Here is a 109,448-nt window from a genome sequence, read left to right as displayed (position 1 = left end):
AAGCATGGGGAAACAAAAGGAACTGTTCCAACTGTCCCTCTGCACACCAAGCCCCTTCTTCCCATACAAATTTACAAGATAAAGCACTGTGACTTCACCTAAACCCCCCTATCCTTTAAACTACGCAACTGTCTGCATTACAACTTCTTTGCTCAATACAGTATTTCTATGAACATCCAAGACCATGCACAGATATAGCAAGTAGTTTTCTGTGAAAGAAAATTAAATAAAAAAAAATAATAAAAAAAAATAAAAAAAGACTGCCACATGCCACATGACACCTAGAAGCGTTTATTTTATGCAACAAACTTAAATATGATCATGTGTACATAAAAGTGTACACTGTATCTATGCTGAACAATGCCAGGAAACATAATATTGATGCAACAATCTTCTAAAATAAACATTAAAAAATGAGCCTGGACAGGAAGACAAAATGCAAAACAGACTTACTTCCAATCAGCACAATGCTTAAAATTGAGAGCAATCCTAAACATTTCCAACTTTCCTTACAAAGCTGCCAAAGTCCAACTATTTTTAAAAATTGATTTTTTTTTTTTCTTTACATCAATAATAAAAATCTGGTGACAAACATTATAAAATCAAATGCTGGACTGTCTTTACTCCTTTAAAATTTAGAATATTTCAACAGAACCGCAGGAGTAAAAACACTTAAAAGTGATATATGTTTTTATAAAACAAACATCAATATGTACATTTATTGCAAATTATATTAAACTAAAATGGAGGGTAAATTAAAAAATGAAATGTCTACTTGCGAATTAATAATAATTTTAAGTGATTACTTTCCCACTCTGATAAAAATCAGAAAGCAACATTTATAAAATTGCCACCACATGACTTTTCATAGCAGGGAACTGAAATCTGTACATCTTATTTTTGCAGAAAAGTAGGCAGGCAGAAAGAATTATACATAAAACAGTCTTCAAAAGTAAAGCAAAAAAATTTTTTGTGATTTTTTTTTTTCCTATAGTCTTGTTTAAAATCCATTCAGTAGACTTCTACTTTTTCTGTGAAACATGGGAATACCTGGCTCTAGGATCATGAATTTTCAATGTCAGTGTAAGGACCTCCTCTGACTTCCTTTAAAAAAAAATGCAGCATGAAAATTAATGGTGTAAATACACTTTTAAACTCCAGAATGCAGGAACTGGAACCAAGTGTTAAGCAATTTGCTTAATTATTGACTTTTCATAAAAAAAGTCTCTGGGGAAATAAGTACAGATGCTTTTAGCCTCTTTCTCAAGAGTTTCTGCTTTACATTTCCATTGAGAAGGATTAATTTTCATGTGAAAGGGAAGCATAGTTTTCCTTCTGGTTTCAGAGCTGAAAGCTGTGAGTTTTGAAGTAATTTCAGTTCCTGTACAGGAAATTTCTGAATCCTAGTTTTTGCAGAAGCTTGGAGCATGCCTTTATTTGGCCTTCATTTCCTCCCTTTTCGAGCAAGTTTTCTTTTTACCTTTTTTGGGGGGAGAAAAGGAAATAAAAGTTAATTGTAAGGACATGGAAATTACAATTGATTCTGAATCAAAATCCTACCGATATCATTTACATTTTAGCTTTTACACTACACTGTGTTTCTTCCAACTCCATCTTGTATCTTCTCAATGGTTACATAATTAATTGAATATAACTGAATTTCCTTATTGTATGGCACAACTTCCTGATAAACATGGAAATACACAAGTTGAGTAGTAGTAATTCTATAACTGAGTAATGTTTTTTCAGCATAAACAGAAATACATATCCATAGCTTTCACTGGAATCAGAGAACAGGAATGGTAACTTGTTCTAAATAATGTATTTAATTACCCAGGTTTATAAAAATAGCCTGTCTTACTCAAGAACAAGCACTATTTCAAATGTTTTTCCAATATTTACAGTAACTTGTACATGTCTACTTAAAATAAAACAAAACAAAACCAACCTATCGGACACAGCTATTTTTACATAAATTTTTCTAGAAGACAAATTTCTTTGATTCCTTACTGTATAAGCTACAATAAAAACCACAGAATTGTCCTAAATAAGATTCCTGTTACACCTTAAGGAAGCCTCCCTCTGCTATCTCTGCATCCTCAGTATCTTCCTGGCTGCTCCCACAGCCCTTAAAAAGATCCATTGCATTCTGGGAACATTCTGGACTTGAGTCTATCTCCAACAGTGAATCTCCATCACTTCCAAGCACCTGGCTTCTGAAAAACGTTAACAATGTTTTGGTATTTTTTCCAAAAAACACTGAGGTATTACATATCTTAAAGAAGCTATCTGATACAGGTGGCTTATTAAAGGCTATAGATAGTGCAATGTGTTATGAAGACTTAAAGAAATCTGATGTACGTAACAAGCATTGCAAGGCAGTACACAAATATTATTCTCTTGAAAGACTGGACAATTTGGTAGTGTATGAGCCTTGCTGTAAGAGGAAAAGGTAATTCTTTCTGACTGAGGTTCTCTGCAAAATCTTCAATTTAGAAAATCTCTAGAAAGAACCATTCCAATGAGTCTTTCTTCCTTTAGATTAATTTGTGATTTCTTCCAGCACACTGGTTTGCTGACCTTATCTTATTGCCCTATGACTTCGGACACTTTTGCATTAAAATTACTGTTGCATCAGATTCAGCTAAACAAATTTCTCAGTGTTTATGTGCATTTGTGGTTCGTTTCTACGGGAAATCAAATTAACACATTTAAACACTAGAATATATGTGTATAAATTATCATCCAAGAGCTGTTTTGTAGTATACACAGTTCCAAATTCTGCTTTTGATTTACTTAAAGTATGTATTAAAATATTGCTAGTATTAAACAAGTACAGACCCAAAATATCAGAAAAGAATTACAGGTAGAATTACAATCTGTTCTGTTCATAGAAGATGGTCAGTTTTCAAGCCTTTGTCATGACTGAACTGAAGCAAAGCAGAGCACCTGAATTCCTGTGTACCTGGTGCTAAAGAATGCACTGGAACACCCTCAACTCTCATTTCTTTTACATAGCAATGCTGTAAGGGGAACCAGGATGCAACAGACAAAAAATAAAATTTGGTGAAAACAGGTTAGATTATCCTATTCTGACCAAACAAATTCACGTCTCCAATTCCAGCTGCCCTGGTATTTACTTTGAAAAATATAACGCGATACAATGCATGTTGGATGATGGTGTTTATAAATCATGGTGGCTTAGTTGTGCCCTTTAACTAGGCTAGATCTGCCATAATTGTAAATTCAGGGTCTATCTTGAGACAAGAAAGGTCCACCCCATCCATGAATTTTATTATTTCTTTATTTTTACCTTTGTAGATCAATTTGTCTCTGTGCTGCTGCTGGCTTTTTTGCTGTGTCTTGCTGTTTTGGTGCTTTGGCATTACCTGCCTCTAAACTCCCTGGACTTTCTTGACTCACTGCTGCCCTTTTCCTTCCCCTGACAGGTGGTTTATTTGTTTCCTCATTTTTTGTAGTGGTACCCTGAGGTTCAGGTTTGGCTGGACGCCCTCTCCTGGTTTTTGCTGCGAGTGATGGTCCTGTTTCATCTACATTTTTTTCTTCTGGTTTTTGAATATTCTCAGTTCCAGATGCTGTTGCTGTTCTTTTTTTCCCACGTTCAGTGCTGTTTCCTTGTGTAGCCTGATCAGAATTAATCTCCTAGAAAATACAAATCATGAATGTGAAGGAAAAACAGATTCTTATCGGCAAACTCAAATTGTTACCTTCCTCTGACAGAAACATGAGTTTATAAACCAGTAAGTGTTCTTATAAAACCACATCACGTGGTCCTAGACCTGGTAAAAAGTTTTATTAAATGGGATTTCGGACATAAACCTTGCGAAAAGATTTTCTACACTGTTTGTAATGTTAACACCTGCACCCAATGTATCTTTCAGTTGCCTGAAAGTGAAATTACATCAAGAGTAATAATCTCAGCTCCTCCCATGATGGTTTTTCTGGACAAGCTCCTTTTACTGCCTCTTTGCCAACTAGCAAGAGAGGTGCCAACTGACAGGAGAGAACTGAGAAGCAAGGGTAACGATTCCAGTAGAGCAAATATTTATTTCAATATGCACAAATTTTGAGACCAACCTTTGGTAGAGATACAGATTAATAAAACCCTATATGCCAGTAAAAAGAAAAAAACACAAGGCTTACAGGGAATAAAGGGAGTAGGACCTAGTCACAAATGGAACTTGCTGTCTTTGTTAATTCTTTGTCATATCTGCATAGGTACAGCCTACATGCATGTTTTTCTCAATACACTGAACAAGGTAATGGAAGTGATTAAACTTCATGAAGCAGTGTCTGTATATGTGAAACAAAGGGTGGTGGCAATGCAGGTCTCTATACAGAAAAGTATTCATATGGAAACAAAGAGAAAGCAACTGGATGCTAGACCTTCATTTGGACACTGGCTTCTGAAACAGTTCGGAGGAGGGGCAGAAAAAAGAGTGCTGAAGAAGTACGGCTGGGATGACTTAGCAATTTCAAACAAACCAAGGCCACCCACCATCATAAATTCTGTCTCTGAACCAAGGACTTTTTCTGTTAAATATCCTACCATTATTTCTTAAATGTTTAAAAAAGTCAGGTGGTATCTGTAATCTTCATTACTGTTCTAGCAGCTTCCTAGCAGACATTTATAACTATTAATCATAAGAAGTTTAAAGATAACCACTCTGAAAATTTCAACTAAAGCCAGGTTTCAAGAACCTAGAAAGCATGTCTAGAGATTTATTCCATAAATGCTTTGTCTAATTTATCTAACTTTTCAGAAGAACCCTATTTTGGGGAAAAATAACCAAAAAAAATGAACCAATGTTGAAATTTGGGAAAGATTTTTTTTCTTCTTCATTAGTTCACATGTGTGAATATCATGTGGATATTATTTACAAGATTAAGAAAAAACTAACTTTACTATGTGATGATACAAATCCAAAATGCCTATCACTCTGATTTCATCTAATCAAAAAAGAATGAGTAGATATTTAACTTCTTAAAATGGGTACAGCACAAACCATCTAGGTATCCCTACATTAGTAAAAAATCTATTTTGATTTTCAAATCACAGAATCATCTAGGTTGGAAGTGACCTCTAGAAATCATCTGGTCAAACCTTCTGTTGAAATCAAGGCTTCAGGGGTTATCCAGGGCCCTTGACAAGACCATGCAGCCTTGAGGGTACTTTCATCATTTTAGATATTGAAAGGCTGATTAGAACCCCCCAAGACTCCCCTTCTCTAGGCTAAACCAATCCAACTCTTTCAACCTCTCTACATACAACAACTTCTCCAAGCCTTTATTAGCTTAGTGGTCCTCTACAAAGCTCTCTCCAGTTTTCAGTATCTGTGTTGAACTGGGGAGGACACAGAATTCTGGATACAGTCTTCCAGGTGTGGCCTAATGAATGCCAAATAGGGTGGGGGACAATCACATCCCTCAATCTGCTGGCTGTCCTCTTGCTGATGCAGCCCAGGACCCAGCCTGCCCTCACTGCTGCCTCACGTTCCAGCACTTGTCCACTGGGACGGTCCCCCAGGTCCCTCCCAGCCAACCTATAACCCCCGCCAGGCAGATCCCAGCGTGTCGTACTGCTGCCTGAGTCTAATCTAGCCCAGGTGCAGAACTTCACGTCTACCTTTGCTAAATGCCATGCAACTGTAGGTTTTGTAAGTTAAAAAATCTTTATGATTTAGGTATAGCCTTCTCTCTCTAATGGAAGAGGAGGGGAAAGCATTAAAAATCCTCAAAGTTTAAATAATATTTTAGTTGTGACACAATCCAAAAGCTAGATGTTTATTTTATGCTAGAGGACCACTTGTAATTTTCTTGGCAATATCTTCAGTTAAAGCTCAACTTTCACTCTGAATCACAGCCTTACTGTTATTTATTAATAGTGGAAAACATAGAGCAAAGGTGGCAATCTTTTGGAATTTTAGAAAAAAGAAATAAGTCCCTTCTGATTTGCCCGTGCTATTTTTGAGCACATGAGCTCTATTAATTACTCTGGATAAATAGTAGTTTTGAAAATAAAGGGTCTTCTATTCGTCTAGAAAAGTAATATAACTACATGAAATGGAATTGGACATTACCAGTTATCCAGAGGCTACCTGCAGTGATATGTACTGAATAAACCCCCAATGCCAAGCTAATTATAGAGATACAGTCCACAAATCCCCAGACATACCTTGTTTTTCACAGGCTCTGTCTTTGCTGGTGTGACTGAAATAATCCTCACGGGATTTTCATCATTTTCGCTGACCCCAGTTTCTGATATATCTGAACTTTGTTCCCTGGTAGCATGATTGAAGACAAAATAAAACCAAAATATACAGAACAAAAATGTTTGCAGTTATTTAAAAAACAAACAAACAAACAAAACCAAACCAAAACAAACAAAAAAAAACCCAAAACAAACAAAAAAACCCCAAACAAACAAAAACAAGTCCAAAACAATGCAGACAGGCTAAATTAGCTTAAAATGAGTTGAATTTGCCCGAGTCCACACTTACATTTTCTTTCCCAGAACTGGGAAAGGTCTGAAATGGATTGGCTAGTAGTGAGCCAAATCCTTTATCTCAGACACAATGCCATATAATTCTTTTTGCAAATTTAAGACCAATGTTCTATATGAGGCTGTGCTCTTTTTCCAAATAGAAAAAGCCAATACTGGAAAAGGTTGTGAAGAAAAATTAAGACCAGCAGTGCTCAAACTTCAAGTTAATTTACACATACAATACTTCTAAAAACAAAATAGTTTTAAAAATTCAGTATTATTACAGCATATATCATGCACACTTACAGAACAAATTCCAAACTGAGTTATATTTCCCTTTGGCCTCATGAAATATAGCAACTAGAGTTGACTTTCTTTAACCCTTTATCTTAGTCAATTAATCAATTCCAAACAAATTAAACAATCTTAAAATTTGGAAGTGTAAACTGTTTCTCCAGATTTATGACAAATTTAAAAACTCTGGATTCACATAAAAATAACACTTACTAGAAGAAAGACTGAATATTACAATCATATGTTGCATCTTTCCACTGAGATCCTGGTCCTCTTCAGCAAGCTCTTTTTAAATGTTCTTAATCTTAATTAGGTCAGAATATTTCATCTATATCAAAAATGTTTCTTGTTACCAATCAGGTTTAATCCTAATTTATACATCAAAATGTGTGAGTTGCGAAATCTGTTCAGTATTAATTATGGCTGGTCTCTTCAATTAATATATTTTCTCATATAAAAATATTATGAATATCAACCATCAAACAGTATAGCGTCTCTTCTGTTGTATTATATGTAATTACAGTCAGGCCACACCTAAACACTGTACTGAATTTTTGTCTACTACAAAAACCAAAACAAAACAAAAAGCAAAGATGGAGATTTTTCCTATAGACAACTATTATATTTTTTAGAACTGGACAAAATAAAGATGATCTTCAAATACACAGGCACACATACCAAATCATCTTCTGTCCTGAAACATGCAAATACACTGAAGAACATGAAGTAAAGAGTTGATGAAAGAAGTTTCAAACTTCTTTACCTTGATCTGTTTCCTGCAGAAGAGCTCAGCTCAGAGTTTACACTGATATTGCTTCCAGTCTCTGATCCTGTAGTTCTAATATATGGTCTCCTTCCAGTCGCAGATAATGGTTTATTTACTGTACCTAATACACCAGTTGGTTTGGGCTAGAAAAAAAAAATACTTAAATCTTTAACAATGGGAACTTTAGATACATAATTAATTTTTAAAATATATTCCTATTTTAGAATACTCTTCCTGGATTAACAGTCTCAATCATGATGCCATCACTTTAGAGCTACAGACCTCATCTTTTCTTAAAAACCACTATCTTATTTTATTTCTTATAATTTAACAGTGCCTCATCAATTGCCTTGCTCTCTCTCATGATTTGAAGGGACATGAGCTCGAGAAGTCTCAACAAAAGCCAAAATGTTAGGTAGTGTTAAAGAATTAAAAGGATGTTACAATATCCTTTCAGTCTCACCATGGTTGAGAGCATCTGGGTGAGGATGAATGGGAAAGCAAATAAACCTGTTTTTGTGGGAGTCTACTGTCGATCACCCAGCCAGGACACCAGCACCGATGAATTATTCTACAAAGAATTAAGGGATATCTCTAGATCAACTGCCCCTGCCCTTGTGAGAGATTTTAACTTCCCAGACATCAACTGGGAACTTCATACATCAGAGACAAACGGGTCCAGGAAATTTCTGAAGCATGCTGAAGTTAACTTCTTGGTGCAGGTACTAAGGTACTAAAGGAAGGGTGCCCTCCCAGATTTGTTGCTTGTAAACAAAGAGGGACTTGTGGGTGAAACGGTGATTGACAAAGTAGTTGAGTTTCAAATTGTTGGTGACAGGAGAAAAACTGCCAGCAAAACTTCAACCCTGGATATGGGGAGAGCACACTTCAGGCTGCAGAAGGGAGCTAGTTCGTAAGGTCCTCTGGAAATCTGCTTTTGAAGAAAGTATCTGTAAGTAGTGGTCACTTTTTAAGACTCATTTTTTAAAGGTGCAGGAACAGGCAATTCCAAGGTGTCAGAAGTCAATTAAATGGGGCTGAAGGCCAGCTTGGCAGAGCAGGGATCTTCTAGAACACAGGCAGAAAAAGAAAGCGTATGGACTTTGGAATCAAGGACAGGCAGCATGGGAGAACTACAGAGATGTTGTTTGCCACTGTAAGGAGAAAATTTGTGCAGCCAAAACTTGATTAGAGTTCAAGCTGGCTAGCACTGTGAGGGACACAAAAAGGGCTTCTAAAAATATGTTAATAGGAAAAGGAGGATCAGAGATAACATTAGGCCATCACTTGACAAACAGCAGGTGATAAAGCAGAGACATTTAATGCCTTCTTTGCTTCTGTCTTCAACACTGATGATAGCACCTGGGGCCCCCAGAGCCCTGTGCTGGAAGACCATGACTGGGAGTATCAAACTCCCAGTTGACCCTGAACTTGTTTGAGACTTGCTGCTCCAGATGGATGCACAGAAGTCTATGTGGCCTGATGGGATTCATCCCAGCATACTAAAAGAGCTGGTCTGTGTCATTGAGGGAGTCTCCATGATTTGGTCAATGGTCTTGGGAGCCTGGAGAGGTCCCAGTTGACTGGAAGCTGGCAAATGTTGTCCCAGTTTTCAAGAAGGGTAAGAAGGAAGATCCTGGTAATTACAGGCCTGTCAGTCTCACTGCAGTACCTGGTAAAGTTACAGAGGAGGTTATTCTGGGATTTACTGAAAATCGCTGGAGAGGTAACACAGTCATTGGTCATAGCCAGCATGGGTTCATGAGGGGAGAGTCCTGTTTAACCAACTTAAATTTCCTTTTATAACAAGGTCACCCATCTAGTCGACCAAGGGAAGCCAGTAGTTGTGGTGGTTTTAGATTTTAGTAAAGCTTTTGATACTATCTCTCACAATATCCTTCTGGATAAACTGTCCAGCACACAGCTGGACAAGTCCATAATACCTTGGGTGAGCAATTGGCTGACAGGTCAGGCTTGAAGGGTTATAGTAAATGGGATTACGTCAGCTTGGCAGCCAGTCACCAGTGGGGTTCCCCAGGGCTCAATTTTAGGGCCACTGCTCTTTAATGTTTTTATAAATGATCTAGATGCAGGAGTCGAATGCACATTAAGTAAGTTTCCTGACAATACTAAACTAGGAGGAGCTGTGGACTGCCTTGAGGGTATAGAAGCCTTACAGAGAGATCTGGATAGACTGGAGAGCTGGACAATCACCAACCATATGAGATTTAACAAGAGCAAGTGCCCAATTCTCCACCTGGGATGCAGTAATCCTGGTTATACATACAAACTGGGGGAGAAGAGGCTGGAGAGGAGCCCCACAGGAAGAGATGTGGGGGTTTGGGTTGATAGCAAGTTGAGTATGAGGTAACAGTGTGCCCTGGCAGCCAAAAGGGCCAACCATGTCCTGGAGTGCATCAAGCACAGCATCGCTAGCCGGTCGAGGGAGGTGATTGTCTACACTGCACTGGTACAGCCCCACCCTGAGTACCGTGCACTGGTTTGGGCTCCTCAATATAAGAAGGACATCAAACTACTAGAGCGTGTCCAGAGAAGGGTGACCAAGATGGTGAAAGGCCTTGAGGGCAAGACTTATGAGGTGTGGCTGAGGTCACTTGGTTTTTTCAGCTTAGAGAAGAGAAGGCTGAGGGTTGACCTAGTTGTAGCAATCCCCAAGGTGGGCAGCAGAGCGGGAGGTGCTGATCTCCTCTCCAGTGACACAAGGAAATGGTATGAAGCTGCATCAGGGGAAGTTCAGATGGGACATTAAGAAAAAGTTCTTCACCGAGACGGTGGTCGCTCACTGGAACAGGCTTCCCAGGGATGTGGTCACAGCACCCAGCCTGTCAGAGTTCAAGGAGTGTCTGGACCATGCTCTTAGTCATATTGTTTAGTTTTAAGGGTAGTCCTCTGAGGAGCAGGGAGTGGGACTTGATGACCCTTATGAGTCCTTTCCAACTCGAGCTATTCTGTGATTCTAACATCCTGTATTTGCAAAGCGAAGAACCTCTAGGAAAGGCTTTCCAAAATGTAATGCAGAATTAGGTTCACTACAATAGTAGCAAAAAATAGTAAAAATAGTAAAAAAAGAGAAGTATGCCTTAGGAATTACTTACTGTTTTTATACTGTACAGAGAACTATACTATACAGAAAGCTAGTATAAAAATATTTAACACCATCTATCTACTCTGAGATTCTCTGATACAGTGATGGTATTTTAGATCTTGCTATGGCTGGTGTCTGCTGACCAACTTGGGTCAGGCTGGGTAGGCAGCAGAAAGGTTTTTATTCTGTCTCTGGAGAGGAGTCAAGGAAGTTTTCCTAACTGGCAGGTCACATTCTTCACTTAATTTTACATTTCCTCAGAGAGCAAGTTAATTTATTGAGACATTCCCACAAGAAAAACTAATTCCCATGTGTAGAAGTTATGAGGGAGCAGCCAGGAGAGAGATGCCACAGATGCTGGAAAACATGTGGCTATGAAAAAAAGCAATGATCTCTGTAGAAACAGCCTGTTACTGAGCATAAGTTCAGTAGCTGCATCATCCTAGTGCTAATACTGCACAACATTTACTTAAACCTATTATTCTTACAATATTTTATTTGCTCGATTTAGTGACTATTTTATAAAAAGTAGGAAGCATTTGGCATAGCTAATAAGAGAGAAAAATGTTTAAGAGAGAAAAGAAAGTGCTTTTGCACAACCATCAGGTTGCAAATTCCTGGCGCCTACTGTTGTAAGAGGTTGTAAAGGCAGAGCACTGGGAGGTTCAAAACCAGAGCAGACAAGTTTAGGAACAAATACACAAACAGGTATCAAAACCAACAGGCCCAGATGCAGAGTCTAGCATCCCGTTATAAAAATTATGAATGCTAGGGGAGTAAGAAGGGGAATGTACTGCAGAAAGTGGCTACACTCTCCCTAATCGTGTAACGGTCCCTCTGGAAAAACAATACCAGGCCAAAATGGACTGCTGGTCTGAGTCAGTGAGGTATCCTTACACATCTGCATTTTCTGAAATTAAGTAGGCAGAAAAAGATGCATGTGTTTGTGTATTTTCTTAGAGTATGGAATAAATGGTTTGTTTTCCCAGAACACTGAAAATTACCTAAATAATCCTAGCTTGGTATGGGAGATCCCTCCCCCGCCAAATATCTGTCTTACACCAGTAAGATTTTTTTAGTGAAGACATAGCTTTACTCCACACTGCTGAATGCCATATCAAAAGAGAAATGTAGTAAGTTTACACAGTCAACTAAACTTGCTTCAGATGCTTCATTCGTTATGTTTGAATGTTGTCAAAGGCAAAACAATTGCAGCAGTAAACAGATACTTTCTTCTGAGGATATTTAAAGCACCAGTCTGGTACTGGCTGCTGCTAAAGAAGTTGGTCTTCTGTCTGCCTCCTCCCTTCCTAATATAACTCCAAACCAGCACATGGAGTAGCATCCAGGCTGGTGTCACAGGGCGAACATGAAGCAAGGAGAGGCAGGATTCTGCCAAACAAGCAAACCTCACCCACATGAACTGCTCTGATAGCGGAAACTTTTTGTATAAATGAAAAATCAGTGTGAGAAGAAGCAATTTTAAATGATAGGGTTATTTTCAGAGTGATCATTTGTACTCTTACAATCAACAATTACCACAAAGTTCTGCTCTAAGTGAAGACTTCAGAAACTAAACACAGAACATGAAAACCAATAAAGGCACATGAAATTTATATTAAAACCATGACTTATACTGTTCTCAGGATTTTTATACTTTATGGATCAGCCAGCATTCTTCCACTAAGCTAAAGGAGAAAAAAACAAAAAACCAAACCAAACAAAACCCAACCTTGCTAATTTTTTGAGCTAGACTAAAAAGTGTTCCAACATAATTTAACCAGAATCTAGGAAAGACAGTTTCAGAATCCCAAGAAGGGACAGCTGATGGTAAAAGGTATAAAATTAAGTTCTGTTTCTTATAATTTCTTTTGTTGTGTGCCCCCTCTCCCCCAAAAAAAGACTTGTATTTTCTCTCCCTTGTGAAGGTATCAAAGAAATTATGTCTGAAATAAAATGAGACATTCAAAAGGGTGTAGACATTTGCAGTTGAATTTAACAGCAATAACAGCTATATTAAAAATATTAAGATTGAAAATTTAAGACCAATGCTAGTGATGCCACAATTCAGTATCTGCATCATAACTTTATGCCACACTTATCTGGAAAATGGAAAAACCTGTAGTTATGTAAAAAACTGCAGTTAATCAAGAATCTACGCCTCAGTGCACAGGTAACAATCTTGGTGTTATATACCTACCAGGTAGTATGTTGAAGGAGTTAATTATGCCATCAAATAGAAAAATCACAAATTATGGTACAAAAACTCTTAAAACAGTTTTTAAACTACAGCAGTCCAGGACATTAAAAAAAAAAAAATTACAAGTAATATTCAAAGAATTGTAACTTGTCAAATTACAGTACCTTTCCTGTCAAAAGAACAACCCTCGTCTCTTCTGAAATGTAATTCCTGTCATTGCAGAAATCCTGTATAAAAAATAAAACAAAAATCAGTTTGTGTTTGCTCAATCTTGCTGCTGTTTTTGTTATATATACATGACTGACTTCTCAAATTAGATGCTACTATCAAGTGCTACAGCTATATTGCACCATCCAACCTGCTGACAAATGAATCAATTTAATAAAGATAGGTCAAATCTGGTATTTTGGAGATTTTTAGCGAGCATTATTGAATGACAGAATGTCATACCTGAAGTTGGGGTTAACATTTTTTTCTTCTTGAATGACATGAATCATTTGAAATGAAGCAGAACTGCCCTATTTTTGCACTTGCATCTTTTTAATGGGAAGTCCAAAGAGAGGAAAAGAGGTTCTGTTTTCTCTAAACAAGTTGAAAGTTGTTAAACTTTCACTCTGAGTATAGTCTACACAGACCAAAACACTACATCTGAATGCAAGTAGCTATCACAGACACCAGCTCCCTGTTACCATGACATCTGCCATTTCACAAGTAAGCAAACTAAATTTTGCTTTAACATACTCTGGAAAGGTTGTTCATTAACACTCTAAGACACTGAAAAATGTATTCTTCAGTACAACCAAAAGACCAGGCCTTGTCCAGAGAATTAGTTTGGTTCCACTTACATTTTTTAGAAGTATGCCTCTTAAAGAACGGTAGTGCTATTGCTGACAGTAGAGCTGTACTCCCCAAGACTATTACTACGCAATAAAGGGACCAACTTGTACATCAAGCAAAATAGCCAAACAGTTACTGACAGATATAAGCGTATCACAGATAACATAAAAAAGGCTCCCTTTTTCTTTTTTGTCTGCTTTGCATTCTGATTCAGATATACAGTCAGAATATACATATATTTTCATATATTCAGATGCACTTGTTAAACACTCTAATGAAATGATCTAGTGATATGTGTTAAAATATCAATATTTATTCTAATTAGCTCTCACCTGGTTACAAATATTTCTGCCACATGTTCATAATACATAGATAGCACAGCATACAGCTGATGTTAAAAAATATAATTGCTGAGGACAAAATATATGCATTTTCCCACTCATGGTATTATGTTATGGAGATAACCAGATCTTAATTATAAAAATCAAAGTATTTCTCCTTATTACATTGGAAATTAAATTAACAAATTTACCTTTTCAGGTTGTGTAAAAAATTTGGTTGGCAATACAGGGTCCTTCGGTGAATCTGCATTGCACAAAGCACTTTTGCTGTTGATTACACATAGTGCGACATCACATACTGTATAAAGTTTCTGAAGAAAAAAGAGAAGTATGCCTTAGGAATTACTTACTGTTTTTACACTGTACAGAGAATGCAATTCTTTAAAAAGTTTAATCTGTGTTCTAATAACCACCACTAAGGACATATTTTGCAATTACATCATTAACCATACTGTTGGCTCTTCAAACACATACGTAAGTCCCCATTTTTCATATGATACTATTTAATAAAAACTAGTAATACTTTACATGCCTATGCTGTACAATAGAAGCTCTTGCTCAATCGAATCACCATAAATGGTTTCTCATCTCTGCTAAAAACCAATAGATTAAACAGCAGCCATATACTACAGTATTTCCTCCCCCGGCAGCACAAGATATTTATGTTGGGAATCTAGGTGGCAGGAGTTAAAATAAGGCAGGCAAGCAGTAACAGGAATATTTAACAAATTTTGTTTATTAACTTCATTGGGTATTGTGTGTTGTATAAGGTCAGCAAGGTTCTGAAAGAATTAGATTGGCAACATACAATGCTCCCAATTAACACTCTTCTCTAAAAAAGTCTGAGCTAGTGCTTTCAGATTTCCTGCAAATCCTGTTCATCAACTGCTTGTGAAACCCTCAGCCCATCACCCACCACTTATCTGAATTGCATTTCTTACTTCATTGGCCTTTGGCTCATCAGGAGACTGAGCATCGCGGGTAAGCTTGATGTTTTCTGCCATCTTTTTCATGAAGGCATGGCTATTGTTCTCATTCTTTGTCATTAAAACTTCAAGCATGAACCACAGGCACCTAAAAAGCCATAAAACCGCAAGCAATTACATGCCAGTTTTTATACTGCAGCTCCCACATATAGCAATGTCTTAAAAAATTTTGTCAGCTGTACTAGCTTTTTCTTAAGAAACCACAATCAATTTGAAGATATCACAAACCGATAACATCATCCAAAGGTGTAAATAGAGACTATACCTTTAACACACAGACTTAATCGTACTCTTTGGGATAAATCTGCCAAATTAGCGTGCTGCTTATTGTATCTGTAAACACTGCCCAATCGATTAACATTTTTTCTCTTCCAAATATGAATAGAAGCAAGAATTCTGGTGCTACCATCATCTAGATGAAATACTGTAATCACTACCTTGGACTATGCCTATGTTCCTCTCAACAATGTGCCATGACCACACTCAAAACAGGCTTAAACAAATCATATTGCTGCTAGACAGTTACCCATATGACGTGGTTTAATACTGGAATTCAAATAGGAGAGGAGATCCAAAACTGAGTAGGTCAGATTATTGATAATGCTCCATACAGGAGGAAGAGAAATCCTTACAGACAGACATAATGGAATTAGCTTTCCCAATTTTCTTTCTTCGATATAGGGAGAAGCCATTACATTTTGACTGAAAGTTTGTTTTAAGGATTTTTCAATTATGACATAAAGCACAACTGGTCTGTCCATGCTATCAGCTGCTATCAAGCTTCACAGCTGCACATGGCTGAAGGGTCAACAACAGTCATAATATGGTAAAACAATACTTAGCTGGGAAAGACATATGGGTGGGTCTGAGAAATGCAAACTCTGCCAGTAGCTAATTTAATTCTGAAGCTCTGGAAGAGATTACCTTGTAGAAAGAGGCTAATAAAAAAACTAGAAAAACAGGATGACTGAACATTGGAATTCCCTGTCCACAAAAGCCCCCATCTTCTTAACTGATACAAATTAAAGATTGTAATGAAAGAGATTAAGGAACATTTCTCTCAAAAAAAATCAAAGTAAAAGAGGGTTGTGCTCCATCAAAACACTTAGTTATCCGGTGTTCAAATAAGACAAGATGTCTATATTCTGACTTACATGCAAGAGCTACGAAGGCTATAGTAAATCTGTTGGGATACCTTTACATCCAGCTATTTACTACTCTCAAGAACTTAAATGGGGTGAATACAGGACCAGTAACATACTACATTGATCCAGCTTCTCCAAAACCCTCTGTCATCCCAAGATTACTATTGAGGACAAAATTTACTCTGGTATTCCAGTTAACACAAGTCAACTTCAATAGCTTGATTTCCTCACTGAATCAACAAACAAAATAAATCATCATCAACCCTGAACAAGACCTTTCCAGAACAACAGTGGGATTTAATGTAGAAAAAAAAATAAGCACCTAGAGGAACAATCCCATAAAGTAAGTTCATTCTCCGTATCCATTTCAGTATTTTTGGAATGTGAATTTGGAAGAAAAAGAGACTGTCTCAAGATAAAAAACAAACCCAAACATACCTCTGTAAGAATAAGTACCACAGGTTATGGTTAAGGAACTTGCTAAGCATGTATTTACTTTACGTGACTGTATTTAGGCCATGTAAAACCAAGAGGAACTAGGGAGACAACTACAAAACACATTGCCAGTCTGCTTTTCCAAGTTTGTAAGCATCTATGTTAATACTTTGAAGTGAACACTATGACTCTCAGAACTCTTGAAAGAAACATTGTATTACATTATATGAGAAAAATGTTTTGCATTTATCTCAGGAGACTCTTCAGAGAAGTATTTCTGCCAAAATTCCTGTACAGAGTATTTCTTTGTTTGGAGCAGTCCTCTCTGGCTAGTTCAGCCAGCTTGTGACAAACATGAGGGAGGAAATTTGACAACAAAGGAGAGCTATACAAGGGGTGTCCAAAAAAGCTCTGTACTGCAAATCAGAACTTGCTCCATGCAATTTGGATAAAGTACACGCTGGAGGATGCTTTCAGATGTTGCCAGGAACAGGGAGTCCTGGGACAAAATGTAGAATTGATAATTAGGTAAAAAAAATCATCACTGACTTACAGGTTCTGACCAGGTGTTAGTTAAGTAACTCAGAAATCACGAGAAATTAAGCTTTTCATTTAAAGAAAGAATCAGACTTGGGACTCTTGCAGGTAAAAGTGCAAAAAGAATAAAGATGTGCACTGGTCTATTTGTGCCAAGAATGAACTGCTTTTCTGTTGGTGTATATTGTAGTATGTGGAAGTACATGCCTTTGTAATACCAAAGCAATACAGCTCACAGTTCCACCAAAAATAAGTACGAGAGAAAAAACCAAAACACTGAAATCAAAGCTGGGGCAAGACACACTTTAACAATTTTTTAAAAGTGTTAAAATTTAACTATTATTAAAATTCATTACAAGACACAAAGGAATATAAATGTTATACTTAAGGTATGAAAGATTATTTAAGTCATACAAGACTTAAACTGGAAGTTTGGCCATATAAGTCTCAAACTGGAAAAAGACCAGAACAAGCTTCTGTATGACAGGCTTGTGTACAATAATCTGTGCTGAATGCATTAAGAAGCACTAAATCTGCACTGCACATGTATAGTGCAAATGGTTAAGTCAACAGGAAACTTAGTATGAACTCTACTAAGTTTGCATAGGTGGGAAATAAAAAAAGCCAAAAAAGTTTCCAGTGCAGCAGGACTCTGACCCAGCATCAGTGGCATTATGTTTTCAAGTCTTGGAGAAGCTCTGTACTTCATAAATTCCAAAATATTTGAACTGACATCCCTTGGCATCCCTTAAGTGTATTGGGAAATTCTACCGATATTCCTAGGCACAAATACAAGAATCTAAAATAATTACTTCACTTTAAGAAGCCTAGACAACTCACTAATCTGGTATACTACAATGTGACCTACAGGCTACCATTTGGTCTTTTAGAATACACTGCTAAGCAGCTGTTGATGCCTTCTTCCCCTGGTTAGTGTTACACATTTCCAAGATTACTGTTTTGCAAAATACTGTTGATAAAACAAAGGGTTCCTTTTCCTAATCAGCTTTTTCCAAGCACAGAAAAATTCCCAGCATAACAGTTCTAGAATCATTTGACACTTACTCTTTGACATCACGAAGCTGATCAACATCCTGAGGTTTTGTAAAATCTGGATCATGTGCCAGTAAGTGAATCATATATGGTACCACATATTCAGGCAGCAAGGATAGCAATTTTTCTGCAGTAACAAAAACCCCATATATAACCTCTATATTACACACATACACATGCATCACAAGAGACACTTTTTCAAAGTATTACTTTTTCAAATAATGGAATGTAAAATTTCAATTTGCATCTTCTTCCTCCAAATTTTACTTTTAATGAATCATTAAAAATAAAATGATCAAGCTTTACTACTACAAAACTACTTGGTCTTAATTCAGGAAGGTCATAAAGCCTAAAATACTAGAAAACAAAATTTTGTTTTTTGAGCAAAACAACTACCACAATAACAGCATTGTATTTTCCATGTGTAATTCACAGCAATGTACAGAATAGTAGTTTAGCACTGGCATAAACCATAAAATAAGTAAATTTAGATTTGAATGTGTCTAATGTAGAGATGAGGAAACAAATTAAACTTATTCCATGTTTCTTTACACAAGTAATTTGCTTACGTTTTAATGATTATTCCTTCCAGTTTAGTAGTTGATTATTGTATTCTTAACAATTTTACTGAAATACTAACCATTAGCCATAGGATTCTGCTTAATATATTCTCTTCGTATACTGATGTTTTTGAGCAAGCACTGTCTGGCATGTGCTCTTCTCTCTTTCACAGGGTCTTTGGCACACAAAGCAAAGATTGCCATATATTCCAAAGGGAGCAGTAATTTCACAAGTGCCTTATGCAGTTTCTGGGCAAAGATCTGCCTCACTTGGTAGCACTCATCCTATAGCAACACAAAGCATAACAGAGCAACCATAAAAATCATGTTTGTTTTTTTTTTAAAAAAAAAAAAAGGCATTCAAGGTGGAATTATGAGGAGACATTCAACAGGTGTAGCACAATAAATATTTGAAATGTCAAGAACACTTATGAAAGCTGCAGTGAGGAACAGAAAATACTCAGTGTAGCAGCACCAAAAGCTCAGATGTAAGGATTCAGAACTCAATTAAGAGTCATTTCAATTCAAATGCAGTTACTTACATTAATGACAAGTGCACAGAGCTGGAACTGTTCTGGGGTAATTATTTCATGGTAACAGGGTTCCTGTGCAAGCTTCATTATTGCACTGCCAGCAGCTAGTCGCAGTCGAGACATATCCGATTTACTATACAAACATGAGAGAAGAAAACAAAACAAACAAAACAACAAAACACAACTCACCACAACTATCCTTAAATTACTTGCATGTCACTATTTATTCTTTTTACAAGATCAATGAGCAATTAAGGTTTCTCCCTGTCAGATCAGATCAGTTCTACAGCTTCAGATCAAGGCAAATTAACCCAACCAGATTTGTGAAAATAAGGTGGTCTGCTTTCCCCCACAAAATAGTGAAATGAGAAGAGTCCCGTTTCTTGTTTTCCTATTACTGTCTTAATGAAAACAACACTTCTGCCACAGACTTTCTCTTTCCTTCCTCACTCTCAGAATGAAGATGAGGTGCAAAGTTATTCCACTGTTGGAATGAAGAAGCTCTACGCAAGATCATCCAACTCACAAGTGTGTTAAATGTCACCACTCAGTTTTTTCAAAGATACTCCTGCAGGTCTTTTACTCTCTAGAAAGTCTATTACTATCAAGATATCTACAGGGTTCTAAGTTAGCTTATTAGTAAATTACAAGAAAGAGGGAGTATCAAGCGTATTTTTATACTGTCATTCTACTCCTAATACTAAAACTCCAATCAGATCTGTTTTCTATCATCCCATTAGCCAACATTTTGCTCACCTTTAAATTCTAAAAAAGCTCCAAAAAAATTAATATTCTTTGAAATTCTACTAAAAAATTGATGGAAGCCTGGAAGGAACAAAATCTGACCTGATTCGCTTCTGTTCTGTCAAGTCCCCTTCACTGACGAGCATAGCTGATAATAATCGGAGTGTGGAATTTGCGGATTTTGACTGGTTGTTTTTCATACCCAACAGCCAGCGTACCAGAAGTTTAATTGCTTGCACCTATCAAAAACAAACAAATCAATAATAAACTTACTTCCTGAAGTTGGTAAGACACTAAAACCTACTGCTGTCAAATTGAAATTTCCATAGACTCCTATTTATTAGAGCTGATACATTTTTAAAGCAATGGAATGAAGCAGTAAATATTTACAGAGTGAAGAACGAAGTAGCAGTTTTTGTAACATTAGGACATTTCAACTACTGTTCAGTGTCGATTCTCAAGTGCATCTAGAGGATGCAGGATACTTGGTACGTGATTAAAAGTAAGAGCAACTAGATAAACATTTATAGAAATAGCCATAATTAGATTCACAGTAAATAAACTATAAAGATGAATAAAATTCATCAGGATCTCAATTTATTTCAAATCCATTTACAGTCAGTAAAGTCAAATTACCCTTCTTGTCAGGAAACCCAGAATTTTTGAATCTCTTAATTTTTTCAACATTCAGTATAATTAATATTGATAAGTGAAAACACCAAATGCATAGTTTCCACCAGTTCTATAACTGTGTGTATAATGCACAAAAGCTCTAGAACACTACATGTTCTAAAGAAACTAATACAAAAATACCCAAAGCAATTTATTCTAATACTCTCCATTGCACAACTTGGAAAAAAGTAAATTTTTAATCTCAGATATACACATTATCGCTGACAGCAGATTGTTCACCTTTGCTAGTACTTCAGGAGAAACTTCTTCATCTGGAGACCACAATTTTCCATTTTTCTCACCTGTTGACTACAGACATTCATGTAAGTTTAAGAACTGGTTCTAGTCATACAGAAAATGCCCAAGTAAAAATGGAAAAAAGTCATGGACTAAGCTTTCTTTCACACAAAGATCTTTTATAATGCAATTATCACTGCACTAGCCATTATTAGAACATTATTGACTCATTTAACAAAAAAGCTCTATTCCCCAGAGAGTTAATAAAAAGCAAACAGAATAGTAAGGACTTGCCAGAAAAAGAAAATCTTACCCTGTCATTCATTAGGAGATCTTTCACAATGAAATTTGCAACAACAGATTTCATTGGAGAAGCAAACTGGTCTGGAGCCAACATAGAAATATGACCCAATGAGACTAATGGAGTTATAAGTTGTTCTGGTACATCAGCATTCAAACTTCTACTAAGAGGCTGAGGAAGAAAAAAATAAATAAAATAAATAAATTCAAAATTCAACTATAGATTAGTAAGATAGCATGCCTAAAAATAATTTATTTTTCTACTGGATTGCTGATGAGTTTCACAGTTTTTTCCATACGAATTAATAAAGTTAGCAAATCAAAATGGAGAAAGAATGTGATTTCTTAATTAACAGAGTAACCAAAAATCTCACATGAGACAACGGCAAACCAAATTTTCTATTCTCCTGTTTTACCAGTGAAATACATTCAAACCTCTGAGACATGGGAAAAACTGACTCCATTCTACTCATGAGTTGTGAAAACCTGAACCATAACTACAAACGGCAGAAAATAATAGCAGGTAAAAAAACCTTGGAAACCATCAGGGATATTTTTATTAGAGATCAGTATTTCCCTTCCAGGTAACAGTCACCAGGATAATTCCATGCTGCTGTATCACCCAGCACCCTCACATTGTATTCTGGTATTAGGGAGGGAACACGGACTCTCACAGAAGTCTAAGCAGAGATCAAACTCTGTAAGTTTAATTCAAAGCTTTTCACACTTCTGAATTATGAATATGTTCAAAGACAGCCAAGATTAAGAATCTAAGATATTTTACAAGTGCAGATTAATTATGTTATTATTTAAGAGATTACAGTGAAAAGTAATAACCTCCCTACTCTGTATAGGGTGACTTTCTGCTTTGCGACTTGTCTAAGCAAGCAGTAAGTGAGCAGTAAGCTGATGTCTGAGCTTACAGTCAAGTAGTTATTCTGCACTAACTTCCTCAGTGAGAAAGTGCTGTACGTGCAAATACCTTAAAGCATGGTAATTTAACAGTTTGAAAGTAGAGGATGTTCTCTCTTATTTAACATCTGCTAAATGTGTCCCCATGGGATTTAGTGTGTATCATTCCAGCATATTTGATTTATTTTCCCCTAACTTGTCCTGTGTAGACAAAAAGGAATACCTTATCTATCAGACATCAAAATATTAATCATTTGCTACTGTAAAATTAATGACTTCTCTCATTTATCTGTAGGTTTCCTGACCTCATAAATTGTTATCTGTTAATAAACAGTATGAATTAATGTTAACTACTAGTTATCAATTAAGAACAGAAACAAATCTTAAAAAACAAAAAAGGTAGACATACCTCAAAGATCTGTGCAAGTTGCACTTCTTTATTTGAAAATATGGCATGTATACAGTGAACGGCTTGTTTTGCCTGATGAGGAGTGCCTCTTTTTGCTTTCTGATGCAAAATCGGAATTAGTGTTCTGTGAACATTAAACAAAATACTTCAAAATGCAAATTGCAATCTACAAAAAATAAAGCTCTTCACCTATACAAATCTGTCTTCACCGTCTTATAAACCAAACATTCCTCTGAAGTCTGTTCAGGAAAGATCATAAAGTGAAAAGCAGGATGGAATTATATTTAGTAATACTCGTTGAATATCTGATTGTACGTATTTAAACAGAAAAAAGCCCACAGGGAAAAATCAAACATGAAAGAAAATAGTGATAAAATAAGGCTGTTTAAGAAGCCAAATATTAGGTGGGGGGAACCTGACAGGTTCAGCTAGGGTAAACTCCTGGTCTTGTTATACAAGCTGAGAAGTGGCAGGGCTGAAGAAAATTTATGAAAGCTAGGGAAAAACATTAAACATCAGTGTGTTTATAAGTCTTTACTGCTTTAGTTTTGGTCTTTAATTGCAAAAGTATACTCAAGCGAACAACTCTCTTGTTCTGAGCTTTTGCATTTGAATCCCCTGAATCTATCTGCTGGTCAGAAGCCACCAAAAGAGCAGGGCAGAAGCCACTCCAGAGACCAGGCTGAGGTTGGTCAGACTGTTTGGTTCCACTCCTGTGAGAGTGCTGGAAAGCAGGCCTATCCCCTGAGAGGTTGTTGTCTGAGACACTAACTCGTGAGGTTTACCATGCAATTCACCCAGCAACTGACACGAGAAAACAAAACTGCCTAGGAAAGCATCTGACACAAAAACATCTAAAAAAATTCTTTGCTTTCTTGAAAGGCTCAGTAACAATACAGCATTCGGTACATGGATTATTTAGCACCCAGCCTTCACTGACATATTCTACATAATCAGAATCAGCAGCAAGAGGTGGAAGACAAGCTTGCACAGTTAAAAGAATGAAGCATCAAACATTTTCTTCAAAAACCACACAAAACCTCAAAACTAACAAAAGACCCCTTGAAAAATGCTAACAGTATACTAAGAGAGAACGTCTCTTCTCAAACCTGCTAAGGTTTCACAAATTGGATTAAGTAAGAACCAAAACAGCAAAGATTTCAGTAAAACCTACAGTTAAAATAAGCCTCATTGCCTAACCTACAGTTTTCACAGCATTAAGTACATGCACATTAAAGCATCTTTGCCAGGCAGCGCATCAGTTATAAACCACACCTCATCACACCCCTGCTGACACCGATCTGCAAAAGGTGAAACCTGACATGTTTACATGCACCTTTATATGTTTACATCTACAGGTTTACACATGGTCCATAAGCTCTCTTTGAGCATGGCAAATGCTTCCATCAGACTCTAGAGTCATATGGCAGTCCTTGTCCATGAACTGGCACACAAACCCATTCGCTTTTCATATGAGGAAGAGCTTGAACACGACTTCAAAGGACAGGGAGCAGCGTGCTCACACAAGTGGTTTAAGGAAAAAAAAAAAAAAAAAAACAAAAACAACCCAAACAGGTCACTTGAAACAAACTGCTTGCTAATTATATCAAATTTTAAATTTATGATAAAGATTTCTGAATACATGAAATCTGGAACATCTACTTGTCCTCAGACTTCATTTTCTTTGCATCAGTGTAAACACTGACCTGGTTTTGGCTTTCAGAACATTAACGTGACTTGCTTGCAAACCATGCCAAGGGCTAGATGTCCATTTTGACAGTCATTTGAGACTGCCCTGACTATACTTCTGCAATACCTGGCTAAGGCATGAAGCCAGAAGAAATGTCAGCAATAATATCAGCTCCTTTGACAGAAGATGATATACCCCAGCAATGTACAGTCTCGATTATACTCTAGTAGGGAACTGTAGACAATTGGGACTATACTGGAAACTATACTGACAATGGTGATTTCTGGACTTTTCCTTCTCTTCACCCCTACAAATGCCTTTAAAGCCATCTCATATGTGAACTTGTAACGTTTTTCTTTTGCCAAAATCTGATTCAAATCAGAATTTGAGGTTACATCTTCAATTCACTGAGAATTTAAGGTGTACATTGGTATGCATTTTAGCATGGTAATATCCAAGGTGCTATTTTAATATACGAGAAGTTGAAACCTGTGCTTTATAATCTGGATTAGTTAGTTACTAACAGTCTAATTTTAAGGTTTTAGAAGTTACCCACAAGGTTTCAAATAGTCTGTGAATACCTAGTAGATTATGCAGCTTTAATCAGCAGCTAAAGCATGAATTGCATAATGACGATTTTTAGACAGCCAATTATTCTTTCTTAGAAATTCATGCCTGCTTTTGGTTCTTGTTTCCCAACTTGTTTCATAACAAACAGAGCTGTTAACCATCAGAGATTATATTTTTGTTCCTTACAAAGATAGAAAAATTGTGTGAAGGATAGATATGAGTAGAAATGATGCCAAAGAATTACATCTTCACCATATTTTTGCTGTTGCTTATTTTGTAACCTGGGAAACACGCTACGCACTTTTTTTAATGTAACCATTATAAGAATATTTTTAAGAAGTACCTAACATCTTCAATAAATACACAAAAACTGCGAGAATGCAGGATTTAAAAACGAAGACACAGAAAGGTAGTGAAGGAATATAAAATGATGGAAGAGAAGCTCTTCTTATTACAAGGCTATAAAACAATTTTAGGGGCAACATACTGAATAAACTATCAAGAGGCAGAATTCCTGGTGTGAAAAGCAGCATATAAAGAAATACACTCACGATCTTATCTGTGGCAAATCTGTTTCTATTTTGTGACCCGTGTTTCTGAAAATCTGTATGGCTGCCTCAGCTACCTTATCATCTTCCATCCTGAGGCACTGCAGCAGAGACTCGTAGGTCTCTGCAGAGTGGAACGAGGTAGGATGTGTAAAGGACAGAACCTGTAGATACACATTAAAACAAAGGTATATTTATTCATGGTAAATGAATCATCAGAAAAACAAAATTATATCTGTTTATGAGCATCAACATAAATAGCTATTACATGCTCATATGAGATTATTACATTCAACAACTGCATTTTGGAGAAGGTGACAGGCATTTTTGAATAAATTCATCTATGCTTTCTTCTTCAGGTTCTCCCCTCCTCCAAGTATTTTAGAAGATACTAAATTATTTGAATATGCAAACATATTTATTAAAATCAACACTTGTCAAAGACTGCTTGTTTATATTCCAATATACTTAAGAGTGCCCTTTTTCAACTTAACTGAAATCTCAATTTCTCCAGAATCTATAGTCCCTCAGCAGAAAAGAAATCAAGATGGTTAAGATATCTACAAATAAAACATAGATTACTGTCCTTTTAATCTAAAGCTAATGAAATATAACACATTCTGTTAACTTGGAAAAATGTCAAATAAGAAACTAAGCATGCACAGATTCAAGGTAGGACAAGAGAGAACAAAAGGTTATCCCAAAGCAAAACTATATTAAGTATAGTAAAGTTCAGACAACGTAAGGTAGGGAAAACAATGAAAAATTGCATGTATTTTGCGTATTCTTTGGATTTATCTTATCTTGGGCTTCTTTGATCAGAGTTGCCTACTCATGTGTGTATCAGTGTGTGAAATAACATTCTCAAAGACATCCACGTCACAGGAACAAAATCTTCAACCTTGGCAGTTTTCTTTTCTGAGCTACATTAGCAAACAGACATTGCTTCCTTGCATATTTCTGTATAACTACTTCTACACAGCTGCCATTACCAAATTTGGTGTGATATGTCTCCATGAACTCCACCTCATTCATTCACGCTTCCGAAAAGTCTCACTTTAATTATGTAACCTTCCCCTCCATTCCCTCCTGTATTTTATACTGTCCTTTGTAACATATTAAAAATAAAATCTCATTACCAAACTGCCAAATCAATCACAGACATTTTCCAGATATTTCAAATCCTTCTTTTTCCCTCAGCCATTTCTTCTCACCACCGAATACACAAGTTTCTCCGTCCCCTTTTTTTCCCCTCTACATAACTTGGCTCTTGAGTTTATTGCTTGCTTTCGTTCCAGTATCATATAGGCCCCAAAGAACATGCCTCTAACTTCCCTATTTCTCTTCCTCTCACTTTACTTCTGCACCTCCTTCTATACAATCTCCCTAAGGAAAAAACAATTTCTGCTTTAATGTGCATATTTCAACTCTTGGTACCCTTTTCAAAACATACTTCTTCCAAAAAATATCTCTTTCATTATTCTTTTCTCAAGTGAGTATTAATAACCAAACCCTTTCATACACTAAAAAAAGCAATTATCTAAATAACAACTATTAAAACCATGCTACCATTAATTCTGTAGTCATACCACTTTTATCCCTTCCATTACAAACTATAGCTGCATTAATGTATATTACCTTGAGAAGTTCAAGTCCTGCACGAATAGCAGTATCAGGACTTACACCCTCCTCTTCATCATCAGCTGTCCCCTCTATGGATTTATTCATTAGTTTTACTAGTGCACTGAAATAAGATATAAATAAAAAAAAAAAAAAAAGGCAAATTAATGTGATAATGTACCATGTTAAAGCCTGGAGATATCAACAAGATTACTTGTTTTTGACAGTAAATAAAGAGAAGGCAATAATTCATTGGGGGAAGGTGTGGTGGTTTTTTTTGTTTTAGTTTTTGGGTGGTTTTGTTTTTTAAACCAAGATATTCCATTATTCCTTTTTCTTCTGACTTCGCTTTCTGCAAAGTTAATTCTTCAGGGACAAAAAACAACAAAAAACAAACAAACCAAACCAAAAAAAAACCAAAAAAACCAAAACAAATCAAAACCAAAAACACCCCCCCCACCATGTAGGCAGTGTTCAGATCAACACATAGTTGCATGAGTCTCAGAATGTAATTAGGTTGCCAGACAAGTCTCAAAAGAAATCCAAACATTCTCTTACACAATCCCACAAAAGCTAATTAATTCAACTGCTATACGGAAGACCATGTTGCAGCTAACTATGTGAAAATTATGATCATCATTTTCACCTTAAGTCCCACAAACAGCAGTTTCACTAGGAATAAGTACTGTATTTTAAAAATTATTTGCAGACAGCACTGAAAAGCAATATCACAAATAAATAAATAAATAAATAAAAAGTATTCTCTAGGCTTCTGGAAATGATCATGTCTACATAATTTTATTTATTTTTTTTAATCATATTTACTGCAAGGACAGTCTAAGCTAAATCCTAAGGTTAAAAAAAATATTTTTTGTCATTTAAATCATCTTTAGTATAATTTATGATCATGATAGTTTGATTTTTCAAACTTACCTAATGGCTTCTGAGTCAATATGTACAGGGGCAATTCTTTCCAAAAGAAATTTGACCATTTCCAGAAAAGGATTTGTTGGCTGCTTAGGATTTGCAAGTTTCCGGGCTATCTCTCTCTACAAGAATGTTAGATACAATCACAAGAATTATACTCATTTTACTCTACTTCTTAAGACTGTTGAATAAGCTAAATATAGCCCCTTCTTTTAACCACAGAGATTGTCTAAATACTTAGTGAAATGTACTTTAAGGAGGGCTATTATCACCAAATCTTTTTTTATCATGTTATATTGAAAGCAGACACACTTTACCGAACGATTTAAGTGTAAGATGCATGCATTTAGGTTCCTAGTGAGAGTTCTTCAGAGTTTCTTAAGGAATTGCAGGCCAGACCCAAAACAGAATCAAGGGAGAGCTAAGAGCAAGGTAGACAGAATTTCAGTATCTATGTTGACATGTTGACAAGAGTAATCTATAAATCTGTTGGTAACGCTGTTCTATGTATGAGATTTCACAAGCAAGGATGAAAAAACTGCACTAGAAGCTACGCTACCGCAACTGTGCAGAAGCACTATGCTATCTTGGCTACACCACATGTTCAGACCCAATGTACTTGCCTATGAATGTTTTGGATACAATAATATCTTTTGCCCCTCTGAATGCCCCAAATGTCAAGAACATTAAATTCAGCTACAAACCCAGCAGAAGGTGGATAAAAAGGTATTTTTAGTTTTGAACAGAAGTCTAAAAATCTCTCAAATAAATGATTTCTTGACCTTCCTTCTCCTAAAGGGTTGGGTGCTGCAGACCCTACAAACTAGGAAATGTTGTCCTAAATTATCTTCAGGAAGAGGGAAGAAGCCTTCCTCTTGAAATTCCATCACTGCATTCCCAAAGTGCAATATCTATTATTTTAGGAGTCAACATACTCTCTACATCAAGCAGTTAGGACATAATTCTGAGTGTCATTTTGTTCCCTTCCCTGGACAACTCCAGAGGCACTAGACAAAACAAGTAGCCTATCTTTGTGTCTTGACGCTCTCTATTGTGATTTCTGTCAACGAAATTGCTTATTTTGGGACCATAATGAAAAAAAAAAAAAAAAAAAAAAATCTGTGATTGTTGGCACAATCTGTAGATCTCTAGAAAAGTCTGATTTAATATTAAAGTGTGTATTTTCAAAGAGGTTAAATAGATGAGATAGATATGAGAGAGAGAGAGAGAGAGAGAGAGAGAGAAAGGGAGAAAGACTAATCTCAAAGTTCTAGGAAGAAAAATACATTAACAATATGCAGGTGGTGTAATATTTCACTTGCTGGCACTCAGAAGAAGTTTCATTAGTGTCAGAAGACAGTTTAGGAACCTTACCATAAAAGAGACACTTCATATAAAATATTTTTTAAAATTAAATTACTCTTCTAGACTTTCTGCTTGATGTTCATAATTCCAGGAAGGAATAAAGCTAATGTTTTCTTAGGAAGCAAGATGATGATGATCAATTATATTTTCTATAACCTCTACAGGTTAACCAAAGAGGTATTTTATGAAAATCAGAACACAAAAATCATGTTAAGGTACCAAGAGAGATCATTAACTCTTAACAACAGTTTTAAGCACAAATATTTAAGGTATAAAAGTTTGCTTTCCCATTTCCTTACCACACAGACATCTGCCTGTTTACAAGAACATGTAGGACTAATTAACAGTTCAAGCTGGGACCGGAGTTTCTCATCGTCACCCAGGACCTGATTGAATTTCTTCACAAAATCTTGTGCTTTGCCAGGATCTGGAAGGTTTTCTGTATGATTAAACACAATTTAACATAAGATAAATTTGCCACTTCAGTATGTCAAGATCCACAGAAACACAATTTCCAGGAATGTTATAACAGTTTATAGAACTTATTAACACTCACTTGCTATGGTCATCAGCTTTCCAAACATGGCAGCACTGTTTGCTTCTGACTGAGGGCAACAGCAAAAACAAACAAACAAATCAGTGATATCTCCTTTATAAAATGTAATTTTAAGCTGATCTGTTAGTTCTTCTACAGCACTATATTCTACTCTGGAATCTTATGCTTTTGTTTTAAGAATAAACACTAGAATAGTGTAACAGTATCATTACCAGCTACTACACACAGAAAAAGGGGAAAAAAATCTTGCAATATCAAATAACTGCAAAAATTCACTAATTCACATAACAGATCAAAATCAGTTGTTGGAAAACGACCTCAAAATAACCCCAAACAATTCCCCCAAGCCCATCCCCCCCACACCAAAACCCCAAAGCAATGCCCTTCTATTTAAAGTTTCTGCTAGTTTAAACATATGCTTATACATAAAATTCCAATATAAATACTTAAAAACTTTTGTTTTCAAACAAACAAGTCATTGCTTTATGTTACAACATATTCCATTCTCAAAATATGTTATAAAATGAGAAACAAAAAAGGTCTGTTAAGAGCAAACAAAAACCTTGGAATTTTATTTCTTTACAAAGTTATTGACCAGTAATATAAAATAATGGTAAATATAAGGATGCTATATACTTTTAAGCGTTACTGAAAGAAACTTTACTTATTCAGAAAGGAACATTGTCTACATATGGAATGAACAGAATAATAAAGTCACACTGAACAAATAATACAGTATTAAAAAACCCCAGTAAATTAGTCTACCAAGTCCACTGGATAAAATATTAATATTTTCAAAACCGTACAGTGGGCTGCTTATGCAAGTCTAGTAATTCTCGTACGTGACTCCTTAGCATGTTCTGGCACTTCCACATCTCATTCAGTGCTCTGCAAAAGTGTAAAACCAGAAATGAAAAGCTTACCAATTTGTTCATGACAAGAGCATGCTGGATGTATTAGTAAACAAGACTGTTTATTCATTTATCTTACAAGTGCAACATCTGCTAGGTACAATCAAAACCTACCAACTATTAAAAATAACTGTTCCAAACAAGGCGGAACTGATTTTCTCTTTTTACAGAACATCACCTCTCTTATTATTCTACTTGGAACAATTTCACATATGCAGGACAGCCACAGTATGTCTTGCAACCACCCAAATTATCTTGAATATTACATTTCCAACATAAAAAACAGGCCACTATCAATCAGAATTCAGTCAGATATCTTCATCATGGACCCCAGTAGAGAGCAAATCTAGAAGTTATTACTTGCGTGTTTTTAACTCTGCATTGTCCTCATTGGATGACAACGAATTGATAAAGCCTCTTTTCTCAAATATCAAGGTATTTCCTTTGTCTAATGGACATGCAGAGCTTGTATACAAAAGGGAAACGTTTTGAAATACTATTTCCAAATAACACTAAGCATCAATTACTTATATTTTTATTTAAATCCTGGTAATACAAGTAAGATGATGTAGATGCTGGAAAAGCCTAGAAAACAAGTATTTGATGAATAGAAACTATACTCACTTGACAGCATTTGGATCCAAGCTAGCATATAAATAGTACAAGCACTTCATTCGCTCTTCTGTTTCCAAATTGTGTGGAACGAGATACTGAGCAAAGATTTTCTCTACCAGTAATCTGCAGGGAAAGAAGAGATTAAAACTGTACATTTTCAAAAGTGGTGATACCTTTCATACAATCTGAAAGAACAAGAAATATTGGAAGCCAGTAAAACTAGATTTTTCAACAGAGAAGCAAAAAAAGTAGCGGTCTTTTTCTCATCTGTAAAGTCCCTTCCACTGTTGATAGAAAGATTAGCAAGAACTGCTTCTTGAAAGCTTTTTCATGTTCTTTCATTTTCACTTCTAAGAGGGAGTAATTGCTTTATTTCTCACTATCCAAATTCTCATTTTCTTTAGACTCTGAGAATTTCCCTTTGTTCACTCTCATACATATGAGAAAGGGATACAGACAGTAAGTAAAAAGCCCAAATAAAGGAGCAAGAATACAAGGATATAACTCAAGGGGGAGAAAAAGTAAAAATCTGAAGTATCCTCGAGAGAAAGGCTAGGGTAAAACTGTAGTATTTTGAGTAAAAAGCAAAACATATGAATCTACTCATTATTCTAATGCAGAAGCTAAAAATCAGCATTAGAAAGGTAAAGACAAAGGAACACCAAAACATATACAACAAAAGGAACAAAAGGAAAACTGAGCAAGCCAAACCAGAAAAAATCTCCAATTACCTCTTTTTAAAAAAACAATACTACATACTTAAAGTTTTACATAAAATACAAAACTTGAACAACAAAACATGACTGTACAGTTAACCTAATTATAGCCCCCCCCAAATGAAAGAACATTCACACTTTCATTTATTCTGTAGCAATCAGAGCTGTGCACAACATTCAGCTATACAATTTGATATTTATATCAACATCAAATATTTTGTGTGTTTGAATTTACAAACTTTATTCACTGTGATTCTTACTAAGTACTCTGGGACTGCCTTGTACAAAGACCACAGAAGGCAGCCCAGGTCAAACACACCTTATTTCTGCTCAGAGAAAATTCCAAGAGACATGATGGCAAGGCAAAGGAATAAAAGGATGATCATGAATATGGATACAACTACCTCAAAGCACTCCGTTAGTATTAAAGAAAACTTGGCTTTCTCCCTTTACATACATTTTACTACTGATGACTCCAAGAACTAAATTGCTTGTGGAACAGGATCTTCAGATCTCAGGGGACTCCATCTCTGTTTAACTTACTAGGAGATTGGAAGCATCAAAGTTGTCATACTAATTTATGAACATTGCTCTAGCCCATATCTCTGCAGATACATGTTCTAAAAAAGCTGTCAATACAAACGGTGAGACTCTCACGCCTTCTCTGGTCCATGTTGGTTAGGGTAAAGATTTACAAATACGGAATACCTCTGGGACACACTTTTTCTCCTATGAGGGAAGTTACTGGCTAGCACATCAAGAGGGGGTAACAGCTCAGCATTAAGATGTGGTTATTTTACTCCATTCCCTGTGCATTTGTTGTAAGACAAAGAAGCTCAGAGCACACAAGCGATAAGCAGTTCTTACCATTTCAAGTTCTCAGTCTTGAGTAGGCACGCACATCAACAGTCCAAGTAACATCAAAAACATTATCAAATGACTGAGTTAAGGATGCATGAAGAAAATTTCTTCTATTCCACTTCATGCCTGAATACCGTGTGATACTGCTACTACTATCTTTTGAAAGAACTAGTGTTATGCCACGCACGCAATGGCAAATAATACTGCAAGGCTCAGACAGCTGTTCACTGCTACTTTCTATCCTCCCTCGTTGTGGAAGGAAAACAGGCCAGAGTTGGCCAATTTTGACCTATGCTTGTGTGTTTAAAGGACTGGATGGACTCTGTCTTAAAAGATCATAGCATTTCTACAGCTCTTCAGGTGCTAAAAGTACTAACTTTCTAATTCTGACAGATAACATTGAAATGCAGTTATTCCTCCACTCTGAGGTGTGGAAACCAACCCAGTGGTGTGACTGAGCAAGAACTTCATTGTCAGACTTAAAAACTGGTAGAGTTTGAATTAGAATTCAGGGTACCGAACTGAACTAGAGGAACACTGAAAAAATAAGCCACCAATCTTTCAGTGTGGATTCCCAGAAAACAAGCAGCATACAATCCATGCCTACTCAGGAAAAGACTAGTTTAAATGGCTTAATCAGACATTCAAAAGAAAGCACGACAGAGAAAGCAACTTAGCTTTGATGACACAGTCTTTCCTTAAAATTCCTTGCCTCATTTCCCTGACAGTGTTCTGCATTTCCCATGAGCAGGAATTTTGAAAACATCTGCCCCATTCGATATGGAACTTTGATTCATTCTCTGCTCACTATCAAACCTGTGTACTAACAGTGAGACATGAACAGGCTAGAAAAAACACGAATGAACCTCTCAATGAAAATTAAATCATGTTTGGTGCATATACATACGCAGAATTGTATAAACTATGTGAAGATTTCCTAACTTTTTACTACTTGATACTTCCACCTCAGCAGAATTTCAGTGTGATTTCTGGGTGTACAAGCTCAGAACCATATCTTTATTCTTTTCTTTTTAGTCTGCCATATTAAAAATCTAGGCTGAAATTCTATCTTTGTGTGATCTCATAGTTTGGCTCTCCTTGTGAAAGACAAAGAATTAATAGTGAGAGTTGAAAATTACCTTCTAAAATATTTGCCAATATACCATTTTGGCTTAGAGAAAAGTATTTAAAAAAATTAAAGGGACTGAGTGACAAAACAGGGAAAACTAAACAGTGGAAGCACCCCTGATATTTCTTCAGTTCTTGTTCTACCTAAAAGGTCTATTTCTATGTAGCATACCAAAAGGAGATGTCTGTGCATGTACTGTGGTGTGTACATGCACAATGCTCACAGATCGTGGATTTTAACATGCTAGCCTTTGGAAAGTAGTATGGCAAACACGAGCTGGGTATAATAAATGCAAAATTTGAGGTTTTTTCTATGCAGCAGTTAGTTAATGACAATCTACTGTCATCACAGATCTAGTTCCATCAGTAAATAGAGTGAACACATGAACAGATAATGCAACTATCATGAATATCTTAGTACATGTCTTAATGATTATTTAATAAATATATCATACTTAAAACCACAAATACAGAATGTGATATAACAGCTGTCTCAGGATAAGCACATATTTTCAGAGTACCTCTTATCATTATACAATTAAAATTAGAAAGGCTTAGATCGACTCACTTGTCATCAATGCTATTTTGATAATATATGTGCAAAAGTTTATCCTTTATCCAGCTCACTTTCTCTGCAGCATCTTTTCCAGCCTCGGCATGAAGACAATACTTCTTGTATAGCTGGGCAAGACCCATCATAGCTTCTTTTCTTACTCGCCACTTGAGGGGGAAGAAATGAAAAGGAGGTGGGGAAGTGGTTTTGGTAAATAAATATCAAACAGATACAAAATACAGTAAAGATGCAGAAGCGTGAAAGACAAAACATCTACTTTCTGACCTCCTATATTTAGACACTTCAAAAGCTGAAAAATGCTGTTTAGAGCCTCTAAAGGAGAATCTGTAAAGCCTACATAAGAGATTTCCTTCCCTGTACTATGCAGATTTAATTACTGTATGTACACAAGAATCCAGTACTCTGTGCTGACAAAGAAAACCTGGGATCTAGTCAGTATAAAAAAAAGTTAAGTACAGCTTAACACGTATGCCTGAATAAGTGCCTTTTTGAGCCATGATTTGGAAGACTTATCTATTCAGAGACAGGCACCAACCAGAAGTAGCAGCCTTCTTTCCCCCCATAGCCTTACTGTCCCACAGCGTACTTGTCTAGAAATGAGAGATCCGGAATGTAAGCATTGCTAAACCTGTTAGGGCTTGAACTCTCAGGCCACTTTCCAGGACAGTGGTAGAGGTTCTTTTTGCTGAAGCCTCGAAATAATTGATGTAAGACTCTAGGGAAAAAGTCAGACTACAACATCCACAGATGGAGTTCCTGGGTTCTCATCCTTGCTTTTGGTGGCCACTACTCGATCCCCTCATGTATAGAGGTAATGTCCCATTATTAAACAGTCTAACAGACAGGATCCATAAGCTCTCCTATGTTGCCCTGTGGAAGCAATCTTACCAGAACAGACTGAGGATTAATTTAGAGAGAATAGTGCCTCCCACCGAATGATTTACACAGAAAGCCTCAGAAACTTGTTTTCCCTCACCATTTAGAAGAAATGCATGAAATTCAAATTGAAAGAGAGAATTTATTCCAGAACACACTAGATATCAATTTTGGCCTATCAAGCATAAATGCAGATACTATTATTCACACTGTGCATAACTTTTTCAATCTTGTTAAACTGAGGGCTTGTTTTAGTAACACTAAGTGAGATATTGCACATTTCATTTCTCAGTAGTTTTACTGAGTGACTTCCTTTTCTTGAAGGGCAAAGAAAAGAAAAATCTTGAAGATAACATGGCTTATGTCAGCTCAACAGCCTCAGACATCACTAGCTGTTGGGAGTAAGTTATATCAAGAAGATGGGAAAAAAATTGTATTTGTTACATATTTCTTAAATATTAAAACAAAAAATAACAGTCAAGATAGTAATGACTTTGATGGTATATAGTATAATGCTTTCTTTTCACAGAAGAGAAAAATTTTAGCTATAGACAGACATTATAGTTGAATTTCTTTGTAGGAATTTGTTCACACTCAGTGCATCTAAAGCACATTTTAAAGAAAATAAAGGTCTGAGAAAGAAACATTTTCAGAAAAGTATTAATATTTTTCTGCATTTAGATATACCCTTCCAATGCAACTGAAAGCTTCATCAGATCTCCTATATGAGACAGGAAGGATAGCAAAACTATTTTCAGAAGACAACAGATGACTGCAAGAAATTATTCTAGAAAATTTAAGCCTAAAATGATAGCAGAGTACTTAACCAGGAGTTATAAGGAAAGGAGGTTTGGATTGTCAGATTTCTGATCACTGAAATTGCTGTAAAGAGTAGAAGTCAGAGAATGCAAAAAGGCAGTTTCAGGCAGAAGATAGGAGGCACTGGAGAGAATCCCTTAGAGAATGCTTTGAGACACCATGGAAGCAAGTCACTGAACAGGAGATGCAGGTAGGGAAAAAAAAAAAAAAAAAAAAAAAAAAAAAAAAAAAAAGAGTAAGGTGCGACTGAGAATTAAAGCTCAAACAGCATACAGCAGGGTAAAAGATGAAGGTGAATGAAAATAAATGGGAACGTAATAATAAATTTCAAAGGGAGCAGACCAATAAACACAGCTAACAGAAATACTACCCTGATTTAATTAATAGCAGTCTTAGCTTCCTTGGTTAACCAGCATAATTAAACTCCTGCTGGGCTGAGTTAAAAACAAAACAAGAAACTGTTATTGAAAGTTCAAGATAATCCCTTACCTGCTGAAATAACTAACCTACTCCTTCCACAGAGTTAAGAATACTAAAATCTTAAAATCTTTCTCCTTCATCTGGAAAAAGCCACAATGGTTTTTAGTACACACAGAGAAAGAAAAGTTAAAACTAACACATAGAGAAAATGTGTAAAGAAAGACAGAAAATGGGAGTCTGTTCCTATGGCCCCTCATTCTATCGCTTTTGACTTCACACTGATGATGCGAAAGTCCATTCTCATTAGGAGATTAAGTCTCCAGACCACAAAGGCTGTTGGGAGGAATGGGAACAGAAGTCAGCTGTCAAAACTCTCCTCTTAACTTTTCAGGTTATTAAGATTACTCCAGTAAAAAGGAACCATTTCCAAAAGCTTTTAAAAGTCTCCCGAAACTAATTCTTCTGAAAAGTGAAGACACTGGAAAGACCCTAGAGACAGTGATCCAATGGAAGATTCCTCAGAACGATTCTTAACAAAGATTGGATTCCAGTTTCTGGGAAGTATCGGTTCCCAGACTTATTTTTTCAAGTGGACCAATAAAAATGGATTTGAAAGCTATAGGTGGTGGGGTTTGGTTTTCGTTGTTTTTTCTTTTTGGTTTGCTTTGGTGCTGTGTTTTGTTTTCATTTTTTGTTGTTGTTTTTTAATAGTTGCAATCATTGTACAAATGCCAATATAGATCAAGTTAGCTAAGGATGTATTTTTAAAAATTAAGTACTGTCTTTTAGCCAAAAACTTTTATCCTAAAAGAGTCATTAGGGCTATCTTTACTAATACTGTGGCAATTAGAATATGGTCAGGAGAAAAGCCAGATGACATTAACACTGTAACAGTTTACATGATTTAAATTTAAATTTTTCTAGATGTCATATTGTTTTATAAAGAAAAAAGGCAGGATTGAAATAACAGATTAGTGTGTTTCAACAATCAGCATTTTACTTCAACCTGTTGGACAAGTGCTCTTTTTATAGTAATAGCTAGTCTCATTTGATAGATGATTGCAGGCCTAAAAAGAATTAGATTAGGTCAAAATTGAATGATGATGTAGGAGTTTGCAGTAGATTTGTCCAACAGAAACCTGGCTACAAGGGGTAAATGGAGTCAGCAGAAGATAACAGAGCTCTTTAAAACAAAAGAATAATTAAAATAGGTATAATGCACTATGTCTGGAACTGAAAAAAATCATACATAGAAAATATAAAGACAGTTATGTGGACATATCAATGTCCCTCTCCCAAACTGGAGAAAAATCCTTTTAGAAAAAATACCGAGAAAGTTTACGAGTCCTTGATACTCACTTTATAACACTAATTATACTTACAAAGACATACTATATTGTTAAGGTCTACTTCAAATGCTAGGTATTTGTTGTAGTCATTTCCAGTCAATCCTCAATTTTCATTCTCCTCAGGATCTATTTTCATTAAAGCTCTCTCCAGAGATTTTTTTATAAGAGAAACATCATACAGAGGTGAAATTATTCTTCACAGGTAAGTGTCTGAAAACGCACCTAACCTTGAAATGTAATATCATCAAACCTATGACTGGTGTGAAATCACTGAGTCAAACATATTGGGAACATTAAGAAGTACCACACTGGGTTTAAGGCTGTAAGAATTTAAAATCCCTAACTCTGTGGAAATGAGTATTACAGCTGTACAACTGAATGCCTCTTACTGATGGCAACATGCTAAAGGACAGCAGAGACATTACATAGAAGACACAGTAACAATCATCCCATTCTGACCAGACAGAAGTGCCAGTGGGAAGTAGTGGTTACACTGCAAGTTTTTAGATCTCATAAATTACTTTCTGGACATGTTTGTTTAATGGCTGAAAAAGAAGGAAGGTGGTCTTAATCACTACTGAGAAATGTGCAAGGACAAGCTGCAGGTACAACTAATCGAAAAGCTGCTTTATAATGGTGAACATGCTCGAAATCATTATTTCTCTTTGTGCAAATATGACATCCTTTCCTCAAAATTCATTACAGTAACGTTCTCATTTAAAAAGGGGAGCATGTAAAAAGAGAAAATTGTTTAAAAACAATTAAAGTAACTAGCTGGAATGACACAGGTTACAGAAAGGATTCCCTCTATCAAAAAGGGAGCAACAACAACAAAAAAAAATCAACATGGCTACACAGCACAGTGAAGTCTGCTGTTAAAACATCACTCTCTAAAGAGCACGAAGTCACATCTGAAAGAATGTAAACAAGAAAGAGTATAAGCTCTGGCAAGTTGAAGGTAAATCCTTAAAGAAGCATGGCAAAAGTTTCAGAACCAAATCATTAAAAGCATAGTAATTAAACATCTTCACCAAAGCCTCCAGAAACTGGAAGCATTCCAGAGCCTTTTGTAGGGCTGAAACACATACATTTATTCCAGGAGAGGGGTCTGAAGAGGTTTCTTAAAGTGTCATTAGAAGACATTTTAAAACAAATTAAGAAAATGATCAGTAACAGAATCATTAAGACCAGGTGGTATTCCATCCATGACTTCTACAGGAATTTAGAAATGATACACCATATACTAACTATTCTGTTATTGCAATCTGTCAATGAACAGATTGAACACAGCAAATGTGAAAGAAACTAAACGATCCCAAGAGGAACAGAGTGCCACTCACCAGTACATCTGACTTTGAGTGGGCAAACAGGTGGAAACAAAACAGTAACAACAAGGAGTATACGCTGCTGACAAACAAAGTTATGAGAATGAGTCATTACTCCTTTCATAATGTGAAGTTTTGTCTAAGAAAAAATAAATTTTAAGACCCAGAAGGGGGGATTGGAACTAGACAATCTTTAAGGTCACTTCCAAGCTACACCATTCTACGATTCTAAGTATATCAATAAAATGCATAAGGATCTCCCAAAACTTCCTGCGAAGTCTCACATCAGAGGATCTTAAAATAAAAATCCTGTTGCATGTTAATTATTAACTAAAACATAAGGGACAATGGGTAGAAATAAATAACTGGTTTTCACAATGAAGGGAACAAAGGAAACTTATTGATGGAGTCAGAAGGAAATCTCTGACACAACATACGAAAAATTACTGGAAAATTAACAGTGTGTATAAGATTTACTCAGATACTCAGATCTAACATTATAATGAAGAACTTAAGAAGAGTGTCGTATTACTGAATCATTACAATATGAAATGAAAGAAATTCAGATGAAGGCCAGGTTTTCCCACCTGCATTAACTCTACATGTATAGTATTATGCAATGTATCATCTAAAATTATTCAGGAGAGATCCTGAAGTTAACATGGATGTTTTCCAAAACTGTCAGCTCAGTCCTTAGAAATAGCATAAAAGACAGAATGTTAAAGAGTAAGGAAAAAAAAATATCATAAAGTATGTATACAACACAGTAGACATCTCGAATGCCACAGCTGAGTCTGGTCACCTTAGTTCCAATAGGATAGAGAACAACCAGACAAGAATTATCACAAGTATGCAATGATCAATTTGTGTGGAAGTTAATCAGGTGATTCTTTATCTTGGAAAGCAAAGGAGTGAAGATATTGTATAGATAGTTATTAATCCTAAGTGGGTCAAAGAATATTTATTATTTTACATAATGCAAGAACTACAAGATTGTCAGTGAAATTATCAGACAAGTTTAAAACAAAGAAGTTACTTTTTCCACACATGCATTAAACTTTAATTTATTGATTGAGGTGGTATGGATGCTTATAAAGTACAAATAAGTTCAATAAAGAACTTGATAAATTCATAGAATAAAGTTCCATTTAAAGCTATGATGAACATGATCACGCAGATTTATGAAATGCTAAAAATCACAAGGCAAAACTGACCACTATGAGAATTATAGTGGCAATTTATATGTTCTTACAATACAACTGTGTTCCTAACGAGTCAGCGATCTTATTTGCCTGACAACACTTAATTGGTTCCTCCATAATATGGAATCTTTATTAAGATGTTCTGGTAAGAAATTTCCCTGCACACACTCCCCTCGCATTCTAATTAATAGCAACTCTAATATTCTCTGTTTCTGTGGCTTTGTTTTTTTGGTTTTACTTTTACCAAATTATATCAGAAGCAGGTGTTCCTGAAAATAGAATATTAACACTTACCCGTTTGTCTAGCGTTCTTTCCCTTACAAAGCCAAGTAGCTGGTCATTGACTAGAGAAAGATCTCTCTTGCCCGCAGTAATAATTGTAACAATAACATCATGTCGAATGGCTTCTTCTGGGTCATGTGATCTAACCTTCAAATATTCTGTCATGATTAGAAACAATGAAAAGCTTGGCTTTTTTATGTAGCTATGGTGTGTTCCGATTTAATAATAATGTTGAAACAATTAAATGTCAGTCACATATCACAACCATATAATCTATTAAACATAAAACTGCCTACAAGAAACATCTGTTCCAGCATTTTCTATATTAAATATAAAACAATTATGTAACTGTAAATATCATAAGAATATAAAAGTGAACGGCTTTTACAACAACCTCATTTGCAACAAGCAATAAAGTGAAATAAAGCTGAGAGCCAAGAAGGTAAATAATAAATGAAAAATACTGACAGTTGTTGTAGGTTAGCTTGCATCAAAACATGACAGTATTTTCAGTTAAGGCTGAAATTCTGCTCATAGCTAAAATGATGTTGAAGTGAAGGAAGAATCTTCATAGTTTAGATCAGCACAATGGCATTTTCTAAACTCAGTGGAATAGAGTACTGGGAAACATACTGTTTTTGAAAATACAATGTTGCACTGATACTTGCTTTGACTTGCCAAAAGTTTCATTAGAATCCACAGTGACTTTAAAACTCACTCTGCAATGGGTAGCTTCTTAAAGACTCACTCTGACAAAGCCCACACAATGTCACACATTCCTCTCTAATAACTAGCACTTGTCTTCAGCAGAAAGCAATTACTCAGTAGTTCCATCCAGCATCAAGCACTGGACTTGATACATTTTAGAACTATACTGCTATGTACAGAAATAATTACATTCTTCCTTGCTCATTTCTTAAATTATTCTAAACCCCTGTATGAGCATCTCACCAGTGAGGTCTTTTGCTAAGTCTGGATGGTTCATTAAACAATGACTGGCGAATTTCACACTCTCTAATCTCACAGGGACATGGATATCATTGAACCTAGAGGGACAGAAGATGATGAATGTTAATTTTTAATTAGCCTTGCAAGTCAGGATTATTCTCTATGCAGTAACATATGTTGACTGTATGTTTAACTATCAGAATACTTTTATATGGCAAAATAATACAATAGAAATGTTTTGTATTTATCTCCATAATGTACCTCATACAAATTTTTATATTATTTCTTGTGAAATTAAGTCAGGACTAAAATTAAAGGATGAATACGTTATATGTGGATGAAAGGTTGACCCAATGGATTTTGTCCATTGGCTTTTGAACATAATTCTCCATACACTGTCAATCATGTGTGTGTGCATATATATATATATATACACCGACGCACACACACACGTGTGCACACACACATTAGATTATAAAAATATAAACTGCCATATAAGATGTATTATTTGAAAAAAGTCACTTTGGGAAGAATGATAATTTTCTATATTTAAAGGGAAATTTCTCTTTACCCAAAAAGGTAAATCCCAAATAAAACAGATATAGTTACAGATATAGTTGAACAGTATGAAATTTCAGACAACACTGGTACATCTATTGTTTAATTACTGCTATGTATGTCATGTGCTATCTAACCTATACTCCTGTAGCTGACAGCAATATAGCAGCAGTCCTTCCGGCTTCTTCGTTCTAAAATAAAATTGTATGCAAGTACCTGCTTCAACGATTTAACAAAAGAACTTGTTCAAATAACAGTTATATCCTCTAAAAACACAGTGAAAAATGCAATACTATCAGAAAATTCAGAACAGAAAGAACAGAAATTCAGAATTCTATCCCTGTTTCTCTTACCGCCCAAGAAAGCATTGCCAAAGAGGACGATTTTGTGTGGCCAGATCAGAATCTTTGGAGCCAAAGAGTTTAGCCAGAAGTCGAACAACAGCCAAGCGTTCTTCTCCGTCATTGCTCTAAAAATCAAAACATGAAAAAGGAATTGTAAATCATTATTTGTAATGTCTTAGTAATAATAATTTCTGGCTTCCTTTTCCTTATGCTTTAATAAATTAGACTAAAAAGTGAGTTTGAAATAATTTCTGATAATCCTCAATCTCCCTAATTAGATTAGATGAATATAGTAAAAATATACAAATACCTATTAAGTTAACATATTACAGCCATTGAATAGGTGGCTGTGCTTTGAAAATTCACTCTCTTTCAGGAATAAAAACCCATGCACGGTTGTTTGATTAACATATATCTCTAACAATTTCAGCAATTAATTATTTTTGTTTTAAAACATACTTTAAGACTATTTTATGTGTCTAGAAAAGACATAATTTAAGATGTTATAATGTGCACAAATAAAAGATATACGGAATTTCATCAAATACCTATTGCTTGGTTATTTTTGTTTGTTGCCACCATACTCTGTATGTACATGCACACACATGAAATTATTTCTCTTGTCTACTTATAGTCCACACAAATTTTATTACTTGTCCAAAGCTACATTGTAACCTACCTTCAGCTTGAATTCAAGCTGTGGCATGACAGACAGCAGTAAGTGAGGATCTATGGCAAAAAGCTCTTGTATCAAGTCAAACACATGTTCTGATAAGTCACTTACTGAAGACTTTCCCAGTACCAGAACCTGGTTAAAAAACTAGAATACAAACAATATTATTGAGCAGATTTTCCTTCATTAATGCAAACACTGTTTATAAAGATCATTTTAACATAGTATCATTAATAATTTAATTCTAATGAAAGGTATTCCATGTACATTTTTTCATTCCGTCAAAGCATTTCACCCTTACAGTTTTGCTTCAGGAAAATTACAAACATCCTTCATAGTTCAGTTCTACTATTTCCATCAGGATTGATTAATTCATGGTAATTTGATAATTTAAAATATCAATAACCATCTCCCCAGCAAAATTAACAGGTAATAATAGAATTGTTAATTTAAAATGCATATGCATCCAATCGAAGTTGAGGAAACAATCCGGTATCTTATTTTTATTTTTTTAACATTTAAAACCAATCCAAATTGAAGATCATCAAATGTTGAAAAAGAAGCTTCTCTACTTTTAATCCATTTTAAAGAATATCAGGTGCCTTTATGATATATTGTGTGATATGTGACGGTAATGTATCAAGGTTGTTAGTGATCTAACAGAAAAAAACAAAGTAGCCTAAAATATGAATGATTTCTTTTGGATTTGTTAAATTTTAATATGCTTGATATACTTCCTTTCAGACTCTGTGGGTTAATATTATTTGAGCAGTGCAAATGCTACAAAGCTATTACACAGCTGAAAAAGAAAGTAAGAATAATATTAAATCAGCTCAAAGGTCACTCTATGTACTATCCTGTTTCCAGCTATGACTAATTACAAAAGCTTAAAGAAACAGGGGAACTTGAAAGTGGTACTTGTTACTGAGACTCCTTGAGCTTTTAAATCCTTACTGATCGATCTTTTATGAATTTGCTTAATTCCCTTTTTAAACTACTCTGACTTTTAAGAATTCTATTGGCTTCAGCACCAAGGAAAGGCAACAGAATGGACCAGACTGCATCCCCCACAAGACTGCAGTATCTTTTTTTAATAGGTAGAATATACAACATCGACATTCAAAAGGAATTACAGTAGAAGGAAGCCTTGTAAAAAACTTAATTCTTTTACTCTTTATGAATAAAACAAGTTTAGGATGGAAAAAAAAAAATCTAGTAAAGAGCTGGTAGTTTGAAATGCTTCATCCTAAAGCTTGATATGAAAAAATGCTCTCTGGTTGCTGGACATATGAAGTATTAACAATTCTTTTTGTTGCAACAGGATTTTTTTGGTGGTCACATATTTCACTGTCTAGATCTAGGCTTAACTTTAGACCGAGATGGGTAAAAATTCATTTCCTCTTCACTTATTTGAAACATCTCACATACTACTTTAACAACCGAGCTAATAATATCCTATTTGGAAAATGGTATTCTTGCAGCTGCATTACAAAATGTGACTTCTATAAGCAATATTTTTAAACAAACAAATCTCCAATAAATCAAGACAGTTAACATGAACACTTGTTACTTGTAGGTAGCATGGATTAATTAATTTACATACATTGGCAATACATGGTTCAATGGTCTGGACGGTCCTTTTCAACAGGACTTTTGCAAGATCAAATGCTTGTTTATTAAGGTTCTGAAACAAAGAAAAAAATAATAAATTTTTAAAGAGATAAACTATTTCAGATGACTTCAACTTTTCTCTCTCAACCTTTAAAGACTAGGACTTTAGAAAGGTATGCTTTACTACTAATCTATTTGTTTTCAAAGCTATCTGAATTCAGTTATGTTAATTCTACAACTACAGACTTAGAAAAATCTGAAAACAAGTTTTTCACATATTTAAAAGAAATCTAACCCACAACCATCAGTTTCTGCACATTCTTCTAAGACTTTATCCCTCCAGTTGTTACCTTTAGCATTGCATTCATTTCTATAAAAAGTTTTCACATGCAATCACATTAAAAATTTTGAAGAAGCATTACCACACCTTCATACTTTGGTAAAGTGCACTGAATTTTGTCACAGAAAAATTAACTAGTCTAACTTAATATTTAAATGTGCTTTTGTTTCTCCTCTCACATACTCATTGAAAGCACATCCTGTAGCAAAGTTCGGCCTTGTCCAGAGGGTAAAACTGCACTGACTTCTCCATGGACTGTACTGTATGACTTGGGATAGCCCAGAAAGAGGCACCTACATTTGGGCAGAGTTAGCTGCAAACTTTCCAAAGAAACGTTTGATTGCAACATAACAAATCTGAATGTTGTTTTTTATTACTCTTGAGCAAGATAAGGAATGTAACTGCGTATCTGAAAAATGTGACTGTCCAAATCTGCACAAAATCCAATATGCAGTATCTCATCTCATCTAGGGATTAATGCAGCTGGGGGTGGGGAAGGAAAAAAAAAAAAAAAAGGAAGGTGGATTAGCTGATTGTCCTGAAAATTACAAATGACTGCAGACAAAATACAGGTTGACTGTAAGGATGACTGATTCTTAGAAAGGCAGTATTTGGCAAGTCTACACTGAGAATGACTCCCTCATGTTCTTTTAGCTAATGAGATGACAAACTGAAAGACAGTTCATCAACAGATAGTAAAGAGAAACAAATAGCTAAAGGCCCAAACAAATATCTCCTCAGTCACCACAGCACTAAAGTGATGTCTCATTACAGAAAATAGACAGATATGTATAAACTCTTCTCAAATTCAAAACAAAACAGTTTCTCTCCAAACCAGAGCATGATTAAAATCTTGTTGACAGGTATGTTTGTATTAAACTAAAGGACTGCCAACATCATACAGAAAATATATTTTATTTGGTTCTTCAATACAGCTTCAAAGATTTCTTTCAGTGAAGTTGTGTTGTTTTTTTTCCCCTAGACAGACTCACCAGAGCTAAAAAAAAAAAAAAAACCAAACATCCCACATAAACAAAAAACAAACCAACAAAAACCCAAACAGAAAAAAACCCACCCCACCTCCCAAAGAACCAAACACCAAATCAGCCTAGAAAATAAACATGTATTGATAGAATGAAGAATTATTAATAATAAATAAATAATCAATCTGGTAGGAGAAAAAAAAAAGGTCTGGATTGGCCATGCTCTAGAGGATGCAGAAGAAAAAACTAATTTTAAATAGATGAAATACATGTTTTTAAGGAATAACCTTGATAGTAAAAATGTGAAGAAAAGAATTTACTAAATAGCACTGGTTAGAAAGTTAAGAAAAAGAACTACAGCTTGATGCCATAGGTGGTCTGAGCAAAATGTGACACCACATTGCTAGTGAAAATCTGGATGTACTAGAGAAGAGGCACATTGGCACATACACAGAGAACAATGTACAATAAAGCCACTTTACTGATAATGGAGGTACAAATTAATATAATTTAGATGCCGAGGTAGACTACTTCATGTCTAGGAACTGGTATATTTATCTTTTTTTTTATTGCAGTATTGTCTTACACAAACAAAAAACAAAAACAGAAACAAAAACAAAACTGAAAAGAAATAGAATACATTATCCAAAATACATTTCAGCTCCTTTACAAAGGCAAACTTCCATTATGTCATAGCAGAGAATGACTAGTATTCAGTTGCTTTGCATGGACATAAAAGTATTGTTATTTTATGTTCTCTAATAGAAAATAAACTGTGCTTTTCAAGCTATGGTGCTTCTGATTTACATACCTAAGGACAAACAATTAATATAATCACAGAATTTCCTAGGAGACCTGTTCATGAAAGAACATAATTACCACAGTCAAACTGTGCTAGGCAGAGCAGACAAAAGAACTTTCTGGTTGTTTCGTTGGGGTTTGGTTTTGGTGGGGTTTTTTTGTGTGTTTTTTTTTGTTGTTGTTGTTTTTTGTTTTGTTTTTTGTTTTGTGTTTTTTTGTTGTTGTTGTTTTGCTTTTTTTTGTTTGTTTGTTTTTGTTTGTTTGTTTGTTTTGTTTTTGTTGTTTTTTTGTTTTGTTTTTTAAACTACCATGGTCAAGCAGTAGTTTAAGTTCTGTTGTTGCAGGAAACAAACAGTTAAACCAGACCAAAATACTGACCCAAAGTATGATACTGAGCACTGACTACAGCATATTATTTGCTCAATCATGATGGCCAAGCACCAGTAAGGACTGGCCACCAGTCCTCTAAGATACACTAAATATGCAGTACAACCCAGTATTTACACCAAATTTACCTCCCTCTTTATCAGAGCCTTGCTTAATAATCTCCTTCATTAGGCAAAATTACATGATTAAGCTAACAGTGTTAATGCTAGAGGATCATATTCACTTTTGTCTACACCAAGTAGTCACAACACAGTGTTCAGTTGTACAAGGTTTACCACATCTTTGCATTCTCAGAGCAATGCCCACCATAGTTAATAGCATCATCCAGCATCTGACATACACATCTCCACTCCTATTTCCACTCCTGAACTCTATTGCCATTAACTGATTAGAAACAACTTAGAACAGCGTATTTTCAAAAGGACTATTTTTCTTTTGTTATGAATCAGAGGCCTCCCTTCCTATTAGCAGTTTTAACAAACCATCATTTAGTTGCTGCCAGTAAAAATGAGCTGATAGAACGATATTCCCATCTCATGGTCATGACAGAAGGAACGAAAACTGACCTCAAATGATAGATACCTTCATATACCCGTTGGTGAGATTTCACAGGTAAATGACAGTGGCTCTGGCTTAAGTTGCTCCTGCACTATACATTTCCATGAATCCTCCCCTCTTTATGTAGCCAAAGGAATAATCCCTCCTTTTATGTGATAATTTAATTACGTATATTTAATAATCATGGATGGAGCTGCCTTAATTTTGCCATTTTTTAAATTAATAAATGAACAAAGAGACACATACTTGGTAATCAGAGTACCACTCATTTACTGTAGCTCGTAATTGAAACTGACGGTTCTCCATACAATTTTCAATAAGAAGCACAAGTTTTAGCAAGGGAATTTTCTTGGTCAATGCAAGGCAATACCAGCCTGCATCTCACTTTCCCTGATTTCACAGCTAAGGGAGTTGTGTTTATTCTCCTTTCAACTTTATTTAGCCATTATGGTTGATGTACTTCAAAAGCTCAACTGCAGACCCAGTGACCAGATAATTCACACAATGAAACCAGAAGGACAGCAGCAGTGACAGTTCACAAAGCTGACTGTCAGGGGTGAAAATCGCTGAAAAACCTGTTGAAATACCTGTGAGACGGGCTAAGACAACATCTACATGACAGCAGCAGTCCCCTAGCAAGGGCTCACATAAGACTTCTCCAGGAAGGTGGGGGGGCAGGGGGTGTCATTTATAAGTGAGTTAAAAGGATGCTGAACTCTGCAAAGGGCAGAATGATGATGGAACTCATAAAAAAATATGGTGCACTAAAAACAACAAAAAAAAAAACCCACAACAATCCAAAAAAAAAGTACTACACTTCAAGTAATAATGAGGTTTTATTAAAAGAAAAGTTTAAGGGGGAAGGAGACAGAGGGGGGAAACGGAAGAACCAAGGAGGTGGAGGGAGTATGACTGGCGAGCTGAGGTAAGCAGCAAGTCACCACAGAAGTCTTGGGAAAGCCTTCTCCACCCCCTCCTCCTTTTTTTTTCCCCCCCCAAAAAATTAAAAAGAAAAACCCCAAACATCAAAACAACCAGCAACCCACAGGCCATAAAATACAATGTTTTCCTATTACATTTGCTTGAAAATACTTTATTTCTGTTTCAGTACAGAGTTCCTGAGGTGGCAAATAAGCAGAATCTCTTGATACTGAATAATCTAGACACAGATTATAATGAAGAGCACCAAGTAACTCTCAAAGGAAATTTTCAATCCTCTGTTACAAGGCTGGGGGGGTGGGGAAAAAAAGCAGTCGTGATAGCTAAAGTGTTTAGAGAGATAAACAACAAGCAAAAGGCAATGAAAATTATTATTATATTGGTATACTACTATAATGTTTTACTTTGCAGACCTTGTGTGCAGGAATGAGGTTAATCAAAATAGAATCCAGCAGCTCCTGAGTTACTCCATCGCCTTCCATGATGATAGAACTCATCAAATCCAGCATATGCATTTGTACCTTCTGGTTGTGGCTATTACTAAGATGATAAAGAATATTATCAATACTAAATTTTCAGACCCTGACAAATATTAACAGTACTGTTAAGAAACAATGTCCAACCCTGTACATCTTGCCTTCCCTTACACTCTCCACATCTCAAAACTCAGAAACTCAGAATGTGCCTTTTCTCCCTGATAGAAAGCTTAAATAAACCTAGAACACCCTAGCTTTGCTTTAAGAAGTGAAACAAATCAAAAATGAAGAAAATAACAACCATGGAAATACAAATGTAGCTAAATCAGTAAGAATGAAGTATACTGTTGCAACATGGACAAGAAATTTTAAAATACATCTACTTTCAGACACACCCCCCTTCATATTGTCTGTAATTCGCATTCATTTGCTTTCCCTGTATCTCCTCGCTTAGAGGAATAACGCCTTACTCTATTCAGACATATTTATTTGTAGAGTATGCAAGGATTCAGTCTACCCCCAAAACTGATGATATTTTGACAGTTTAATATAATTGAAGCAATTCAACTTACTTGATAACTGAAAAAAGAGTCCTAAAAAGCTGAATAAAAATTTCATTGCAATCTTCCAACTCAAAGCAGATGTTGTAAGATTTAACCCAAGCTAAATTCTAAAACAAAAATAGGATATTCAGGATATTACAACTTCACATTAAGTCACATAAATATATTCATGTTAGTTACTTTTTTTCTATTTAAGGAAAAGTATTATACAATAGATTGTAAATCCTCTGGGGAAAGAGACTGGATATTTGCTTTGCCTATAAAGAGATCTTAATACAAAGGGGATTTGCAATATACATCCAGAAAAAAACTAAATCCAGAATAATCTGATTTCTTATGTGTAAAAGCAGATTGACAGAAATTGCTAATATAGTAAGTCCATGTTTCTAGACTTTTTTCTTCATTATATGAAATAATACAGTTTTAAACATCAAGAAAAGATTTACAAACAAGATAATTTCCCTCACACTTCCTGTTAAGAGTAGGTTTTTCTCATGTTTTTAAACCAAAATCTTATATTCCTTCTCCCATCATCAATATAAGCAGATTTGCATTTTAATCAGTATTTGAAATTCCTTCTTGATGAGGTAACATAACCTTCAGGGTGCATGATATGAAAAACAATGTATAGAACTGTAAGATAAAGGCTAAACTTTAATAAATACCAATCTTTTTAATGTGTCCTCAACTACAGGCTGTATGAACTTGTTAAATGCAAACTGAATTAAGTACTAAAAGAAGTAATTCATTGAACGTTAATGAGTCTGGTGTGATTTACAGAATAAAAGAAATTTTCCAGGCATACTGGCACATCTGGAGAAAGACTGATTACATTTCTTAGGCTTACAGAGCAAATACCATCTAATGAAAGTTATAATTATTGTGTTACCTCTAACAAGTAAAAGTATCTGTTAAATTGAGGGCTCTTCGTGTCCTCCAAGCCTTTTAATTGTCTTGTAATAAACAAGAATATGTCCTGTCAAAAAACGATAAAGTGTTTACAAGCTTGATTCAGCAGAGAATAAAAATACAACCCTTTCGTTAGTAGTGACATCTACCCACGTTTACAAACCCGTGACATGAAAACATTAAATTGTCTTTTTTAGGCACTGACAGAAAGCTATTACCAACAAAGATACTGGATATCTAGCACTTCTTTACACACCTCCAAACCTTAAAGTACTACACTGACTCAGGACGGGGTTGGGGGGGGGGGTCATGTTCCTCAGTAAGAGAATGAGGTAGGAAGAAAGCTTTTATTTTATAAAGCATTTTTACCTTAAGTTTGTCATGGGAAGTATATGGAGCTTCAGGAGCATAGATACGAAAGATATCAGCCAAGCAACATGCTACTAGGAGGCGCACATCTTTATTGGGATTCCTGAGGAAGAATTCAGATGCAAGGTGCAAGGCTAATGGGAGATACTGCTGCTTCTCATCCTCCGAGTCCTGGTCCATATCCATGAAGGTTTTTACCACCATCTGAAAAATAGGAAAAAAACCATTCAAGTTCTTTCTGCTTTTATTCCTAATTGCTTAACAATACTTTCTAAAAGGATGCAGTGCTATCAATACATGTTCCACTGTATAATCACAGTACTGTAATTTTTTTGTTAGGACAAACATCAAAAAAAGAAAAGTGTCTATCTGATACTTAAAGGCTTATTGAACTTGGTATTTTAAATTACGACACTGAAAAATGCTTTGCAGCTCTGCTTATTTTGCCAATCTTAACCTGAGGTACAACACAGAAACTGCTCCACGCCAACGAGGTTGGAATAAGGACTTGCCTCGTTATAGACAGTAACAAAGGGCTGCAAGCCATCTGGCCTAGCGTATAGGCCGTGGTATAATGCAGCTGCTTTAAGAGCTATGCCAAGACTTGAGAGGAGCCTATGAGGCCAGCCTTATGCTCTGCCTGTACCAAGGCACAAGAGCTCAAATACTTGACATATGCACAATCCTTTTATCTGGTTTAAACAAACTAGATACCAGCTAAGAATTTAATTGCTCGTATGTCCAACACTGCAGACCTATTCTTTCTGTATACTCAAAACTGCATCTATAGCCTTACCTACATAATGGAAAAAATCAACTACGTGGTTACCTTGTTTCTTCTAGTGCAGCTAAGAACTACTATTTCCTACAAAATGCCAACAAATTTGTTTATTTTTAATTTTTATACAACTACAGTTAATTGAAACTTCTCAACATAATGATTTAGCAAAACTGAAAGTGAAAATTTAATTTGAAGAAATAAAAAGTTGCAGGTTCTGGAACAGTGTTTGTTAAAAGGACGAGGATGACTTCGAGGATATCAGCACAGAATTGGGAGATGTGTCACAGATTCTTAGTATGATGTCAGTCAAATTGGCCTTTATGTCCCATTCCTACTTGTCACCTGAACATCCTTATGAGCTAAAATTGTGAAGGACAGCCATATTGCATACCCATACAATTTAGTATACCCATTACATACACAGTACACACATTAAAGAGATGTAAGAGAAAACACAGAATGATAAAAGTTGATGGGTCAAATTTAGTTCTAGAATACTAATAGTGAAGCACATGAGGAGATTGATCTCACACAGTTAATAAACATATCTTTTAGTCTTGCCTCAATTCTTCCGTTATTGTGTCATTTAAATGATACTAAAGTTGTTTCTCTGTTATTAAGCATGTCCCTGCTTTCAACATGAAAACATTGTCTTTCAGTTTTACCTCCTCCCTGAGTTTTAAAAACCTGTTTTAAACTCAGATCTTACAAATTAAAATAAATGTTTGATGGCAGCCTTTCCTGAAGTATGTTACTTAAAACTCCTCCTCAATTTCTGTAAATTTACATTTCTTCATGAAGCAAATTATAGAGGGGGAAAAAAAAAAAAATCAAGAAACAGAGAGAAAAAAACAAACAAACAGAAAAAATAGAAGAGAACTTTACAGCCAGCCCATACAAATCCTAACCTTTATTGGCCCGTTTCCCTAAAAATATTAATTCTTAAGCTATTTTGAAGTACTACCTGGAAGGACAAAACCATCCTTCCACTGACAGCACAGGTCTGTCTGTTAAGTGTCACACATGAACTGTCCTTCCTAGATACCAGAACTAAAAGAACAGGTAACATATTCTTCAAAAGCTACCAGATTCTCTCAACGAGGAAGGTTTAAAACAAAACAAACACCCAAAACCCACCACACCAAACCAAAAACCAACATGACGCAAAGCCAAAAAAAACCACATCTGCTGGTGGCAGAACAAGGAATAATGGCCTTGACTTGCTGTATGGGATTCAGATAGCTATTGCTGAATGCTTTAAGAACAGGGTAGAAAGGAATAGAAGATCTGTGGATGCTACCCTGGAGACTGATGATAAGCTGTATCTGTACGATATAAACTTATACCACTACAGTTCCTTCCAGATAACCCATACAATCATAGAAAGGTTTGGGTTGGAAAGGACCTTAAGGATCATCCAAGTTCCAACCCCCTGCCATGGGCAGGAACACCTTCCCACTGGACCAAGTTGATCAAAACCCCGTCCAACCTGGCCTTGAACACTTCTGCGGAAGGGGCAACCTCTTCCTGTGCGTCACCACCCTCACAGTAAAGAATTTCTTCCTTTCACCTAACCTAAATCTACCCTCTTTCAGTTTAAAACCACTACCCCTCATCCTATCACTACACTCCCTGATGAAGAGTCCCTCCCCATCTTTCCTGTAGCCCCCTTTAATCACTGGAAGGCCATTCTAAGGTCTCCCTGCAGCCTTCTCTTCTCCAGGCTGAACAACCCCAACTCTCTCAGCCTGTCTTCAGAAAGAAGGTGCTCCAGATCCCCTGACCATCTTCATGGTCTCCTCTGGATCCGCTTGAGCAGGTCCATATCCTTACACTGGGAGGCTCCAGAGCTGAATGCAGTACGCCAGGTGGGGTGTCACAAGAGGGGAGCAGAGGGGGAGAATCACCTTCCTTGATCTGCTAGCTATACTTCTTTTGATACAGCCCAGGATACAGCTGGCTTTCTGGGCTGCAGACGCACATTGTTGGCTCACAGTCAGTTTTCCATCTGCCAATACCCCCCAAGTCCTTGTCGTCAGGGCTGTTCTCAATCCACCCATAGCCTAGCCTGTATTTGTGCATGGCATTGCCCCAACCCATGCACAGGCCCACCTCTCAAGCCTGTCAAGGTCCCTCTGGATGGCATCCCTTCCCTCAGCATGTTGACCACACCACACAGCTTGGTGTCATTAGTGAACTTGCTGAGGATGCACTCAATCCCACTGTCCATGTTGCCAAAGATGATAAACAGTGCCAGTCCCAAGACTGGCCCCTGAGAAACACCACTTGTCACCATTCTCCACCCAGACATGGAGCTGTTGACCACAACTCTTTCTGAGTGTGACCAGCCAGCCAATTCATAATCCTCAGAGTGGTCCATCAGTCAAATCCATGTCTCCGTGTGTCTCCAAATTAGAGACAAGGATGTTAAACAGGACAGTGTCAAAAGCTGTGAACAAATTCAGGTAGATGACATACGTCAGTTGCTCTTACCTTATCCACCAGTTCTGTAACCCCATCACAGAAGGCCACCAGATCTGTCACACACGATGTGCCCTTAGTGAAGCCATGTTGGCTGTCATCAATCACCTCCTTATTTTCCATGTGCCCTAGCTTATTTTCCAGGAGGATATGCTCCATGATCTTGCCAGGCCCAGAGGTGAGACTGACTGGCCTGTAGTTTCCCAGGTCCTTCATATTTCATTTTTTAAAAATGGGGGGCTGTGTTTCCCCTTTTCCAGTCAGCAGGAACTTCACCAGACTGCCACAACTTCTCAAATACGATGGAGAGTGGCTTAGCCATATAAGCAACCTTTTGATCTTTCCCATAAGCCCCATCTCCTTCCTTCCTATGTGTATCATAAGCTTTATAACCAGAATATCCTCCTAGATTCAGATCTCTCTTCAAGTTCTCGTATTTATATGACAATGTGCATAAATCTTGCATATATCCATTCTCCAATATGCCAAAAACAGACAAGGTAAGGCAACATGGTGCTGTGAAAACTCTCACAACTTTCTGGGATTAAAGTAATTAAACTTGTCTTTGGCACTGTCTTGCCTGTTCAAAAACATCAGCCTTACAGATTTTGATATGTTGCTCTTGTATTCAGAAGGAACTGCCAGCAAATATCCATAAAACCTCATTCTATTTCCCCGCAAAGCACTCCTTGGTATTTCTTTTCTATTACAAAACAACACTTGGGCAGTAATTGGGCCATTGGCAAACCGCAACTGCTATTTAATGTACTGACCTATGTTTCCTTCATTGTTTCCTTGTAGTTCCATATCTGCTTGTATTTGTGTGCTGTCTTTTGTTTTATAATAAAGTCTCTGGTGTGTGACATTCTGTTTATGGCACATACAAAAAATGAACAGAATACCATCTCGATCTTTATCTAGGATCCCAGGTACCAAAGCAATACAAATAATATGTATGGGGTACACAAAATATATAGTATAAAGCAAATAATGAACAAACTACACAGGGCTATATCATGGCTGAAAGCATGATGTAAATTCTTGCTAGTAGCAGGACACATACAAGATTTACGAAAAAGGAAATTAATAAAGACTTGCATTTAAGTACAGTCCATAAACTTGCTGGACTCCGTCGTTATAGTTCAATTAAATAATTCTATACATTTCTTGAATCCATGCAATTAACTATATCTGAAATCCTACACCCTGGGAGTAGTCTCTATAGCCAAGCAACTGATTAAGGTATTACACAACAGAATTATTTCCAAATGCCTGCTAATCTACATATGAGATTGTTAAAATACAAGAAAAAAAAGTCCAGACATTAAATACAACATACGCTTGGCTCTTCATACTCTCTAGAAATCCAAGAACTTGCTTGGAATTTCACCAGTTATAGTACTGGTGTTCTTGCCCACAGCTGAAAAATTAGTTATCAAACAACAACCAAGAGAGCAACTAAAGACTTTAGAAGTACAGGACACTGTATGTTTGATGAACTCACTTATTCATAATAGAATTGCATATCCTTTAGCACAACACACTGATCAACAACAGTTCCACAACTTCCTGGGGTACTCCTGTCTTTTCCTCTGCAGCCATCCGTTGTCTGGTTTCCCCTACAACAGGAACTACCTTCCCTTCCTCCCCCCATGTTTATAACACATCTAATGCAAAGTCTTGGCCTAGGACTGTAGTTCACAAATACGTCCACAATACAATGAAACTAAACGACAACATACTGCAAGTTATTTTCTGTGTTTAGGTCTGACAAAGGAAAGTTACTTCTAATCACCTCAGATTGTTATTACTTGGGACAGACAGAATCAACAGAAATATTTACATCTAAAGTTCAGCATATTTAACCAGCCCTTCCCAAAAATATTTATTGAATTGTATTGTAGACATAGTTCCCACTCTCTGCACATTTCCTATAACTCCATTACGTTTCCTGTTACAAATGATGTGCTTTCTCAAAGGATTTTTTTTTAAAAAAAAGGCAAAGCAGTATGCAAGTTGAATGATGCCTAATAAATATCGAGAACATCCTATGAAACACTGCTCATAAATGGTTCAGAAATATTTACATAGTTAAAATTTTTTAGCCATACCACTGCAATACTGATATTGTGACAGCTACATTTTGATCTATTAAAAGAATCTGCTATTGAAACTGAAACCTTGAAATAAACTCTACATATACAAAAAGCTACATATACAAAAAGACTAAAGGTCCTAATAATTTAAGGTATTAAATTATTTTAAATGCGAATTGGAAAACACTCATGTAACTGGTGATATATTTAAGTGCAACAATGAGGGAATATGAAAAAAGTAAACATAAAAAAATTTCAAGGCTGTGGTAAATATTTAATTGAACCAGAGGGAAAAAAAATAAAATTGCAGAGAGGAGACATGAAGTGCTACTGCCAGATTTTAGTACAATTATTTTTTCCAAGAATTTGCATGTTAAGAAAATCTTCTTTACTACAGTTATTCATATAATAGGTATTCTATCAAAGAAAATATACATACATGGTGTCATCTGATCCATCCTAACTACCCTTGTTCTTATTGCAAAAACAGGCTAAATTAAACAAAACCTCACTCCATTTCCTCTTTGTATTAAGGTTTTAATTTTAGGTCTAAAACGAGTTTCAATTTCCCAAAGTTTTGATTCAACCATTACATCAATATTTCTCTAGTAGAATGAAGTAGTTACTTCAGAGTTAGGTATTAATTATTATCATGCTAAGCCAGTTTTATTCCAGGAAAAGGTGATTAAACCATAACAGGAACTCACTACTTTTTCAAATTACAGCACTATTGTCTAACTGAAGTCTTGCTGTACAGTCAGAACAAACCTAGCTAGAGCACTAATGTTCATTTATATAAGACCCTACAGACTTAGTAGCTTCCAGCACAGAAAATTGTTAATGTCCTCTGTGCAAAAAGCTGGAGACAGAACAGTATTATTTAAATGTATTAATGTAACACCATCCATTTTCTTCCAAACAATTAAGCACTCAATTTAAACACGAACTGCTAGCAAATGTAAACAAAATACAGCTATTCACATTTACAATTAAATTCATTCTGCATTGCTTTTGATTTAATGCATCTCCATTAAGTTATCACACACTGGTACTTTAGTCACCTTGCAAAAATAAGTGTTTAAAACTATTCTAGAAATTTTCATTATTGCCATTTTTACCACAGCACCTTGAAATTCTGAGACCAAGATTTTACTCTCCCAGGCTCTGCAAACTTGTAAGTGAAATGCTCTGATTAAAACACTGGAGATGGTACAGAAATGCAAACACCTTCATTCAAAGTAGGGAGAACAACAGTTAAATTAAGACTGCTAAGTCACTCTTAGCACATTATGAACATATTGAAAAATAAGTAATTTAAAGTTTTTAGGGAGGCGTTCATCTGACTGCATAAAAACACACACTGTGCGAGCCAGTCACTCTGGGCTACCCTTTCACCCGTTGGAGAGAAATGCACAGACCACGACTGAATTCAAGCACAGATATCTATGATGACGTCTACAGACTTCAGCTCAGCTTTGCCCTGGAATTCTCTGTGCTGGCCATGAAAACAGCTCCATGTGACTAGATGCCTGAAAAGAGGTGAGATGAACCCTACTTGCTGCTTCTTCTGAGACTGTCAGCCTTTTACTTGCATTGAAACATACACCAGAGGTTGCCAAAGCGTTGTTCACAGTCTGCCCACACCTCATATGCAGTTTACACGCGGCCTGTTTTCAAAGACAGTAAATCAGCATGGTAGCTTGCCCTTAAGTGACTCAGCTGCATGTGGCTCTTGTGCAAGACCTACGCCTTGGACGGGAATGCTAACTTTTGCTGTGCAGATCCTGGTTTGCGTTTATTGACCATATACATTTAGGTGCATGGTTTGTTGGATCAGGAAGCTCAGCTACTGCTGAAACACACTGATGATTCCAGTATTATAGGGCAGAGAGCTATATAAACACAAAGAGAGGACGGGGTAATCAGTAGACAGAGAAAAGACAAAATAGTATTTGCAGAGAGGAAGAAGGTGGCAGATCTAGAAAAGCCTTGCTGTGGTTGGCAGGACAAACACAAACCTCAAAGATAGTCACAGAATGGGGAAGGTGTGTGCAGGTTGCATTTGTTTTACTGTTCTTACATCAGCTTATTCGTAGTGTTCCAAAGTAGTAACATTTAACCACTGTTGTCTTGAAAAAAGGCCAGGGAAAGATGTTCTGTATTTAAAAATTCACCTTGCAATCATCAGAAGAAGAAATTTAACAACTGAGAGAATCTGATACCATTTATTGTTATAGGAATAATATTAGAAGTTAACTTCAGTATTAAGATTAAATACAAAAAATATTTGGAGGTAAAACTTCCTCAAATTGGTATGAGCCCAGCTGACTCTTCAAGAGCTTGGACAGCTCAGGGAGTGATGCCAAGAGAAGACTGAAATCAAAGTACACTCAAATGCTGGGATTTTCAACTCTGCCATCAGAGCGTTTTTACTTTTTTTCCCTTCACATGGTTTAAGCAGTACTATGGGTGACCCTTGTCTTTAGCTATTAAGAGTAAATTATGTTCTTTGGCTACGACCTGATGGTAAAACATAGCAAAATCCACAGACATGCATGTCTGGAAAAAAATACTTCTACATGATGCAGATTTAAGATAAGAAGTCTGGGTATTCCTCAGATATAGTCCTATCCATCAGCCAGAACCACCAAACAAACATGGAAAAATGGAAATCACTGTGTGGATAGAAACAAAAATAAAAGATCTCAAATATGCAAATCAGGAGGACCAGATGATTGTTATTTCAGAATCTTTAAATACCTGACAAATTAAATCACGAGCTTAGCAGCACAGGTTTTGTTTGCTTTTCTTTAAAACAAAGAAAACAACCCCCCCAAAAAAACAACAAACCAAACCAAACAAGCCAAAAAAGACAAAAACCTATACACTAACACCCAAACAAGGATGATACCAACTGTCCAGAAATTAGCAAATGTTAACAGAATAATCAAGAAAGGAGATCCTGCCAACACATCCAACAGGCTGACATCAACAGAATTTTATAATACAAACCTAATTTGGAAAGGCTAAATAAACACAGAAGTTAAGAAAAACAGGGTAACACATAAAAAGGGAATTACTTTGCTAACCCGATAAACTTCCTTTGATAAAATAATCAGCTCTCCAGACAGGGAAGAACATGACAGGCAATTTGTCTGAGTGTCAAGAATAGCATTACACTAAGCCACATGGAAATTGAGGACATTGGAAGAGATGAAGCTTGGCCTGACATTATCTCCCCAGGCCCTTCCTAAAGTGTTAAACTGAAAGGACCTTTTGGACCTGAATTAATTTATTGGTAGAGAACAGTGTTATAGAATCACAGAATGGTTTGGGTTGGAAGGGACTTTAATGATCATCCAGCTCCAACCCCCTGCCATGGGCAGGGACACCTTCCACCAGACCAGGTTGCTCAAAGCCCCGTCCAGCCTGGCCTTGAGCCCTGCCAGGGAGGGGGCAGCCACAGCTGCTCTGGGCACCCTGGGCCACTGGCTCACCACCCTTACGGTAAAGAATCTTTTCCTCATATCTAATCTAAATCTACCCTCTTTCAGTTTAAAACCATTACCCCTCATCCCATCACTACATACCCTTATATATACACATGTCCCTCCCCATCTTCTCTGTAGCTCCCTTCAAACACTGGCAGGCCACTATAAGGTCCCCCCGGAGCCTTCTCTTCTCCAGGCTGAACACCCCCAACTCTCTCAGCCTGTCCTCACAAGGGAGGTGCCCCAGCCCCCTGATCATCTTTGTGGCCTCCTCTGGACCCACTCGAGCAGGTCCATGTCCTTCTTATGTTGGGGGGCCCAGAGCTGGATACAGCACTCCAGGTGGGGTCTCACCAGAGCAGAGTAGAGGGGGAGAATCACCTCAAACTGCTGGCCACCCTTCTTTTGATGCAGCTCAGGGTAGGGTTGGCTTTCTGCGCTGCGAGTGCACATTACTGCCCCAATTTTCTATTTCCATAAACAACTGTGGTACAAGAAGTAGGACTGAAGCATAACAACAGTTGTTAAGGACTGGCAGTAGAAGACAGGGTATTATATGAGAAGAACAGAGATACCAAAAATTAATCATTAGTAAATGGTCATATGCTTAGTGCTTAAAACCAAGAACTTATGCTATTAAGATCCAGCAGCACCTCCGGCCTGAGAACTGGGGCAGCTTTTTGACCACGGAAGCATATGCTCTGGAGCACTGTCCTCTCACAGGGTTTCGCTTCATTGCAAACAATTCCTTTTCAGGGCCCACATTTATCAGTCGTAGATAGACAGAAGCAGATACACAAATTAAGCAAGGGGCATACGTGAATCACAGAAACAATGAACTGGAAAGGAGCTGATGTGTTTTTGTGAAGTTTTGCTGTTGTCACTAGTAAAATGAGAAGTAGCACTCCCTTCCTGGTACTGTTAGTAACCACTGAAAAATAAATTTTATTGCCCAATTTCCACTATAGATTCTACCTTAAATTTATAATCTCTGAGAAGACACTTAACTGGCTCTGAATAACACAGGAAAAAACAAAACAAAACAAACAAACCTTCAGAAAGTTGAACAAAAGCTTATACAAAGCGTACTGTACACTCATTGGGGCAAAGACTATTTGCTACCTTCGTTATACTGTGCTCACCAAGAGAAGCCAATGACCAGGGTTTCTAGATGTGACTGCAGATGTAAAGCTTATGCAGAAACACTAATGGTAGCCTGTACAGCAATACTCCTCTGACTAGGCAAACAATTTAACTGGCTATCCTTCCCCTGAGGACTAACCTGCACTGGGCTTCTTTGGAGGTTTTCCCAACTGCAACATCACAAGCAAAGAAGTCATAGACTCGTATGTAATTTACCACTATCTTCACATTGGTAAACAGCATAATCTGTATTATTTTACTTACCTCAAGCAACTCTGAGACTATTTTCCAGGAGCCCAAATGTTAAATTAATCTGACATATGAAAAAGCAGCAAGACTACAACTTGTAATAAAAACAGTATACTGAGCAGTTCATTAATTACCTGAAGCAACTTTCTTGATACACACGTTTTTAAATAACAACCTAATGAATATAAATTCACACACATACAGCATCATAATCAAAACAGGAGAAGTATTGTTACCAATCTGGGAGAGAGTTTGTACAATTACCCACATGTTGTATGTCCATAACTAACACACAGCAGAATTCCAGTTCTGCTGTAAATGTAGAAGATTCCTCAAGTAACAAAAATGCAACATATGGGGGGGTGGGGGGAAAGGCAAATAAAATGAAAAAAATCACATGCCTTAATCCAAAACATCTCTCACAGCACAAATTAGAACATGCTATTTAAAGAGTGATGGAATATTCTGCCCTGCAAAATCAGTCATGTAATGTTGACATCTTGATTACAGTAACTTGTATGTACTGCTGCAAGGAAAGGTTGCAAAAAAGTATGCTTCCCAAGATTACAACAGCACAAAAGGAAGTAAAATAGTGTCCTTCCTGTCCAGCAGATGATAATCCTAATACTGCTATCACTGCATGTGATAAATCTCATACTCTTCGACCACGAACAAGCCCATGGGAAAATATCAGATTCACAATGTGCAAAGAAAATACTACATGCCCTTCCTTATCAATACAACTTCGACAAAATACATCTTGCTCAGAGCTGATTATTTTAGACAGTATCATTGACTTTTAAATTCTTATTGCAGTAAGATTTGGAAGATTCAAAATCATTTTAATACAACCTCAGTTCCTTCACTACTGTATGTAATAGTGAGGTGCTTTTTCCCTCCAAGCCAAATGATCCTTTAAAGGCAAGTCTTTTTTTTTTTTTTTTTGTCTTTAAGCAGGTACCACTCTGCTTCATATAAAAACATCCTGTAAATTCATTTATATCCACTGTTGTAACAATATGAGATTTTCTTCGTCTCTCCTCTCTTTTGAAATTGGGCCTATTTTAAGCTGGTCAAAAAAACAAAACAAAGCCAAACCAAGACACAAAAAACACCACCAAAACTCCACCAAAACAGGCTATGCTTTTTATTTGTTCTGAAGATGTTAAAATTTGTCATTGAGGAGAAAGATTATAATCAGTTTTAATGGTCTGGAATTTAATAGAATTTCCCTTGTAACTGGCTGGCTGGAGTATTATCTTTCTTACAGTTCTGCACACACTGACAGAGTAAAAAATACTGAAGGAAGACAAAGCACAGACAGAAATTCAGACCTCTTTGTCAACCAGCAGTCACAGCAGTCCACAGTTTAAACCCCTCTTCCAGTAGCTGTGGCTTTGGTTCTGCATGACATGGAGATCCAATTTAACCACTTGGTGCCACCATCTCCTTCTTCCCTTTCCCATTACTCACCCTGTCCCTGCTTCTGGCCATGCAGTGCCACTGCATATTTTGTGTTGGCCCCAACATTTGCTGAGTAACTCCGTGAGTCAATTTAATTTACTAATCTGGCTGAAAACCTCCTCAGAAAAAGTCCTGAATAGTCTTCTGACAGGCGTAGTTAGATCACAGACAGATCTGGTACGTTCCAGAGCCAGCAGAGGTAAGGCAGATAGAATTCAATAGTCAAGACCAGGGAGGGAAGAAGAATTTAGCCTTCTGGTACATAAATTCTTAACAACCAACCTTACAGTGACACAAATTCATAATCTTAATAATGGCAAGCACATGAAGTCTGAAATGGGCAGCTGTATTCAAATTCTACTAGTCCCCCAGAAAATTTACCTTTAGCTCTATTCATTAGAAACTGGCGTAAGATGTGATCACTGATAATTTCAAATTCAAGGTCTCAGAAACACGTTGTTACAGTAATTTCCAAAACTTGTATCCAACGCATCAATTGATTTGTTAATTTTTATTTAATTATATATTTCCTGGTTTTGTATAATGATCTAAGACAGCACAGGTTCTCCATTTACCTTTCAAGGCCATCACTTTTGCTTTGCCTTCCAGGTTCTTATTCTCATCACATCCTCCTCTCATACCTTTGGAGGCAAAGGTTCACTAGAACTGCAGTATTGCAGAGAGCACATTCACACAGTATTCAAATGAGCACACATGCCTAATTTATATAAGGGAAACATAATATCCATAATGTTTGCCATTTGACTCCTTACCCAGCATTAATTTCTATTATATTTTTGGACAGAAGCTGTTCACTGACAGATTTCACTGGGCCGCTTAGACTGATGCATCAGTCTTCCCTTAGTCCTTTACAACTTCATGAAGTCAGCAGCAAATAGTTTTGTTTTCTCTCACTGTTCCTCACCTTGCTTTTATTGACATTAAGCCTAAGAGTTTCCACTAGATTCACTCTACTCACTTAAATTATTTGACTTAAAAGGAATTCTGTGAAATCCTCCTTGGCTGTGATCAACCAAACCAATTCACCTCATCCATCGTGTTTCTTGTTTCCCAAACAGCTAAAAGATTTTTAAGCATGCAGAGTACTCTCTAACCTTAGGTCACTGTATCGTTTGTCATTAACAAGAATAATTTCTTTAAATCTACTATTTGCTTACAATCAGCTTTTGATGCATGACAATACTTGGCTACTCAACCCAAGACCTTTTAAAGTAATTTTAATGTAAGAAATGTTGAGAAGTATTGATAGTCTGGCGTTACCACACTGAAATCCTTCAAGTAGTTTAAAACTAGGATAGCAAAATGTTTCACACAATTTTTCTGCGATACAAGCTATAATACTGTGGACCAAATCAAATGTTTTAACAGTGTATCTTTATTTCTTCTCAAATAATGAGAAGAGAGAGTGCATATATTTATAGCACATTATCTCTTCACATTCACGTTACTCACCAACTCTTACACGTCTATGATTTGAGTGTGCTGCTACAGCACCAATTTTTATTTTCTTTTTTTAAAGCAATTCAGTCTTCAACAGTATCTTTATTACTGGAAAGATTTGTAACGGGATTCTGCCCAATTTTCCTGCCAAAGTCTAACAATTGATTAAGTACTGCAAAGAAGATTCCTAAATTAAAATAGTGAAAGTCTTCTAAGTTCTCAGAAACTTCCACATACATAGATAAATAACAGAAGAATATTTTCAGAGGCACTAACAAGAGCCTGTTCTTTAAACATTCTAATGATAATTCAAGACATCATCAGTTAGAAGCATTTCATTAAATAGTCCTTTTCCCCTAGGTATACTAGCAAGTATTATATATGGCTGGGGCAAAACCAAAAAATTCTTAAAAGCGTATTCCCCAAGGTGAAGGAGTTTCTATTTCCATATGAAGTTTCCCAAGTACTTTGATAATAGCTTCCAGATGTGAGAGGGAGGATTTTTTATAACCAGCTCACTGCTGTGTGATAATTCATTTCCTCTTCCAAAGAGAAGGTGGTGCTGGACAAGAACAACAACAGCATTTTAATTTCCACTGTGAATTGACCGTAAGGATTAATTTTGAGATGAATATTTAGGCTCAGTTCTTGCAACAAAATCATGTGTTAGAGTTTCACAGTAAAACACAACTAGTGGGCTATGCTTCCAGCAATACTGATGTTTTAAAGACTATATCCATATCTATTTCTACACCACAGTGCAGGTTCATCCAATGATACAACATACAGTCCTCCTGACTCAGTCATCCAGAAGTAGAGGGTGTATGAAGCACATCATGTTCTCTTTCCTGCCTGTGTTCCAACACAACCAACAAATGAGACCAAAAAAATTGTCTTTTTCTAAGAAAATACAGTTTTTCTATTTCAACAATGTTGTAAATTGTGGCGAGTAAAAAAACATGCAAAATATTTGTACCTTGATCTTTAGTTCTGATTGCACAGTCTGTGACAGTCAGAGAAGAAAGAAATTAAAAATTCTTTCATGGTATGTGTTCAATAACTGACAATTACACATAATACCATCATACTCAGTAACACAAGAAGGTATTAAGGTGAACAAGAAAACACCCTTCAGACATGACATTCATTTTCTGCTTTCTTCAGAAGCCAGATTCCACTGAGCCTTAAGGACTGAACATGGGGGGAAAACCATGTGAAACTCTAGGGAAAACACATATCTAGTGATAAAACTGCACTGAAGAATTTTGTCTAGGTACCTGTGATCTACTGGAGCCTTAATACAGGACTGTCATATTCATGATGATTATCCAGAACGCAGAAGATGTGGGTTTCCATCCCCATGTGAAAGGCTGGACAAACATCAGAACTGTAAGACTGTAGAAAGTTTTGATATCTCACAATCAAAACTAGTATTACCAACCAGCAATAACAGCAAAAATCCTCTTACCAAGGGCACATCAAAACCAGACCCTGCTCCCCCCGAAGGCGCTGGCTGACATGGACATTCTTGTTCATCTCACTGCAGCAACCTTCAGCCAGCAGCTGGTCGTGTACCTGCTCTTGCACCTACCAAACCAGACATGCTGCTGCAAAGAATTTCCATTCAGACAAATCAGCTGTCTCCAATGAAGCACTATTTTACCAGAAAATTTTGGTAACTGTTGAGCACTATTAGCTATATTATTAACACCCAAAAAAAAAAAAAAGTTTTCTCTTTAGGCAGCTACCAGGATCAAAAATAGGGCACCCTAGAATGGACTGAAGGCAAAATGCAGAAATATAGTTATTCTGCTTGTGGCTGGTGGTTTCATTTCATTTTTAAGCAGCCCCATTAAAACCAAAGATTCTTGAAATTCTTAGAGCATGGGAAAAAAATGGTGCATGAAAAATGAAACATATCTGAGGTGGCTCCCTGGCCATAAGTCATCTTATTTAATTCTTTAATAAGGAGGAAGAAGATTATGTACAATTAGTGTATGGAAAAGTATTGTACTAGTAGAAATAATTTAGTAAGTTTAAGTTGTTTTACTCTGAATAATGACAAGTATTCCTAGCAATAAAGACTGATTTCTGATACATGTTAGAAGAATTAAAAAAAATATTTTTAAGAAAGTTTCCATTTAAAATATTTTCTTTAAAATGGGGTGGGAGACTAAAGGAAAAATAAAAGTCACCAATACTGCTGATATAAAGATATGAAAGTCAAATCCTGTGCTCAGCAATAGGATGATGCTAAAGACATAATGATTATATGTAGGATATTCAGTTTCTGGGAAATAAGCCTGGAAAATTAAGATGACAAGCCTATGTATTTAATTATAATGTAGGTAGCAAAGAATAATATGAAAAGCCTTCAATAAATTCAACTTGCAATATCACCATCATAATTGCCAATATGTGATGATATTTCAAATTTAATATATTATTTACAGAAAGAATTTTGGAGGATTTTACATGAGTATATAAAATGTTATTTTTAATGTTTTACTGTTCATTTTATGATACCGTATTTCACACAAGAATGTAGACTTTTCCATTTGGGGTACGGGAGTGAAGTGAATTTGTATGTCCAAGGAAAAAGAAAAAAGGCAAAGGCAGGAGATTAAGGAAAGATAGAAAAAAAAGTTTTTCCCATTTATGCCTCCATCTCATATCTGGTTTTATTTGTTTGATCTTGACGCTTACACTCTGTCACAGAACTATGTTTTCACTTGGTTCTAACTTTGCTAAACATTTTAGTAATATTTTCAAGCCATATAGCCACACTGAGCCAATCAAAAATTATCTCCCCATGCAAAATATGTATTCCATTTTCAAAGCCAAGGCACTTTTTTTTTGCCTAATTAATGCAAGAAAATCAAATGATTGTTTTTACAGAGCTCTACTATACCTTTCTGGATTAGCAATGCTATTTTAGAGGATAATATGTAATCTCCTAGAGCCGTGGTGGCTTGGTTGATTTTCTGCAGCTATTTTAATTTTGGGCTAATAAAGTCTTGTCTGGGAATTCCTCTTTAATATTTTGAGAACTTTAAGTAACTCCTGATTTCCTCCACAAGAGTTCTGCAACTATTTTGCCTATCAGTTTCATCAAATTCTTGTCTTGTGGATAGCTAGAATATGCCCGTAACTGCTGTACCTGTCCCTCAACATTCCTTATATGCAATCACACAGTTTTATAGCTACTGATTTTGCTAAGATAAGATGCAGGCAATATACCAGATGTAAAGTGTTAATGCAAGGCTTTTTTTTTTTTTTCCCCAGGTTGTTTTCAAAACATGTCTGACTTTTTTAAGAAGTTCCAATAAGGAGTCTTCTTGTACTAAAGCTTTCTTAGTGAAAGATGATGAGTCTACTCACACCACCTGCATTGTGCAGCGTTTTCCCATTTTAACCTCTACATTCACTTCTGCTTTATTTTGAAGCTCTCCAGTTAGTATAACAATTTGACTATCTAAGAAAAAAAGGCAGGATTTTCTGGGGAAAAAAAAAAAAACAAAACAAAACAAAACATTCAAACTAGGCAGACTTCTCAAAGTTAAAGTCTGAAAAATCATTGTATACAATTTTTACTTTAAAAATACACTATATATTTAAGATATTCAATTTATTTATTTAAATACACTATTTTAGTTTAGTGTCAGAATTAACTGTGCTGAATTTAGATTAAAATAACATTTCACTAAGCTACGTTGCTGAAATCAGCAACCTGCAAGTACTAAGTATCATTTAAATAGCTGCCAGCAACATTCTCATAAAAAAATGCCCAAAACAGGAATCACAGAGATTTTTTAAAGGTCCAACATACTTAAAAAAAGCACTGGAGTCATAGTAGCTCTGTATTTGCAAAACACTTTGCCGTGTTCATCCAGAAAATCATTTATCCTTTTCATGACAAAATTTGAGAAATTTCAACCCGGAAAGTACAAAAGGTAAAAGTCAAGCCACTTCTTGAGGTTATTTCCCTAAAATTACATTAACACCTAGTTTAATACTTTATTTCTAATAAAGTATTTTGTTACCCACTGAATTTTACATTTTCTAAGAAACTCATAGTACAGTTATTATTTGAACTTATTCAATATATTCTACCAAAATAACAGCACCACTATCTCAAGACAGTGCATACACTGCAGCAGTAACTTCTGCCTTCACTTGAAATAGCTGGAAGATGCAGCTGATTCCCCTTGTAAGACACCTGAAGCAATACTAACCTGTACCTCAAGCATGAACATAAATTTGGTACCCGTTAGCATGGGATTTGGTCATTTCACAAATGTCTGCATCTGTGACGAAGAGACAGTGCCCAAGAGAAATCCGAGAACCTTACAGAGAAGGCAGCAAGTCTCAGCTTGAAGAGTTATGGTTGCCCAGAACACACGAGAAAGCATACACTTCATCAAGAGTACTGGCTTGAAGTGGCCGGAAGCCACAAGCAAAAAATAATGTATTGTTTAAAATGATCTTCGGTTTTGTTTCTCTGACTCAAAAATTGAACAGACTCAACCTCACTTGGTCGGCTGCAGTGACCTCAGAACCGTATCCCACATGTATGTGCTAGAGATTTAAAAAGCAGCTAAAACATTAAAAATATTATAAAAAACGATGATTGGGAAAATAGAAAAAAGGAGGGGAAATGTTACCTATAAAATAAGACAGCAGACCTCTCACATACAAAGTCCACAGGAGAATGACAACTAGTTGACCAGCTCATTGTCCAAATAACCACTTCTTTCTTAAGCAGAGATGAGACATTATGTAAGCACAAAATTTAACTTTTCCTGTCTAAAAACATTCTAGACTGTGTAGTTACGGCCTTCAGGTCCTGAATCCCATATAAAGTTCTCATCTTTGTCTTAAGCTTGCACATACAAGACTTGAAATACATTAAGTTCCATTGCTTTTACTCTTCAAAAGCCAAAACAGAATGAAACTCAGTTTCATTCATGTTCTGCAGGTTGTTTTTCTGTTTGTTTGGGGGAGTTTTTTGTATGTTTTAATCTTTTTTTTTTTTTTTAAATCGCCCTCATGATCATAGCATGCAGGTCAGTAGCATACTGAAACCATTTACCAAAAAAACTGTCAAATGTATCTTGTTATATTTCTTTTCTCACCTTCCCATCCTAAAAAGAAAAATGTAACAGTGCAATATTGTATTCTGATTGAATTAGTAGTGCTGTTTTCCTTTTTTTTTTTTTTTTTTTTTAATTTGAAATCAGAACATTCCGCAATGTGTCTTCATAGCAAGAAAGGAGAACTTCAGAAGTGAACTTTGGCCTACAGATTGTGGAGCTTTGCAACAGCCTTCAATAGCTGCAGGAGTTCACTGAACATCCTAAAAATGCTGTTAACTACAATTTATGATCAGAAAACACAGGAAACAAAAGCTGTCAACTATCATCCTTAGTGCCTAAAACTCAGTCATTAATCTGAAGCCGTTTAGCACCTTAAACAAAAGGGCTGAGACCTGGTATTTGACTATGAATTTTATGGGAAATTAGCATAGGAGGAAACCACAAGTTGCTGTCCAAGTAACTTAAATGAAGGAAAATACTTCCATATTTATATTAGATAGTCCCAAAATACTGATATATTCATGATAAGATTCATCAGAATTCTGCTCCACATGTTGAAAGTAAATAACCATAATCTGGCTAGGGCTGAAATTCCTAGCCAAGTACAGAGGCCAGAAGGTGTTACTCTCAAATGCTACTATTGGCAGTTTCCTCACTAGTGGTAAGTACTGCCCTGTACTAAGGACCAAAGAGAAGTAAGTACTAAAGGGAAACGTCAAGCAAACAAAACCGAAGAATGAAAAAGGAATGCTTCCTGCTGCCCACTTGAAACCACTGCCTCACTCAGCTTTAACTTTAAGCATCTGCCTTTTGCCAGAGCTCTGGCTGCACACACACAGGGTTATTTTGATAGTGATAAAATCATGGGGTAGCATTCAAATCAGGTAGTGGCCACCTGCATATGGTTGACTCCGTGTCTACAACATTTGTTTTGAATTTGCTTAGAAGCTGCTTTCACATATCAAAAGGAGGACTTCAGAAGACCGCTGATTCTTGTGAGAGTCGGGTATTGAGAGGCCAAGCAGTAGAAAAGTAAGTTTTCCATCACTGAATATACTCTTCCAACTTAAGCACTTTGTATCCTGGATGCTTATCACTTCTCTTGGGTGAGAAAGCAGTATCTCCTAGCCAGCAATCTCGGAGAAGTCCAGGAAAACCAGAACACCTCCCCCCCTTCATTTTCAACATGACAGTTTTGCATGCATTCTGGTCCGAGGTAAGACAGCACAAGGTCAGTTTATAGTAAAATTGATATTAGCCTCCAACTAGCTTTGCAACATGATTATTACCTAAATCGATGTACCCAAGTTTATTTGTGTTGGTCAAGCTTCTGAAATGTTGATCCATTGGTCATGAATGGTATTGGCTACTCACTATTTTTTTCATATACCAAAGACTTGAAAAGTAATTAGCGATTTTGAATCAAGACATGCTTAATGTCTCCAGAATTTATTGACAAACAAACATTAATTTCTTAAGTGTCATTTTGAAGCTTTCTGAATTGAAGATTACAAATAAAAAGTTTACTTTAATAATGATACAAAATGAAACAACAAGCCACAAAGCCATTCAATAACATGAGATGAAATCAAATTATTTCAAAAGCAAGGATTCGTATAATCAAAATTATCCCTACAGTTTCATCCAACAGTTTCTGGCAATATTCCCACGCAGCTATTTTCATAGATGTTTCCATATACAAATTACTACTAGAAAAATGAGCGAAATTCAGTTCTAAGGTTGGCTGAAGTTTGGCAACTCTAGAATTTCAATGCATACACCACCACAAAGGTACAAGCTCCTTGTAAATACTGTCTCTTCGAAGAATAAACAAAATTACGTTCAAACATTTTCAACAGCAGTCAGATTTCTGGCCTATCAAGGAGTCCTTAACAATATATTCTGCACAACTCTCAGACCCTGAAGTATAAGAAATACCAGTTAAATGTATAACACTTAAAGAAGGGTTTTCACTTTCTGTGAATAATTCTGGAAGAGCTTCACATGCAACAGTAAACTCGTGGTCTGTCCCTGCTTTGAGCCCCATAGAGTGTTAATAATGCTGTCTTTGGGATGACACAAGAAAAAGATTCTAGTACTTGCATTTTATCAGTTCATGCTTGGGGGGAGAAAACTATTTATGGCATCTATCCGCTGAGTAGTACAATTTTTTTTCTTTTGAATGTGTGATTATCTGGAAATAAAAGATTAACTTCTGCATACGTGTACATATGCATGCACATACTCCATACAGATACACATCCTGTATGTTAGCGCAAGTCTTTGTTTAAAGAACAATCGACTACAGCAGGCGTTAGAAGGTGGAAAAAAATAAGAGCGAGAGCTGGCATGAAGACAAATCTGTTTGCAAGCACTGGCCTGTACCGCCTACTCTAGTTCAAGTCACAGCACAAGAGTCAGTAGTTTGGACTGCAGAACAGGAAAAGACCAGTCTAAACATCAAAGACCACAACTCATAACCATAATACTGGTATAGAACTGCAAGCCATTGGTCTTACAGAGGCCTGAAAAACACAGAAACCTCAAATTCTTTCTTTTGTACAAATGCGAAAGAAAATAAGGAGGAAAAAAGAGGTAAAGAAACATTCCCAGAGAAAGGAGAAGTGCATGCAAGTACCCCTCACTAAATATTACCACACCAATTCTGAATTCCAATACAAAATCAATTTATTTTGAAAACAATCATGTATTAGGATGAATGGTATGTTCTGCTACAGCAGCCAGTCAGCTAAAACATTGAAAAATTCATCGTGGATTCCACAACATTCACGTTAGTTCAAAATTAATGGCACCAGCACAATCCCCACATTTGCGTATAAACACAGCACTCATTTCAATTGTTTCCAACCAGAGAACATTCTCCTCTGTATCTTATTTTCTTTTTCAGATGTGGAAGGGTAGCTCATCATTCACTGCACTTACATTTGCGGCTCTGTGAAACAGATACTGCCTTACCAAATTGGAAGGGTGGGGGATGTTTGCAGAATTCCTTAGGGTGCAGTTTTACGGCAGTGTGAGTCAACCCAAATCTGTCAGACCTGTCCCTCCATTATTCCAACACACATGTCACTGATGAGTGACACTACTGAAAAATCCCTGGTTTTGGCCAGGTTACTTTTCAGATAGATCTGCTTCTTGAACCAGCTGACTACATGGCTGTAAAAACAAAGAGTGAAGAGTAGGATTGCTTCAGCCCAATCTTAGGGTGCAGTTTAACGAACCTTTACGTTGATTTAATAAGGTCAAACCTAATTAACACGGTGTTCCAAATTAAGCTGTCACTGCAAGTAACAGTTCTGCCACACCAAGATTGTCATACAGCTGCTGCCAACACACAGAGGGGGTAGTAGGTGAGAGTGTAAGTCACATTGATCCAAATGAAAACTAACCTTGAAAAAAATAAGTGGTTTTGAATAGGCTCACTTCCACGACCCAGTATCCTGCAGGCCACAGACACACTTGGGTTGGCGTGTAGAAGAGGATGGCCCACAAGCAAGCAAGAGTACTTCACTGGCTCAAAGTGCTGGCTTTGGTGTTTGTGCTTTCACAAATTCCAGTAGAGTGAAGCACACCAGGATTTGATTCAGGGCAATCCTCCAGCTACCGGTGTAGCAGCTCCATCCTTCCCAACTACACTACTTTCCCCCTCCTTGACTACAGTCACTATGTGCCTCTATCTTTTACTTTTCTCCTCTTCACAAACTTGATTTGTTTCTATGACTTTGAGAGTGTTGCTGACTCAAATAAGGCAAACAACTTTGAATTGTTATTCTCCCTGAAGAGCAATGGCAGCAGTGGTGAAGATGAGTAACTGTTTCCTTCAGTAGCAGTGTCAACTTAAGAGTACTCAAAGTAGTCAGGTACAACAGTGTCAGGATGACAAGCTTCCAAATTACAATTCTGGCACCCTGTAAAGAGGACTTGCATTTCTTTATTTTTAGATAAACTAATCTGCTTTTGACTAGGTTAGAACACCCACTAGGCACACCAGCTCAGATTACTAAACTGACTTGCAATACCCTGCAGAACTAACCTGTCATTACTTATCCCTCCAACTTTTTACCTTCCTGATAAAATTATTTTTGCCCATAGTTTTATTTTCAAGCAGAAGATTGATAAAGATGATGAAAAGCAGTGGGAAAACTCTCAATGAACCCTCTAAAAATGCTAGCGATGAGTATTTTCCTAATTTCTAAAATTTTGAGTCTAGTTTTAAAATTAATCTTAGGATGTTGCACGATGCCAGGCTTTTAACCAATGTGCTGACAGGCGTTAAATCAGATAGTATACAGAAACTTAAACTCATCACAGCCCACATACAGACTGAAGTCAGTGACTGAAGAGTCTCAAGACAGTGTGAATTAGGGCACAGCTCCGCAGTACGATTTCTCAGGAGGCAGAGCCAGTGTAAGAGTCCCTAAGGATATGTTTCAAACCAGCTTCACTGCTAGATAAAATGCAGTGAACTCCATCCTCACAGATGTATATGGGTACCAGAAACCAATTTTAGCATCAGAAATGGAGTGGCACACAGAGCCCCAACTCTAGATGAGTATATTTTCATCTATGTAACAAATCCAACTCAGACCAGAATGCTCCAGTTTGCCCAAGAACCTAAACTAAGAACAATAGGCAAAGATGTCCAAATGAAACAAAATCAAATGGCAGCCTTTTTACTTTGTAATCTGACTGACGGTGTTTCAACCTTTAAAGGGAAACAAAGGCTAGGACTAAAAGAGCATAACTTTGGAAAACATTACACTCCACCCCCACTTTCCCAGCTGAGATTTAGAAACATAGCCTTTAACTCGGTTTTCACTCCCAGCTCAAAGAGATTTTTTTAACAACTTACTAGGTTTTCTACTGACCTACTTCCAGTTGAACCAATGTGTATATATTCTACAAAGATACAGTTTTTGTACTTGGTGAACCCTGCCATTTCCTAAAGCAAAATTCTCATGATTTTACAGCAGTCTAGACTACCAGTTCCAACTGGAACTAAGCTGAAATCTTATTTCCAGATTTCCCAATTTCCCTTAGGCTGCAGTTATGCATACTTTCATATTCTACATACATTTTTTTAAGAAAAAATGTCACTAACAGCTCACAAATGCAACTCCTAGACCTTCATTTACTGACTTCACACAAGCAAAAATAGTACTTCTTTTCTTGACACTGGAATATTACTGGCAATAGCAGAAGTAGGAGCTTTAGAGAAGAGATGGATTATAAGTTTTTCAGAAATAGGGACATGTGCCAACTACATTTACAAAGGATGACTGAATAAGATATTTAAATAAACACATATTTTCAGCAAAAAGTTTTAAAGTTGCCTTGCATTGTAAGTGAATGAATGTTAACTCTGCAGCAATTTAGTGCTGAAAAAGAACCACCTGTCAAAAACAAACAGGGTAACCTTTTCCACACTCCCCCCCAGAATGCTGCTTTCCATTTCTACCATCAGAAGTATTGAGCTTACTTTATTTAATTCTTATTACTGCAACAGCTTTAGAATTAAACTTCCCTTCACTTCTTCTACAGTACACCGTACCATCGCATGAACAAAGGTGCATAATTTCTGCGTGATTCCTCTTCACTGTTTCACGCAAACAAAGTTTTAAAGAAAAATTATATCCTTTCTGACTCACTAGGATAACAGGGCTGAAGCCCACAGAAAGGCACTGCAGTCAGTGAGAGTTAAGTGACTGAACATCAGGATTTTGCTCTTCTAAATCACAAGAAATTAACCATTTTTATATTTCTCAAAATTTAATTTCAAATAATTCCCTACTAAATCATTAATATAGTTTCAATAATGAGTTTATTATGGAGAACCATTACTGCATTTTGTAACATCAAGTACATGCATGTATTTTCAAATAGTAACAGAAGAGGAACACAGTTAAAACACAAAATTATGTTAAAATAACAGGACTCACCCTACTCTGACTACTCTACCTGGAAGTAGAGTAAAAATTTTAGGGGTAAATATCCAACAGCATTTTCCTTCCATTAAATTGGTAACACAAGTAAAGTCAATCAGTTTATTTTTTTCAAGGAACAACTGTAACAAACTTCACATTCACATTATGTCATTATTATAAGGCTCAAACTGCAAATTTTCTTTATATTAAGCACTTCCTACGGTCAGATCTACTTTCACTGTACACGTTTTGCTTCAGCATTTGTACCATCACTACGATTCCAAGCAGCCAAAATAAAGAGAAAAAACAAATTATGTAAGAAAAATACTATAGGAAACATTAACTAAAGAACTTAGTGATCACCTTTTGAGATTTTTAGCTACTTTTGGGCTGTTTTCATTTTTGTTGTTGTTTTTTTCTTTTTTTTTTTTGCTTTACCTTTTCTGTAATAGCATTATCGCATAAACAATTTTCATCCCAACAATCAAGGAATGCAGGCATCATTTTCAGTTGTTAAAAAACCCACCACTAAGTTAAAAAATTAGTAACATTTTAAAATACAATGCACAGCCCTCTACCAGCCTGTTCGTTAAGAGAGTATTACAATGTTTTTGTGCTTTAGTATAGCTGTTTATCTCCTTTACTGCTGCTATATGGAAGGAGTTTTATCATAAGCAGCAAAATTAACAATGGCTGGTTTCCAACAGATCTGTTCCCCATCACTCTCCCCCGCGAGGGCTGCCAACTCACTCCCTTCTGTATCCCCCACTCTAACCCTCCCGCACTGCCTGCCCCCTCCCCTCTGGGTGCTGTGCCTGCAGGGCTGGGGAAGGGGCAGCACATCCCCTACAACATTGAAACATCGATGTGGGAATTGGTTGAATTTATCCCAGCTAGCACATAGGCTGCTGCCTTTTGAAATGTTTAACAGTGCTGGTCCATTTTCTTTTGCATAGACAGAATTCAGATGTCTCTATTCTGCTCAGCACCAATTAGACAAGTCTCGCATCTCTGAAACCTTTGTCCAGATGCCAGCAAGTTTTGAACTAATATAACTTCAAGGAAGATCAGTAACAAAGAAATTAGACTGGCTGATCAGATAAACTTATTTCATTAAAAAGTAAGCTAAAAATATCTGTCCAGACAAAGCACTATCACATATACAAAGTAAACTGAAAATACAAATATGTCTTCTTTCAATTTTTGAGAGACTAATTCTCGGACACTTAAAACTACAGTAATAATAAGATTTTCATAATAAGTATGAGTTTGAAGTTGGCCTTTTGATGGCCTCTCATGTTAGATTCAGTGATAAAATAGTTTAAAGATCAGTAAATTACACAACATTCAAAAAAATATTGTAAACCCATTGATCTCCTGCAGATCTAAAGTTATTCCATGATGGTCAGATTGTTTCCATAGAAAGCCAGAAGAAAGACACAGACTACAATTGCAGAGGAAAGAGAATTCTTGAATAACTGCAAACAAATGTTAATACTACTAAACACTAACGTAACTACTTTTTTTTGTATGTGCATTTTTCAGCGTCTGTAGCCAGCAAACAAGGGGGTGAGGGAAGACTCCAGAAATACTTGATTTTTCCAAACTCCTTTTAAAATGTTTTCATCTTCAGTGTCTGTGTCAGTAAAAAAAATTATTTGTAAATAGAAAAGGCATATGCCTCTTTAATGCTTATGAATGGATTTTGCCAGTACAAAACTTCTTCTCTGATTCAATAGTTTTGAAAGTTTTAATAAATCTGGAAATAGATGTCATGATTTCTACCACAAGGTATTAAAATACAACACTAAAAACATAATGTAAGGCCTAAAATGGCTAATGACTACCAAATAGTGTTTCAGCAAAAGGTGATAGGCTCTATCCATGGAAGACAATAGAGTACCATTAAGATTAGGTAATATAACTGAACAACTAGAAAGAAATGGGAACTCACTTGAGAATAACTAAGACATTAAAACGGCTGACCACTCTTCACAGTAAATTTGAATGGATTTTTCCCCCACCATGTCTCCAAAACTGATCCTAACACTGCAGCTCTCAATTCCATCAGATAAGTATGTATCATCTGTCTTGCGTAAATAAAACGTATGCTTAGGGTATCCCATGCTATCTAGGTACTATGACGTTTTCAACCTTCATTTCCAAGCAGGAACATACCTTGTGCCAATTTTATCTTTGTTTACCTTTAACAGCACTTCATCACACTTCAGACATCTTTGCAACAGCCAAATTCTGATGTCAGCACAGCAGTGGGAATACAGCTCATTAGTTTACTGCAGCTGCAGAGCCAGCAAACACACATTGCTTTGAGTGACACCAATAATAAGCATGTGTTTTAGATTTCTAGGTAACAATGGTGATTAAGAAGATATTGAAGTCTGGAAAAAATTAATATATGAAGAATGTTTAACATAGATTGGGGACTAGACAAAAGTTTGGTTTCTTTAACTACCAAAATGGCTATAAAATATACTGTGACTCAGTGATCTGCTCATTATTTTGTCTGTTGTTTTTATTTCTGGTAGCAAAAGATGCACATAGGCATTAAGCAGACAAAATAGTATGAATTGATTCAAGTAGACAAGGAAGAAAAGTAACCTCAGCTGATGTTTGATTTCCCTTCCTATCAATCATCTCCATATTAATGTCTGCAAACCAACGGATAATTTTTCTTTCACTTCATAGCACTGTTGTGAGATTAACACTTCATTTACAAGTCTTTGAGAACAGCTAAGGCTCCTGCTGTTTTGCAAACCTGTGCATACAAACTCCTCATAAGAACACAGTGATATGTCAAGGATTTTGTATCCAAACTTTACTCAAAATATTTGAATACATAAAACATCTCCCACATTATACCATAAAGATACATAGTGAGAAGTACATCCACCTGAAGTGATTTCTATGATTAAAGCATGTCACTTATACTAAAGACAACATCAGTTCAGCTCTACTCTGCTGTGACCTTCCAGTGCAACCTTAGGAAATATTTAACCTTCAACAATTTTTTTAAGTTTCAACTCCAATTAACGCTTCAGGAAAGGAAGGCAAAACCAGAAATTCCTAATTTACTATCTGTCACTCATTATTTTGTATGTTTTTATCACAACAACTCTTATTAATTTCTTCCACGGTAAACAATCCTATACTTCTCAAACCTCTAGTCTCCTCAGTCCCAATATTACAGTATTTGGTAAGTGATTAGATACTTTTCTTTTTTTCCTTAAAAAAAAAAAAAAAGCAACACAACAACAAAACAAAACAACAAAAAAAAAACCCCACACACAACAAACCAACCAAAACATCCACACATAAAAAAACACCCCCAAAATTGACGCTATTACTTGGTTCAATCCACAGAAAGGACTTGCTCTGGAGTTAACCAAAGGATGTTTGGTAAAGGAGCATATTACCCAAAGGCCATCTTTCTTAGTTATTGAAACTGGAAGACTATAACTGAAGGAAAATATTACAGGAAAGGAATATTCTATGCCATGTTTTAAAACAGTTAAGCCTGGAGACTTGCATGCTGTCCTCCCACCTATTACCAAGTTTCTATATGATGCTTGTTAAACAGCCTATAACAAAGTTTTCAGAGAAAACATTTGTCATTTTCTGGGTTCTTCAGCAGAGACCATAAGGTCTGGTTTACAGAAGTGCTAGGCACTCAGAAATGTAACTGAAATCAAAGGAACTTGTGGTCTGAACACGTAAAGTGCAACAGAATGCACAGTCACTTCAGAAGACACATTTCAGAAATGCCAAATCAGGCATATGAAGCCAACTTGTCTGTCTTGTGTTTGGGTTTTTTTTTTTTTCCCTTTCAGTAGCTCTTCAGTTCCCATCTTTTAAACTGTGATTAACACGTCCTCACCTTACAAAAAAAGCATTAGCACAAGAAGAAAACTAATAATTTTTTGAGGTTTATAATAGAACAAATGAAGGCATAAGGACTTCTGAACTAGTCTGTCCATTTTGGTGGTCAGTCATCAGAAATAACCATTCCTAATTCAGCAACCTCTGTTTTTTCCTGCCTTTCAAATTGGGACTTCTTTTCTTTCACAATATATTTACCATATTGTTGCCAGGAAACCATTAGAATAATATTGTACATGTGAAATTGCCATTAATTACTGATGCACTTGTAAAAAAAGAAAATTATCAGATACAAAAGCAAAGAGTCTCATCATTAAGCAATTTGAAATTCAGTAACATCTGGGTGAACTGGGTGAGCCTACGTGGTTTCTCTAAGGATTGATAAAATTGGGACATTTACAAAGCAAACAGCTAATATTCCATTGGAAAAAAAAAATCAGAACAAGATTTCTTCTTCTCTGACTAGTGGCCTGTCCTACTTAATGAAAAACTTGATTGTTACAAGAGTCAAACTAATTAAAGAGATTAAACTATGAGCAAAATCAAATTAGAAATTTGGCTCTAGGCTTATGTGGCCAGCTATAGCTCAAGAACATTGCAAACTGCAATCTTCAGTTAAATACAATTAATGGAAGTTTTAAAATTTTTAGAATAATTAACCACCGATCATTTCTGTAACTTGGCTATATGGCCTCCGCAAAACTACATATAATTCTTAAATATAAGCATATAAGTACATGCAAGTCAGAGGTCTAAGTCATGAAAATACTCATGTCATCTAACTCTTGACAGCAAATAGCATTTACTAATTGATACAATCCAACACATCAACTATACATATCATATGTATACCTTTTCCCCTCAAATATACCAAATTCTAGTGTATGACACAGTAGAAAATAGATTTTCTTCTCCCAAATGATACACTAATTTGCATTTTTTATTTCTGTTCAAAATAACTACCTAAACATAGTCAGGTCAGATCAAAGGTCCATCTAACTACACAGTCTCACAGAGTTGCCATTAATTTATGCAGAAATATCAGGGTGAGTAAAGACCAACTTTTTCTTCCTTTCACATACCTCCAGCCTACTCTAAAACATTTAAGTAGCAAAAAAGCCACCTTTCTCAATTTTAACATTATCCAACAGATGCCTAAAAACACACCTGTGCATAGTAAAAATTATTAGCATTAACTATTTCTAGTGATATGAGGATAATCTTCCAAAGATAAAGACACAACAGGCACAACTACAAAAAGGCCAACATCTCATAACCAGAGGAACATGCAGAAAGACAATGGGAAGAAGGAGAGGGAGTGTTCATTTCACTCTGGCACAAATACATATCAGATAACTAAGAAATACCATGGGACAAGATAAGGAAGACTTCAAGGCACACTGGGAGTGCTAACTTCTCCAGATGATCACAAGCTAGGCCTTGGGGTGGGGCGATAGGGGGAGAATTGGGGAGAGGTTGGAAGAGGGGTGTGCATGTGTGTGGAAATCAAAAGAAACTTTTGCAGAAAATGCCTTGCCAGACTGTCACCATGGGAAAAGCAACAAGACTACTGGAATGACTGAAAAACAAAAGGAAAACTACTCCCCAAAACAACAAAAAAACCCCAGAATACAGAATACTAACCCCAGCTATGATAAAGAACTACATCGCCCTCAATAAATTCTAACTTATAAAACTCGTAATTTCACAAAAACAGGCTTTTACACTGCCTCAAACCTTTGTTAAAGATCTCTATGCTGAAACTAATTTATCACTCCTTTTCCTTTGGAAGGTTTCAGAAACTTCCTTTTTTTGGGTGTGCAGGGGGTTACTTTTAGTGGCTGATTAAATGTGATTTTTACAGCATTGCTTACACTGATATCCAAAGGTAAAAGAAATGCTGCACTGTAAATCTTTTCTTTTTTCTATAGACTTGTCATACACTTTCCCAAGCTGCATAACTGTTGGTACAAAGCTGTAACTGAACGCGTCATCATGTATTACTTCTTTTACTTAAAAAAAACCTAGTAGGCAAGATAGTTTTGCAGAAACAATGCAAAAGTACCCGTCTCTATCGCAAAAGATAACATTTGCAAACTTTCACATTCAGATCGACTCTGAAGTTCCTTTAGCACTCAAAGGCAGGATGGCCACAGAAAGAAGTCGCTTTTTCCTCTATACCAGAACAAGTATTTGTGAGCTCATACAACAAATCAGGCAAAAAAATGAAGGCTAAAATTAACACAAGTTTAGTGGTGATTTTTTTTTTTTTTTTTCCTCTCCTAGATTTTAACCCAGATCTGTTCACCCATCTGTTTTGGCATGAGGAAAATGAAATGCTTGCAGAGAGTACAGAACAGAGGTTGGGACAAGCAGCACGGAGAGCCAGTTTTTACAGTGGCAGTTCTGGCTTTGCCTACAAAGGCTGTTTAAGTCAGTCTCTGAGAAAGTCAATCTCTATGCATTTTGGATTGATGAGGCTACTTTTAGTATAGCCGACAATTAAGTACACTACTATTAATCTTATTCATAATGATTACAAGATTTTATATAAATCACATCAAAATATTCTCTTGTGACCAAAGAAAGTTGTATCTGAGATTTATTAGTTTACTGACAACAACTTACAAGTCTGGAGTTTGAAAAGGCAGTAAAATACAGTCAATTTTGAAAAAAAATTCAATAGTTGTAGAGAAGCTTTGCAGCAAAGCAGATGCTGAGTTTCTAAAGCTTCTTTCAACCTTCAACTATCTTACTGGAAGAATTATAATATTGCTAGTACAATTGTTCTCAACTTGTATTTAGATGCTGGCTCAATTTTGGAACTGAAGGATGACTACTTGGGTGCCTTAAAATTGTTTATTGTTTCCCACTTCTATCACTTGGTTAAGTAGAAGTTATCACCTCTCCCCACAAGCCTTACTAAATTGACCAGCATCTGACTTACAGCCCTGAAACCAATCACTAAATGACCTGAACACATGCAGTGTAAAGAGGAACATTAGCCTAAAAAAACCAAATAATGTTGTAGTTGAAGTACAGTAAGCCTCAACTCTCTGCTACATGCTAGCTGCCTAGTTTGCTTAAACTTAATGGAATCTATTAAATGGACACTCGTCCCCAGCCACAGCACACCACAGTTAAAATCACTTCTTCAATAGCTGAAATTATACATCATGTACTGTCCCACTCTAAGAAGGCACCGACCCACCAAAGTAATCTGACACACCAGAAACCACCCTTGACTCCATTAAGCACCTGAACTGATGTTTCATTCATCATACATATGCAAACCAGAGGCTCTTCCTTTGTACATCACTCAGAAGGTACATGTTGATTTCAAAATTCTCAATACTTCCATTTTCAGGACAATGCTAATGTTATCATACAGATATATCAAGACACTGTAAAAGAATCTGGCATACATTTTATTACCCACAACCCCAAGCAGAAGGAGGGAAAGGATAGAAAAACATTCTTTTTAAAAGTCTTTGGCACAAAAGCTGCTGCTCAGGCACTCTGGGACAGGTGCCCAGAACGTCTCAAGTTCCAGTAATAAGAAAAGCCTTCATTACGAGTAGAGGTCTGGACACAAAAATACAGATGTGATATCAGAAAAGTTGCTAATAAGGACACAAATTTGTAACCAATCAAGTTGACCATAACTTCAATAAGCTAAGAGAACAAAACTTTGCAGGAACTGACCCAAAGCCTAGAGGCCAAAACACCAAGTTACACACGCATCTTCTGTAAGAGACACACAGAGCATCTTTTAGATCATGCATAGCCAAGGTGGCAAAAAACCTACAGTTTCAAGGACTGGTTCATGCCTGAATTTGTACGTTCTGCTAAAGCTGGCTTTTAACATTAAGTTATATTTGCAGTTGTGGAAAGTCATCTTTTAACTGAAGAAAACTTTTTCAAGGATTTCCATCCCAAGAACTGCACCATCACGACATTCCACATGTTGAAATGCATGTTTTTATAAATCAACTTGATATAAAGAAGCATGGGTTTCATAAACATAGACTATATATGTCTAGACAAAAACATAAAAAATACTTGTTGGTTTAGTTCTAAAGTGTACAGTACTTCTGATTTTCCTGATGCTTCTATAAAGCCAATATCTGACCAAATAAATTCCTAACTCGGATTAAGCAGTACGAATAAGACAAGAAAAATCTTCCCGTTATTTCAGTGATGGTAGATCCACTAGCAAAGTATCTGTTCCCATTTAAAGTTAGTCAACAGTCTTGAGGTCACCTGAGTTCCTTAACAGTCATTCATTAAAAAATGACAGGGGAAAAAAAAAAAATCTGCTCTTAGCCTGGAAATTATGTCTAACACACACATGAGTTCTGCAAAACATATATGCATGACTTTGAAATTCTATTATTCCTATTATCTAGAAATGGCGCAGCTCACCACTGCAAGTTTTCTGAGTCAGACAAAATAAAATACACATTTCAACTAGCACCTCCAAACTGCAGCCCTCCCCATTTCACACAGACTTTGATTCAAGGTCTCTGTCCAAACAATCAAAACTCCAGGATCTTCTCCTGTAACTGGCAATATTCCACTGGAGTTTTGAAAATTCTAGGCTGGACTTTTTTTTTAAAAAACTATAATCGGACAACAAGGCTCGTTTTCAAAAAAACAACTGACATACGCCTTGCTGCTTTGAAAGAAAAGCAGAAAGCCTATGTTCTCTTCACATTTATAGGTAAAATTTTTTTTGATGTACTAACTGACTAGCCAAGACCACGATTTTTACTTTTCAATCTTTGTGGGGTCAGTGCTGTGATGGGCAACAGATCACCAGGTAACAGATCATTTCTGATCTCCACCCTGGGCACAGGACCAAATCCCAGGTTATGACAACTTTCTGGTCCAAAGACCATGGCATTAACAAATGAGCTGTGACAATATTTGATCAATGCTCAACTTTATTCCCTATTTTCAGCATAGAGCTAAGAAAGGTTTTAATTAATGGTTTAATGTTTCCAGCACAAAAAGGCATTCAAGAAATTAAAAACAGAGATAAGCCTCACAGTCCCCCAGGATGCTTTCAAGCAAGCAGAGAAGATACTTTTTTAACACTCACTTATGCTTATGCAAATTTATCAACTTTGCCAAGCACCCGTTACATTGAATGTGAAAGAAACTATATGTATTATATCAAATTGCAAAATCTGAGGCAGCTTTTACATATGAAGCAATCTCAAAATTCCATCTACAAACTCTGGAAATTAATCTTCGCTGTTTGTGAACAGTGCTATCTTTTCAGTCAAGAATACCCTTAACTAGAACTACTTGTTTCCCCCGCTCAACTATGCTTGCTCAAAGCGCTGGAACCAACAAAAAACTTCTACCTTAGCAACAAAAATTTTCAGTAACATACCCTGGAATTATGATTTATGATTGCACTTCAGACCTCTCCCTAAAACGGTGGATGTATTTAACATACAAATTAGCAGTTTAATGTATCGACTCTGGCTTTAAGAGAGCTCACAGAGTACAGTCACAAATTCCAAAAATGAGTCCTCCTCTTATAAGGAAAAAGCAAGGAAGCAGTATTCCCATAAAGGTCTGCAGGCAAGAAGGAGACATTTCAACTACGACAAGGGAACTGTAGCAGTTCTCCTTTTCCTGTGACAAAATGTTTACCTTAAGGAGCAAAAGTTGCAGGGAAGGGGGTGGTGGTCAGGATTGCTCACCTTTAACCGTTTAACCACCTCATCGTTGGTAATTTTGTCCGTAATCTCCTTCACTCCAGGAGGATAGTAGATTATTTTACCGTCGGCAGCAGGTTTTGGTTGGGTAGCAGGGAAGTCCATCCTGGTGCTGCTGGTTATAAACTTTCCTTCTCCACAGTCCTCTACCGGCCTCTATCGGTCAGAAAACAAAAGTTCAGCAGAATGGAAACGACTTTCTAACCCTCTTTTTCCATTTCTCACCCTCAATTCGCAGAAGGCCCCGGCGAGCCCCCCGCCGGCTGCGCCCCCCGCCGCTGCCCCCGCCGCATCCCCCCGCCCCGGAGCGAGGCCCGGCCCGCCGCCGCCGCCGCTCCCCGCAACTCCGGCCCCTCCATTCCCCTCCGGCGCCTCCTTTCATTGCGGGGCTGCTCCAGCCCAACACTGTTAGTTCGGAGCCGACGATTTTACAATGAAATTTCGGGCTCGGTCGAAGGATGCCCCGGGGGCCGAGGGCTCGTCACGGCCCGAGGGAGGGGCCGGTGGGTGCCATCCCCGGCCCCGGCGGGGGCTTCGGAGCCGGCACACCGGCCCCGGAGCCGGGAGACAAGGCCTAAACAGTTAGGCCTCAAAACTATCAGGAGGCAGAGAAACCAACAGGAGAGGGGGAGGGAAGGAGGGAGGGAGGGAGGCGGCGGCGAGCACAAACAAAACACCCCCGCCGGCCCCCCCGCCCGGCGCCGAGCCCCCCGCCCGGCCCCCCCGCGGCGGCGGGAGCCCCCCCCGGGGAGGGGACCAGGCCACTCTCCACTTTCCATTTGTTCCCGCAACTTCATGCCCCCCCTCAGCCCCCCTCGCCCCGCAGCCCCTCCTCGCCCCGCCGCCCCGCACCCGGCCGGGCCCACAAAGAGCCCCCCCACACACCCCCCGGCTCCGCGCACACGCCCCCGGCGGCCGCGGTCGGCGGGGAAGGGGGGTAGCGGGGACGGAGGGAAGCGGGACCCGGAGCCGCCTTTACCTCATGCAGCTCCGGAAGGTGCAGCATTGAGTAGCCTCCGTGCCGGGTGGTCCTCGCCGCTCCGCCGCCACCCCCGCCGGCCGCTGCCCTGGCTGCTCCCGCCGCCTCCCTGCTCCGCGGTGCGGCGGCGGCTCCTGCTCGGGGAGGGGTGGGGGGAGGGGGAGGCTGCTCGGTGGCGGCAGCGGCGGCGGCGGCGACTGGGGAGAGGGGGAGGCTCCGGCGGAGCGTGCGCCGCGGGGACACAGTGCCGCTCTCCGTCCGGCCGGGGAAGAACAGCCCGGGAGGAGGCTCCGCGCCGCCCCCCTCCGCGGGCCCGCCCGCCCGCCCTCGGGCCTGGGGCCGGGCCCGCAGCGCCGCCCAGCCAGGATCCCCCCCCCAGCCCCAGCCGCGGGGCAGGGGCGAGGCCGGCCAGTAAGTCTCGTGCCCCGCCGAGCCCGGCGCAGGGCGGCGGCGGCGGCGGGCAGTACCGGGCACGGCCGCCGCAGCGCTGCCTCCCGCCTTGGCGCCAAAACCCCCCGGAGCGGCCGAGCCGCGGGCCTGAGGGCCGCTCCCCGGGCCCCGGCCCCGCGGGCGGTGGGGGGGGGGCAGCGGCCGAGGGCTGGGCGGCGCGGGGTTGGCTGCCGGGGCTGAAGGGGCCGCGGGTTCCCGGCTGCAGGGCGGCCGCGCCGTGGGCGGGAGGGGGAGAGACGTGTTTGTGCTTCCTCACGGAGCCCGGCCGCCGGTCATGGCTGCGCGGTCTTGCCCGGCCGGTCCCTCAGGCAGCGGGTGACGGCGGTGAGGCCTGGTCGGCGTGATAAATGAGGAAACGGGGGGGGGGGGAGAAACGAGGCGTGGGGTGGCACGCAGTGTGCTGTGGCAGGTAAACAGCCTTCCTTCAGGCAGGTGGGTGGCAAGAGCACCCACGTGTAAGTGCCCAAATTTTTCTTCCTCCTTGTTGGCAGATGAGTTCCTCCAACATTAGTTTAGTTATAAATCTATAGGAGAGACTTGAATAGGCAGACCGAAGGGGCCCTTGCCAGCCAACTCAGGAAATCCTTCCATGCAAAAGGTCTTTGTAATTTAATATTCTTAAGTATTTTCAAGAGATGGGGTATGTCTGGAGAGTCAGTGGCAAAGTGGGATATATCTGTCTGTTTTGAATCTGCATTATGTGCCCTGCATGCCTCGAGTAGAGGTGGCTAGAAAGTGTTTTCCAGATGCCTGCCCTGCTCAGAGAAGGTGTGTGACAACTGAAGGATGACTTTTAACTAATCAGGATTAATTTAGGGTCTTCAGCCGACTATTCTTGGTGACCAGAATCAGCTAAAAGTATCATTCTTTTCATTTTTTAAAATCTCTAATGAATTTTCTGCAGATAAAATTAAAGGTGGGCATCTGGGACCATCCTGCATGGAGGGACAGGTTTCTCTTGCAGGTGTGTGACAGAGGCCTTGCTGGGCACAGCAGAGGGGCTGGCGTGGCCTGCCAGTCACACAGGAAAGATGCAGGAGGGCGAGGGGATGGGAAAGGGGTAAGTAAATAAGATTATGGTGAAGTATGCCAAATTCCAGGTGTACAAGGTGTGGGAGGAAAATGTACAAAGACTCAGGAGCTCTTAGGTACTTGGTGTAATAACATGTGGGTGGGAAATCGCACCTGTGTTCCTTGTCTCCCTGCAGTGTTGTCCTAGGGGAGTTAAAGCCTTGAATGTCCATAGCCTTTCTGAAACCAGCTCAGAAGGGTTATAGTCAAAATGACTGAGAGTTGCCAGGAACATTTAGGAGATCTCGGACACTGATTTGGAAATCTAGAAGGTTGCCACCAGACAAGGTGTTTAAATCTGGCTGTGAGTCCAGGTTTAGATAAAATGATTCTCTCCAGCCTTAGGGATTGGTGGATTGGGGCATTCATGATGGACAGGTGACCATAAGAGTGGGTTACACAATTCACTTTTAACAAGGTTGTATGGATTTAATAAACAAATAGAACCACTACCAAGTGTTTAGTCGTTATCCTAATCCAAACTTCAGTGGCCATTTAGATTTGCCTTAGAGCTGAAGTACTCAAACTAGCTATCAACTCTTCCTTGTCAATAAAATAATAGATACTGGCAGAACTATTATACCTTTAACAGATTTGTTCTATGTTTATTACATTAGGTACTTTGCTTCCCAGATCAAATGACCCGTATAAACAATTCATTTGGTGTAGATTCCTTATTTTTAATGTGATTGTATTAACACAATAAATCAGAAACAAATGCTAGAAGATTATTCTGTAAGTAAAAAAAAAAAAAAAAAGTATGTATCCGAAATCTATGAGCCATCTTCAATTTAAATAGAAAAAGAACGTAAATTAATAAAAATTATGCAAGAAACAAATTTACCTTTGCTGAGGTTTTTTATTACCCAAGCATAAAGCTAGGAAGATGTTAGGCAGGCTTCTCTTTGGGAAGAATTGAATAGGGGTGTTATATTCTAGAACTTTCACCTAAGTTTCAGAACTTCTGTTTTTTTAATGTTTATTTTCAAGTATTATTTTGTTGTTATTGAAAAGCAGTATTTTATGTAGACCATTAATGTGACCTACAATGTCATAATGTTTTCTTGTAATTTCGTGGTTACAGCTTTTTCACAAAGTAACACCATCTTCACCTATACATTTTTATACAACAGGTCATGAAGTAGGAATAAGAATGACAAGGTAGAGGGGTGCATTCCCACAACTTGGTTTTAGTCTAAGTTAAGGACAAACAGCACAGAGCCTCTAGTATGCACTTGTAGGCACTTTTATTTTCCACTGAAACGTAAGATACTCTCTTGCATTCTAAGGCATGTGTAACCTATAGCTAACATGTAGTTAGATGTGGTGGTTGAAAGATTTCGCTTGAGAATGCCAGTCAAAGTTTGCTCGTTTAATTAAAATTTTATTTCATCTTGAGCAAGTTGTTTGTGAAGCCCTACACTGGAGTACTCTTGGTTGTGGACAGAGATCTCTCTATCTTCTTGCAGACTTCAGATAAACAGTTAGCAATTACTGTGATGTTCAAAGATTTTTAATTCACAGGATTTCATATCCTTAATACAACATAGAAAAAGTCCTGAAAGACATGAGTGGAAAGCTGAGTAGGAGAAGTTCACACTAGATTTCTGCTTTCACAGATAATGGTTAGTCAGAAGCATGAAAATTTTGACCACCCCTCAGCATCAATGTTGTTGGAGTCCTTAACCATTAAATACAGGTACAGTTTCTCTTGGTAAACTGCTCCATTCCTGGTACAATTTGCTGTTTTACTGTCAGTTCTGGTATTGGCACAACCTTGCTGACATACCCCGGGTCCACAGCGAAAGTATTTTGCCAGCATACTAGTGTAAAACTGTCAGAGCACTCCTAGGATAGCCATTAATTTAGATGCTGTTAGTCATATATATGCTGTTTGAATGAGTTTTTGACAAATCATGATCAGCAAAGTGGTTGAGAGAGGAGTAGGTGCAGTTCTGTAATCATAGGATGATTAGGCAATGGTCCGTCTTTTCTCAGCAGAGGAGCAGCGGGTTTAGGGATTCATAGTTCTGCACCATATGAAATTTTAAAGGGCTAAAGCAAAGCGTGTGGTTCTGATATCACACCCAATTAAGGGAGGTATGAATGAACTCTTAGCTGCCAATTAGCGTGAATATATGCATGGCATTTTCAGAATGTGCAAACATAAAAGCTTCAGATAATCTGACCTGTGGTACTCTTAATCTGAATAGTCCTGAAATCTGCTTGCAGATATGATTACAGCTGCTAATGTCTGGTTTGTTGCCTTTGCTTGTTTGACCTTCACCCTTCTAATTTCAGCAAACAGCTGAGATCTGACTTGGACTCTGCATCTTGTACAGCTGTAGCCAGGTTCACATGATCCCGTGGGTTTTAATGGATGGCTCTGTCTAATAATAAGTCCCAGTCCTTTCGTCTTTATCCAGGTTTTATTGAGTCCCTACCTGGACAAATTTATGTTGGAATTTATTTACTTTTACTCCCATTATTTTTATTGGAATGTGTTTACTTCAATCCATTTGTGGCTTGTTTGTTTGTTTATTAATACATTTTAGACTACCGTTGCAAGTGTAATTTATAAGGAGACAGAAATAAAGGGTGCTGAACACTCTTGTGGGGCAGTCTTGTGGGGTGCTTCTTTCTCTGTATCATGTCAGAAGAGGAAAGTACCAAGAAAAAAAGAATGTGTTTTTTACTGGTAGGGGAAATAATGCAGCACAGGGTTTTCAGAACAAAACATCTTTCAGGTGAAACAGAAGAGAGTATGGAGTGATCACTTCAGGCACAGAAAATCCCTTAATTCATGTTGATTAAATTAAACTATGTGCACATCTTTCCAGTAACAGCATAATGGTTGTCCCCAGGTCTTTGTTAGTACAGTAAGCATGGATAGTAATAATGATCAAGAACTAAGTAGTCATATCAAGACAACAGTGTGTCGTGTACCACAGAATAAGTCATATCTGTCAGTCAGCTGGGCAGACAAGTAAGAAATTCTATCTGGTGTGTTAGGAAAACACTTGTCTTCCTAATAATAGCTATGATCTTGAAAGCTGCTGCTTTGCAGAACCACAGGTGGTGGAGTGTGGTCCTTCACTACTAAATTTTTTTCAGTCACAGTCAAATAGGTCAACAGGGGAGAAAAGAAAAAAAAGCCTAATTACTTGTTTTCAGTTCCAGCATTTAGCCAGTTTTTGATATCTAGCAGGTTGCTTTCTGACGGGTTGCTTCCTAATCATGAAAGCTTCCCCCCAGCCCACCCCTTGTGAAAGCCTATTTATGTTTTCAATGATACACATTTTTTCCTGAAATACACCAGGTCCTCTGAACTCAGTAAAAATCAAACCCTGGAAAATAATTTTTTGTCCTCAGTTTTGCAGAGAAGCTTTCTCTTAGCTTTTTGACTTTGATATTAGTCCTTCTTTCTGGTTGTCTTTCCTCTTTCTCCATCTGTTGATTCTCTCACACATGCAGTTGCACACAGCTTCCCCAGTTAAAATTATAGCCTCTGTTTGCTTCACTGGATCTTCAGAGATATCCCTGAGGTTTCTAATTAAACTTTGCAGTGTAGTGTATATTTGATAACAGCACCTGATTGTTTTAACTACCTATTTTTATAAAAGGATTGGTATTTTTTACATGTGCTGTAAATTGAGAACAGTGGTTACACTCATCTGAGTCAAAGGTGGGTTTCTTCACAATGTGAGTTGCCATAATGAAAGAGCTCCAGAGGTATCCCCTTCCAGAGGTTATTTGCAGTGGAATTACTCTCATCTAAGAATAGATCAAGAAGTGCGTATTGCCCTGAAAGCAGGGTCCTGTGTCTTCTATGATCTACATTTGTTACCCAAAAAGCAGATTTGTGCCCAGCGTGCAATAAACCAATGTTAACGTGCTCAGGAGAGATACTGTATTTATTCAGGCCTGGGTGCTCAGTGGACTTCTCCACAAACCAAGCACACCAACAGCAGGCTTTGGTGGTGCTTTTATACACAAAAATCAGAGGTTGCTACTTTTCCATACGTGCCTACTAGATACTGATTGGTTAGTAGTTTACATACAATTGAAATACTGCTTACACAATACTTCTACTACTACACACGCTCTGGGGAAGGGTCTTGACCTGGGCAGGGGTATTTTTGACCTGTGGGTGTGATTTTTAGTATCATAATGAAGGTAGTTCACTTCAGGATGCTTTAAAAGTTAGTTTCATTGCCAAGCTACTTAATTGAATAGTCACTTTGCCAGGTTGCCAAATAACTCATCCTTAGCACAGTCGATCTCAGATATTCTTCTTATGATCCAAGACGTTCTACCTATTTTCCAGGCTGTGGAGATCAAAGTCAATTCTTCATGAATTCCCTATCGCTAATCAAGGTCATCTCGACCACAATTCAAAGTTTCACTTGACCAAACTTCAAAGCCTCGCAATTGTCCCCATATGTGCAGTAACCATGGCTACCAGAAGATATGAGGTACACTATATCAATTCCCCCCTTCGAGACTTATGATGTAAAGAATGTGAGTCTCACACCAGACCTTTACAGGTTTTTAGTTTGCAAAGTGGCCTACATTGAATTAAGCAACAAGTTGCATGTATGTCCTACCCCATTTTGGTATTAAAAATTGAAGCTCAATATTATCTAATGAAAGTACTAATAAACTCATGAGGACTTTCAGCTCCATTTTGAACAACTTGGCACAGGTTAAGTTCTTTGTATAAATAGGTTAATATGATTATCTCCCCCAAAATTATAAGGATACAAAATACATATATTCCTCATATGCAATCTAGATGAGTAAATGATTCAGTAACATGCCAGGTCCATTTCATTAATTGCATCATAAAGTTCATTTCAGTGGTCCTTTAGGTGCTGATATCTACAGTCCAGAAGGTGTCATCTTTATTCTAGTGTAATGGATCCAAGGTTCCATTCCCCCGAGTTTCACAGCAGTGTTCATAGTTAGCAACGCTTGATTGGGTCCTTTTCAATTTTCAAGGGACTTGTCCTTCTACATCCATTGGTAGACCTGACCTCTGGGAAAGAAAGAGAGTACCGGGACGTAAAGGGGTACAGGTGCTCTTGAAAGTACATATTTGTGGTTCGAACTTAATACCTTGTTTAAAGACAAAAGATAATCAGTTAATACCTTATCTCCTACTACATGCATTTGTTCGGGCCTTCCTATTAGACTGACATTATAAGGTTTGCCATATAGAATTTCAAAAGGGCTTATCCTTTCTCTAGTTCTAGGAGTCACTCTAATCCTCAGTAGAGCAAGTGGCAAAGCTTCAATCCATTTTAATTTGGCTTCCTGGCATAATTTAGAAATTTGTCATTTTAGTGTTTGATTCATTCTTTTTACCTGTCCACTGGATTGTGGCCTCCAGGGGGTGTGTAAGTTCTACCTGATCCCTAGTATTTTGCGCATATTCTTGACAACCTCAGCTATAAAATGCGGACCTCCATCAGAGGACATTTCTAAAGGAACTCCAAACCTTGGAATAATTTCTTGTAGTAAATGCTTTGTTACCTCTTTTGCCTTGTTGATCTGATATGGGAAAGCTTCGGGGCATCTAGAGAAGGTATCCACCATTACCAATAAGTATTGGTATTGGTGACACCTTGGCAATTCTGAAAAATCTATTTGCCAGTGCTCACCAGGACTTAGGCCTTTTCTTACCTCTCCTGGAGGGGGTCGGGCTTGTATCTTTGGGTTGTTCCTAAGAGAAATTTCACATTCTTTACTCACACTTTTGGTAATAAGTAACATTTTGACCCCTATTGCATACTGCTTTACTGATTTGACCATTGCTTCTGCTTCCATATGGGTTTCTTTATGGGTTTTAATCATTAACTTTTTCACAATCTCGGGAGTCACTACACATTGTGCATGTGGGGTATTCCAGCACCCTTCATTGTCCTTTTTACACGGCAGTAACTTGGCCAAATTTATCTTCCTTTTCTGCATACTTTGGGGGTTCTGTGTGCATTTGCCTTGATGGAATTAAAACATAAATGGTACCAAGTGCTGCTCATTTTGCAGCTTCATCTACCCCCCAATTTCTTTGAATTACATGCGAATTTCCTTTCTGATGTGCTTTACAATGACTCATGGCAAATTCCTTTGGTTTCTGTACTGCTTCCAGCAAGTTTAAAATCTCTGCTCCATACTTTATAGGTGTACCACTAGCAGTTAAAAGTCCTTGTTTTTTCCAGATAGCGCCATGGACATGAACAACCCCAAAAGCACATTTGGAGTCTGTATAGATATTGACTCTTTTTCCTTTGGCTAATTCCAAAGCCCCGGTTAAAGCAATTATTTCAGCCTTTTCTGCAGAGGTATTTGGACGCAATGCTTTAACTTCTCGATCCTCAGTGTCACCACAGCACAGTCAGCTTTTCTTATCACCTTCACAATGAAACTGCTTCCATCAGGATATAGTTCTTCATCTGGAGTTTGGAGAGCAGTGTCTCTCAGGTCTGGTCTGCTGGCATACACATGTTGAATGACTTGTAAACAATCATGATTAGAGTAATTTTTCTTCTCTGTTAGCATTCAAGATGCAGAATTTAGTACTGTACTTACTTTTAAGGTGATGTTTTGTTCCAATAACAGGCCTTGATATTGTAACAAATGACTTGGCGCAAACCAATGATATCCTTTTTATTCTAATACAGTAAGTACAGCATGAGGCACATGGACTGTTACATTTTGCCCCATAGTCAATTTTCTGGCTCCTTGGATAATGAGAACAGTAGCTGCGACTTCCCGCAGACAGCCAGGCCATCCAGAACTCACTTTATCCAATTGTTTAGAGGAATAAGCCATAGGTCTTCACCAGTCTCCTAAGAGCTGAGTTAGAACTCCCAACACTACATGACCCTTTTTATGAACAAACAACTTAAAGGGTTTAGTCAGATTGAGTAGTGCTAAAGCTAGGGCTTTCATTAAAGTCTGTTTAATATCATCAAAATTTCTCCTGCATTCTGGAGTCCATTCTAGCTGTTCCTCAGGACCTGTAGTTGCCTCATACAAGGATATTGCCATTAGGCCAAAATTCGGAATCCACGAACAACACCATTTGGCCATTCCTAGAAAGTCTCAGCTCTCTTTTAGTTTGTGGAGGAGCCATTCTAGAAATGGCTTCTTTTCTGTCATTTCCCAGTTTTCACTGTCCTTGGGAAATCTCAAATACAAGATAGATTACCATCTGTCTTGAAGCTTGTACTTTTTTTCCTGATACTCAGTACCCAGCTATCCCCCCAAAATTCAGGAGGTTAGCAGTCTTTTCTTTATAAATCTCAATAGTATCCACTCCCAACAAGGTATCACCAACATACTGAAGAAGGGTTATCTGATTTTCCTTACCTGGCTGCTGCTTCAGCTCCTTAGCTAGGATTGTTCCAAAAATGGTCTTGCTATTTTTAAATCCTTGGGGTAACACAGACCAGCAAAGTTGGGTTCTTTTTCTAGTTGATGGATCTTCCCATTCAGAGGGAAAATCTTCTGACTGTTTTCTTCCAAAAGTATACAAAAGAAGGCATCTTTTAAATCTAAACCAGAAAAGTATACATTTGGTTCTTTCATTGTTGTTAACAACGTGTATGGATTAGGAACCATCGCATGGATGTCCACCACCAGTTTATTTATTGCTCTTAAATATTGAACCAGTCTATATCCTTGATTATGCAATTTTTTCACTGGAAGGATAGGAGTATTGTATTCAGATTGACACTCTCACAGAAGTCCATATTTAAGAAAATTATTCACTATTGGCTCCAAGCGTTTCCTGGCTTCCATATTAATAGGATATTGTTTCTTTATTACCAGCTGAACTCCTGGTTTTAATTCAACTTTTACCAGTTCCACATTCTTCGCTTTCCCAGGTTTCTTGGTTGCCCACACAAAGGGAGTAACTGCATTCTTAATTTCCTCTGGAATGTTTCCAAACTCCTCTTCTTTATTCTCCAACTCCATTTCTAACAGATATATTTGAGCCTGCCAGGCATTAGCTTTGGGAAAATGAACTTGAATCTTCCCTTTCTCAAAATTGATTTGTGCTCCCAGCATACCTAATAAACCCCATCCCAAGAGAGGCACTGGGCACTCCAGTACATATAAAAATTCATGCATTATGGTTTTCCTTCAATTTTACATTTTAAGGGTTTCAAAAATGGTTTGACCTCTCCTTTTCCTGTGGCCCCAACAACAGACATACTAAATTTACTTAGAGGCCCCTTGCAAATATTTGACCAAATATTTTCCTCCTGTATCTACTAGAAAATCAAAGGTTTCATTCCCCAGTGTTACTGGAACCAGGGACTCAGCTGGGGAGTTCCTGTCCCTGGTCCCTATCACTCAGATTCAGTTCCCATCATAAGCAAGGAAGCTTCAGGAGGTATTTCGTGGGGCTGACTAGCTCTCCTATTTTTCGGACACTCATTTCTCCACTGTCCTTGCTCCTTGCAAAAAGCACATAGATTGATTTACAGTTGAATCAGAATCCAAAAGTTTATGTTTTCTTCAAGTTTCATGATCATTTCTCAATGTAAAGAATAAATCAACATAAGGTACCTCATCCCATATGTCTTTTCATTAACAAAGCAACATTAATTGCAAAATAGTATTATATTTCAATGACCCCTTCTGGGCCATTTTTCCCCATCCTCCAACTTACACAGTGGCCACCATTTAGTACAATATTCAATCAGACACTCCCTTGTTAATGGATCTCCTCCAGATTTTCCCCAATATTTTGTAATACACCCAAGAGGAGAAAAAAGAGTCATGTTAAATGGCAGAGCTCCCATCTTTTTACCCCAAAAGAACGTTCTGATCCACAACTTCATGTACTCCAGTCATCACTGTCAAACATACAGGAATTTATCTATTTTACCGACAATTCCCCCTTAAGTGCATGCACAACCTTATATCAAACACTAAGTCTTTCATCAAGCATTGTACCGTTGTGTCACTTACCCGCTCTGGTCCAGGAGAGTACTCATGGAGTCCCCGATCAAAAGGTCGGTGCACGCTGGAGTCCAGAGAGCAGGGTCTCGCCACCAAGAGTCAGCAAGTTGATCCAAGCAAGGCATTACAGCTGTCCCATCTGGGTCACCAAAACCTGTTACCCAAAAAGCAGATTTGTGCCCAGCGTGCAATAAACCAATGTTAACGTGCTCAGGAGAGATACTGTATTTATTCAGTCCTGGGTGCTCAGTGGACTTCTCCACAAACCAAGCACACCAACAGCAGGCTTTGGTGGTGCTTTTATACACAAAAATCAGAGGTTGCTACTTTTCCATACATGCCTACTAGATACTGATTGGTTAGTAGTTTACATACAATTGAAATACTGCTTACACAATACTTCTACTACTACACACGCTCTGGGGAAGGGTCTTGACCTGGGCAGGGGTCTTTTTGACCTGTGGGTGTGATTTTTAGTATCATAATGAAGGTAGTTCACTTCAGGATGCTTTAAAAGTTAGTTTCATTGCCAAGCTACTTAATCGAATAGTCACTTTGCCAGGTTGCCAAATAACTCATCCTTAGCACAGTCGATCTCAGATATTCTTCTTATGATCCAAGACGTTCTACCTATTTTCCAGGCTGTGGAGATCAAAGTCAATTCTTCATGAATTCCCTATCGCTAATCAAGGTCATCTCGACCACAATTCAAAGTTTCACTTGACCAAACTTCAAAGCCTCACAATTGTCCCCATATGTGCAGTAACCATGGCTACCAGAAAATATGAGGTACACTATATCACATTGACTAAGCAAATCCATGAAAGGGTGGAGGAAGACTTGTGTGTATTATCTCATGAAAACAATCAGCTGAGACACAAAGGGCTTCCTTGGAAGATAGAGTTCCACCAGTTCTGAATAAAGGGAAGGACCAACTACTGTATGGATGATAAAAAGTCCTTATTCTGAGTCATATTTGGAGATAGGGCAGTTATACTTGCCACTGGACTTTTGTGGTATCAAGGCATGTTCAGAAATGACAAGGATTGTCATTGTCAATATATTTAAGCCATTGTGAAATAGCGTATACTTGCAAATACACTTGTAATTTACAAAATACTCTATTGACTGAACAATTGCACTTGTTTTCTTTGATTGCAAGTGAAGCAAAATCAATTTATTGGCACCTGCATATTGGTGATTTTGTAAGGGAATTTTTAGAAGCCTCCTTGATCCATTGCTAGTTTTGAGCATTCAGAAACTGAAGTTACAGCAGCTTACTGCGTGCCATCTATCTACCTCCTTTCTACCTGCTCTCTGTGATGATGACTTGTCACCATTCACTCCATAATTACATTCTCAAGGTTATTTCCATCTCTATTCCTGATGTGTCCAAAGCACACACATTTACACCTATTCATTTCTGACAACGAAGTCTACTTTTCTCCAATAATATATTTAATATGAGCATTTATCATCTTTTCTGCCCAGGAGATATGCAAGGGTCTTCGCTTACACCACATCTCTAAAGCTTCAATTTTCTTCCTGTCACTATCAGTAATTTCTCAGAATTCACATTCATAAGTTGCCACAGCAAAAAATTAAGCATTTCACCAGTCAAATCTTTCTACCTTTTGAGGTGATTTTTTTTTTTTGTCAGGCTTTTATAAGAGAAGCCATGGATTGATCAACTATTCTCCAGATTTTTCCAGTTTCTATTGGACAGGTTCGGATTGGATAAATTTGATCCCAGGTAATTGAATTTATGAACAATCTCTGTAACTAGACCATTAAGCATGAAGTTATCTTATATTCTATTTTTATTAATTAAGTAAAGTTATTGTATTTATGGCACACTCAAGAATAGCCTTTATTTTTCATTAGCCTTTTATTGGCTCTCTAATACTTGCTGCACAGCAGAAGTGGTTGTGACAAAGAGCATTACACCCTCAGCGGAAGGTCACTTAAAAGGAGTCCATTTCAAATTCACCTTTTCCATTCTGTAAAATCCTTCCCAGATTTTTTTTTTTTTTTATCCCAGCCAAGCAGCAAGGAAAGATGCAGTTACCTGTAGTTGTAATAGAAGCATATGGCTCTTTATGTTTGCTTGGTATTTTTTCAAATAACAAGGCAGATTTGGGGAATTTCTGAGTGCATGGGACTGCCCAGAGGAAATAACACTGAGGAAACTGGAAAAATTTGGTAATGTATTTAGCCCATGGCAGCTACCAACTGGAGGGATGACAGTATGAGCAGAGCCTCTCCCTCTGCCCCATTAGATGAGAACTGTCTTATGATCTGTTAAAAAATGAGAACGTGTGGTACTAACAAATTCTGATTAAGACGCTCCTTCATGAAAAGTATTGATTGTATTTGTGATGCTGCTATTCCTAATTGTTTCACAGATATGATGTCTGCTGCTTGCAGTAAAGAAATGAATGATACGGAACTTTACAAATGAATATGAACCTTAGAATTTACTATTATGGTCAAAGAAAGGTGTTTGATGAATGGATGTGCAGTCTCAGAGCTGTACTGTAATGATGGGGTCATTTCACAGTGATGGATAGGTATGTGGTGTGCTATTCAGAGGCTCAAAAAGGGTTTGCATTTATCAAACTCAGGGAGGCATCAAAGTGTTTGGGTATGACTCTATGAGCAATAGAATCATTACAGTTTGCCTTTGAACAAAGTCAGGAAATGTATTGATCATATAGGTTTATGCTGCTAGGAAGGCAACTAATGATGATTCTCAATCAATGTGTTATATGAACAGCTTGAAGGGATAATCATTAAAACATTATGCCGCTAAACCACTTGGAAACTTGAATGTGAAAGTTGGAATTTCAAACCCTTGTAAAGAACAATTTGCATTTGAATTTACAAAATAAAATTACTTCTTTGGGTTGTGCGGCTCTGTTCACTTCATCGTTACAATTCTACTTCAGTTAACGCACTGGATATTTTCATCTATGCAGGTCACCAGCCAGCATGACAGAGCACACTGACAACACAGTGATCCAGCAGCAGGGAATACTGAGTGTCAGCGGAAGAAGATTTTCCTAAATTCAGGATATGTGGCAGCAGAGAATGTAACTAAGTTTATTTGAGCCAGTACTTGAATGGGTACTTAACAGACAATTGGTGTCTGAAGAGAGGACAGAGTATCAAGTATTGAGCAGACAATGCCAGAGGTAGGATAGACAAAGCAAGAGCATATATAGAAATGAGAAGAATGTAGTCTTGACAAACATGAATGCTTAGTAATATAAAGGTGTGATCACAATAGTCAGATTTCTAACCAAAAATTCTCCATGACGGACTAGAAAAAAGTCCATGATGGTAGAGTGATCACTGAAGGTGATGATATTAAATGCCAGCAGAGGGATTACTGCTTGTAAAGTAGACTGATATGTATCCACTTACAATTTCACCAACATTTAATACCACTATTTATATCCTGTCTGAATTTGGCAAGGCAGCTCACGTGTACTCTGTGTAATATACTATAACTACACTGTATTAAACACATAAACACTTGCTTTCTGAAGTATATCTCTGTACTGTTCTTTTTATCTTCCAGATACTGCACACTTATACCTAATCATTTTTATTTTCAGGGAATCACATGCTAAAATTGTAAAGTTCCTTTATCTGAGACCATTAAAAAGGCAGACAAAGACTTTTAGCCAGCATGTGAACATTTAAGTCACTACTTTAGATGTACTCAGTTTTTGCTTATGGAATGTCATTGAGCTATATTTAATCAATATTTTTTAAACTTCCTTCAAGATCTGTTCAGAAGCTACCTCTAATCCAGCACATGGGGAAGAAAACTTGAGTGAACCATTTTTTTCATCCATTTTCAGTATCATTTAGCTTGACAGTGCCTGGATGCACTCTCTTAGGCTTATATCCTTGCTTCAAAAACTGTAACAATATGTTCTCTCACACAGCTCATAGTAAAAAAGATTTAAATGAAAAAATATGTTGAGAAGTCTATTGGATTATATCACATTCTGAATATAGTAAGAGAGAACAGAACAATCTAGGGGAGAAAAACTTTATCCAGTAATAGATCCTTAAACACCCTAAGGAAGCAGCTTCATGTAGCAAGTAAGAACACCTAAGGAAGTACTCAAATGCTGATGTAATCTATGAATAAAAAAATGCAAGAGCTTTATATTTTCCTGAATTTAAGTAAATTTGCAGTAATATTTAGTCCCTCTTACCAAACCCTTATTTTGGTCTTTGTCTCTCTGCTCCTTTCTAAAAGGTTTGTCCCTTGGCCCATTGCCAGATACGAGAAACTGGAACAGAAGAAAAGGTATGAATGAACAGGAGAAATAGGAGGAGCAAAGATGAACACATACGGTAGGGAATCTGCAGCTGGCTGAACAATAGAAAGTTTCATGTGAGCAAACAAGAAATGTAGAGATAGGAGAAATAAATATCCCTGAGTGAATTACAAGTATATTTTAAATATTATCATTTGTCATGAGTAAGTACAATTTTGCCAAATTCAAGCTGAACTGGAGAAACCAAATTCTGAGAACACTATAATTAAATGTTCTGTTATATATCTTAAAACTAGTTACACCTACAGTTCATATTTACTTAATATAAAGGTTCCTTTTGAATTCAATTCTGGCTTTGCGTATTTGGAAGTTACAAAAATAATCCTTTCTGAAACTTGCAAGAAGATTTAAAAAAAAAAACAAGCATACTATTAAAATTCAAAGTTAAGTTAAAAAGGGGATAGTTGTGGATTTCTTTTGCCCTCTGCTTACATATGAAGGGGAGTTCCAGGTCAGCTGGGGAGCTACATCAAAATATATTGGGAGCTTTTGTTTCTTCATATATATATCCTGCCTGCTGTTTTGATTCTGCCATCTAAATGTCTTCTTGCTTCAACTGCACTTGGGACAGATACAACCTGCCACCCACAAAGGGGTGAACCTGACAGTGTAGGCTGTTGAAAGGTAAATGAAACAAACTTAAATTATAGAAGTGGTGTTTGTTTTCTATTTCAATCCCAATACTAGGTTTAAAAATAATCCAGATAGGGATTTACCTGTATGTGCCTTTGATCACTATTGAATTTGAAAAGTAGATGTATAACCAGCAAAAACATTTGCCTTTAAGAGTCATCCGAGTCACAAACTGCATAATACTGCTGAGGAAAATAATTACCGACATATAATTGGTATGAGGGGGAAATTGGCAATTTGTTCTGCTGAGTATTTAACCTTTTAATTTTCTACTCTTCAGGACTGTGTAGTATATATAGTTTATTTTTTGTGTGTGGAAAATAGGCAAGTTTGTAATAAACACTGATATAAAGATAGAATTCTTACTTGGTTTTGAGGTATATGTTGTTCTCTCTTAACCATCACCACTGCACAGAAGAAAAAATCATAGCTCAGAAATTGAAGCACTACATATAAAATAGGAACTATTCCTATTTCAGGGTTCTTTTAAGTTAGCGTGTTCTTTCTTCCAGGTTTTGTGGAACGTAAACAGAGGAATAAAGTAATTGAAAGAGTTCAGTGTTTGAACATCTACTTGAAGAAAGCTTAAACATGTTCTCATGCTGGTTGTATGAACTGTTTTGGGGGGTTTGCTTTTTTTTTTTTTTTTTAATAAGTTGTCTATTACAGATGGGCTCATATCCAAATTACACCACCTCTGTTCCATCTTGAATTGTGTGTGTGAGCTAAATCTGGTTACAGATACCAATCTGAATGTCATGAGCTAGGGCAGGCTAGGGTGGAGCTTGTCTTAAGATCTGACTCCCTTGTTCTCTGGACTTGGAATTTTCATGAATTTGGCAGGTTGGAGCTAACTAATTTTTGCTTAGTGCTCAAATAAATCAGAAACTGTAGACTGCCCTGTTATAAGGAGTGACTGTCATTTTATGTCTCTGGCTTTCTAAATTTGAGTTTCTTTTGTTGCTAGTGTTATTCACTGGGAAAGAATGTGGCCCCATTTCCAGTGACAGAGGGTGTGAAATGTTAAAAAGTAGAAGTGAGAAGTGGATTTTAAAGGGACTAAAAAAAAGAATTTACAGAAAAGCAAAAGAAGGCCTTGTTCCCCATTCAGCAGTGACCAAATAGTCATGGAGTAGGTTTCCTATCTAAATAATTAGGTTCTATCATGTGACAGTTGCAAAGAATCACATACTGAAAAAATGATTTCCTTAAAAAAAAATCATTCTATACAGCTGTTTTTAAATGTACATCACTCTCTGCTCCTTTCCCCCCATCTTCTTGGCTTCTTGCTTCAGCATAAGATGTTCAGCATACAAATTATTCATGTTTACAGATTAGTTAGTGAAATGTAATTCATAAATGAGTGCTAGTGGGTTTAGACCATAACAAATTCCCTGTTTTATTTTTATAAGCAGTTGGAGTAATTCGCAGATGTTTGCGAAAGAGGTCAAGTGCAATGTTTGCCGTAGCTAACCAGCTTTTATGTAACAAATAGTGACTCAGGAAAATTGACACTAAGCAGGATACCTGCAAGATACTTCTATATCATAGAATTTTGAAGCCATTGAGTTGTGGTATCAGAAAATTTTGTAAAATACATGGGTCTGGATAGGATCCATACCTGAAAATAAGGCCTCTATGAAAATGTTTGGGGACAGAAATAAAATAGATTATTATTTTGTTTTAATCTTCTATTAATTGAAGGTCAGTCACTGTGAGGTAAACGTATTCGTAAATCACTTATGATTGGCAAGCAATTAACTTCTGGTAAATGTATTGTACAGACAATGGAGTAGAGTCTGTCTTGATAGGTAAAAGCATTTGTTCATTCAAGTGACATTAATAGATAATTGAAACTTGCCTAAAATCCAATGTTTTAACATTTAAGAATTTCTGAATTGGAGTAAACAATAGACATCCTAAAACTTCCAGAAGCACTGGGTTTTACTTAGAATCACTGAAAAGTTTTAATGATTTTTTTTTCCACTATTTTAGTAAGGTGAAATGGACTGATAACCTTTAACATCATAAAACTTGTAAAATACAGAAATACATAAACTAAAAGAAGACAAAATTTTACTTTAAATAATATTACATAGTCAGAATAATTGGTAAGGTTTTTTTCTTTATTATGTCAAATTGAATTTTTCAATAAATGGTTTGGTTTTGAGTGTTTAATTCTGCATCTCAGCATGACTCACTCACAGTAAGATAGTTTTGTCTTAACCTAGAAAATTTTAGCCCAGTTCAGAGCAATTTCTTCTGCAGCTGTGGCTGTCCTCCAAACAACAACTGCCTGAAGGCGGTTACCTTGCAGATGGGAAATCTGGAGATTCTCTGTCCTGGGGCAGTTTTGTTCTTACAGCTCTGGCTTTACCAATTAAAAGAGGCCATTAATGATACTGTTCCTTGGAAACTCCTCTTTCTTGATCAGCATACAACAATTGTTTTGTGAAAAACAGTAAGTAAACTTTCACATCCTGGTCAAATTCCAGTTCAGATAACAGCACCCTGCTTACCCAGTTCCTACAGTTTCAACTGGCTAGTAACTGTCTGTTAACCTACTCTGTGGTATTGCATGGTGTAGTTAAACAGCTGTTGCATTTTGTTTGAGAGGTGGTCTTAGCTAACTCATGTATAAAGTGGATCCCCCATGGGAGGGTTTTTTTTTTACAAGTCATTTTGGGGATGGTAAAAGTTACAGAAGTGTCAAACAATATTTTTTTTTTTTTTTGTTAAGCTTCATGTAATTACTTCAGTGATATGAATGAAATCTGATATTTTAAAATAATACAGATACGCAGTTTTACTGCTAGCCTTGTTCTTAGACCCTGTCTTAAATACACCGATCTCTAAGATCGCTGATATTAAATTTGCTATGGGACATGATCAATGCAGTTTTTAAAAGTAAATGCAGTCATATTCAACAGATAAAAAATAACAGTTACAATGAAAGTCAGCTTTTTACTTTTTATCATGTGCCAAAGGAAGCATATTAAGCATTGTGGTTTTTTTCCTTTCTGCAGTTTAAGCAGCTCAGGATGGATTTTTGATATCCATGAAATTTGACATATCAGATTGATAAAACCAGCATGGTAGAGAACATCCAATACAGGAATCAGATTCACCACAAATCAAAACTGAAGTGTGAGCTTATTCCAAATTTAGAAGGTCCTTGTAGCAGTGAGGCTTCTGTCAGCTATATAACCATGACCTCATTCTTTGTCTGCAGAGAAGATAAAATTAAGTATAATTCTTTATTTCTTGAATTATAGCATTTATTGTCACCATCTTTCTGCAACTCCTTTCCAAAAGCCCAAGCATCTTTGTAGTTCATATGTTCTGGCATTGTTTACTATATCAGGTATAATAAGCAAAATTTATTTCTGTTCTGCAATACATCTGGAGTATCTCATTCAAATGAAGACCACTAATATGGTGCTTTAGAATGCCTTTAAATAAGAATTGGAAAATTTACAGCTATTAACATTCAGCAGTAGCCTTATAAATTCCTTTGACAGTTTACTGATGGGTAGGTGAATCAAAGTGCTGATTTGTTAAGTAACTTCTCAGTTCATTAGTTAGTCTGGAATTAGGGTGACCTGTTCACCTAAAAATGTGATCCTATTGAAACCAGCAAAATTTTTACTATTGTCTTCAGTGGGGCAAAAATTTCCCCTAGATCTAGATTTTTGCTGCTTCTAAATACTATTTTTCCCTATTTAAAATAAGGCTGAAATAGAACCCTTTATAAAGCGAATTAAGGCATTGTTTTAATATAGGTGTAGTAAAAATGTACTGTTTGGAATGAAAAAATGTATATGTGACTTAACTAAAATTACTGTAGTGATACCAACCTGTTTCTACAATTAACTATGGAAGTAATAGCTATATGGAGCAAAAGATCCATATACTTCAAGTACAGAAGCCAGATGTGGAGTTCCTTTATGGAGATAAAACCCCCACAATTCACTGTGTATTTGACTTAATCTGGAGAGGGGAGAAGGATGACAGTTACGTGAATTATTCTGCAAACATTTATTTTTATGTAACTTCTTCCACCTCCCCCCTTCCCCCCCCCCTTTTTTTTTTAATTAAGGAATTAAATTTCTACTTTGGAAATCAAATTCTGGCTGAGGGAAGTTATCTTTTGTAGGAACACAAACTCAAAGATCGTGGACAAAGTAATATTAACTGGAGACACAGACAGTCCAAGAAGCCAAGTTAGACAACTTAAATCATAATTAAGTTAAATCCATTTTTTAAAAAAGCTAAAAGCAAACACTTTTTATTTCCCCCAGTGCTAAACAAAACCTAAAGCTGGCCACAGAATGTGGAAGGCTCCTTAGAAAGAGGAATGGTTATAGCATGGAGAGACTGAATCAACTTCTATGAAAATGGTTTCTGCAGCAACTAGATGAGGGCTCTTTTCATCTCCCCTTTCTGAAGGAAGGAAAACCCCATGATAATTTGAGGCTTTGATTGTATATATTAATGTTCCAAAATAAAATTCTGAATAATGATAAAAACTATACCTTAAGTTCCTGGAAAGATAACTTAATTCAGATTTACCGCAGGCAGGCATGAATTTTTAATGCACCCTAATTTCTCAGGCATTTTCCTACAGTATTTATTATTGTATATTCAATGTTGCTGTAAGTAAAAATGAGTCTTTAAAACTGACAAAGTTAAGCATGTCTTTCTTGCTACACCAGAATGTTCTTCAAACCAAAAGTTTAGCTGCAGATTGTTTGTGCAAATAAAAATCTAATCTTTTTTAACTATAGACCCTCAAAGACAATTTGAGCATAGAAGAAAGGAAATCACAATTTGCTGAGTAGATTTAGGCTGTGTATAATCAGTAACATTAAAAGGGACTGACATTTCCTTGTTTTTATGGCCCAATTCTGATAATAATACTATTTTAATATGATTTATTACATAAGCAATAACATTTTTACTTTGAGAAGGCAACATTGTAGAAACTAAAATGGAAAATCTGTTGTTAAAGTATTTAGTGAAGGCCAGACTAAACACTTGAGCCAAACAGCACAGATTACATGCTGTATGTTCAAGGCACTCCATGTAAAAACAAGCCAACTGTAGATGTAAGGAGAGACAAAGGACTGAAAAAAAAAAAACCAAACAAACACAAAACAATAGCAGATAATAGGCTATTACTGTGTTATGTTTGAAAAAGTTGTGTGAAAACTCAAAAAAAAAGGGACACATACTTGAAAGAATCTCTCTTACAGTGATTATAATTATCTAGGTATCAAAATCTCTCCTATTTAAAGTGTTAACTGTGGTAGCGAGAAATCTGCCAGTACCCAAATTAGTCTGGCATTTTCATGGTGTCAAATACTGTAATATGTACAACTGGCAAAGAACAACATAGTTTCATGCATCAAGTGCCAGCAGCAACACCCCACTAGCAGTGCAGTTTAATGGAGGCTATCAAACTCGAGTGTACTGAAAACCTCTTTCTTCCTCTTTTTTGGCAACCTTAAAAATATAAAGACACAGTCATTAGACTGGAATTTACATGACCTATTTTTCCAAACATATGATTAACACATTACCAGCATCACACTCTTAAAGAAAAATTATTTCTGATACTTGTCCAGACACTGAACACATGAAGGAAGCAGCTCATGGTACATCCATGAAACCATCACTTGACACCACATGCACAAATTCTGATCAAGGCTCTTCCTCCAGACTTTTGGACACGTACAATATCAGTGTACTGAATAATTATTTATTTTCGTTTTGTGAGTCATGGCAAGAGACATCTTTTTTGAAACTTACAAGCACATCCTGTGGATGAGTTTGCATACACCTTACATACTGTATTAGAAATGTAGATGTTTGTCCTTGTTTATTTAAATATGATACACCATGTAGCAAGATAAGCACTGAAATAGCAAAGTGACAGGCAAACTAGCAATGCCTAAATCAATTTAAGTCCTAAAACATTAAAAGCCTTGAATACTAATTTCAAAATTTCTAACATTACTTTCATTGCAAAATATATACAATCCTACATATAAAACCTATTTGCTTTTCCATTGCTGTGTTACCAGATAGGCAGTGCTTTGGGACTGTGATCTAGAGAAATTACTCTGAGCACCCTCCTGCAGTTTTCACAAGACAACTATAGTGAGCTACCCATGCGTAATTAGTTCACCTTAAAACTAGCAATTATTTTTGCACTTGCTTGTTCTTTATTGCCATTAAAACTGGTTACATCTCTAATGCGAACAGGTCCGTCCTGGTGGCAGAGGGAAAGACTCTTCAGGCCCCAGAAGGAAGCAGCAGTGGGACAACGAGTGACTGAGACACAAAGCTGGCTGTGACTTCTTGGTCTTTCTTGCCAAGCATGTAAGATTAGGTGCTAAATAAGTAGCACTTTAGCAGTCTGCTGCAGGCCACTTGTACTTTTCCTCTTTGAAGGAAAATGAAGGACAAGTGAGGCTGGGAGTTGCCACCTCGACCTCGAATGGGATGAATCACAATGTGAGGGACCTTTGAGCTGGGACACAACCTTATTCCCTTCGAGGGGAAATGCTTCTCCCCTTTCACAGGAACTGTCGCTGCTTCTGTTGCCTAGGAAGATCACAGTGGGGCATTTCCAGCCACTGTCCTCCCCAGGCATTGTGCCCTGATGGGAGGCGATTGAATACAGATGGCTGGGAGGTATTTCAAGACAATGGGGCACCCATCTTCTTGTGGGAATCAGATGTACAAGCAGGAAAAAGTGGAGACCCTGCCTATTATCTTGCTGGGACAGGCAGGGAGACAGAGCTGACAAGGATGCCCATGGCTGTGTAATGAAGTCCTGTTCTTAGAAATCAGTAATGGGTAAACTTCATCAGTAATTTTACGACTATATTTTAGTGCCCTTTGTTGACCTTGAAATTCCTCAGGTTAACAAAATTCTGAAGAATTACAGCAAAGTTTCCCACTAGAACCTCCTCATCTTGAGTATGGTTTTTTTGTTGTTGTTGGGTTTTTGTTTTGTTTTGTTTGTTTGTTTGTTTTTAAGAGCTTTGCCCCTTGTGTTGAGAAATTAAAAACTTATGTTCAGGTGCCTGGTTCCCTCCATGGTGGCTTCACAGCAGTTCTTATTTAAGATTTGCTTATCATCAGCTCAGCCTGTCAGGAGCATGTCTCTCTTCCCTTTCATCTTTCCATAATCTTCCATTGTTCATCTCCAACAAACGGCCGTTGCTTGTTGCAGATAACGAAGCCCCCTCCTAATCAGTTGCTCCTCTGTTCCGTTGCAGCTGATAACCTCCACTGCAATCGCTGATGCCAGACCCCCCAGCCTGTCCTCAGCTCCCTTAAAAACTCTTCACCTCTTGCCTGCCGCTTACATGCCATTTCTCCTCCAGCATCAGCCCGCAGATCCACCGCATCTTTCTGGACCGCAGGCGCTTCCTCTTCTGCTGCGACGTTAGAGATCGCTTAGTAAAAACAGGGCAGCGGCACCAGAAATTAAACACTGATCCTCTCTGTTACAAATTCGAAGCCTGTCACTGCACGGGCAGCAGATTTCACTGTACTCGACCTCCTTTATGTCCAATCGTTCGCTGAACTCGTCTACACCCTGTAACCAGCAACATGCCCTCTACAGGCAAGGTCCGCCCTTTCACACTGGTTTTCCTATGCCGGTGGAGAAGCACATAATTACCCTTTTCGAAGGGTGAACACGTGAAGCCGTATCGGCAGTCAAGTTTTGTCGGTAACCACTCTGC

General features: G+C 37.2%; 1 protein-coding gene across 2 annotated transcripts; it reads right to left on the bottom strand.

Moving 5' to 3' along the window:
• Positions 1 to 275: 275 nt before the first annotated feature.
• PDS5A (PDS5 cohesin associated factor A) lies at positions 276 to 86,473 on the bottom strand. 2 transcript variants are annotated; one of them, XM_032999286.2, is made up of 34 exons: positions 86,201 to 86,391; positions 85,207 to 85,377; positions 51,386 to 51,589; positions 50,997 to 51,083; positions 50,117 to 50,214; positions 49,482 to 49,608; positions 45,053 to 45,133; positions 43,456 to 43,596; positions 42,786 to 42,901; positions 41,878 to 41,972; positions 40,939 to 41,084; positions 34,648 to 34,799; positions 31,384 to 31,497; positions 30,655 to 30,736; positions 29,849 to 29,897; positions 29,592 to 29,731; positions 27,934 to 28,049; positions 27,019 to 27,124; positions 25,384 to 25,544; positions 22,573 to 22,696; positions 21,265 to 21,423; positions 20,955 to 21,023; positions 20,145 to 20,281; positions 19,308 to 19,431; positions 18,846 to 19,050; positions 18,218 to 18,332; positions 14,991 to 15,123; positions 14,241 to 14,360; positions 13,036 to 13,098; positions 7,563 to 7,708; positions 6,197 to 6,302; positions 3,314 to 3,663; positions 2,066 to 2,216; positions 276 to 1,480 (listed from the first exon to the last, which is right to left on the bottom strand). In XM_032999286.2, exons 1-34 carry the CDS (start codon positions 86,225 to 86,227, stop codon positions 1,445 to 1,447), a joined length of 4,251 nt encoding a protein of 1,416 aa, XP_032855177.2. In that variant the 5' UTR covers positions 86,228 to 86,391; the 3' UTR covers positions 276 to 1,444. The 2 variants fall into 2 exon arrangements, with proteins under 2 accessions (XP_032855177.2, XP_032855179.2); XM_032999288.2 differs by lacking the exon at positions 2,066 to 2,216 and having other exon boundaries at positions 86,201 to 86,473.
• Between the last annotated feature and the right edge of the window lie 22,975 nt (positions 86,474 to 109,448).

This window comes from Tyto alba, unplaced genomic scaffold, assembly GCF_018691265.1.
Source record: "Tyto alba isolate M040663 unplaced genomic scaffold, T.alba_DEE_v4.0 Super-Scaffold_6, whole genome shotgun sequence".
Taxonomy (NCBI): Eukaryota; Metazoa; Chordata; class Aves; order Strigiformes; family Tytonidae; genus Tyto; species Tyto alba.
The sequence above is the reverse complement of the archived record's forward strand: the minus strand, read 5'-3'. Positions and strand labels throughout refer to the sequence as shown.

Coding starts and splice junctions, on each gene's coding strand:
- PDS5A (XM_032999286.2), bottom strand. CDS start 86,227: ATGCTGCACCTTCCGGAGCTGCATGAG. Junction 49,609..50,116: donor ACTCTTTTTTCAGTTATCAA/GTAAGTTGAATT, acceptor TTATCATCTTAG/TAATAGCCACAACCAGAAGG. Junction 2,217..3,313: donor AGACAAATTGATCTACAAAG/GTAAAAATAAAG, acceptor AACGTTTTTCAG/AAGCCAGGTGCTTGGAAGTG.